The following is a 134920-nucleotide window of genomic DNA, read 5'->3' as shown; positions in this document are numbered from 1 at the left end:
GATTGCTATTAATAAGACATTTTTATAAATGGACTACTCCCTTTGAAAATTTTTAAATATAATGTTCTTGTCACAACCTTGGCTACTAATCAGAATGGAACCTTAAAAGTTATGTGTGTGTGTACATGTGACTTTTTTTTTTTTTGAAAAGCTTTCTAGGTGATTCTGATGCAGAGTCAAGTAGAGAATTAATTGTGTATATATATTTTCCAGTTTTATTAGGATATAATTGACATATATCACTGTATAAGTTTAAATTAGACAGCATAATTAATTGATTCTTACATATATCACAAAATGATTACCATAGTATATTTAGTTAATACCCATCATCTCATATAAACTAAAAAAAATATTTTTTCCCTGATGAGAACTCTTAGGCTCTGTCTCAAATACAAATACTACACTATAGTATAGTGTGAATTATAGTTACCATGTTGTACATTACATCCCCAGTACTTACTTATCTTAAAACTTGAAGCTTGTACCTTTTGACAACTTTCATCCAATTACCCCATTCCCCATCCCCCACCTCTGGTAACCACAAATTTGATCTTTTTTGTAACTTTGGTTTGTTGATGTTATTTTTGGGATTTCACATGTGAGATCATAGAGTATTTATATTTTCTCTGACTTATTTCACTTGGCATTATGTCCTCAAGTCTCACACATGTTGTCACAAATGACAACATTTCCTTCCTTTGTATAGCTAAGTAATATTCTGTTATTTGCCCCATTTTCTTTATCCATTCATCCACTGGTGAACGATTAGGTTGCTCTCATGTCTTGGCTTTTTGTAAATAATGAACTGCATTAATTAATTAATTAATTAATGAGCTGCAGTGAACATGGGCTGTCTCTCAAACCTTTGTGATTGTCCAAGCAGCCAACTTTTATTCCTAGTGGCTCCCAGGAGTTGAAGGTGTGCCAAGACCTATTAGTGGCCTAAAGTGGGGGATCTCTAAAGTGGGGGATCTCAGTCATTACCTAGATTCATTACCTAGATTCAGGCTGATTGGGATCCAGAGTCTCAGCAGCTTTTAAGGTATGCAAAAATACCTTTGTCAGGGGAAGATGAGGAGATGGACATTTCTGTTTGCCTCTTTGCTGTCTTTGCACTGAGTCCTAGGGTGATGGCCGGTTAAGAACTATTTCTTAGTTTGGTACTGTCCCATTAAACTGGTGAACAAAGCCCTTCTGCCCTCCAGAGACAGGCTATCAAGGAATTTGTCCTCTGGCAGCTGCCATAACACGCCAGATGTCTACACAGGGGGAGGGAATGAAGATGGCACCGGCCAGCCTTCCTGATTGGTAGAAGAGAATTATAGTCCGCCTCTAGGGTCTGTTTAATTAGAAGCTACCCCATGGGCCATGGATATAAAGATAAGCTAATAGGCCTCTTTCACAGAATGACAGGGCACTGTTTCACTCTGCCAGCTCTGTGCTATGCCCTGAGGTGGGTAGCTGGTTGAAACTATTTCTCCATTTGTAACAGCCCTTCAGGCCCTGTGAGTGCAAGCCATGCTGGCCACCAGAGCCAGGTGATCAAAAGGTGTCCCCTGGGGGGCCGCTGTAACAATCAAATGGGTGCACAGACTTCTAGCCAGGAGCACCAGTGAACCAGAGCAAGGCACAGGGAGGCACAAAGAGTGCCCATTGGCCTCTGTCTGCAGAGAGCACCCTGGTAGGCTTTGGGGGGTGCTAAACCAGAAACCTGCCCCTTAGGCTGAAGCTCTAGAGAAGCAAATAGGCCTCTTTCACAAAAAGACTGAGGGTGGGCTTCAGCCCACTGTCCCTGTGCTTGGGCGTGGTAACCGGCCATTCACCAGCTCTTCCTTTGTTACACACCCATGCGACCCACCACTGGGAGCCCTGCTGGTCGCCAGAGTCAGGTAGGTGATCAAAGGGTGTCTCCTGGGTGGCAGCCATGAATATGGAGCTTGGCCTATGGGCAAGTCCCCTCTGGGTGGGCGCGGGAGATCCTGAGGGGGGCGTGGGGGGGTGGGGGGGTGGTGAGAAGACAGTGCCAGTCCTCTGAGGTCTCTGGAGAGGATTTTTAAAAAATATTTTATGTAAACTCAATTAATTAACATATAATGTATTATTTGTTTCGGGGTACAGGTCTGTGATTCTTCAGTCTTCTGTAATAACCAGTGGTTTGGAGAGGATTATAGTCAGCCCTTTGGATGGGTGTTTAATTACAAGCCTGCCTCTCAGGCTGCAGCTGTGACAATATACTAATAGTCCTCTTTCACAGAGGAGCGTCCCGCGTCTGTTGCCTCTCTACTGCCCCCCGGGGGTGGGGTGGTGGAAGCCAGTTAAGAACTCCTCTGTTGCTTGCAGTCCCTTGGGACCGGACGCATAAGCCCTGCCTAGCTGCCGGAGCCCGGTGATGTCGCCTTGTGCCCTGGGTGGCAGACGCACACATGGAGACTTACCAAGGGTGGACGCGTGCCTTTCCGGGAGTTACCGGGGACCTGGAAAGAGGCAGAGGGAGAGCACAAAAGCGGTGCCTGCAGGCCTCCATTTTCGGAGATGATTCCCTTAGGTGTGTGTTAAATTAGATGCCTGCCACTCCATGCTGATGCTTTAAGATAAGCAAATTGGCCTGTTGCACGGAAAGTCTGGGTGATTTTCTGTTGGACGCCCTGCACCGGGTCCCGGAGTGGGTAAGTCCGCAGGAGCCTTTAAGAACTGCGTCTCAGTTCGTGAGAGCCTTGTGGGTCCTGTGGTTGCGAGCCCTGCAGCTAGGTGTTTTAGGGGCTCATCTCTCAGGTGCAGGGCTTAAAAGTTGGAATGCCAGCCATGGGGTTCAAACCCTTTGTTTCCTGGGGAGAAGCTTAGGGTGGTGAGTTCCCTTTCAGACATGGGTTGTAGCATTAGGGGTGTGGTTTATGGTGAAACTGTACGGGCCTCTGCTACCCATTCCCAAGGGTTTTTTTTCTCGTTTGCCCAATGTGTAGCTGTGACTCAGCTAGTTTTTTTGTGTTTTGTTTTTGTTTTTGTTTTAGAGAAAGAGAGCACTAGTGGGAGGCAGGACAGAGGGAGAGGGAGAGAGGAAAGAGAATCTTGAGTAGATTCCACCCTGAGCTCAGAGTCTGACTGGAGCTCAGTCTCCTGACCCTGAGATCATGACCTGAGCCCAAATCAAGAGTGCCATGTCCAACTGACTGAGCCGTTCAGGTCCCCCCGTTTTTTTTTGTTTTGTTTTTGTTTTTGTTTTTTGAGGAAATTATTCTATATATAGTTGTAGATTTGGTGTGTCTGTGGAAGGAGGTGAATTTTCTTCTTTTTTCTATCGATAAGGTGAATTATATCAATTGATTTTCCAATGTTAACCTATCTTGCATTCTCAGGATAAATTCCACTTTGCCGCGATGTATTATCATTTTAAAATACTGCTGGATTTTTTTTTTGTTACTGTATTTTTGAGAACTTTTTCTGTGTTGATGGGGCATACTGGCTTGTAGTTTTCTTTTCTTGAAATATTTTTGTCTAGTTTTGGTATCAGAGTAATGCTAGCCTCATAAAGTAAGTGGAGAGAGTATCTTCCTATTCTGTCTTGTGTGAAAATTTTTCTTATATGTTCGGTGGATTTTCCAGTGAAGTCATTTGGGCCTGGAATTTTTTTATGGAAGGTTTTAAACAGAAAAATCAAACACGTATGTATTTTTTAATTAAAATGAAATGTTTCCTAAAATATATATCTCAAAATTAATCGTTGCACATCATTTGGTGTTGGCAGAATAGTTGAGAAATAAGATGCCTTAAAATGTTCTGCACTCTATTTCCAGTTGTTAAAGACAATTTTGATCATGTCAGTGTTTTTTAAAAAATTTAAATTCAGTTAATTAATATATAATAATAATTACTTGTTTCAGGGGTACAGATCTGCGATTCATCAGTCTTATATAATACCCAGTGCTCATTACAACATATACCCTCTCCAATGTCCATCACCCCATTACCCCATCCCCTCCCCCCAGCAACCCTCAGGTTGTTTCCTATGATTAAGATTCTCTTATGGTTTATCTCCCTCTCTGGTTTCATATAATTTTTAATATATAGACATCAAATATGGATCTATATAGATCACGAACTTAGTGGCTTTAAATAATAACACAAATTATCCTATAGTGCTAGAGGTCAGAAGTCTAAAACAAGTCTTATCTGTTTAGAGTAAAGGGCTGTAGGGGAGAACCCTATTTCCTTGTCTATTTCAGCTTCTAGAGGGCCCCTGCCTTCCTTAGCTCTTGGGTCCTTCCTCCATCTTCAAAGCCAGCAATTGATTCACTTTAATTCCTGCTTTCTGTCCTCACATCTCTTTCTCTTACTCTGACTCTTGCCTGTTTTAAAGGACCCTTGTCAATTACACTGGGCCCACCCAGATAATCAGGGATATTCTCCCCATCTCAGGATCACATCTACAAATTCCCTTTTGTCATAGAGGTCACAGATTCTGAGGATTAAGACAAGGACAATACATTTTTTGGGTAGGGGACATTTTACAGATGGTTTCAGGAAGTGATTTGTACTATACACAGCACTGCCTCTGATAGTATGCCTCGGTTAAATCTGAGGACATATATGGGGAAAAGCATTTCTTTACTTGATTTTTTGACTTGTATTTAATTTCAATCTTCGAAACCCCCCAGGGACAAGTTTTTCCTTCCTCATATGCCTGTGTGTGTTTGTGTGTATTTCACATAAGAAGTTAAAAATTAATTTGTCGGGAAGCCTGGGCAGCTCAGCGGGTTAATCGGGTGATGATCTGGGATCCTGGGGTGGAGTCCTGCATAGGGCTCCTTGCTCAGCAGGGAGCCTGCTTCTCCCTCTGTGCCTCTCCCTGCTCATGCTCACTTGCGCACACTCTCTCTCTCTCTGACAAATAAATAGATAAAAATATATATGTACATATATATTTTTTTAAAGAATCAATTGGTCAGTTTGTGTGCACCCAGTCTCTTATGCCAAGCCTGCTGCAGTCTATCTTATGCCCAGTGGGTGGTGCTGTTGGCATAAACTTACTTTCATCACATTCAAACCACTTCTATTTCATAAAAGCAAACGTTAAAAATTTTCAGCATCAGATGACATTCCTATACAATCATCCTCACTGTAACACACAGGCAAAAAGTCAATCTAAATTTTAATCCTCTTTTTAATTACTTCTCTGTCACTTGGTTTAGAATCATCCTGTTTTCCTGGGTTTAGGCCCCCCCCCCTCCCCAAGCACTGGTTTGTCCTTTGTCCCAAGATTTTTTTTTTTAAATGTTCAGCTAACTAGAATATAGTACATCATAAGTTTTTGATGTAGTGTTCAACGATTCATTAATTGCATATAACACCCAGTGCTCATCCCAACATGTGCCCTCCTTAATACCCATCACCCAGTTGCCCCAAGATATTTTGAAGTCTAATTCCTAACTTTTTTCCAGGTAGTTCCACCCATATTCTTGTGTTATATATAAAAATTACTATCTCCTTCTTCATTCAAGGTTTTCTATTGGTTTCCAGGTTTAACAGATGACTATTTAAGGTCATTTACTCTATTCCATCTTCTCTTCTACCTTCTCTCAGCATACTTAACATTACTTTTTGATGCCTTTTGCATTTATCTGTGTAACTTTAAGCAATATGTTTACATTTTTATTTCTTGTTCCAACAATTTCTGAAAGAATCTTTAGACTCCTCATTTTGAAAGGCTAGAGTACAGAGACTCTACGTTTCTTCTCTCTTCTCTCCTTTCCATCTTCCAAATCTGTCACCTGTAATTTTGCTTTTTCAAGTTGTTAGCATTGATTGTTTACATTCTGTTTTATAATCCCAATTGAGTAACTGTATTTGTCAGTCTATTGATTCTACAATTTGGAAATTGAGAAGTTCAGATTAACAACCTATAGCTAACCTGCCTGCATTCCATGATTTCATTTCCCTTCTTTTGTACTTGTATTTCCTGCCCTCATGAGAGCAGCCTGTATTGCTTCTTACATGTTTGTAACAACACAAGCATTCTGTGAAGTCTGTGATACCTTCCCCACATTTCTCCTCCTGGGTTTTCTTTCCTGAGGTTCCGTCCTTTGATTTGACCCTTTTCTTTCTAGGCCTAATGCCTGCCTGCCCTTCCTCCCTCCTCTTGCCCCCCTTCTTCCTCCATCCCTCCTTCCTTCCCTCCTTCCTTCCCTCCTTCCTTCCTTTCTGGCTAATGGTAGAGGTAGAAGTTGGTGAGAGAGATTCTGAGCTCCAGGGTATAGTGTTTGTGTGAGCCTTGTTTCATATGCAGATTTTCAATGACTTCTTCTGTTTAAGGTCCTGCATGTCACCCTACCTCCATGCTACCTGATATCTGTGTCACACGCTTTTCTGGGACGCCACAGACATGACTGCCTTTCTCTACACTTGCAACCTCTTTGCTGTATATTTCCAGTTAGGGCTTCATCACTTTCCAGCACTCCTCCTTCAGCTTTCCATTTCCTAGAAATCTGATGACGTTTCTCTTGTGCTGATGGGTTCCCTGTCATTCTTTTTATTGTGAGATTTTTAATGCCTTGATTCTCATTTTAATAGTGTCCGGGGCTCATAACTGCTCAGACTGCCCTCCTGAACTAGATGATGTAAAATGACTTCTCGAGTGCCCGTGCTGTTCACGGTGTGTTTATAGTGTCTTCTACCAGTCCTGCCTCATCCCTCATGCCCTTGTCGTCATTTTTTCCCTTTGTGCGACTGCTGTGCCTCTTTCCAGAAGCCCCAGTCCTATTCCTAATACCAGGCCAGTACATAGTTGACCCTTGAACAACATGGATGTAAACTGCATGGGCTCACTTACATGTGCATTTTTTTCTAGAAATACAGTACAGTACTGCTTATGTATTTTCTTTTGCTTATGATTTTTAAATAAGAAAATTCCTTAACATTTTCTTTTCTCTCACTTACTTTATTATAAGAATACAATCTATAATTCATGAAACATACAAAAATATGTTTAATCGACTGTTATGAGTAAGTCTTCTGGTCAACAGTAGGCTATCAGTAGTTAAGGAGTCAAAAGTTTGGGGGAGTCAAAAGTTAATATGTAGATTTTGACTGCACAGGGGTCAGCACTGCGAGCCCCCACATTGTTCAAGGGTCAACTTGTAGTATTTAAACTGCCTTTGTACCTCCCTCACCAACAATGATCTTAGTTGCCCTGCTGGACTATGGACAGGCGTCCTAGTTCTGATCTCTGGGTCCCAGATTTGTCCTGAAGACATGACTTCTCCTGAGACTCAGGAGAAGTCATGCCCCAGACGCCTGCGACTTCACTTCGGTTTTCTTTCTGTTTCTAGCAACTTGGTCTTGTGTTGGCCCCTTCTCTTTGCCCATTGGTAGTCTCATGAATCAACCGGAGCACAGCACACCTCCCAGATAATCATGGCTAGCATGCTGCAGTCACCATCTCTCAGATCCCCTGTTACTGTGGACCATCTGTGTCACTGGAAACTTGTGACACCTTCTCCCGGAAACTTAGCCGCAAGCTGCTGTCTGTGTGTCCCCTGAGGGGCACCTCTTTGAACAATTCCTTGTCCTCCTGGCTGCCTTTCCTATTGTTCATTCAGTCAGCCTCCAACTACGCACTGACCATTTTCTGTCATTAGGCACCATCTTCTCCATTTGTTGCTTGCTTGGGCTGCCACAAAGAAAACAGATACTTTGTACTTTCATCTGTTCACATTTCTTGTATGTGATCAGCTTTTTTTGTACTTGACTAGGCTCTAGGGCAAAGTTTGCATCACAACCCTTGAAGAAGATTAAAGGGTGGTTGGAAGAGAAGGAGGGAGGGAGTGAAGAAGAGAGGAAGAAAGAGAGAGAGAGAAAGAGAGAGAGAGAACAAGTGAGAGTGCAAGCATACTTGAGAACGTGAGCACATATTTAATGCTGGCAAGGAGGAGGTGAAACTCCTGCCTTGATTAATACCACCCTTCTGGAGAGAACTTTGACTTTAAAATATTTATACTATTTGATACAGTATTTCTATTTTGGGGAAATGACCTAAGGAAATGCTTTGAAATACAGATAAAAATCCTTATGTGTAAAATGTTAACCACAACATTACTTGTAGTGACAGATAATTGGAAACAATCTAAGTGAGAACCCCAGAGGGATGGTTAAATAAGTTACAGTACATACATATAATGAAATGTGATACAGCAATTAGATATAATATTTCTAAATAACTTCTAGTAACAAGAGAAAATACACTACAATTTAAATGATGAAAGTAGAATATACATTTCTAGAGTTAGTATAATTCCACCATAGAAAGAAAATACTCAAGAGCTATACTGGATATAACCAATCTGTTTATCTAGAGTAGAATGGATAAATTAAATTTTTCTGCATCATGCAGTGGATTATTATATAGCAATGAAAATAAACAAACTCCAGCTACATTCAAGAATGTGGATTAATCAGGCATACATATTGTTGAATGAAAAAATCAAATTAAAAATATGATTGAATTTATATAAAACTTAAAAGCAGACAAAATTAAAACCAAATTTTTGGTGATATATACTTAGGTGATAAAATTATAATGAAAAGCAACAGAAATAATCACACAAGTTAAGTTCGTCATTACTTACAAGGGAGGAAGAGGGTTATAACTGGGCAAAGATGTTTGGGAGATTCTGAAGTGATGGTAATTTTTTATTCCTTGACCTGGATGATGGTTACTAGATGTTTGTTTCGTAGTTATTTCTCAAAAGTCTACATTTTGCCCTTCTACACAGGTGTTATATTTCACAATAAAAAAATTAGGAATACTGGAAATAAACTACTCATAAAAGTATTATTTCTTAAAGGTAAAATTATAGTTTTTTTGTCTTTGTATTTTACTCTATTTTCCAAATTTCCCAAAATGTATACACCTTCCTTTTATCATCAAAGACCTTATCATCTAAGACCAATGAGAAAATCATTGTTGAAATTACCTCCTTGCAGGTGAAAAAACTAGTAAAAATTTTTAAAAGAAGTCTAAGAGCTCCAGTGGGATTTTAGAAAACACTTAAGGAAGGAAATGCCAGGAAAAGATGGGTATCCTGCTAGTCAAACACGTGTGGGGACAGAGCGAGAGTATTTAGGGCATTAATATAGAGCTGACCTCATTTCGGGCTGGTGAGACTGGAAACATGCAGAACACACAGTCTATGGGTTTATGGTCTTTCATTGCAAGTAGCAGAAATGAACTCAGATTGCCTTAGATACTGCTTAGTTTGATTTAACACGAAAGTAAGACAAAATCCAGCTACTTCTGGCTTAAGCAATATGGACATTCATTATCTCAAGTAACAAGAAGTCTAGAGGTTCTGGAGTTGACTATTTATTCTCCCCTTGTGTATTGCCATTACTATGATTCCATTCCAACAACTGTCTTTGTCTTTTTTTTTTTTTTTTTTTGAGAGACAGAGGGACACACACAGAAAGAGTGAGAGTGTGTGCACCAGCAGGGGGGAGGTACAGTGGGAGAGGGAGAGAGAGTCCCAAGCAGGTTCCACACTCAGCACAGAGCTTACCACAAAGCTTGATCCCACGACCCAGAGTCATGACCTGAGCCAAAATTAAGAGTCCGATGTTAAACCGACTGAGTCATCCAAGTGCCCCATGTCTCTTTTCTTTAAGTCCAAATTTTCAAATATTTGAGTGGCTCAGCTTGTGTTGGTTGATCACTCCAGCATGCGTATAAATAGCTGGGTAGCAGAGCTATAAGGAACAGTCAGATGATGGGGTACCCACCTCCATAGGTAGCCAGCCAAGAGGTGTCCAGTATCTTAACATTTCATATCCAGTGAAGAGGAAGCTGAGAAGGGATATCCATTCCATGTTTTAATAAGCATCTTTAATAAATTTTTTAAAAAAATTTTTCAGTATTCCTGTATTTTGGTAACTTCTTCTCTCATACCATGTGATGTTAAGGAACTATATATTTTGTGATCGCACTTAATCCTTCCTCCAGGCTGTGAGCTTGGCTCAGCATGGAGTCCAGACATGACTTTCAAGCAATGTTAGTCAACACTCTTTTAAAATTTTAATATGGATTCTGGGAGAAAGAGGTTACTTAGCTTTTCTCTGAATTTGTATGCTGATATTACCATTTAAACCAGGATCTGCTGGTGGCTATCATTACCAGTGAATGGCAGAAAGCATGCTGAGAATGAAGCCAAAGCAAAAAGGAGCAGAGCAGGGAGATGGAGAAGATAAAGTCCTGATGAAGTGTTCCATCAGCAATTCAATCCATCCCTGCCTAAAGCTACATCACCCTCTGCTTAAGCTAGTTTCTTTTATAGTAACCATGAGTGCTGATCAACATAAATCTTCTTTCATTCTGTGTCAATGCAAAAGAAAATGGAGAAAGTGTAAAGTGGGTGTGATGCCAGCCATATGCATGAAAGTTCCAATAAGAAAGCAGTTTGTTGGGGTGCCTGCGTGGCTCAGTGGGTTAAGCCTCTGCCTTTGGCTCAAGTCATGATCTCAGGGTCCTGGGATTGAGCCCCACGTCGGGCTCTCTGCTCCGCGGGGAGCCTGCTTCCCCCTCTCTCTCTGACTGCCTCTCTGCCTGCTTGTGAACTCTCTCTCTGTCAAATAAATAAATAAAATCTTAAAAAAAAAAAAAGAAAGCAGTTTGTTTTCCCTATTGCTAGCTCTATTAAGGAAATAGCACCATACGGTATTTAGCTAATGCAAATCTAATCGAGAGAAAGAGAAATATTGGGTGGAAGGGCTTTGGATGATTCCACATACCAATACCCATAAGACTTCTTTACCTGTAATGGTAAAGGATGAGGAGATCCATTCCTTTGTGCTCTCATAGCCTGGGCACCTCACCACAATGAATCTGTTTCCAGTGTTCAATAATACATACTTTTCATAAAACATGGTTCCACATGAAGAAGAGAGAACCTTAACAACCCATGATATGAGGTTCTCTAAAAAATACTAAGCTGAATAAACAAGGATTGGATAAAATGTTAGTGGGATTTTGGCTGCAAAATTAAATCACAAAGATGAATTGATTGAAAACAACACATTTCTACAAAGGCTTCTTGCTTTCCGATCTCTTGCGTAAGGAGGTAAACAGGAATTCAAAGCCAACGAAGGTGGGCACAAATGTTTTAAAATCTGCTTCGACCTCAGGGTACGTAACACTTAAATTATTTTTTAAAGATTTATGTATTTATTTTAGAGAGGCAGATTGAGAGTGCACATGCGTGTGCATGCGGGAACAGGGTGGGGGAGTATAGGGAGAGGGAGAGAATCTCAAGCAGACTCTGCTGAGTGTGGAGCTCACAGCGGGGCTCGATCTTACAACCCTGAGATCGTGACCTGAGTCAAAATCAAGAGTAGGACCCTTAACCAGCTGAGCCACCCAGGCATCCTGCATAAAACTTTGTAATTGAGTTATTCATTTAAACATATATATCCTAGATCTTATGAAATTACAATTTAAGGAGTATTCAATGTTATTCTTGTGATTTTTGCCCTGCTTACTGAAGATTAGCCATAGTTCCCCTCGGACTCAAAGACATCAGGAACTTTTTCTGAGCATAAAATTTTCATTTACTTATTATGAAAATGATATAGTTACAAAATAATAGGATCACATTTTAGAAGATTAAGGATATAAAGACAGGAAAAAAATACCACTCTAACAACTTATGTGTACCATTTTCAAAATACTCATTCCTTCTCTTTGTTGAGGTTTCCCAGGGGATTCCAACTCACAGAAATCCTCTTCTCTACTTGGGTCTGATCAGGTTAGTAAATTACAACAAAAAGTAAGGCAGAAGAGGTCCCAAAATTACCTGTATTGCTGGGATAGGGACTCTAGGCCTATCACCTGGGTTTGCTAATATTGAACCCCAGAATTAGGCACATAAACCAGCAGTCTTAGTTGGAAGAGGCCTCCCAGGAAGGGGATGTATCCCATGATACGTCAGAGGAGCTGCACTGTCCTGGTCAAGCACACCCAGTTATTTTTCCTAAACTTAGCAATCAGTTAACTCACTCCACCTCTCCACAACCAGTGTGAGTAAACGGAAAAGGGAGGAAGTGAACAGGGTTGCTTAGAGAAAAATCCTCCTTATGGTAAATGTGAGGAGAAAGGGTGTTTTCTTTTTACAAGTAACAAACAAACAAACAACAACAACAAAAACAACAATAACAAACCCCAAACCCCAGGGGAGCGTAGTATGCCAAAATTCGAAGAGAACAACACGTTGGTTGTAATGGAGCCATGATTATTGCCATGTCAAGAAATATGCACAGAAAGCAGTTAACATAGCAGCGCTGAGACTGCTCTCCTTAAAAAGGCCTGCTTGCGGGCACCTGGGTGGCTCAGTGGGTTAAAGCCTCTGCCTTCAGCTCAGGTCATGATCCCAGGGTTCTGGGATCGAGCCTCGCATCGGGCTCTCTGCTCAGCGGGGAGCCTGCTTCCTCCTCTCTCTCTGCCTGCCTCTCTGCCTACTTGTGATCTCTCTCTGTCAAATAAATAAATTAAAAAAAAAAAAAAAACAAAAAACAGTTCTCTAAAAAAAAAAAAAAAAAAGGCCTGCTTGCAAGATTGGCCTCTGGTTGCCATCTGGCAACCTGGGTGTTGAGAGGGTTCCCATCATGCCTACAACTGATAAGAGTTGTTCCCTGTGCCTAAACAGTACAATGTGGTTGTTGTTGAACACCTGTCTTCCTTCTGGGAGTCTGAAATTTTGGTACATCTAGGCAGAGAGGGCCTACATGACCAGCCCCCAAGAAGAACTCAGGGCATTGAGCCCCTAATGAGCCTCCCTGGCACACAAGCTTTCACATGTGTTGATACAACTTATTGCTGGGATAATGAAGCGCATCCCATGGGACTTCACTAGAAGAGGACTTTTGGAAGTTTGTACCTGTTTTTCCGCATGTCTTCCCATACTTTTCCTTTGCTGATTTTGCTTTCTATCCTTTCGCTGTATTCAGTCTTAGCTGTGAACATGACTATGCTGAGACCTGTGAGCCCTCCTAGAGAATCACTGAAACTGGGGGTGCTCCTAGGGACCCCTGAAATAACATGGCTAGTGGTTTCAATTGTCCTTTTGATACTCAGCCATTCCTCCATGAAACGAGCATGATAGGAATTGCTTAAAGATGGACCATCGGACTTGAAAGACTCAGAAGGAAGGTAACATGGAGGCCATTTGTCTATGGCCTGTGTAGATTGTTATTAGGTTAATTTAGCTAACCTGAAATTGTGTTTTCTAGAATTCCCTTTCCTGTATGGTTTCGGGTTAGCATGAGTCAGGAGAGATATTTTGTATAAGGTTTGGAAGGCAAAAGTGGGACAACAGGTACCTTGCTTTTTATGCTCTTTACGTTTAGTGAGGGGCTGTTGTAGATCATGTGTGTCGTCACTTGTCCACTGGTTCGCACAGGTCAGCAGCTGGGCTGGCACCAGCTGCAGCTCCTGCCTCAGCCTTCCCGACTCCTGGGCCAAATGCATGGCTAGCTTTATGATGAAAGGCACCAGTGTCTCCTGCAGGACACATTCATCATCATCGAAGTTGAAGACTTGGAGGTAGCGAAAGACCAAGGCGGGTTCTAGTTCATCTAGATGGGTTCCAGCTCAGCCTCAGAAATGTTGGAAGAAGCAATCCCCCACGGTCTATGAGTGTCCCTTGATGTTCTTGCTGGGTATGCTGAGAATACAAGTCTCTTTCTTGGGCACTTCTCAGAGTTGTGCTTATTTACTGTGAGCAACCCTGAGGTTTAGATAATACTTCACTCTGGGATAAAGAACAGACTTGCTTACTGCTTACTGTATGTGGTTCCTTTGATGAATCTCTAAATTCAGGGTTTCTCAACTGTGATGCAAATTCCCTGTAGGTGCCGTACCCATCTGAGAACCTCTGTGTTGCATCCATAAGACTTGGGGGCGAGAAGAACTGAGAAAAGCATGATGTTTCTGCTGCTTGCTGTACTGGTGAGTAATAAGGTTTTTTTTTTTTTCTCTGACCCTGGAGTATAGTGTTTCTACCGGAATCCACAGAACAGTAATAGGCCAACTTATTAGCTAGAAAGAAGGTTAAAATCTTAGACTCTGACAGCAGGTTGTAGCGTGTCCTTGCTCCCCTCCACTTCATGTTCATCTTCCCTTCCCTGCTGCCTGCCCTGTGAACCTTGGGCACCAGCCATAGAAACAACAGGAGAATCTAATGGTTGTAGCAAGGCGGACCACCAGTTTTAGAGATTAGGTCACTAGGGAAGTTCCTAAAACAGGACTGATAAGGATAGCGACCAATGACTAGAATTGGGGTTAAAAGGAACTGGGCTTGGTGGCAAGATTGGTTTGATACTGAATGCCAAAGTTCAGCTTGCCCCAGAGTGCCAAGGTCTGGACTGTAATTAGAGGTGGAAAGGGGAGAGCTAGTGAGTAGCTTAAGTGGTCCTGGGTGTGGGGAAAGGAAGCCTGCAGATTAGATGCAGAGACCCCAGTCTGAAAATGCAATGCACCTGCCATTAGTCATGCTAATGTAAATAATGTTATGCTGTTGCTGCAGCTTTATACTGTAAAGTGTATTATACATCAGGGACCTGGATTTTATAGTATTCTCTCTCTTTCTTTTTTTTTTTCTTCTTTCCTCCCTTCTTTCCTTCCTTCCTTCCTTTCTTTTCTTTTTCTTTCCTTCCTCCCTCCCTCCCTCCCTCTCTTCCTTCCTTCTCTTTACTTCTCTCCCCTCTGTCTCCTTCTCTGTTTTTTTGATGTAACTCTATGTGGAAACCTGATACCCAAACAGAATAAGAAAAGTAGAACTGTGGTTCTACTTCATGCTTGTGGTGATAAGAAAGGGCCTGGGCCTTCTACGCCCCTAGACTATCTCAGGTGGTCCCTATCGCATTAACTACTCCACAGATGCAGGTCATATTTCTATTCTGACTTTTCCAGTGAGGTTGGAGGCAAACCCACCTGCCTACTTGTCATTCCCACTACCATTTCCCTTGAAATCTGCTCCTTTCTCAGTATTTTCCAACTCAGTAAATGCCATTCATCCTGGTCTATAATCATGCTCCACAGAGAAGCTGAAGAGATCTTTTAAAGCACAATTGCATTATGCCACTCTGCTATTTTAAAACTTTCCAGTGGCTTCTCCTATAATTAGAATAAAACAGTCCTGCCAAAAGGCTTGTTTTGAAAAAGTGATAGATATATTTGAGCACAGTGAGTTTCATATTTGCTAATGTTTGAAAAACACCAGATGAATGCAGAAATTGCACCCAGTGAAAGAAGCATGCATGCACACACCTCAACCCTGTGCTCTCCCAGCGACCTCAGTTCACTGTGGGTTATGGGCCACACCTGTCCACATCAGGTGTTACTGCTTTCCCTGGATTTCAGATAACCCTCCTTCCCCCACCCAAAACTCAGAGCTGCAACCCTTCGGAGGACTGCTTCCATGAGCAAGCTTCAGGTATGTAGTTATTGTAGTATTTATGCCATTAATCACTAAAAATGTGCTGTTTTATTATGTTTTAATCAGTTTTTAAAGTGTCACAACAAAATTTTTAAGTGTTTTACCTTTAGCCATGTATTTTCCCTTAAAACCTGTGACTTTATTATGTGATTTGGCATAGTAGAGTGGTTTTTAGAAATATATGTGTTTTGGGGCTCTTGGATGGGTCAGTTGGTTAAACATCTGCCTTCAGCTCAGGTCATGATCTCAGGGTCCTGGGATTGAAACCCACATCAGGTTCCTTGCTCAGCGAGGAGTCTGCTTCTCCCTCTGCCCCTCCCCTGCTCATGCTTTCTCTCTGCTTCTAAATAAATAAAATAAATAAAATAAATAAATAAAATAAATCTTAAAAAATGCATATGTCTTGTTATAGCAGAAATAACTATACACATTTCTTGCTTCTAAGAACCTTATGGTGGCCTCTGCTTGTCTTTCTAACCTCATCTCCTACCACCTCTTTGGCTCACAGTGCTTCAAGCACCCAGGCACATCCTAACTCAGGGTCTCTGAGAGACTTGTTCTTTCTGCCTGAGAACCTATTTTTTCAGTTCTTGTCATAACTGGTTCTATTGCTTCTTTCACATTTTAACCTCAATTTTACATTTTCAGATTGGCCTTTGCCAACCACTCTGTTTGATGTGCCTCCCACCAGATCTCCCTTTGATAGCTCTAATAAATCATCTTGTTCATTCCTTTTGGTAAACCTATCATAATTTAAAAATACTCAAGTATTTTATTATTTTTCTTCTTACTAAAATGCAAGATATTGAATACACTTCTTCATATCCATCAACTTTAATAAGGCCTGGTGGGCACTCAACAAGTATTTTTTGAATGAAAATAAACATTTTGTCATCTTTTTGCTCTATCATAAATGCTTTTATCAAAATCCCACATATTTTTGAGCTATAAAACCATGTCAGAAAATTTTTCAGAATGCGAATCTTCCTCCAAGCTTTCTCCGAAGGGAATTGTAGCATTTTGCTAAAGTGAATGAACAGTAGGAAAAAGGAAATACCCAGACTTTTGAAAAGATTGTTACATGCTGGCTCTGAATTGATGCTAAATCCAAGAGAACCGAAATGCCATTATGGTCCACTCATCAGAGTAGGGCTCATGGTGGTCAATATCTATCTATCTCTATCTCTATAATTTTTTTTTTTACAAGATTATTTATTTATTTATTTATTTGACAGAGAGATTGAGATCACAAGCAGGCAGAGAGGCGGGGGTGGGGGGGAGCAGGCTCCCTGCCTAGCAGAGAGCCTGATGTGGGGCTCAATTCCAGGACCCCGGGATTATGACCTGAGCTGAAGGCAGAGGCTTTAACCCACTGAGCCACTCAGGCACCCCTCTATCTCTATAATTTTGGCCTAAATTTGAATTACTGTCTTCGCCTATAATTCTTTCCTAAGTTATTGAATATATAATTTGAATGGACACATTTGTCAACTGGAACAATCAATACAAAGGTTCTTGGACTTGTAATGACATTATAGGAAGAATCAAATGAATGCCCATAGAATTTCTCTTTCCTGCCAGAATGGTAAACAAAAGCAGTGCTATGTATCTCTGCAGAAATTTCAGGGATTATTGCCACTATTAAAGACCTAGAAGATGCATGTTTGATGATACAAATCAGATCTCTAATTTGCTTGTTTGGACTCTGTAAAAGTGGGATGGATCTTGGAAAATGGCCATGGAATATCATGCATTTAATCAGGTGTTGACTTCAATTATAGCCGTTGCTCCAGGTGTGGTGCCTTTAACTGAAACAAATCAATATCTGTATGCAGCTATTGACCTGCAAAATGCTTTTACCTTCCATAATAATTTGCAAGAACCACACAAAGTAGTTTGCTTCTGAGTGGTAGGACCAACAATATACTTTCCTTCCTCAGGGCTCTGTTAATTTTCTTGCTTTCTATTCTAGTATCTTCCACAGTGATTGTCTTGACATTTCAAATAACCTCACTTTTCTCCACTACATTGGTTAAGATTATGTTCATTGTCTCTTATGAGCGGGAAATAACAAGTTCTTTAGATGCCTTAGTAAGAGCTGAGAAAAACAGAATGAGTTATAAACCCCATGAAAATTCAGAGACCCACCAGCTCAGTGAAATTTCTGAGACACCGTCTCAAGAATAAAAGACAAGTTGCTGCAGCTTCTACCACCAACCAACAAAAAGAGGCACAATGCTGGGTAGACTTTTTTGGATTCTGGAGGCAACATATATTTGAGTATGATACCTCCTACAGAATAAGCTGTAGGTTGTTGGTTTTGAAGGGGACTTCAAAAGAAGGCTCTGCTGCAAGTTCAAGCAGCAGTGAGAACTTCTTTTCCCCTTAAGCTTTATGACGTAGCAGATCTGATGATACTTGAAAAACACATGGAATAGAGGGATTCACTACAGAGTCTTTGGCAAATACTTTTTGGATATTAGGAGAATTATAGGACAGAAGTCAATAGAGTTTTGAGCACAGACTCCCTTTCTTTGTTTCTTTCTTTCTTGTATTTGAGAGAGAGAGAGAGAGAGAGCTCGTGTGAGAGCACCCGAGTGAGCAGGGGGAGGCTAGAGGTGGAGGGGAGGGTGGGAGAAAGGATTTCAAGCAGACGCCTCACTGAGTGTGGAGCCCATCACAGGGGCTCCTGAGATGGTGACCTGAGCTGAAACCCAGAGTTGGATGTTTAATTGACTGAGCCACCAGGTTCCCCTCCATGCTATCTTTTACGGATGACTATTCTTTAGAGGAATATCTCTGGGTTTGCTATCAGGCCTCCATGTCTAATCATTGGACATCAAGTGACTAGGTGACCCAAGATTTCCATAGTAAACTGGATGTTCTCTGAGCTAGCAAGCTATAAAATTTAGGCATGAGCAACAGAAATCAATTATTAAGTGAAAATAAGTGGTAAATAAGAAATTGAGCTTGAGCTTGTGCCAAAAGGCACAAGGAAGTTGTGTGAGGAGGTACCTCGGACTCCTTCAACACTAACTACTATTGTATTATCCTTTTCTTTCTTCCATACCTATGGCTTCATGGAAAATTTCTTATGAATTTATGGCTGAGGAGGAACAAACCTTGAGCCTGGTTTACAGATGGTTTGGTGGTCTTGATTTCCAAGGGGGACCCAACAATAGTTCTGTTGAACTAAAAGATGAGACTGCCACTTGGCTGCTTGGGTCTTCATGTCATTGAATTAACAGGTCAAGAAGGAGGTTACTCTGTTTGGGGACATGGATCCTGATTTCCAATAGGAAACTGGGTTCCTTCTACACAACAGGGGCAATGAGTATGTCTTAGTCTGTTTGCGTTACTGTAACAAAATACCATATACTGTGGTGCTTATAAATAACAGAAATGTATTTCTTACAGTTCTAGAAGCTGGAATTCTGAGATCAGGATGTCAACATGGTCAGTTGAGAACTCTCTCTAACATTGCAGACTTCTTGTTGTGTTCTCACATGGTGGAAAAACAAGAGCTCTCTCTTTAAAGGCACTAATCCCATTTGTGAGGGTTCTGCCCTTAATCACACTCCAAAGGCCCCACCTCCTAATACCATTGCCTTGGGTGTTAGGCTTTCAATATGTGAATTTTGTAGGGGGAAACAAAAGTTCAGACTTTGGTAGAAGAATATGGAACCAAGGTAGTTCTTTGGAGTTTTTGTGGTACATCCTGTCTAAGAGTAAAAAGCTAATAGAAAACCATAGAAATTAAAAAAGATGGGACAACTGGAGATTTAGTATCTTCAGAAAGGAAGGTTTGGTTCACTACATAAATCAGAGAATCCTGACTAGCTGAGGACTTGGTGGGGACAAAGGAAACATGAATGAAATGTAGAAGAAAGGGGTTATAAATATCAACCACAGCTGCATGACCATTACAGAAATGAAGACTGCTGCGGCTATATGTATCTTCTTGTGTGTGTGTACATATTCACCTTCCTTTCTTTTCCTTTTCTTTACAATTGTATGCAAGTTTTGTTAGAATAAAGTTTACAACCAAGTCTTTAGAATGTTGACTGAATTTGAAGTATAGTTAACATAGTTCAGAGAAGAATACAATGACTGATGGAAATTTGCATCTCAGTATTTTGGGGAGAGGATGAGAATGCTTTCATCTGTCCAAGGGATAGTTCCATCACGTTAGGTGCACATATGGAGTTCTTTCTGTTGCTGTATGTATGGAAGTTCAAATATATGTAGAGTGTGAATGAGTGCTGAGTAGCCAAGGGGCTAGATTGCATTGGTTATTCAGCTATTATGTCTCAAGTCCAAACTCACATTGAACCTCTTCTTTGTGATATCAGGGCTGGATTCTGCTAATAGGATTTCTTTGCCAGTTGGCTCTCAGACTCTGACAAAAAGGTGCACCAGAGAGAACTTCAAAGCTGGAGGAGAAAGAAGAAAAATGTTCTTCTTATTTGTTGTCAAACTGGGTTCTTGCTAATATCACAACAGTCTCATTTCTTCCATCTATCACTGACACTTTATTTTGATAGAAGAAATTGAATCCAGTTTGTAGATTTTTCCAACTTTTGAAGAACTAAGTCTCATCATGCCCATTGCGGACACTAAAGCTGCCATTAAGCCTCCCTTCTGAGAAGTCTGACTCAATGACCCATGGGTTCCTCCTCTAAATTCAAAGACACCTGCTCCAGTTAAGGAATATACCCTTTTCTAAGTATTTACTGTATGTGACTTCTTGTCCAAAGTTCTAATTTTAATAGTTCCAACATCTTCATTTACCTAACTTTCTGTAGTTCCTAGTTTCATGACACCTTATTCTTCTTTAATTTTTCTGTTTTCAGTTCTTCAGTTATAAAGAATCTATTACCCAGTTTAATTCTTTATATTAAACCCTTTCTGTTAAAATAGCCTATGTAATATTTTTTGTCTTCTAACAAAGATCAGTATATAAAAACAATAGAGTATACTTGCTTTATTGTACTTTGCTTTATTATGCTTTGCAGACATTTTTTTTTTAAATACAGATTGAAGGGGCACCTGGGTGGCTCAGTGGTTTAAGCCTCTGCCTTCAGCTCGGGTCATGGTCTCGGGGTCCTGGGATCGAGCCCCGCATCGGGCTCTCTGCTCGGCAGGAGCCTGCTTCCCCCTCTCTCTGTCTGCCTCTCTGCCTAGCTCTGATTTCTCTCTGTCAAATAAAAAAAAAAAATTAAATACAGATTGAAGGTCTGTAGCAATCTTACATTGAGCAAGTTTATCAGTGCCAATTGAAAAAAAAAAAAAGATTTATTTTCTTATTTGAGAAAAAGAGAGAGTGAGTGTGGGAGAGAGTGTGGGGAGGAGTACAGGGAGAGAATCTTCAAGCAGATTCCCCACTGAGCATGGAGCCTCATTTGGGGCTCAGTCTCAGGACCTATGAAATCATAACCTGAGCCAAAACTGACTGAGGTACCCCATCAGTACCATTTTCTAACAGTATTTGTTCCACTTTGTATCACATTTTGGTAATTCTCACAATATTTCAAACTTTTAAATTATTGTATTTGTTACGGCAATCTGTGATTAGTGATCTTTGATGTTACTGTTGTAATAAAATTAGACCAGTTAATAATCCTACAGTGATCTGTAAGTGTTCAAATAAAAGGTAGAGTCACATGTCTCGCAGTTTAAATTGAAAGCTAGACATCATTAAGCATAAAAATTGAAAGCTAGAAATCATAAGAAGGCATGTTGAAAGCCAAGAGAGGCTGAAAACTAGGTCTCTTACACCAGTTAGCTGAGTTGTGAATGAAAAGGAAAAGTTCTTGAAGGAAATTAAAAGTATTGTGCCGGTGAATATATGAACACACGAATGATAAGAAAGTAAAACAACCTTTTTGCTGATACAGAGAAAGCTTTAATGGTCTGGATAGAAGATCAAAGCAGCAACAACATTCCTTAAGATAAAGCCTAATCCGGAGCAAGGTCCTCACTCTCTTCAATTCTGTGAGGGCTGAGAGAGGTGAGGAAGCTGCAGAAGAGTTTGAAGCAAGCAGATGTTGGCTCATGAGGTTTAAGGAAAGAAGGCATCTCCATGACCTGAAAGTCCAAGGTGAAGCAGCAAGCCATCCAGAAGTTCTGGCTCAGGTAATTAATGAAGATGGGTGCACTTTAACAACTGATTTTCAATGTCCATGAAATAGCTTTCCATTGGAAGAAGATACCATCTCGGACTTTCCTAGCCAGAGAGGATATGCCTAGCTTCAAAGCTTGAAGAGCTTTTTTTAAGAGCTTTTTTAAAGAGCTAATGTAGGTGGTGACTTTAAAGTGAAGCCAGTGCTTATTTACCATTGAAAAAAATCCCAGGGCTCTTAAGAATTAGGCCAAACCATCTCTGCCTGAACTCTATAAAAGGAAAAAAAAAAAAAAAAACAAAACTGGATGAAAGAACATCTGTTTACAACATGGTTTACTGATTATTTTAAGCCTACTGTTGAGACGTACTTCTCAGAAAAAAAGAGGCCTTTCAAAATTGTACTGCTCATTGGCAAAGCACCTCATCACCCAAGGACTCTGCTGGGGAGGGACAACAGTCATGTTGTTTTCAGGCCTGCTAGCACAATACCCGTTTTGCAACGGATCGAGTAGTAGTAGTAGGTCTTATTATTTAAATAATACATTTTGTAAGGCCCTAGCTGCCACAGATAGTGGCTCCTCTGATGGATCTGGAAAAAGTAAATGGAAAACCTTCTGAGAAGGAATCAGCAGTCTAGATGCCATTAAAGACATTTCTGATTCATAGGAAGAGATCAAAATATCAACATTCACAGGCCTTTGGAAGAAGTTGATTCCAGCCCTCATGGATGACTTTGAGGGGTTCAAGACCTCAGTGGAGGAAGCGACTGCGGATGTGGTGGTGGAAATAGCAAGAGACCTAGAATTAGAAGTGGAGCCTGAAGATGGGACTGAATTGCTGCAATTTCAGGATAAAATCTGAATGGATGAGGAGCAAAGAAGGTGGTTTCTTGAAGAATTCTACTGCTGGTGAAGATGCTGTGAAGAGTGTCAAAGTGGCAACAGAGAATTTAGGATTTTCCATAGTTGATAGAGCAGCAGCAGGATTTGACAGGATGGACTCCAATTTTTTAAAGAAGATTGAATGTGGGCAAAATACTATCAAATAGCATCACATGCCACAGAGAAATCATTCATTAAAAAGAGAGAGTTGATGATGCAGTAAACTTCATTGTTATCCTGATTTTAAGAGATTTTAAGAGATTGCCTCAGCCACCCCTGAGTTGCCTTCAGCAACTACCACCCGATCCATCAACAGCCATCAACATCAAAGCAAGACTCTCCACCAGCAAAAAGATTACAACTTGCTGAAAGCGTAGATGAGGGTTTCTTAGCAATAAAGTATTTTAAAATTAAGGTATGTACATTGTGGTTTTTTCTGACATAATGATATTTCATGCTTAATAAGTTACAGATGGTGCAAACATTTATATGCACTAGGAAACCAAAAAGTTCATTTGAATAGTTTTATTGTGTAATTCACTTTATTGCAAGGTCTGAGCCGAACTTGCAATATCTCCAAAGTATGCCTGTACTGAAGTCACTGATTTTAACATGAAGTAGACTTCTTTAAAAATTAAAAAACCTTAATTTACCAGTTTTTGTGAGTTTATGTTACTCATAAGCCATTTGTTCTTCTCTACACCTGCATCTCCCCTTTGTTCATGGCTTGGAGATATATGTGTTATTCATTAAAACCTGGTTTCCAAGCAAAAGAGAATTTTAATTGATACAGTTGGTCTGAGATCTGTTCTGTTTACTCTTTCAGACTGTCCAAATGAAATCATTCAAAATGAACTGAATTAGAGTTGGGCATATGCCGACTTAGGTCAAGCAAGAAACACACTAATCTAATATATTGCTGAACTTGGTTTTTGTTTTTGATCTTTTAGAACAAATAGAATAAAAGATGTAAGTGGCTTCTGAGAAGTCAGGCTAACTGATCACTGTTGTTTGAAACTCAAGAACAAAAAAGGTTTTCTTGTGCTATATTGGTTTCACCTTGATCAGCGTCGTTAAAACAAACAAAAAGCAAGAGAACCAAAGCATACACAGTGATAATGATACAAAATAGGCCCACATGATAGCAGATAGGGAAGCTCATGACATGACGGTGGCTTACTCCAAGTTCACTGCATTGCATGGACTATGGCAGTACGACTATTCCAGTCCCTCTATCACCGATGGGCTGAGATATTGTCATCTTGAGTTTTGGAGATTTCTTTTGTAAGGGTCCAGGAAATGTATATGATTGCAATTATATTTTCCCCCCTCACTCTTGGGATATCTTTTTCATTCCCTTGATCGTATCCTTTTATATGCAGAAGTTTTAATTTTGATGACATCCAATGTATTTAGCTTTTGTTTGTTTGATTTCTACACTTTTGGGTCTAGAGCCAGGTTTTGTAGCTGGGCCAGCTTATTCGAAAACTCAGACCACCACTCAAATCCCATCTTCAAGTGTAGGAGGGCAATATAAATTTATTTTGATAGCAAAAATTGGGTATACTTTATTAATATAATTAAGTAAGAGGAAAAGCTCCACATGTTCAGGGAGGTTCTTTCAGCTCCCTTTTCATTATGAAGGGCATTTGCTTGTGACTTAGCCCTATTATAATATATGCAAGCCTTTGAGAACCTAACACAATACTCTTACTTAGCTCCACTAGCCCCACAAACCCTGTCAGCCAATTGGGCAATGCAAAAACCTTCTCACAGAAGAAACCTTGAAAACCAATGGTTTAAATAAGATAAGTAGCTTGCTTTTTTCTTACTTGGCATGAAGGCTGAGTTCATGAATACTGGCATGACGTAGCCAGTCTTGGATCAGGTGGGTGACTCCATAATTTCATCAGCAACAGGACTTCTACCTTCCTGTTTCTCTGTCATTAACTTGTGGCTTCATTTTCAAAATCATTCCATGACTGGGGAGGCTGGCTGGCTTAGTTCATAGAGCATGTGGCTCTTGATCTCGGTGGCTGTGAGTTCAAGCCCTGTCTTGGGTGTAATTATTATAAAAGAAAAAAGATCATTCCATGATCACAAAGGGGCTCTAGCTATTGAATCTGCATTTTAGAAGGATGAAAGGGGAAAATAAAAATGACATGAGTTCTCGATGAGTCAGACCTGCTTGAAGAACTTTTCTAGAAGCCCCATCTAATGCCCTGTGTTTATGTGCCACAGATCACATCAGCAAGGGATGCTGGGAGATATGGTATGGTAATTAATTTTTAGCTAAGCTTATTGCTGCTGTTAGGGACAATTTCTAGTACTTTATTATAATTTGTAGGCTATTAGTACCTTTTTTTTTTTTTTGTCTGAAAGGATATTCAACAGCTTTCTGGAAGCATCTCACCAAAGAAAGCTATTTGTTTCAGCCATTCTTCATAAGCGTCAAATAACATGTCTTCAGATAACAGTGCAGTCTATTTTCTGCTATGTCACCCCAACAATACAGTGTTTTTGTTGTAAGAAAGGGAGAATCGATATTGGGTAGATAATTAGCAGGGTTTTTTTATTTTTTTATACCTCCTGGAAGGAGAGTAATGTCAGCTCGGCTTTCTCATTCATTTCTCTAGCCTCATTACAAAACTGTAACTTTACTTCTCTCTTTTTGTTACCAAATTACTGTTTTCAAATTAATTTCTACATTTTCTACCACAATGTACAATGTATGGATTGTCCTTAAAATCAATTTACTTTTTTTTTTGCCAGTTGAAATGACATGCAGGCCCACTCAATTGTTTTTATGTTTGCCCTTCCTCTTTAATCATTCCTGAATCAATCCTCAATTCTCTAGGTCAGTCAGCTAACTGCAGGTTGATGGGGTTTTCACAGTACTTGTGACTAATGCCTAAAATCTATAAGGACTCCAATTCTGTATGAAAGGAAGACTAGTGAATTTCAAGAACAGAATTACCTCTTGATTTTTAAATGTCCGTTAAGGTTCAGAAAGCAGAAATTTCTTTTACGCTTTTAAGTGTGGCAGAAATCTAAATAATGGCTCAAAAAAGCTTATTTTCCACTTCCTCAGCATTGTGTCCAGTTCACTGTGCCTGCTTGTTTGCAGAAATACACTTGGAAAAGCTCTAATCCTGTGCAAGAATGACACAAATACTTGACTTAGAAGCTCTGGGTCATAGCCTCAAACTCGACTCTTTATATGGTGCTCTGTGACTGTTCCTTTACATCTGGAGCAAATATTTTCTTTACCAGACTCCAAGAAAGAGTTGTTGGGCAATTACTTCTCTGTCTTATATGCTGAGTGATTGTCACTTGTCGTCTGACTCAAATTTTGACTCTGTTTCTTTGAACTTATTGTACCCAATTCTTACTCTCTGATTTTCTTGAATTTTATCTGTGATGAAATAAACCTTGACCTGATTTTCATATGAATTACATATGTTTGGCTTTGTTGGATGTTTAAATATGGTGTGTTTGTTAAGAGGCTTTTTTCCTTCAATACGTTTCTAGGTCAGAGCCCTAAGTGAACCTGCTATGATGATTTCATGATTGTTTATCGTTATTTTTAAGATCAGTTCGCTATTGTTTTTTGTTTTGGTTTGGTTTTCAACTTTAACTTGGACCAGAGAAAATGGGTATAGCAAAAGTGCAGCACATTTTTGTAGGTTTCCTAATTTGGGGGGCTCTTTAAGATTTTTGACTTTTTAACTTTTTTCTTTCTGGGGGTTTTATATCTCTTTTCTAGTATGTTTTAATTATCTTAGTAAACAGGCCATAACATGACAAGGTCTTTTGTAAGAACTCCTTCATCCTAATTTTCTGTTTTTCTGACTCTTGTTTCTTTGTCTTTTAAATCTCTGAAGCACTTCTGCCAACGTTTTCACATATTGAAACTGATTCCGTAAGGACTCAAACATATTCCTTTCCCTTTTTTTTTAAAATTATTTTTTATCATGTCATACACATTTTTTAAAATTTTATTTTTTCAGTGTTCCAAGATTCATTGTTTAACCCTTTTTAAAGTTAGTAGTTTAACTTTATTTTTTTATTGTAGTAAGAACACTTAACATGAGATCTACACTGTCTCAACAAAATTTTAAGTGTACCAGAGAGTATTATTAACTATGTGCATGATATTATGCAGCAGATACTGAGAAAGTGAATATCTTACGTAACCCCGACTTTATACCCCTTGAATAGCAGCTCCCTAATTTTCCCTTCTCTAAGCCTCTGGTGACTACCATTCTATTCTCTGCATCTAAATGTTTGATTGGTTTATATACGTCCTATAAGTGGTATCATGTAGCATTTGTCTTATGATAGCTTATTTCACCTAGCATCATTTCCTCAGGGCTCATTTATGTTGTCACATATGGTAGGATTTCCTCTTCTTCCTTCTCCATTTTTTTTTAATGAGGTAAAATGGGTATATATATAACATTATAGTTTTAGGCATAAAACATTATAATTCAGCATTTGTATGCACTACACAGTGACCACCACTAAAGTCTAGTTACCATCCATCACCATATGATTGACCCCCTTCACCGACTGTGCCCACCTTCAATATCCTTACCCTCTAGTAACCACCAGTCCGTTTTCTGTATCTTTGAGTTTTTTGTTTTGTTTTGTTTGCTTATGTTGTTTCTTTCAGATTCAACATATGAGTAAAATAATATGGTATTTGTCTTTTGCATTTCCCTAATAGTGATATTGAACATCTTTTCATGTACCTGTTGTCCATATGTATGTCATCTTTGGAAAATATCTGTTCAAATCCTCTGCTCATTTTTTTAATTGGGTTGTTTGTGGTGGTGGTGTTGTTGTTGGGTTATATGAGTTCTTTATATATTTTGGGTATTAATCCCTTGTTGGATATGATTTTCAAAAATTTTATCCCATCCAGGAGGTTGTGTTTTCATTTCAGTGATTTTTTTTCCTCTGTGCAGATGCTTTTTACTTTAATGCAATCCCATTTGTTCATTTTTACTTTTGTTTCCCCATGTCCTTGGGGTCAGATCCAAGAAACTAATACTAAGACAGATGTTAAGGAGCTTAACAGGAAGAGAGAGAATCAGGAAGACATAGAAAATTTGAAAAGACTAAGTATAAGGACTAATGCAGAGGATCTTAGGGGAATTTTAAGAATTTCTTTTTTTTGTTTTTGTTTTTTTTTTTTTAAGAATTTTATGGTTTCAGAACTTACATTATAGTTTTTAATCCATTTTAAGTTAATTTTTGCATTGGGCATAATATAATGGTTTAGTTTCGTTCTTTTGCATGCTCCTATCCAGTTTTCCCAGCGTTCATTGAGTAGACTATCCTTTCTCCATTGTATGTTCTTGGCTCCTTTGTCGTAATTTAATTTTCCATATACATGTGGGTTTAATTCTAGGCTCTCAATGTTGTTCTATTGCTCTGTCTTTTTAAATGCCAATACCATACTTTTTACTATAACTCTATCGTAGTTTTAAATCAGGGAGCATGATACCCCCAGCTTTGTCCTTCTGTCTTAAGATTGTTTTGGTTATTCAGGGTCTTTTGTGGTTCCATACAAATCTTAGGATTTTTCTGGTTCTGTGGAAAATGCCATTGGAATTTTGAAAAGGATTGCATTGAATATTGTTTGGGTAGTATGGACATTTTAACAATATTAATTTTTTCAATCTATGAGCATGGAATATCTTTCTATTTCTGTTATCTTCAATATCTTTCACCAGGTTTTTCTAGTTTTTAGTGTACATGTCTTTTACCTCCTTGGTTAAATTTATTCCCAAGGCATTTTTATTCTTTTTGATATAATTGTAAATGGGATTGTTTTCCTATCTTCCTAATAATTCATTTTTAGTTTCTAGAAATGCCACAGATTTTTCTTTGTTGATTTTGTATCCTGCTACTTTATTGCACTCATTTATTAGTTTGAACAGCTTTTTTGTGGAATTTTGGAGTTTTCTATATAAAGTATCATGTCATCTGCAAAGACAAAGAGTTTTACTTCTTCCTTTCTGACTCAGATGTCTTTTTCTTTTTCTTACCTAATTGCTTGGCTAGGACGTCTAATGCCGTGTTGAATAGAAGTGGTGAAAGTGGGTATCTTAGTCTTGTTACTGATCTTAGAGGAAAAGTTTTCCACTTTCATCATTGAATATGGTGTTAGCTGTGGACTTGTCATATGTAGTGTTTGTTGAAGTATGTTCCCTATGGGCCTGCTTTTTTGGGAGTTTTTATTATCAAAGATGTTGACTTTGGCAAATGCTTTTTCTGCATCTATTGAGATTATCATGTGGTTTTTATGCTTTCTCTTATTAATGTGATGTATCACATTGATTTGCAATTATTGAACCACTTTGGCATCCCTGGAATAAATTCTACTTGATCATGGTGAATAATACATTTTAATGTATTGCTGTATTCAGTTTGCTAATATTTTATTGAGGATTTTTGTATCTATATTAGAGATACTGGCCTGTAGTTTTCTTTCTTTCTTTACTTTTCCTTTTTTTTTTTTTTTTAGTGTCTTGTCTGTTTTTGGTATCAGGATAATGCTGGCCTTGTACGAATGAATTTGGAAGCTTTTCTTCCTCTTCTGTTTTTGACAATAATTTGAAAATATATGTATTAACTCTTTAAATGTTTGGTAAAATTCACCTGTGAGGCCATCTGGTCCTGACTTGTGTTTATTGGGAGTTTTTTTTTGTCTGTTTGTTTTATTACTGATTCAATTTCATTGCTAGTACTTGGTCTTTTTAAATTTTTTATTTTTTTTAAGAGTTTAGTTTTTAAATTTTTATAATTTTAACAGATGCTTAAAATGCTACATTCTACTTTCTTCTTTTTAATTTAAATTCTATTAGCCAACATGTAGTACATCATTAATTTTTGATGTAGTGCTCAATGATTTATTAGTTGCATATAACATCCAGTGCTCATTACATCCCATTCCCTTCTTAATGCCCATTACCCAGTTACCTCATCCCCCACCCACCTTCTTCTCTGTAACTCTCAAGTTTCCTGGAGTCAAAAGTCTCCCATGGTTTGGCTCCCTCTCTGATTTCTTCCCATTCAGCTTGCCTTCCCTTCCCCTATGATCCTCTGCATTAGTCCTTATACTTTGTCTTTTCCAATTTTCTGTCTCTTCCTGATTGAGTTTTAGAATGGTATAAGTTTCTAGCTAGGAATTTATCCATTTCTCAGGTTATCCAGTTTGTTGACATATAATTTTTCATAATATTCTCCTATAATCCTTTATATTTTGGTTATATCAATTGTTATTTCTCCTTCATTTCTGATTTTATTTGAGTACTCTCTCTCTCTCTCTCTTTTTTTCCCCTGGATGTATCTGGCTAAAGGTTTATCAATTTTATTTATCTTTTTGAAGAACCAGTTTCCGGTTTCACTAATTTTCTGTATTGTGTTTTTTTCTTTTCAAGTCTCTAGTTCTATAATTTCTGCCCTACTCTTTATTATTTCCTTTCTTCTACTAGCTATGGGCTTTGTTCTTTTTCTAGGTTCTTTAGATATAGGGTTAAGTTGTTTATTTGAAGTTTCTCTTGCTTCTTGAAGTAGACCTGTATTGCTATAAACTTCTCTTTTAGAATTGCTTTCGCTGCATCTCAAGATTTTGGACCCAAACATTTTTGTGTTTTCATTTTCATTTGTCTCCATGTATTTTTTTAAATATCTTCTTTGATTTCTTGGTTGGCCTATTCATTGTGTTATTAGCATGTTATTAGCATGCTATTTAACCACCATGTATTTGTGTTATTTTCAGATTTTTTTTAAAAAGATTTTATTTATTTATTTGACAGACAGAGATCACAAGTAGGCAGAGAGGCATGCAGAGAGAGGGGAGGGAAGCAGACTCCTCACTGAGCAGAGAGTGGGGCTGGATCCCAGGACCCTGAGATCATGACCTGAGCCGAAGGCAGAGGCTTTAACCCACTGAGTCACCCAGGTGCCCCCAGATTTTTTATTATAATTCCAGTTCATATTGTTGTGGTCAGAAGGGGTGCATGATATAATTTCAGTCTTTTTGAATTTATTGAGACTTGTTTTGTGGCTTAACATGTGCCCCACCTTGCAGAATGTTTCATGTGCACTTGAAAGTGCATTCAGTTGTTTTGGATGAAATATTTTGTGTGTATCTGTTGTGTCCCTCTGATCTAATGTGTCATTCAGAGTCATTGTTTCCTTGTTAATTTTCTATCTGGATAATCTACCCAGTGATGTAAATGGATTGTTAGAGGCCCCTGCTATTGTTTTATTACTGTGAATTTCTTCCTCTATATCCATTAATAGTTTTATGTATTTAATGTTGGATGTATAGGTATTTACAATCGTTATAGCCTCATGTTGGATATTTCCCTTAATCAATACGGAGTGCCCTTCTTTGTCTCTTGCTATGGTCCATGTTTTAAAGTCTCCCTTTTCTGATATAAATATTGCTACTCCAGTTTTCTTTCTGCTTCCATTTGCATGTTAAATTTTTTTCCTATCCTTTCACTCTCAATCTGTGTGTGTCTTTAGGTCTGAAACGAGTCTCTTAGAGGCAGCATACACATTAGTCTTGTTTTTTTTTTTTTTTTTAAAGAAGGGGAGAGAGAAAGCTTTTTTTTTTTTTTTTAATTTGTTTATTTGTTAGAGAGAGAGCGAGCAAGCACGGGCAGACAGAGTGGTAGGCAGAGGCAGAGGGAGAAGCAGGCTCCCCGCCGAGCAAGGAGCCCGATGTGGGACTCGATCCCAGGATGCTGGGATCATGACCTGAGCCGAAGGGAGCCGCTTAACCAACTGAGCCACCCAGACATCCCTAGTCTTGTTTTTTATCCATTCAGTTACTCTATAATATTTCCTCTGTTTACATTTAAAGTAATTATTGATAATTATGTCCTTATTGCCTTTTAATCTTTTTATTTGTTTTATGGTTGTTTTTGTAGTTTTGTTGCTTTCTTCTCTTGCTCTTTTCTCTCCCAATTGGTTGACTTTCTTAAGTGATAGACTTGGATTCTTTACTTTTTATTTTTTGTATGTATGTTACTGATTTTTTTAATAATTTTTTAAAAAGATTTTATTTATTTATTTGACAGAGATCACAAGTAGGCAGAGAGACAGGCAGAGAAAGAGGAGGGAGCAGGCTCCCTGCTGAGCAGAGAGCCCGATGTGGGGCTCATCCCAGGACCCTGGGATCATGACCTGAGCCGAAGGCAGAGGCTTTAACCCACTGAGCCACTCAGGCGCCCCCCCCATTATTGATTTTTGATTTGTAGTTATCATTCCATTTGTATATAACATCTTCTGCATAAGGCAGGCTATTAAGTTGATGGTTGCTTATGTTTGAACCCATTCTTTACTCCTCTTCTCCCCACATTTTAGGTATGTGGTGTCATACTTTATATCCTTCTATTTTGTGAGTCCCTTGACTGATTTTTATAGATATACTTATTTTTACTGCTTTTGTGGTTCCTAGTTTTCTTATTCCTACTTATGGTCTTTCTTTCCACTCAAAGAATTCTCTTTAGCATTTCTTGTAAAGCTGATTTGGTAGTGATAAATTCCTTTAACTTTTGTTTGTCTGGGAAACTCTCTCTCTCCTTATATTCTAAATGATAAACTTGCTGGTTTGAGTATTCTTGATTGCAAGCTTTTTTCCATTCAGCACTTTGAATATATCAAGCCACTGTCTTCTGGTCTGCAAAGTTTCTGCTTAAAAATCAGTTTATAGCGTTATGGGGTTTCCTTTGCATGAAACCATTTTCTTTTTTCTTGCTACTCCTGAAATTCTGTCTTCACCATTACTTTTTGCCATTTTAATTATTCTATGTTTTGTGTGAATGTCCTTGGGTTAATCTTGTTAGGATCTCTCTTTGCCTCCTGGATCTGGATGTGTTTCCTTTCCCAGATTGGGGATTATTTCTTCAAATAAATTTTCTGCCTCCTTCTCTTTCTTTTTTTCTTTGGGTATCCCTATAATGGTAATGTTATTATGCTTGATGAGGTTGCTGAGTTTCCTTGACCTATTGTAACTTTTTATTCTTTTGCTTTTTGCTGGTCAGCTTGATTGCTTTCCTTTACACTGTGTTCTAAGCCACTGATCTGTTCTGCCTACTCTATTCTGCTATTGATTCCTTCTAAGTGTATTTTTATTTCAGTTATATTAGTTCTCCATCTCTGACTGGTTCTTTTTTATATTTTTATCTCTGTTGAAGGTCTTGCTGAGCCCCTCAGTTCTTTTCTCAAGTATAGTGAGTATCCTTATGACCTTTTCTTTGATTTCTTTATCAGGTATATTACTTATCTCCTTTTCATTTAGCTCTCGTGCTGAGGTTTTGTCCTGTTGTTTCATTTGGGACATATTCCTCTGTCTCATCATTCTGTCTGTCTGTGTTTGTTTATATATATTAGGAAGGTCAACTGCATCCCCTGATCTTGAAAATAGAGGCCTTATTGAAGAAGAGGTCCTGTGGTGCCCTGTAGTGCAATGCCCCCTCTTCATCAGAACCAGTAGCTTTAGGTGATTCCTGTGTGGGTTATGTACTCCATATTGTTGTGGTTGAGTTGTGTTTGCCTTCAGTCTAGTCAGGTGCAATGGCTCACTTTGCCTGTTGTGGATGCCCAGGCAGTTTTTGATCCCTTTGGTGTTAAGGGGCCAGTCTTGAGCATTTCAGGTTTGTAGCTGGCTGGTTTCAGGATTCAGACCAGACGTCTGCCCTCTGCCCATTTGCTTGCAGGGTATTCTCCCTGTACAGCCCCTGAGAGGTTTTTGTTGGTGGGTGGGGCCAGAAGTCAGACCAGATACAAGCTATCAGTCCATCCGCTGGGGCTAAGTCATACTGATAGGGAGGACACGCTTTCTGCACTGCTAGCTATAAGATTTGGCTGGTGAGACTGCAGGCACATAGGTGTGTCTGGTTATCTTCCCCTTTCCCAAGGGCAGGAGTCACTTTGGAGTGGTACCCATCCCTGTCAGGGCCCCTTGCTGGGTGTTTTGAGGTAAGAGCTACTTTGGAGGGACAACTGATGAGTGGGGCAGGTTGAATGGGGTGGATCCACAGGAGAACATGGAGGTTGGGTGCACAGTGTTAGCAAAATAGGTGGAGAGTGTTTAGGCTGATTCCTGCAAGTGTCCTGCTATTTGGGCTGTGGGGTGGGGGGAAAGAAATGGTGCCCACCAGAGAAGTCTCCTAAAGATCCCTGACTCTACAGTATATGCTCCGAGATTAGTAAATAAATCTCTTTCCCATGTACCCTAGGCACTTTTCGAAGCACTTCTCCTAGTATTTTGGTGGGGTCATTATTCTGTCTCTTTATTAAGGGTGGGGATTCAGTTTTCTATCACACTCCAGCTCCTCTGGAGCTAAGCCTGCTGATTTTTAATGTGTCCCTCCTGTTTGTGGTTGGTCATACTGGGAATTTGGTTCCCATCAGCAAGGGTAAGCTCTCCTTACCCTTTTCAGTGAAGCCTCTTCTCTGTGGTTAGCTGTGGAAAGGCTGTTCTGCCAGTGTTCAGGTCTTTTTCAGAGTTAGTTGTACTGTTGTGTCTGTTTTCTTGTGTCCATGGGTTAGGGTGAGCCCGGGATCCTCCTACCCCACCATCTTCAGGAACCCCCACCATACAGCCTTTTTTCTTTTTAAATTTTTATTTAAATTCCAGTTAGTTAGCATACAGTGTAGTATTAGTTTCAGATGTACAATAATAGTGATTTATCCCTTCCTTATATCACCCGGTGCTCATCACAAGGGCACTCCTTAATCCCCATCACCTGTTTAACTCATCCCACCACACACCTCCGTCTGGTAACCATCCGTTTGTTCCCCATAGTTAAGAGTCTGTCTCTTGGTTTGCTTCTCTCTTTCCCTCTCTCTTTTCTTCCCCCTTTGCTTGTTTGTTTTGTTTCTTAAATTCCACATATAAGTGAAATCATATAGTATTTGTCTTTCTCTGACTAATTTATTTCACTTAACATATAACATCTAAAATATAAAACTTCTAGAAGAAAACAGAAATTCTTTGTGACCTTGGGTTAGGCAAAGAATTCTTCACCTTTTTGGGTAAAGGACATGAACCATAAAAGAAAAAAGTTCATAAATTAGACTTTATCAAAAGACACTCTCTTTATCAACAGATATTTTAATTAAAAGATAATCTAATTAAATGTTTCATTGACTATATAGTGCTTAGCTATTATTCTTTTTTTGAGTGAAATATATGTTCAGCTATTTTGCCCATTTAAAAAAAGTTCTTGTTGCTGAGATCTGAGAGTTTTTAATATATATTTTGTGTAACAGTCCTTTATCAGGTATGTGTTTTTCAAATATTTTCTTGGTTTGTATTTTCCTTTTTAATTAAAATATCTTTTATGATTCATGTCTCTTTGCCTAAAAAGGCAAAGAACTCTGCCTAACTCAAGGTCACTGAGAATTTCTTCTGTTTCTTCTAGAAGTTTTATAGTTTAAGGCTTTATGTTTAGATCTATAATTCATTTTAAATTTTGCCCATGATACATATGGGTGTCCAATTTCGCTCTTAATTTTAGTCATTATATATGGTCCTGGACTTCTAATATTTGATTCTTCCTGACAACACTTTTTGCACAAAGTAAATTATAAAATGTTTTTAAACTAGTAGACTGGTTCAAGGTCACTGAAATTATATTTATTCTGCAAGACTCATCATTTGTTGAATAAGAATATAACACTCGGGAAGTATATAAAAAGAGCAATAAATCTTGCTAGCTATTGTTTCTTCTGTTAAAAAGAACCTAGTCACAATTATTTCATAATTCCGTGACAGTTTGAGGATCCTCTAATCTTGTTTAGAAATGTTACCCAGTGTTAGAAGTCTCCAAAACATTGCTGTCCAAACTGTGGTACTTGAAAATGATTGCTAGACTATCTCAAAAAGTTAATAGAATGCCCAGAGAATGTAGAGCTGCTTCAGTGATTTTTGTGACCTCCTTTATTATTTCTCTTTCTGTTTTATCATTTAATTTCTTATATTTCTCAACTCATCTGCTTCTGTACCTTCTTTATATCCTTCAAGTTTTTATAATACTTATTTCTTCCTTAAATAGAGATGGACTTTTTTCTGAATAAAAATATAATATATTCTAGTTGAAAGGAATTCACCAAAAAAAGCCAGAAAAATAAGAATGGTTAAATAACAAAAATTCAACTGAGTACATTATAAGATCTAATTGTTTTTATTAATCACATTTAAATTGGGCCACATTCCATCTAACAAGTAGAAGGGAGCTCCAGAGGACTACAGAAAAGGAAAGGATTTTGAAGGTAGAGAGGAAGTGGAAAAAAGGAAATTATTATTATTTCTTAGAGCTTTTCTGTTTTCCTGTCTGGGTTTCTTTTTTTTTTTTTTTTTGTATTTATTTATTTATTTGACAGAGAGAGAGAGAACACACAAGCAAGGGGAGTGGAAGAGGGAGAAGCAGACTCCCCACTGAGCAGGGAGCCTGATGAAGGGCTCCATCACAGGACTTGATCATGTGAGCTGAAGGTGGGCACCCAACTGACTGAGCCACTTAGGTGCCCCTTCCTGTCTGGTTTTTAGTAACTCCAGGAAGCAAGGCTCCATGGAATTGATAGATAATGATGACTACCTGTGGTTTTGGAATTCCTCAACAGCAGCTTTGCATATGGATCATACTCTTATTTTTTGGATTTGCAGTAGTAGGAGACAAATTCTCTGTGTGTATGTGTGTATATATATATATATATATATATATATATATATTTTTTTTTTTTTTTGCCAAATTGTTAAGATGTATAGTTGCCCAATTATGATCAGCTTGAATTTGTGGTTTCCATATGGAAATGAAAATTTAAATGCTTTGTCACTCCATTCTATTTTGGAAACACAGCATACTATCAAAAGTATTGTATTGTGTGTTTGAGATTTTATTCATTTATGCATGAGAGAAAGAGAGAGACCAAGGGAAAGACAGGTTCTCCACAAAGCAGGGAGCCCAATGCAGGACCTTGATCCCAGGACCTGACGAAGGCAGACACTTAACCAACTAAGCCACCCAGACACCCTGGAACTGTTTATTCCTTAGCCTTATTCCTTAATTAGCCGGTAAGCTCGTAGAGGCAGAACAATGGTGTGCTCATCCTTGAATTTTTTCTAGAAGTGAACACAGTGCCTGCCAATAGTAGACATTCAATGTAATTTTGAATGAGTATCATTAGGATTCAAGCTTTTATAATATATTTTATTGCTTGAGAATAAACAATATTTTAAAAATTTGAATCAATGGATAATGTTCTCTATCCGAAATTAGTTTCTTTCTTAATGTCTATTCAAGGGAACTATACTCAAGGGGACACAGAGCAGAAAGCAAAAGATCATAAGGACTCCAGTTTATTTTCTTTTCTATTCAACTGCAGATGCCTTCTATCTTATTTATCATTTCTTTATTTTATAAATAACTCAACACACTGAGTGGCAGTCAGGAGAATTTTACCATGTGCTAGTAAACAAACTGAAATTAATACTGCGTAATGCACTGAAATTTGCTTAAAAGATGCTATTTTGTGTTGCCTTTAGCATGAAACAGGCCAAGTAAATGTGTATACCACAAACTCCATTTTGTACTACACATGGCTTTTTATTTGAGAGAATTCCAGGGAGAAAAATGGTGCTGTTACCCTCATTTCAGATTATAAATAATGAGGTAAAGACAAGCAACTGCTTGAGCAAATTGCTATAGTATTCAATTATGCTGCCAGAAAAATGAGAATTTGAAGGGAAGTAGTTTACTTTGAAAAAAAGCATTTCTTCAAATTATTATTATTGTTAATGGTAGTAATTAAGTGAATGGAATTGGAGAATAGGCAATGATCAGAGCAGACAATAAGAACCAGATGCAATAACATTAAATTGTATACCTTCTGCAGTTGGGAACCTCTCATAACCACTGTCTCGGTGGTTATAATTAGAGGCAGAAGATATTTTGGCCTTGAGGAAAGTTATTGATTGCTAACAATAAATAATCTGTGAAAATTAAACTAGGAGAAGGTAAATAGTAAAGCAGCCAGGATAAAAAAGTTGTGGAATAAAGGAAAGAGATTTGGAAACTGACTCTAAGTGGGAAAATAAAATATTGAATATACTACACTAGAACAGTAATATAAAAGCAAATGTCATACTAATAGCCAATTAGCTATATGCTTCAATAGCTAGGGACCAGCAAGACACTGCCGTCTTTGGGCTTGCCTAGTCCAATCAAAACTCTTGGGAATGTCCTTAGCGATGAGTCCAGAATCTTGGTAGAGTAAATGGCGACACGTTTTTCTCATACTTTCTGTAATCTTCATAGAACCCTAGAAGGATGGACTTTCTTATTGATCTGCTATATTGCATACTATACTGAATCCATGGAAAGTTCTTGCAGACAGTGTCACCAAAATTAGTGCACGAGAGAAAGAGAGAGACTCGAGTTAACCAATAAGTGTTAAGTTGAAATTATGATTAAAATACCTCAAACCCAATGTTTTTATAGATGTGTTCTACCAATTTTTCAAGTAAGAGTAATTACTTTCTTATTTAAGTTATTCTAGAAAACAAAAAGCTAAGTTGCTTACCTTATAATATGAGGCAAATTAAATCATAATTCAAAAAATGCAAGAAAATTATAGACTCTTCATTTCTATAGAGAAACAAAATCTTAAAATATTAGCTAATGGAATCTAATTGTGTGAATCAAAAAACATGATCAAATAGGCTCTATCTTAGTTATGCAAGGACAATTTTACATCAGAAATTTATCAATGTAATTTATCACATTAAAATGTTGATGTAGAAAAATAATTACTGATACAGAAAATGCACTTGATACCTACAACCAGTTATTTAAAATAAAATTTTAAAGGACATTAGAAATTGAAGGTAGTTTCCTTGATGTGGTAAAAGTGATTTATCAAAATCTTACAGCAAATATTATACTTCACGGAGAAACTTAGAAGCTTCCTCTTCAGGATCAGGGGTAAGAATAAGTTGCTTGTTCTTATTATAACAGTTTGATACTGAGTGATAGGTCCAGGCTAATACTACAAGGGAAAAAAAAGGATAAATACTGGTAGAAGTAAAACTTCTGATTTACAGACTATAATGTTACGTAGAAAAGCATTAGAATCAACAACAAACTGTTACTACTGCTACCAGAGTTCTGTAAGTTTGCCAGATGTATATGATTGACTTTAAAAAGCTAATAGACAATTGGACACCCATAGGCAAATAAAAACAAAAAACAAAGCAAAACAAAAACCACATCTCAATCTAAACTTCACACCTTCCACAAAAGTTAACTCAAGATAGTAAAATGTACTCATTTTGTACTCAAAATTCAAAATGTAAATTATAAACATTCTAGAAAAGGAAAATAGGAAAAATATATAGGAAAAATATTCAAGTTCTAGAGCTAAGGAGAGTTTTTAGACTTGACCCCAAAAGCATGATCCCTGAGGAAAAATTGATTAATTATATCTAATCAAAAATTAAAAACTTTTGCTCTGTGAATGACCCTGTTAAAAGAATAAAAAGATAAATTGCAGACTGGGAGGAAATATTTCTAAGTCACATACCCAGCAGAGATCTAATATCTAGAATTTATAACACTCTCAAAACCCAATATTAAGAAGACAAAAAATCCAATTAGAAAACTGGGCACGAGACCATAAACAATTTTTTCACCAAAGAAGATATGTAGATGACAAAAGAACAAGTGAAAAGATGGTTAACATCATTAGCCACTAGAGAAATGAAAATTAAAACTGTAATGAGATATCATTAGGCATCTATCAAGCTGGCTCTAATAAAAAGCAGTGATAATATCAAATGCTGTCAAGCATGTGAAGGAACAGCATCCCTCAGACGTGGCAGGGAGAATGTAAAATGTTATAGCTATGCTGGAAAGTAGTTTGGCAATTATTTTCAAAACTAAAAATGGATTTATCATAAGAACCAGCAGTTATACACTTGAACATTTATTTCATAGAAATGAAGAGTTATTTTCGTACAGGACCATTACACAATTGTTTATAGCAGTTTTATTCATAAGATCTCCAAACTAGAAACTATCCACGATTTAATAAAAACAAAACAAAACAAAAAAAACCAACTGTGGATGGTTAAAAATGAACCATGGTACATCTATACCACAGAATACTACTTAGCAATGAAAAGGAATAAACTAACACATGTAAAAATTTGGATGGCTCTAAAGGGTATTATGCTGAGTGAAAAAATTATAAAGTCATGTACTATATGATTCCATTTATGTATCCTATTAATAAAATTAAAGAAATGGAGAATATCTTAGTGGTTGTCAGGAGAGGGAACGTTTATGGCTTAAAAAGGTAATGTGAGGGAGACTTGTGGTATTGAATCCAACCGTGTGAACCAGAATACATGATCAAGTAGGCTCTATTTTAGTTACGCAAGGATGATTTTCATCAGAAAGTCTATCAGTGTAATTCATCACATTAAAACATTAATATAGAAAAATTAATATCTCAGCTGATACAGAAAAATGCATTCAATATGGAATGACAGCAATTGAAAATAAATTTTTAGGGGTCCTGGGTGACTCTGTTCGTCAAGTGTCTGACTCTTGATTTCAGCTCAGGTCATGATCTTAGGGTCATGAGATTGAGCCCTGCATTGGGCACCATGCTGGGTGTGGAGCCTGCTTAAAACTCTCTCTCCATCTGTCTCTCCCTCTCCCCTCCCTCTCTCTCCCTCACACAGTTTCTCTCTCCCTCTCTAAAATAAATAAATAAATACATAAATAAATATTTAAAAGTAAGTTAGGACTAGAAGGGGACTTCCTGAATGTGGTAAAAGTTATATATCAAAATCTTTTTATTTTATTTTATTTGTCAGAGAGAGAGAGAGAGAGAGAGAGAGAGCGTGAGCGAGCACAAAGAGGGGTAGCAGCAGGCAGAGGGAAAATCAGGCTCCCTGCTGAGCAAGGAGCCCGATGTGGGACTCAATTCCAGGAGTCTGGGATCATGACTTGAGCCGAAGGCAGACAATTAACCCAACTGAGCCACCCAGGTCCTCCTGTATATCAAAATCTTATAGCAAATATTATAGTCACACTCTTATAGTTGTGTAAGTGGTAACATTTAGTAGAGCTACATATACATATACTCAAGACTGCATGTATAACTGAGGAAGTATAAATAAGTGGTATGGATTGTACTGATGTCAATTTCTTAGTTTAGATATTTTACTGTAATTGGGAACGGTGTTGACTTTGGGAGAGACTGCAGAAAGCCTGCATGGGACTGGCTGCAACCTCCTGTGAATCTAGAATTGTTTCAAAATAAAAAGTAGCGCTTCTCCCCGCTCTTCCCACACAGAGCCAACAATTTATCTATACCCACCAGAACCAAATAACAATACAATAAAACTGAAATAGCATTCATTAGCAAAAAATAATTTAATACATCACAGAATTTATTTAACCAAGAGCATGTAAAACACAGTAAAATGTTAAAGCACTAATAAAAGCCATAAAAGTTGAACTGAGTAAATACAGGGATCCCTGGTCTTTAAAGGGATGATTCCCTAGCATAAAGAAGTAAATTTTCCACAGTGAGAAGTCTACTTGGATTTATTTGAGGTTCTTAATACCTATTAGCTATTGTGACTAAAAGAAGAACTATAAAGCCAACCAGAGGGAGTCAGTTATCATATGGTTTCACTTATTTGTGGAACATAAGGAATAACCTGGAGAACATTAGGAGAAGGAAAGGAAAAGTGAATTGGGGGAAATCGGAGGGGGAGATAACACATGAGAAACTGTGGACTCTGAGAAACAAACTGAGGGTTTTGGAGGGGAGGGGAGGGGAGGGTTATGGGGTGGGGGGTTGGGTGAGCCTGGTAGTGGTTATTAAGGATGGCATTTATTGCATGGAGCACTGGGTGCGGTACATAAACAATGAATCTTAGAACACTGAAAAATAAAATAAAAATTAAAAATATAAAATAGGGTTTTGCATCTACCCAAAAACAAAAAAACAAACAAAAACCAAAAACCTATAAAGCCAACATAATAGCAACAGTAAGGTATTGGCTCAACAGTTGACCAGCAGACAGAAAAAGACTTCTCAAAACAAAAGTTCATTCGTTTACAGTAAGCTAAGATACAAAAGCATGGCATCACAAATAAATGGGGAAAGAAGAGATACTTTAAATAACTGTTATAGGAAACCTATCTGGAATAAAATATCTGACACCTTACATAACAATCAACCTCAAGAGGAACTAAAGAGTTAAATGTAAAGGCAGAATTAGTCAATAGGAGAATATTTTGGAGATTCTTTGTAAACTAGGGACAAATCATAGAATTTATTAAACCCATGAAAACAAATTGTGCAACAAATTTATGATTTTAATTAAATAAAAATTAAGAGTTTTTTCCTGATGGATAGTTGTTAAGCAGTTGAAGAATGGAATAGTTATTAATAAATAGATAGTTATGCTTGTCGTGTTCCTGATCTCAACCGGAAGGCTGTGAGCTTTATCCCCATTGAGGATGATATTTGCTGTGGGTTTTTCATAGATAGATTTTATGAAGTTCAGGAATGTTCCCTCTTTTCCTATACTTTGAAGCGTTTTAATCAGAAATGGATGCTGGATTTTGTCAAATGCTTTTTCTGCATCAATTGAGAGGACCATGTGGTTCTTCTCTCTTCTCTTATTGATTTGTTCTATCACATTGATTGATTTGCGAATGTTGAACCATCCTTGTAACCTGGGGATGAATCCCACCTGGTCATGGTGGATAAGCTTTTTAATGTGCTGTTGGATCCTATTTGCTAGGATCTTGTTGAGAATCTTAGCATCCATATTCATCAGTGATATTGGTCTGAAATTCTCCTTTTTGGGGTGGTCTTTACCTGGTTTGGGGATCAGGGTAATGTTGGCTTCATAAAAAGAGTCTGGAAGTTTTCCTTCTGCTTCAATTTTTTGAAATAGCTTCAGGAGAATAGGTGTTATTTCTTCTTTGAAAGTTTGATAGAATTCCCCAGGGAATCCGTCAGGTCCTGGGCTCTTGTTTTTTGGGAGGTTTTTGATCACTGCTTCAATCTCTTTACTAGATATAGGTCTATTCAGGTTGTCAATTTCTTCCTGGTTCAATTTTGGGAGTTTTTAGTTTTCCAGGAATGCATCCGTTTCATCTAGGTTGCTTAACTTATTGGCATATAACTGTTGATAATAACTTCTGATGATTGTTTCTACTTCCTTGGTGTTAGTTGTTATCTCTCCCTTTTCATTCATAATTTTATTAATTTTAGCTTTCTCTCTTTTCTTTTGGATTAGTGTGACTAATGGTTTGTCGATCTTATTGATTCTTTCAAAAAACCAGCTTCTAGTTTCATCGATATGTTCTACTGTATCTCTAGTTTCTATCTCATTGATCTCTGCTCTAATCCTGATTATTTCCCTTCTTGTGTGTGGAGTTGGCTTAATTTGTTCTTGATTCTCCAGTTCTTTAAGGTGTAGAGACAGCTGGTGTATTCTGGATTTTTCAATTTTTTTGAGGGAGGCTTGGATGGCTATGTATTTCCCTCTTAGGACCACCTTTGCTGTATCCCATAGGTTTTGGGCCAAAGTGTCTTCATTCTCATTGGTTTCCATGAATTGTTTAAGTTCTTCTTTGATCTCCTGGTTGATCTGAGCATTCTTAAGCAAGGTGGTCTTTAGCGTCCAGGTGTTTGAGTTCCTTCCAAACTTTTCCTTGTGATTGAGCTCCAGTTTCAAAGCATTGTGATCGGAGAATATGCAGGTAATAATCTCAGTCTTTCAGTATCGGTTGAGCCCTGATTTGAGACCCAGTATGTGGCCTATTCTGGAGAAGGCTCCATGTGCACTTGAGAAGCATGAGTATTCTGTTGTTTTAGGGTGGAATGTTCTGTATATATCTATGAGGTCCATCTGGTCCAATGTGTCATTCAATGCTCTTGTTTCTTTATTGATTTTCTGCTTGGATGATCTGTCTATTACTGAGGTGGGAATGCAAGTTGGTGCGGCCACTTTGGAGAACAGTGTGGAGATTCCTTAAGAAATCAAAAATAGAGCTTCCCTGTGATCCTGCAATTGCACTACTGGGTATTTACCCCAAAGATACAGATGTAGTGAAAAGAAGGGCCATCTGTACTCCAATGTTTATAGCAGCAATGGCCACAGTCGCCAAACTGTGGAAAGAATCAAGATGCCCTTCAATGGACGAATGGATAAGGAGGATGTGGTCCATATACACTATGGAGTATTATGCCTCCATCAGAAAGGATGAATACCCAACTTTTGTATCAACATGGATGGGACTGGAAGAGATTATGCTGAGTGAAATAAGTCAAGCAGAGAGAGTCAATTATCATATGGTTTCACTTATATGTGGAGCATAAGGAATAACACGGAGGATATGGGAAGATGGAGAGGAGAAGTGAGTTGGGGGAAATTGGAGTGGGAGATGAACCATGAGAGACTGTGGACTCTGAGAAACAAACTGAGGGTTTTTGAGGGGAAGGGGTGGGAGTTTGGGTGAGCCTGGTGATGGGTATTATGGAGGGCACGTATTGTATGGACCACTGGGTGTGGTGCATAAACAGTGAATACTGTTACGCTGAAAAGAAATAAAAAAATAAATAGATAGTTATGGATTAGATGATGGAATGGAGGTACTGTTTTGGATATATAAAATTGATTAGAAATGAATATCTAAAATATACAAGAAGCTGAAAAATAAGTTCCCAAAAAACAAAAGAATAATGAGCAAAAAATACAAATAGTCAGTTTACAGAGAAGGAAACAAAAAGGCCACCATTCATATGAAGAGATACTCAAGCTCATTTTTAATTTGAAAAATGTGAATTAAAATGACATTTCATTATGCTGCTATAAACCATAAAGGTGGGACTTCTGCTTCCAATCAGATGGGGTAGCAGGGACTAGATTTACCTTTTCCCCTAAAACAACTAACAGGAAAAAATATATGAGAAAGTGATGTTCAAAAATTGGTTTTAATACACTTTGAAACATATACAGGAAGTAAAGATACAAAACTTTGAAAGAAGAAACAGTAATCCTCAAGAGGTAGGAAACAAGGGAAAGTCCCCCCCAGGTGGAACCTGAATTGATATCTGAGATGCTCAACCCCCAGCACAAGATACATAAAGGAAACCACACCAAGACACATTAGAATCCAGTTGCTTAAAAATGATGTTTAATAGAAAAACCTTAAAAAAGCAGCCAGAAAAAAAAAGACTCCTTATGTACAGAGAAATAAAGATCAAATTCATAGAGAATTTTTCATCAGAAACAATGCAAGCTAGAAGTGGAGTAAAACTGGAGAGACTGAAAGAAAATATTGCCAACCTAGATTTAGATACTTGTGAAAATACCTTTCAAAAATGAGAACAAGGACCTTTTCAAACATACAAAAACTGAAAGAATTCATCAGTAGTAGATCTTCAGTATAAAAATGTTAATGAAAATCTTTGAGGCATAGGGAAAATGATACCAGATGGAAATTTGGAACTACACAAATAAATGAAGGGCACTGGAAATAGTAACCATGTGGGTAAACATAGTTTTTTCTTGTTATTTAAAATCTCTCTAAAGGATAATTGACTGTTTAAAGCAAAAGTATATATGTGTTTTGGGGTTTTATAACATATGTAGAAGGAAATTGTATGGCAACAAAGCAAAAACCCAAGAACAGAGAAATAGGAGTATATTATTATTAGATTCTCAGCATGCATGTGGTAGGATAGTATCTCTTGGAGGCAGACTTGATGATACAAATAGAAAACAAATTGCAAGATGAAAGATTTAAATCCAAATATATTACTAATCATTTTAAGTATAAGTGGTCTGAGCCTGTCAATTAAAGGCAAATTTGTCAGATTGGAAAAAATCAAAGACCCAACTATACACTGTGTATAAGAAACCCATTTGAAATGTATAGACAAAAATAGATTAAGACTTAAGGATGAGATAGAGAAACCATCCTAACTCTGATCCAAAGAAAGCTAGACTGCTATATTCCAATCACATAAAGTAGATTTAAGATTAAACTATTATCACAGATAAAGAGGGCCTTTTCAGAATGCTAAAGGTATCAATTCATCATGAAGATGTAACAATCCTAAATGTTTATGCAGCTCCTAACAGAGCATCAAAATATATGAAGCAAGAAACTGATGAATCCAAGGAGAAATAGACAACACAATAATTACAGTTGTAGATTTCAGTATCCCTGTTTCAGTAATTGCTAGAATAGAAAAGTAGTAAGGAAACAAACCACTTAAATCATTTTATCAACTAACTTGACCTAATGGACATTGATCGAACACTCAAATTAACACTAGAAAACACATCCTTGTCAAGTACACAGGGAACAGTTATCAAGATAGATTATACAGTGGGTCATAATTCAAGTCTCAATACATTTAAAAATATCCAAGTCATCCCAAGTATATTCTCTAACCACAGTGGAATTAATAATCACACACAGAAAGATGTCTGAAAAATCTCCTCATATTGGAAACCAAAATAATACACTTTTGATGGAAATCCAATACAGCATCGCTTGTGGGCAGTATTTAAAGTCATACTTTGTATGGTGGCAAACTTAACACAATAAAAATAAATAAAAATAAAGATGTTGACCCACATCAACATTAAAATAAGTTAAAAAAAGAATGCAAATAAGAAAATAAAACTTGATTATGTTAAACAAACAAAAATAATGAAGTTGTTCTTTGGATGAAATTTAATGTTCCAAATACCTGTGTCAGGAAAAAAAGGACTCCAAGTAAAACCTGCAGATTTTGACTTAAGAAACTATAAAAAGATCAAATGAAAACAACATCATACCTTTGTTAAGAACACACAGTTATACTTTAAACTTAAAAGAATGATTGTCTGGGGGCAGCTGGGTGGCTCAGTCGATTAAGTGTCTGCCTTCAACTCAGGTCATGATCCCAGGGTCCTGAAATCCAGCCCCATATTGGGCTCCCTGTTCAGTGGGGAACCTGCGTCTCCCTCCATCTCTGCCCCTCTCCCAGCTCATTCTCTCTTCCTCTCTCTCAAATAAATAAATAGAAATCTTAAAAAAAAAAAAAAAAAAGAATGATTGTGGGTGGGGCCGAGGGTTTGGATTGTGAAATAGGCTTAAAAGAGAAAAATTAGGTGTTTTTTGGTTCTAACCTACATGCTTGGACTGTTCAGGGAACTTCAGGGAACTGAGAGCTGTTTCTTGTATTCTATGATGTGTTTCAAATCTCTTAAGCTATACATTTCAATGCTATTAAATTGTTTGCTTGTGAAGATTCAACCCCCTTTTACTTACCATCCTTAATTGATGGTTGTGTGGCAGAAAGAACTCCTTAACACTCACCACTGGAATGAGGTCTTAAAAACCCAGAGTTGAAAACTTTGCTCTAAATCTTACTAAATTCATGTTCTCTGGCATAGTAGATTTAATTTGAGCACGTTAGATTTTCAGTTGAACGGTATTCTGATAACCAGTTCGTGAATTCGAGAAATCTTCGCTGAGCACTGTGTCTGGGATGTAGTAACCGACATGGACACTGTGTTCCATGGTCATGGCTGCAAAGATGAGTTTGAGGTGCCTGCTAGCTATTACTCTAACACTCGAATGACCTGGGGACAAAACAAGTATAAAAATAAGTCTATAGGTATGTAAAGGGGCTGTGACAATGTGGGGAAAAGTAGTGTGTGGGCATGGAAGGAAGAGTTGTGCATTCCAGCAAAGTAAGAGGGGAAATGTGGGGGGTTGGGAAAAGCTCCAGGAAGCCGTGTGGAGTAGAATTCAGAGTGAATGTTTGTCAGGCAGCTAGGAGTGAGGGATACATGCAACGAAGAGGGGCCGCTTGACATCAAAGAGCATAATGAGTTCGGGAAAATGAAATTGCTGAGGCAGATTTGGAACATAAAGTGCCCTTGGTGGCTTGGTGGAAGGAGAAATGAGGCAAGAGATGAGGTGACCACAGGCTCTCTCAGTGCTAGAATCCTTCTGCTTTAGTCTCATCACTTCTCTCACTCTTCTAGTCCCTTCTTTTTGTACCTAGCTATGCTCTGAAAGCCCTTTTTTTTTTTTAAGTTTTAGCTTTAGATTTTGACTAACTTTTCATTCATCATATTACATACCCAAACTGTCATTCTTCAAATTTATTTTTAATGTTAGAATGAATGGGCAATGTGTGATAGATAATCTGAGTCTGATGGTCAATGCCATTATAATATATATAGCTACTTAAACTGTTAATCTATAAATTTAAAATTGGTTCTCAAATATAAAAATGCAGAGAAAATTGCTTCCACTTTTACATTGATTTTCACACCATCCAACTTTTCTGTTTTCTTGATTATTACTATAAAGGCTTTGGTAGATGACTTTCTTCCTAGTCACTGATCGGCAGTCATTAGGTGAGGTTTAATTTCACTGTTGCAGGGGAAGGCGCTAAAGATCTGCGGCTCTTTAGCCGCAGGCCACCTCCAGGGCTGAGGGATGTGGCATAGGGACTGTGGCCCCCAGCAGAACCCGCCCATGGCCTCTGAAGAAGAGCAAGCATGCCTCCTGTCCCAGGAAGAGGGGTGGGTGGGCGGGCGGGTACTGATACTTCCCCTGCAAGCCCACCGTGCCATGGGAAGTTGGAGGAGTTTGTGTAAAAGCTCTGGGAGGGATGCTGAGGGTCACCCCATATGACATATATTCCCTGGCTGGCTGAAGGACAATGACTACTTGCTACATGACCCTAGACCACCTAGGCCCCCCTTCTGGGCTTGCTGCAAGAGCATTTTCCGCAACCATACACAAACTGGCATTATTTGGATCCATCTGCTTGGTTTTGTGCTTTCTCTTTTTGGGAATCTTGACCATGCTCAGACCAAGTGTGTACTTCAAGGCCCCTCTACAGGAGAAGGCGATTTTGAGGATGTTCTTTTTGGGTGCAGTGCTCTGCTTCAGCTTCTCCTAGCTCTTTCATACCATCTGTTGTCATTCAGAAAAAGCCTCTCTGAGTTTTTTCCAAACTGTATTATTCAGGGATTGCTTTGCTGATGATGGGGAGCTTTGTGTCCTGGCTCTATGACTCCTTCTCCTGCTCCCCACAGCCGTGGCTCATCCACCTCTCCATCGTCTGTGTCCTGGACATTTCTGCCATCACTGTAGAACAGTGGGACTGGTTTGCCACTCCTAAACACCGGCAGACAAGGGCAGGAGTGCTCCTGGGACTTGGCTTGAGCAGTGTTGAGCCAACCATACACTTCACTCTCGCTGAGGGCTTTGTCAAGGCCACCACAGTGGGCCAGATGGGCTGGTTCTTCCTCATGGCTGTGATGTACATCACTGGAGCTGGCCTTTATGCTGCTTGAATTCCTGACCATATTCTTTCCTGGAAAATTAGACATAGGATTCCAGTCTCATCAGATTTTCCCTGTCTTGTTAGTAGCCATAGCCTTTGTCCACTTCTACTGGGTCTCTGACCTTTAAGAATTCCATTAGGGCCAAGAGGGTGGCTATAGAGATGCCTCCCTTCTCTGAGCCTTCCCACCTGAGGGGTAGAGGAGGAACTTCCCAAGTGCTTTTAAAAATAACTTCCTTGTTGACCTGAGAGGGAAAAGAATTTTCACTGCGGCAGATGTCCCCTGGTATTTGGGTCATGTTGTAAGAGATCATTAAAGTAGCATCTGTTGTTTCTCACTTATGACTGATCATTGTATCACCTTAGATTAGAAAATTTGTTTAGGTTCTTTAAAATGATGGTTTTATTTTTATAAATTTTATTGAAATATAAAAAGTATGTGGGAAAATACATGTTTTAAATTTATATATCAATGATTTTTCAGGAAAAGAATACATCTGTGTAACCAGCTCTCAGGTCAAGAAGTAGAATCTAATCAACAGCCCTGAAACTTCCCTCATATCTTTGTAGTTATGCCCCTGCCCCCACCATGGGTAAGTCACTGTTCTATCTTCTAATACTGCAGATGAGTTCTGTCAATATTTGAACTTTATGCAAAGGGAATAGTTGCAGTATATACTCTTTTTGGCTCTGACTTCTGTTGCTCAATATTCTGTCTGTAAAATTGATCCATATTTTGGAGTATGCTTGTAGTTGTTCATTCTCATTGCTGTATAGTATTCTATTTTATAAATCCACAATTTATTCATGTATCTAAGGCAGATGGACAATTGGGCTGTTTTCGTTTTTTTTTTTTTTAAAGATTTTATTTATTTATTTGACAGAGAGGCACACAGCAAGGGAGGGAATACAAGCAGGGGGAGTAGAAGAGGGAGAAGCAGGCTTCCCGCCGAGCAGGAAGCCCAATATGGGGCTCAATCCCAGGACCCCAGGATCATGACCTGAGCTGAAGGCAGAAGCTTAACCCACTGAGCCACCCAGGCACCCCTCGTTTGTTTTGTTTTTGTTTTCTGTTTTGTTTTGTCAATTTAAAGTGGTACCAAACTATTGGTAGTTTGATTTTAATAGTAGTCCCTCTTCAAAGCTATGTGTTATCTTTTACATGAAAGTGTAAATCATAATGTCCTAAGTCTTAACAAATGAGAGAAATTGTGTGTTACAATACCTGGCAGTATTGTCGATGGCAAAAATAGCAAGGATTATATATCTTTTTTTTTTTTTTAAAGATTTTATTTATTTATTTGACAGAGATGACAAGTTGGCAGAGAACCAGGCAGAGAGAGAGGGTGGGGGAAGCAGGCTCCCCACTGAGCAAAGAGCCCGATGTGGGGCTTAACCCCCGGACCCTGAGATCATGACCTGAGCCAGAGGCAGAGGCTTAACCACACTGAGCCACCCAGGTGCCTCTAGGGTTAGATATCTTGTAAAATTCTCCCTTCCCTCACTCCAAATCTATATTCCAATTTAAGCATTGCTAACCCTAACTATATGAAGATGGAGAGAAAACTAAATCATGGGGATTACTACCATTCTGTAAATTAGGGAAAGATGGCCTAACCCATGCAATGAAATTTGATCATTTAAATCAGGAATCTCTGTTAGAACAGTGTCAATTACAAACCTCCAAATCCATGCTAAAAACAGTCTAAACCCAGCCACCTTTCCACAGTGAAAGGGAGGAATTTAGCTGGGAGACAGAGTGCAGCTATAGGACAGGTTTAGGGAAGACTGTGAAAGAAGCAATAATGTGGGAATCAAGAAGCATCGAAATTTCAGAACATATTGGATGAAAGATAGGCCTGTCTGCTTTGTTTACTGGTCTATCCTTATTGTCTAGAACAGGCATGGAGTAGGCAATAAATACTTTTGAATGTGGAATGATTGTCAGCAGAGCCTTCTGCAGAAAATCAGTCGGTAAGTGCTGGCTCCCCAGGTGCTTTGCATAGGGGCAAACCCAAACACTAGAATTGTAGTAATAGAGAAAGTGAAGCAAGAAATGCATTTCTCTCTCAGCGCAGAGAGTCGGATCTGTAGAATGAAGCTCAGTATTCCCCTAATCGGGCTGATTAAGTATCATTACTAATCCAGAGTGAAGAGAAACGACCTTCACTTGTATCTTTTTTCTAGTTCACTGCTATTCACTTACTGCTATGGAGAGAACCAGAGTCAGGGCATCCAGCAATATCATAGCTGTGTCTAGAATCGCAAAGCAGCACCTTCTCTCATTTTTGCCTGTGCTTGAGGTGGCCAGGCTTTCAAAGTTGATGATGATCCAGGAAATCTCCATGTTCATAAACAGGTGACATATAGCATTTGAAATATGTAATCTGGTGTTTACTAATAAAGCATGTAGAAGGAATTTTTTTTTTTTTTTTTTTTTGCCTGGCATTTCAGACATTCTCAGGCATGCTGGAACAATTACAATGGGAAATGATAGTTTTAGAAATAGGTATCTATCGATTGACATGGAGTGAAATGCAAAATAATGAAGAGGTTGATGAGTTGTGTCTCTGGGGCAAGTGGTGGAACTAGAGAGAGTGGTTCTTGCATCTGTCTGTGAGTGAGCAGATCAAAGGGGGAGCCAGGCTTCAAAAGAAGCACATAATAACTCCAGAGAATTAAGAGAGAACTGAAAATAGCATTTCTTGGGTATGTGATTCTGAAAATGTATTCTTCATAGCACATGCAGGCACAGGAGATAAAATGTCAAAATAATCTTCTGTAGGAACCCTGTACTTGGTTTTTCATCCCTTGAGAAAGTGCTACTTCATTTGAATTGGCAGGATTTTAATGAAATAGCAGAATGTAAACCACAGATTTAAACCTGGCCTGGACTGTGGAGGAAATGTGCTGGATCTCACTTGTACATAAAACACTTTGTATAGAGAAGGTCAAGAATGAATATTCCCTTTGGGATTAGTTTTGGGGAACTTATTATCCCTTTGAACATACTCCTTAATGACTAATATTGTTTTCTGATTGGCAAAGTATAACTCAGAGGCCACATAAATGATTGATGTAACAGTTTTCTCATGCATATGGAAATGTAATATAGTTTTAAAGGAAGTGAGCATGTTGGAGACCTAGAAGTAGCATGTGCTAAAATTTCAGTAACACAAATGTGCCAGGTCAATTCAATCGTTAGAAATGATTTACTCAATCAATTTTTACTGAATAGGATTATCCTACTTTCAAGAATTTATTTTCCGGTGGCTTTCAGTAACTCTTTCTTCCCATCTCTGGCTTCTGATGAGACGCTGTCAGAGTGGTCCATCAGTGGGAATGAGTCAATTATGTAATGCAACGTCGTATTCCTGTTCATGCATTTCCAGGTTAGAGATTCATGTGCAAACTGAAAGGCTAATTTTTTTCCCTTCAGTCCTCTGATACTGGAATGGGGCAGGTGGATTTTTAAAGAACAATGAACTTTGGAAATGAGGGTACAATTTGTAAATTTTTCAAGTGCATTTTTTTTAAAATCCATTATCACATCTATTGTTTTTGTCTCCCTTTTGGCATTATGTCTTTTTTTTGTTTTACTTAAGGTATAATTGACATTACATTGTATTAATGACAGGTATACAACATAATGCTTTCATATTTGTATATATTACAAAATGTTCACCACATTTAAGTCTAGTTGATATCAAATCTAGTTGGTATCTGTTACACATAGTAATGAATTTTTTTCCTTATGGTGAGAAATTTCAATATCGACTGTCCTAGTTATTTGCAAATATGTAACACAGTATTATTATTATTTTTTAAAGATTTTATTTATTTATTTGACAGAGACAGAGATCACAAGTAGGCAGAGAGGCAGGCAGAGAGAGAGGGAGAAGCAGGCTCCCTGCCAAGCAGAGAGCCCGATGCGGGTCTTCATCCCAGGACCCTGAAATCATGACCTGAGCTGAAGGCAGAGGCGTACCCCACTGAGCCACCCAGGTGCCCCACAACACAGTATTATTAACTGCAGTTACTATGCTGTACATTATATCCCCATAGCTTATTTATTTCATAATAGAAATTTGTACCTTTTGACCTTCTTCACCCATTTTGCCCACCCCAATCCCCATGTCAGGCAACCACCAATCTGTTTTCTATATCCATGAGATCATTTTTTGTTTGTTTTCTAGATTCTGCATATAGTTGAGGTCATATGGCATTTACCTTTTTCTGTATTACTTATTTATTTAGACCAATGTCCTCCAAGTCCATCTATGTTGTCATAAATAGCAAGACTTGATTCTTTTTATGGCTGGATAATATTTCATTACACACATACCCATCACATTTTCTTTATCTGTTCATCTGTTGTTGGACATTTAGTTTTCTCCCATATCTTGGCTATGGTTAGTAATACTGCAATGAATATGGGGGGCACATACCTTTTTGAGCTAGTCTTTTCATTTTCTTCAGATAAATAACCAGTAGTGGAATTGCTGGATCATATGGTCATTCTATCTTTAATTTTTTTGAGGAACCTCTGTATTATTTTCCATAGTGGCTGTACCAATTTGCATTCCCACACACAGTGCATGAGGGTTGCATATTCTCCAACACTAATTTTTTGTCATTTCGATGATAACCATTCCAATAGGTGTGAAATGATATCTCATTGTAGTTTTGATTTGCATTTCCCTGATGATTAGTCATGTTGATTGAGCACCTTTTTGTGTATCTGTTGGCCATTTGTATGTCTTCTTTGGAAAATGTCTATTTAGATACTCCACCCATTTTTAATCAGATTGTTTGTTTTTGCTATTGAGCTGTATGAGTTCTTGATATATTTTGTGCATGAATCCCTTATCACATATATGATTTGCAAATCTTTTCTCCCATTCAATATGTTGCCTTTTCATTTTGTTGGTGGTTTCCTTTGCTATGCAGAAGCTTGTTAGTTTGATGCAGTTCCATGTGTTTATTTTTGCTTTTGTTTTCTGTACTTTGGTGTCAAATCCAAAAAAGGCTTTGCCCAGATCTGTGTCAAGGAGCTTATTGCCACGTAGATTTTGTGGTTTCAGGTCTTGCATTCACATCTTTAAGTCTCTTCTTATTTTTACTGCTTCTCTAAGAGGTGGGTTGGGAAAGGGAAAGGATGTGTTATTTGCATGAGTTTTATTACTTGAATACATTCTGTTTTAGAGGATGAGATGAGGCTTGTGAGAAGGCAGTTTGTTTGCTATTTAAATGCTTTTATATTTTATAAATAATACTTTTAGATATTTATAGTCTGTGGTTATTAAAAATATCTTTGTTCTCATGACATTCAATGACAAAAGTCACTGATTTATCCACTGTCCCCTCAGAATTGGGAAAGACTTGGATGGGCTGTTGTAATGATTTGACTTTAAGACTCTGTTTACTACTACTACTACCGCCACTACTACTATTACTAGTGCTACTACTACTATTATTATTATTGTTATTACTGTTGCTCAGTATACATTTTTAAAAAATTAATTAAAAAAAGTAACAGCAGTTTTAGGTTTAAGTTTACAGAAAAACTGAACAAAAAGTACAAAGAGTTCCCATATATTATCCCTCCCCTTGCTCTCCCCCAGCTGTTTAAGAGTAACATGTTGCATTGGTGTGGTACATTCATTACAATTGAACTGATATTAATATATCATTATTAACTGAAGTTCAGAGTTTACACTAGGGTTTACTCAGTGTTGCACAATTCAGTGAGGTTTTTCTTTGTTTTGATGGAGAGAGAGAGAGAGCGAGTGAGTGAGCGAGCTGGGGGCAGGGGAAGAGGAAGAGGGAGAGAGAGAATCTTAAGCAGCCTCCATGCCCAATGTGGAGCCATCACAAGGTTCGATCTCATGACTTGAGATTGTGACCTGAGCTGAAATCAGGAGTCGGACACTAAATAACTGAGTCATCCAGGCGCCTATCAGTGGGTTTTGATAAATGTATAATATCATGTATCCACCATTATTGTGTCATACAGGATAGTTTTACTGCCCTAAAAATCTTTTATGCTACTGTTGGACATCGCTGCTACAAGCATTGGGGTACAGGTGCCCCTTTGGATTACTACATTTGTGTCTTTGGGGCCAAACTATGGAAAGAGCCCAGATTTCCATAGACAGCTGAATGGATAAAGAAGATGTGGCGCACGCACACACACACACACACACACGCACAGAGGAATATTATGTGGCCATCAAAAAGGGAAATCTTGCCATTTACAATGACATGGATGGAACTAGAGGGTATTACGCTAAGTGAAATAAATCAATCAGAAAAAGACAATTATCATAGGATCTCACTGATACATGGAATTTGAGAAACAAGGCAGAGGATTATAGGGGAAGAGAGGAAAAAATGAAGTAAGAAGAAACCAGAGAGTGAGACAAACCATTGTGCTGTGTTGAGCACTGTGTATTGTGTAAAACTGATGAATCATAGACCTGTACCCAAGAAACAAATAATATGTTTTATATTAATAATAAAAAATCTTAATAAAAAAATTTAAAAAAGAACTTTTGTGCTTTAACTAATTTATCTCTCCAAATTCCATACTCCTCTGGCAGCCACTGACTATTTAACTATCTATATAGTTTTGCCTTTTCTAGAATGTTCAACTGTTAGAATTATATACTATGTAGCCTTTTCAGACTGGATTCTTTCCCTTAGGAATTTACATTTAGGTTTCCTCAATATGATTTTGTGGCGTAAGAGCTCATTTCTTTTTACTGTGGATAATATTCCGTTGTAAGGATGTACCACAGTTTATCCATTGTCCTATTGAAGGACATCTTGATTGTTTCCAGTTTTTGGTTATTCTAGTCTTTTGATGCCAACACCACACTCTTCCCCTGTGGTAGGCTAAAACAATGTCCCTCCAAAGATATCCACGTTCTAATCTCTGGATCCTGTGATTGTTACCATATGGCAAAAGAAGACATTGCCCGTGGGAATAAATTAAGGTTCTTGAGATGGTAGTTTCGTCTGGGTTATCCTAAATGCAGTCACATGTATCCTTACAAGAAGGAGGCAAGGGGAGATTTAATAAAGGAAGGTGATGTGACAGTGGAGGCAGAGATTGAAGTGTAGTGATTAGAAGCCCAGGAATGCGGATACTTGGATACTTGCTTCTCTACAGAGGGAGTGTGACTCTGCCTAGATCTTGCTTTCAGCCTGTTGAAACTGATGTTGGACTTTTGGCCTCCAGAACTGAGAGAGAATGGATTTATGTTGCGCTACCCACCCCATTTGTGGTGGTTTGTTGTAGCAGCTGTAGGGAATGAATACTCTGCCCATGCAACACTGGAATCTGTGTGGTGAACGTTATTTAAGGTACTCCGCTGAAGCAGTTGGCTCGTCCTCACTGTCCATCCCCTACCCCAAACATGAATTATGAGCAGAGGCAAAAAGTTCTAAGGGTACCTGGAATTGATTTGTCCTAACAGGTGACTGTCAGTTCTTTCTGGCTGCTGTGACTCTCTTAAGCTGCCTAGCTTCTGATTTGTTTTCTGAGCCTGTTTCTCCAATTTTTGCCTTGATCCTATGAGTATATCCATATCCTTATGTAAACAGATTCACTTATTATTATAGTCAGAGTTTTTTTTTTTTAAATTCTATATAGTTACTTAGAAATGCTGCTCTTGGGGCGCCTGGGTGGCTCAGTGGGTTAAGCTGCTGCCTTCGGCTCAGGTCATGATCTCAGGGTCCTGGGATCGAGCCCCGCATCGGGCTCTCTGCTCAGCAGGGAGCCTGCTTCCTCCTCTCTCTCTGCCTGCCTCTCTGTCTACTTGTGATCTCTCTCTGTCAAATAAATAAATAAAATCTTAAAAACAAACAAACAAAAAAAAAAAAAAAGAAAGAAATGCTGCTCTTAATTTTGCTGATTCCATGAGTTACCATCTACTGTTATTCTTGACTCAACTTTCAAAATTCAAAATGTGTTTAGTTGTTGCTACTGAATTGCTTTCATGAGACAGATGAAAACTCTTAATCATATGAATATGTGAGGACCTCTAGAGTGAAAGGGGGAGGGTAAAAAAACTTTTTGGTTGTGATATGAGATATCAGTAGGATTTTTCTGTAAAAATAATAGGACGAGATTTACAAAAACAGAGAGCTGGGAATGGGAAATGATGAAATATAGAACAAACACTACAAAATTATAGAAATCATTTTTATCAGTTTTAGTTTAGACCGTGAGTATATCTGTAGCGAAACAATAATAGCACACAGAACTCAGCTTATATTCCTTTTTTCTAAAGTTCATTTTAACAAATATTAGCCTATGCCAGTTTCTGAAACACTGAACTAAGAGAGACTTTGGACATGACCCCAGCACAGAGCATGACGCAGAGCAGATTATCAATTGAATGAATGACTGAATGATGAGCAAACATGAATCGAGTGGGCAGGTGAAGCACAAAGGTGAAGGTTCACTTCTTTAGAATTTGAGGTCATTCATAAGATGTCACCTGATGTAATCTGTAAGAAATTTGTGAGCCATCATTGTTCATTTTATTGATCTGAAAGTGGTAGAAAAAAATTGAGGGAAAATAAGTAGAAAATTATCTCCAGCCTTATCTTATAAAACCAAAACAGTGAGATGAAATCTTTCCTCTTTGTAGCACCAAGAAACAATGGTGACCTGCTTACGTCATCTACAAAGGAAATGTTTGTTTATGTAACCCCTTAGCTATGCCTTCAGTGTTCAGGAGGGTGAAAAAATTTAGTCCATTATCAAAAACTCTCACAATTGAATAACCAGGCACGTCATGGAGAAGCAGGAAGGGGTGTGAGACAGTTCTTTGTTTCTTTCTGTTCCTTTTAAAAAAAAAAATTTTACTTATTTTAATATTTAATAATTTTAAATATTTTATTTATTTATTTTTAAAATATATTTTTAAAAATATTTTATTTATTTGATGGAGAGAGCGCGCGAGAGAGAACACAAGCAGAGGAAGTGGGAGAGGGAGAAGCAATGCGGGAATGCTGGGCGATCCCAGGATACTGGGATCATGACCTGAGCCTGAGCCAGAGGCAGACACGTAATGACTGAGCCATTTTGTTTCTTTCCTAGCTATCCGCACCATGGGTGGGGCTGCTTTCTCCTCCCCACCACCACCAGCAGCCCTGTGGGTTTTCATCCACCCGCCCCGCCCCGCCCTGTATGCACACACACTCATAAAGTTCTGCTTCTTCACCCTCTCAAGCTTTGGTTGGAGCCGTCAGTTGTTCAGTTCGTCTTGGTTTTTCCCTGGCGCATCTGGGATGAGGGTGCTTCAGATGTGACAAGTAGAAGTGGAGAAGAAAGAAAGAGACAGCTTCCTGGTTCAACTTCAGGGTGACATACAAGGGAAATAAGCTGTTCTCCTGCTAACACAAACTGTCTCTTAGCACACGATCCTAATGCTTTATTATGTTGGCAGAGCCTTTGTCTGCCTTTTTTGCTTTACCAAAGTCTGCTAAGATTGCTCAGTTTTTTAGCATAATGCTTGTGCTGTCATGTTAAAAATTCTCTATTGCTTTCTTCTGCCTCATATCTGTTTATCACTCTAGCAAGCCAGGCTTTTGCAGAAGGGAGAGTAGACAGCTGCGGCTGTGCTATGGTTTGGGCATGGCGAAAGACCAATTTACTTGCAATATTTCTTTGTTCCTTTACTTCCCGTTATTTTTCTGTAAGTCTTTTCAACTGTTGTTTTAAAGAAGACATGCATTAAGGCTATCACAAACTGATTTACATGATTATTTCCCTGACAGACAAGAGAGCCTTCTGGGTTTGAGACCCAGAGGGGCTTATTTGAATAGAGGAGACTGAGAATATGGAGGGAAAATGAAAGGGCCCCTGTGGAAGGGCCCAGAAAAGTCACATCCAGGCAGGATGCCATAGTTATTTCTGTGACAACCAGGGGACCACCTGAGGTCATAGGCAGAAGGCAAGGAGGGCCAGCCCTGCTTATAATTAGAGGGACTGACAAGTTTCAGGGGGCTGACAATTCTTTGCAAATGATGTTCTTCTCTACTAAAAGTGACATTCTTTTTAAGTTTCTATTTGAAAATGATTTCAAACTTACAAATGAATAGTGTTTTAAGAAGGCATGTATTTTGGTAAAACTAGTGAAGGTCTCAGGGAAGAGGAGGTTGCAGAGACGTTGTAGATATAGCCAATTTTCCTGTTTCTTATGCCCTAAGTAGATGGGTGCCGAGGAGTAAGGCCCAGGGGTTATGGGGAACTGAGCTGCTTTCTCTTGTGCTGCTCTTGGCTTCCTGTGATGCTCCCCCTTTCTTTCTCTTACTTGCCTTCCTCCATCTTCTCCTGCCTCTCCCCACCTTTACTCCTTTTCTTTTTCCTATCCCTCTCTTCCATTTCCTGATACTACTGAAAATTTGCTCAGGTATATGAGCCTCAGTTTTTTTAGACTATAAAATGAGAACAAAAATGTCCCCTCTACAGTGTTTAAGGAGGGTTAATATATGTGAAGTGGAAAATGTGTAGTGTTCCTGGTTGAATGCTTAGAACATAGGTTCAATAATAATTTCCCTTTCCTTTATGATTCTCAGTGTTTTCGTTCATAAAATGCTGATTAATAATACTATCTCTTTGTGCTGCAGTTATACACTTAACAGAAACATCAGATACAGCACAAAAAATAAAACAAAAACCTTTCACTTTTCCAAAGCTACAGAAATGAGTAATTCTGGGTTGCACAAGACTTCTGGAGACATCCTACAGAGATACAAAGAAAATGCTCTATCTTAACCTAGAAGGAAGTATATGTGAACCTGGAAATATACATGGAAACTGTTTCAAGATGACTTGAAACTGTCCTGGTGATGATAAAGACAGTGATGTCAAGATCAAAGTGATCTTTAAAGTCAGTACAATTCCAGTCCTAACCCCAGTAGGAATTCTAAAATATAATGTGGAGTAGCAAAGGTCCAAGAATAGCAAGACACTTCTAAAGAACCAAGGCAGGGCTACTTACTCTCCCAGGTATGGTGTTTTATGTACAAGTATGGCCGTTGAAATGGTGTAGTGTAGACACAGGGTAGACAAATAAACTAGTGAACGGGTATGGGGAGAAGATAGCAGGGGAGTAGAAAGGCCAGAAGCAGGCTTAATCATCTATAGAAATTCAATATATTCAGAACACTGAAGAAATTATCCATAGCATTTGGAAAATTGGTTATATCTACAAAAAGTTTTTTTTTTTTTTTTAAGTTAGGGTCTTTTTTTTTTTAAAGTTTTATTTATTTGGGAGAGAGAGAGGGAATGAGAGAGAGAGAGCATGAGAGGAAAGAGGTCAGAAGGAGAAGCAGACTCCCTGCCGATCAGGGAGCCTGATGTGGGACTCGATCCCAGGACTCCAGGATCATGACCTGAACCAAAGGCAGTCACTTAACCAACTGAGCCACCCAGGTGCCCATCTACAAAAAGTTTTGATTGATTTTCTACATCTTGCAATATGCAATAACAGCTTTCAAGTAAAAGAAAACCAAAATGTAAAAGGTAAGATGGTACAACTTTTAGAAGGACATATAAGGAGAATATCTTTAGGACTTCAGGGTAGGAGGAATTCCTTAACAAACATACACAAATAGAGTCTAAAAAGGAAATAATTGATAAATTTAGTTATGTTAAAACTAGGAGTATCTGTTTATCAAAATATACCATTAACAGGGGCACCTGGGTGGCTCAGTCAATTAAGCATCTGACTCTTGATTTCTGCTCAGGTCATGATCTCAGTGGGTTCCACACTCAGCATGGAGCCTGCTTGGGATTCTTTGTCTCCCTCTCCCTCTGCCCCGCCCTCTACTCGTGCATCCTCTCTCTCTAAATAAGTTCATAGATAAAGAACTACCATAAACAAAAAAGAATAAAAAGCAATTCCTATAGTCGGAAAAGACATGTACAACACATAAAACCACCAAAAGATATTTAGAATATATATTTGCAAAATAAAAAAAACCTCACAAGAGACATGTACAGACATTTTACAAAGGAAAAAACACAAATAATCATATGAAACAATGTTTTGTTTTGCTAATAACAAAGGATACGAAATAAAAGGAAATTGCATGCTGCCATTTTATCCTTATCAAATTGCTAGATTTTACCTATTTGACAGAGATCACAAGTTGGCAGAGAGGCAGGCAGAGAGAGAGAGAAAGGGAAACAGGCTCCCTGCTGAGCAGAGAGTCCGATGCGGGGCTCGATCCCAGGACCCTGAGATCATGACCTGGGCTGAAGGCAGAGGCTTAACCCACTGAGCCACCCAGGCACCCCTGCAGCAGTACTTTTAATGGCCAAGATATAGAAATATGGAAGCAACCAAAGGGCCCATCCACAGATGAATGGATAAAGAAGATGTGTGTCTGCGCACGCGCATGTGTGTGTGCGCGCGCGCACACACACACAGAGGAATATTACTCAGCCAGAAAAAAGAACAAATTCTTGCCATTTGTGACAACTTGTTTGAACTTAGAGGGTATGCTAGGTGAAATAAGTCATTCAGAGAAGGAAAAATGCCATATGATTTCACTTGTATGTAGAATCTAAAACAGAAAACAAAACAGGAAAAGAGTCATAGATGCTGGAAACAAACTGCTGGTTACCAGAGTAGGGAGGAATTGGGGGTAGTGAAATAGGTGAAGGCAATTAAAAGGTAAAAACTTCCAGTTACAAAGTGAATAAGTCATATAGGGAATATAGCACTAATATGGTAATAACTCTGTGGTGACAGATGGTAACTGCACTTATGGTAGGGATCATTTCATAATGTATAAAGTATGGAATCACTATGGTGTACACCTAAAGCTAATAGGATATTGACTGTCAATTAAACTTCAATAAAAATTATACAGTATTTTATTTATCAATAGATACACATGTGGTGTATATAGTAAAGCAAGGATATGATTAATATATAACTGTTCTTTCCAGCAGGGAAGGATCGGGAGATAATTGGGAGGGGAGTATGGGAAGTTTCTGGGATACTTGTAATGTCTTCTTTTTTATTTTAGGTAGTGTGTCCATAAGTGTTGTTTGATTATAATTCTTTACTCTGTGTCTCTATCTTATATGCTTTATATATACATATACATATACATATACAAGCACATGTATATGGATATATACATGTGTTTGTATATACACAAAGCCTGAAACAGTGCTTGGTACAGAAAAGTTACTTAATAAACATTAGTTTTCCTTTTCTCTCTCTTTACCTTCTGTCACATGACTATGACATGATTAAAACCTTTGAGCTTAAGTGGGTGGTGGTGAAATAACAAGCTAGACCACTGTCAGTTATTCTCTAGACTGTTCAAAGGAGACAACATCTCAATGCCATTAGTGAGGCAAATATGACAGATGGAGCCAACCTGGCTGAGTCTGGGATGACTGATGAAGGGGCTTGGCAAAACGTTGGTGATAATAGCTATAGCCAGTTGCCTTGTACCAAATTCTGGCTTAGCCAGAAACAGGAGCAGATTTCTCTGTGAAATGACTGCCATGCATGTGTGTACAGATTATTTTATTTCAGTGTGTTTCAGATGCAAAACAATTGGGAAATTCAAACTTTGTATTCAGATCCATGTTCCATATTTTACAGCATTATTGATGTTATTATTTAATGATACCTGGATGGTCAGTCTACCTTTTTGACTTCCTAAAACCCTTCTCTTTGCCTCAGAGATGATTTTTGTACTTGCTATCACTTTTTTAAAATTTAGCAAGCAAATCACTGTAATACATCCTTTTTGAAAACAAGTGTCATCATTAAATTTTGCTCTGTAATTTTTTTTTTAAATTGGGATACCTTGAGTAATCATATTTCTTTTTGCCTTTGTATGCTAAATGTTACTGTCTTAAGTAGCTCTGCCTTTGTAGGTCATTATAGATTGTTGCTTTGTCTTGAGTAGGCGGCCAATTTTACATGTCAAAATAGTACTTGATGGTTTTTTTCAATGTTTAAATAAAGTGCATATTATAATATATAATAGTGTATTATTATTCTATTTATCTCAGAAGTAAGCAGACCTAGCCCAGAGGATTGAATTATGGGCTTGGCTCCTGTGACACTGACCATAAATTATAGCAGCAGAAAAAAATCTACAAGTTTATTTTTTGATTTGAGTTGTTATGGCTGCCCTGCTTTTAAAGTAGCAAAGATCTCTTCTGCTTCCACTTTGTTCCTCCCACTATCTATAGGATATAGGTCCAAGTTGCTTCATCACCATATCTCCATTTCCAGCAGAGGGAAGGGGAAAAAGAAAAAGGACAAAAGAGCATGCTCTTTTCTCTTAAGATCATACCATGGAAGTTGTACCCCTTTCTACACATATAGCATTGATGAAAACTTAGTCACATGGTTACATCTATTTCCATGACAGTTAGAGGAGGACAAATGGCTACTGAGGATAACTTGATCTCTCTCCCAAGAGCAAGTCCCAGGACTAAAATTAATGGCAGTTTAACCTCCTGTGTCATTTTATCTCCTTTAATATTTTCCCATCTTAAAGGAAGTTCCAGTAATGTTTTATGCTTTTTATTGCAAAAGTCCCAAATCCCAGGCAACTCAAAATTGTAGTCTTTGCTCCTGTTCCCCCAACCTTCCAGCTCAAGATAGGGATTAGATCAACCAGGAATATCAATTTATTTTTTAGCGATTTCTTTGACATTTATAAGGTGTTTCTTTTTTCTCTCTTTCTTTTTTTGGTGGGGGGTAATGTCATCTTACTTGGAATAACAATGGCTAGGACACTAAAAAAAAATGGGTTATCCTTTACAAGCATTTTAAACAGAAGATTTAATAATTAAATTCTTTCTTTGAAAAATGACTTGACATTTTCTTTATTGTAATACTCAAAATTGAAGACTTTTCAGAAGTGATCTTCAGACTTAAAATAGTGTTACATGTGTATGGAGTGAAATGTTTTTCCCCCTTTTATAAAATTAATCCTCTTCTTTTAATGTCATTTGACATTAAAAGTATCTAGACTCTGACTCCAATTTGACATTAAAAGTATCTAGAATCTGACTCCAATGGCTGTGTCAGGTAGAATGACACGGCCGTTGGAGTCAGATTCTAGATACTGTTCATCCTAGTTTCTATTCCATGCCCTCCCCTGTAAAAATGTTCCTTCAAATTTTCCTGATTCAGAATTTTCATTTTAGTCAGATCAGCCAATAGTTAACTAAAATGTACTTTTCAGTACAAAGCACCATGAGAATTCTTGCCAGGTAAAGAAAAAAGTGTGGGTCAACCCTCAACTTTGTTTGCATAATTATTTTTGTTTCTATAATGTTTAATAGTTCACAAAATATTTTTACCTAACTTATTTTAGTGGGTTCTTATTAAAAGAGATTTAGGACATAGATAACTGATTAGCAGAGTGCCTTAGAAATTAATTGTATTTAAAACAAAAACATAATTTTCACATTTTAAAGGTGAGGAAATTGAAATTCAGAGAGGTTCAGTGACTTGTTCAAAAGCACATAGATAGGGGTTAGGTCAAGTCTTACTGCCACATTCTTCTGATTCCAGCCTGGTGTTCTTAAAACTCATCTTGCTGCAGTTTAAAAGATGTGGAGATTAAGGTATAGATAATATCCAAATAGTTTCTTGAGTCAGCACATTTTCAGGGTTGGTCTGTTAAACAAGTTAACTCAAGCTCAAGTATCATGTTAGGATTTAATCAGAGCTCTGACTCTTCTTTTCATTTTTTATTTTAATTCTAGTACAGTCAACATATAGTGTTATATTAGATGGACACTTGGGCTGCTTCCATAATTTGGCTATTGTAAATAATTCTGCAATAAAGGTAGGGGTCCATATTTTTTTTGAATTAGTGTTTTTGTATCCTTTGTGTAAATACTCACTAGTGGAATTACTGGATCATATGGTAATTAAAAAAAATATTTTTTGAGGAACCTCCATACTCTTTTCCACAGTGGTTGCACCAGTTTGCATTCCCACCAACAGTGCAAAGAGGGTTCCCTTTTTCTTCACATTCTCCCAACACTTCTGGTTCCTTGTGTTTTTGATTTTAGTTATTCCAATAGGTGTGAGGTGATATCTTATTGTAGTTTTGATTTGCGTTTCCATGATGGTTATTGATGCTGAGCATCTTTTTATGTGTCTTTGGCCATCTATATGCCTTCTTTGGAAAAATGTCTATTCATATCTTCTGCCCGTTTTTAATTGGGTTATTATATTTGGTGTTGAGTTATGTAAGTTCTTTGTATATTTTGGATATTAACATTTTATCAGATATATCATTTGCAAATATCATCTTTTGTTCAGTAGGTTGTCTTTTAGTTTTATTGAATGTCCTCTTTGCTATTGTAGAGCTTTTAATTTTGATGTAGTCCCAATAATTTATTTTTGCTTTTGTTTCATTGCCTCAGAAAACTTATCTAGAAAAATGTTGCTATGGTTGATTCAGAGAAACTACTGCCTGTACTCTCTTCTAGGATTTAAAAAATTTTTTTTATTTTTGGGTTGCCTGGGTGGCTCAGTGGGTTAAAGCCTCTGCCTTTGGCTGGGGTCATGATCTCGGGGTCCTGGGATTGAGCCCCACTTGGGGCTCTCTGCTCAGCAGGGAGCCTGCTTCCCCCTCTCTCTCTCTGCCTGCCTCTCTGCCTACTTGTGATCTCTGTCATAAAAAAAAATTTAAAATTTTTTTTATTTTTTAATTAACATATAATGTATTGTTAGCCCCACGGGTACAGGTCTGTGAATCGCCAGGTTTACACACTTCATAGCACATACCTTCCCCAATATCCATAACCCCATCACTCTCTGCCTAACACCCCCCCCCGCCACCCCTCAGTTTGTTTTGTGAGATAAGAGTCTCTTATGTTTTGTCTCCCTCCCGATCTCATCTTATTTCATTTATTCTTTTCCTACCCCCCAAACACCCCATGTTGCCTCTCAATTTCCTCATATCAGGGAGATCATATGATAATTGTCTTTCTCTGACTGACTTGTTTCGCTAAGCATAATACCCTCTAGTTCCATCCACATCGTCGCAAATGGCAAGATTTCATTTCTTTTGATGGCTGCATAGTATTCCATTGTATATATATACCATATATTCTTTACCCATTCATCTGTTGATGGACATCTAGGTTCTTTTCTAGGATTTTTATGATTTCATGTCTCACATTTAGATCCTTAGTCCATTTTGAGTTTTTGGTTTGAGTGAGTTGTAAAGTAAGAATGTGGTTTGAGTTGTAGTTTGAGTTGTGGTTGAGTTGAGTTTGAGTTATAATGTAAGAATGTGGTCCATTTTCATTATTTTGCATGTTGTTGTCCAGTTTTTCCACCATTTGCTGAAGTTACTTCCCACCCCCCACCCTGACCCCGCATTGCATATTCTTGCCTCCTTTGTTGAAGATTAATTGACCATGTAAGCACAGGTTTATTTCTGGGTTCCATTTTGTTCTATAGATCTATATGTCTACTTTTTTGTCAGTACCATATTATTTTTATTGTTACAGGTTTGTAGTATATCATCAGATCAGTGATTGTGATACCTCCAGTTCTGTTCTTTTTCAAGTTTTCTTTGGTTCTTCGTGGTCTTTTGAAGTTCCATACAAATTTTAGGATAATTGTTCTAGTTCTATGAAAAATGTTGTTGGCATATTTGATAGAGATAGAGATTAAATCTGTAGATTGCTTTGGGTAGTATGGAGATTTTAATAATATCTATTCTCCCAATCCATGAGCAGAGAATATTTTTCCATTTGTTTGTGTCATCTTAAATTTCATTCATCTATGTTTTATAGTTTTTGAAGTACAGGTCTTTCACCTCCTTATGTTTATTCCTAGCTATCCTATTATTTTTTGTGTAATTAGAAATGATGGTGTTTTCTTAATTTCTCTTTCTGCTACCTGATTATTAGTGTATGGAAATGCAACAGATATCTGTATATTGATTTTTGTATCCTGCAACCTTACTGAACACATTTATCAGTTATAGCAATTTTTTGGTGGAGTATTTAGGGTTTTCTATATATAGTATTATTTTATCTAGAAATAGGTATAGTTTTACTTCTTTCTTACCAGTTTGGATGCCTTTTATTTCTTTTTCTCTTCTGATTGCTGTGGCGAGGGTTTCCAGTACTATGTCGAATGAAAGCTGTGAGAATGGACATCCTTACCTTATTATTATCTTAGGGGAAAGGCTCTCAGTTTTTCACCATTGAGTATGATGTTAGCTGTGAGTTTTTCATATGTGGCCTTTTTATGTTGAGGTATGTTCCTCCTAAACCTTCCCCCTAAACCTCTACTTTGTTGGAGTTTTTTTTTTTTTTTTTTTAAATCATGAATGGATGTTATACTTTGTCAAATGTGTTTTCTGCATTTGTTGAAGTGATCATATGGTTTTTTTTGTTTCTCTTCTTGACATGATGTATCATGTTGATTGCTTTGTGAGTATTGAATCACCCTTGCAACTCATGAATAAATCCCACTTGATTGTGGTGAATGATTTATGTTAATGTACTGTTAGATTGGTTTGCTAATATTTTGTTGTATATTTTTGCTTCTATGTTCATCAGAGATATTGGCGTGTAGTTCCCTCCCTCCCCCCGCCCCCGTGTCTTCATTTGGTTTCATTATCAGGATAATGCTGGCCTTAAGAATGAATTTAGAAAGTTTCCTTCCTCTTTTACCTTTTTTTTTTTTTTTTTTTGAATAGTTTGAGAAGACTAGGTATTAACTTTTCTTTACATGTGTGGTAGAATTCCCCTGTGAAGCCATCTGGTCTGCCACTTTGGTTTATTGGGTTTTTTGATTAGAGTCAATTTCATTGCTGGTAATGAAATTGTCTATTCAAATTTTCTATTTCTTCCTGCTCCAGTTTTGGGAGGTTATATTTTTCTAGGAATTTATCTATTTCTTCTAGGTTGTCCATTTTATTGGCATATAATTTCTCATAGTAAATGCTAGTCAGGATGAGGAGTAACAGAAACTCTCATTCACTGCTGGTGGGAATGCAAAATTTTATAGCCACTTTGGAAGACAGTTTGGCAGTTCCTTACAAAGCTAAACTTACTCTTACCATATGATCCAGGAATTGTGCTCCTTGGTATTTACTCAAAGGAGTTAAAAACTTATGTTCACACGTACACATGTTGTTTATATCAGTTCTATTCATAATCGCCAAAACTTAGGAGCAACAAACATATCCTTCAGTAGGTGAATGAATAAACTATGGTATAGACAATGGGATATTATGCATTGCTAAAAAGAAATGAGCTATCAAACCATGAAAAAAATGAAGAAATCTTAAATGCATAATACTAACTGAAAGAAACCAATCAGAAATTCTACATATTGTATGATTCCAACTATGTGATGTTCTGGAAAAAGCAAAACTCTGGAGAGAGTAAAATGATCAGTGTTGCCAGCGATTAGGTAGGAGGAAGGGTTGGATAGGCAGAGTGCAGGGGATTTTTAGTGCAAACTATTCTGTATGATACTACAAAGGTAAATACATGTCAGTATACATTTGTAAAACCCATAAATATACAATGTCAAGAGTGAGCTCTAATGTAAAGTATGGACTTTGGGTGATAATTTATTAATTTGGGGTCACTGATTTTTAATAACTATCCCACTGTGGTGCAGGATCTTGATAATGGGGGAAGCTATGCTTGTGGGGGTTAGAGAATATTTGGGAAATCTATCTATTTTCTGTTCAGTTTTGCTGAGAATTTTAAAAAGCTCTAAGTAATATCTGTTTAAAAAGAAAAGTGGAGTCATACTATTTCTTTTTTTGTGATTTGCATGCAGCATATCTTGAAGATTTACCTGTGCTTGTTGCTTTTACCTTTAGTTTATTTGTATTCACTGCTACATAATATTCAATTTTGTGATATACAATTATTTATTCCACTGGTAGATATTTTGGCATTGTATACAATGTATGTGTTTCCTTATTCACATCTACAGGAGTTTTGTTAGAAAATAGGAAATTACTGGGGGAACCAGGTGGTGGGTATTAGAGAGGACACAGATTGCATGGAGCACTGGGTGTGGTGAAAAAACAATGAATACTGTTACGCTGAAAATAAATAAAAAATTAAAAAAAAAAAGAAAATAGGAAATTACCTAAGAATTATCATTAAGGTCATTAGGCTAAGTACCCATTCAGCCTTAAAGAGAATGCTGGATTGTTTTCCAAATTGTTATATCAATTCTATACTCACCATCTACATGTGATAATTACTGTTGCCCCACATCATAGCTAATACTTAATATTTTGCTAATCAGGTAAGTGTAATTTGCACTTTCCTGCTTACTAATGAAGTTAATTATTTTCATGTTTATAGGCCATTTGTGTTTCCTGTTATGGGAAATGCTTATCCATTTCTTTCTCCCCTTTTTATTGTTTCTTGATCATACTCCTCTGTAGATAATACATGCTTTGAAAGTTGTCTTTTTGTGGCTTATTTTAAAACCTTTTAATGTTGTTTTTTAATGAAACACATTCTTGATTTTAATATAGTCACATTTAACAATTATTTATTTTTGGTAGACTTTTTCTTTAAGCTGCTTTATTGAATGATGATTGACATAGAAAAAAACTGGGTTTTTAATGAATACAAATTGATGCATTTGAAGGTAAGTATATACCTGTGAAATAAATCATCAGTATCAATGCCATAAATTTGTCCATCACCTCCACAAGTTTCCTCCCACCTCCCTTTTTTTTCGTTTTGCAGTAAGAGTACTTAGCATAAGATCTACCCTCTTAGCAAATTTTAAATTATACAATGGAGTATTATTAATCAAAGGCCTAGTGTTGCATAGTAGGTCCCTAGAATCTACTTCTTTTGCATAACTGAAACGCTGTATCTTTTGAAGACCTCTTCATTTCTGCCTCCTCCTAGTCCCTTGAAACCACCATTCTGTTCTTTTGTGATTTGACTGTTTTAGATTTCACATATAAGTGAGATCATGCAGCATGTGTCTTCCTGTGATTGGCTTACTTCATTTAGCATGTCTATCCATGTTGTTGCAAATGGCAGGATTTCCTTCTTTTTTTGGGACTGAATAATAATCCCTTGTGTGTGTGTGTGTGTGTGTGTGTGTGTGTGTGTAGATAGATAGATATGGATAAATAGATATATACACACACCACATTTTCTTTATCCCTTTGTTTGATGATGAACATTTAGCTTGTTTTAACATCTTGGCTATTGTGAATAATGCTGCAATGAACATGGGAGTACAGATAATTCTTTGGATCCAGATTTCAATTCCTTCGAATATATATTCAGAAATAGAATTGCTGGAACAAATGACAATTCTATTTTTAATTTTTTGAGGAAACCCCATGTTATTTTGTACAATGGATATACCAGTTTACGTTCGCACTATCAGTGTACAAGATTTTTCTTTTCTCTGCATCCTCTCCAGTTGTCCTTTGTTTTTTTATTATAACCATCCAAATAGGTGTGAAGTGACATTTCATTGTTGTTTCAATTTGCATTTCCCTAGTGAGTGATGTTGAACATTTTTGCAGCTACCTATTGGTCATTTTTATGTCTTCTTTGGAGAAATATTTATTTAGGTCCTTTGCTTGTGTTTTAATTGGATTGGTTTTGTTTTGTTTTTTGTTTTTGTTTTTTGCTATTGAGTGGTAGGGATTCCTTACATAATTTGGATACTAAAGCTCTTATTGGATATATGGTGTGCAAATATTTTCTCCCATTATGTAGGTTGCTTTTTCATTTTGTTAATTACTTCTTTTGTTGTGTAGAGTTTTTAGTTTCATGTAATCCCATTTGTTTATTCTTACCTTTATTTTTTTGTGTCATACCTACAAAGTTATTGCCCAGTGTAATATCTAGAAGATTTTCCCCTATGTTTTCTTCTAAGAAGTTTATTGTTCCAGTTTTTATGTATAAATCTTTAACCTATTTTAGGCTGATTTTTGTATATGTTGTGACATAAGGCCCAATTCCATTCTTTTGCATATGAATATCCAGTTTTCACAACACCATTTTTTGAAAAGACTATCTTTCCTCATTGTGTATTCTTGGCATCCTTGTCAAAGATCCATTGACCATATATGCATATATTTATTTCTGGGCTATCTGTTTTATTCCATTGGTCTAAATATCTATTTTTATGCTGATGCCATACTATTTTGATTATTGTGGCTTTGTAATATATCTGAAATCAGTAAGTGTGATACTTCTAGCTTTTTTTTGCTCAAAATTGCTCTGGCTATTCAGGGTTCTTTGTGGTTCCAAGTGAATTTTAGGTTTATTTTTTCTATTTCTTTAAAAAATACCATTAGACTTTTGATAGAGATTGTATTGAATCTATTGATCCCTATGGGAAGCATGAATATTTTAACATTATTAATTCTTCTAATCTATGATCATGGTATATCTTTCCATTTTTGGTATACAAGTTTTTTACCTCTTTGGTTAAATTTATTTAAGGTTTTTTTTGGGGGGGGTGCTATTGTAGATGGGATTAAGAAAAAGATGCAAAAAAAATGAAGAAAACCTGAATAAAATGAAATAAAAAAGATGCCAAAAACCCAAAGCAACCTTGAGAAAAAAAAAAAAGCAAAGCTGGAGGCATCCTAATTCCAGACTTCAAGTTATATTACGAAGCTGTAGTGACCAAAACAGCATGGTACTGGCACAAAAATAGACGCATAGATCAGTTGTACAGGTTAGAAAACCCAGAAATGAACATAATACTGGACAGATACATGCAAAAGAATGAAACTAGGCTTTTGCTCTTTAAATGGATTTTGTAAATACAGTAAGAGATGCTGGGGAAAAGTTGAACTAAACAGACCCAGTGCATGTAGAATTTGTCTGGGAGTGATAGAAATCAATTATACCAGAGAGATGGTAGGTGATGTGGAGAGATCAAATGACTAGAATTTACTTCCTACAGTGATGTAGGTTCAAGAAGAAATAGTTAGTTTTCTTCAGGTTTCACCTGGAGAGGAGAAAAAGGTAATGGGAGGGGGACTGGAGTTCCTTGTTGTGAATAACAGAAACCAAATTTGGTTAGCTTTGAGAGAAAAGGTAGGCATTAGGAACATGTTGGACAACTTCTGGAAAAATCAGTCTTGGAAAATAGTCTTGAGCCAAGGAAGTTTGGGAATCAGAGGATGAGAAAATTCACATCTTAGAAAGGTCTGGTAGAATGACACCGTTGTTGCCACTGGACAACACTTGCCACCACCCATGGACACTCAGATCTGAAGTTACCCTTATGTATAGTTGGATGCCTCTGCAATTTACTTCATTCCCTCAGGATTCCAAGTCCTGTGTGGAAGCTCCTACTGGCAGAGTTGAGGTTACATGCTCTGTCAGGTGGCTGCCAAAGACTTTTTGGTTTCCACAGTGGGAGATGAGGCCTTGTCTTCTGCCAAGATCTGCAAAGGAAAATTCCTTCCCCCAGATAGGAAGGATAATCAGACACTACATAATTAAAATAATAGCATCAACTTCGACAAATATCTGCCCCTTGAGGGTCAATAGCTACCCTCTGCTGTGGGGAAAAATATCACGTATTTAGGCTGCCCACAATCTTCATGTATTCAGCTTGGCCTGGGGTGGAGAAGGGCCTTCTGTATTAGGTCCTATCTAGTGGAGAGAGGCATAGTATCCAAAGCAATGTGGGTGGCCAAAGGGCCTGGACAAGTCAGTCAGAATCACAGCTGCTGAGGAGGTGACTGGGAGAAGTATAAGGGTGGGTATCTGTAGGGAAAGAATAGCCAAGAGACAGTGATGGTAGCCATGGTCTCATGGAGCAGATTCTCCCCTGAGATGAACTGTAGACATCTCCGTGGTATAATTGAATATATTTTTTTTTTGCATTTTTTTTATTTTAATAAACATATAATGTATTTTTATACCCAGGGGTACAGGTCTGTGAATCGCTAGGTTTACACATTTCACAGCACTCATCATAGCACATATCCTCCCCAATGTCCATATCCCCACCACCCTCTCCCGTCCCCCCTCCCCCCAGCAACCCTCAGTCTGTTTTTTGAGATTGAGTCTTTTATGGTTTGTCTCCCTCCTAATACCATCTTTTCATTTTTTCTTTCCCTAGCTCCCCCAGCCCCCCCCCACATTGCATCTCCACTTCCTCATATCAAAGAGATCATATGATACTTGTCTTTCTCTGATTGACTTATTTTGCTAAGCAAAATACCCTCTAGTTCCATCCATGTCGTCGCAAAAGGCAAGATTTCAGTTCTTTTGATGGCTGCATAGTATTCCACTGTGTATATATACCACATCTTCTTTATCCATTCATCTGTTGATGGACATCTAGGTTCTTTCCACAGTTTGGCTATTGTGGACATTGCTGCTATAAACATTCGGGTGCACGTGTCCCTTCGGAGCACCACGTTTGTATCTTTAGGATATATACCCAGTAGTGCAATTGCTGGGTCATAGGGTAGCTCTATTTTCAGTTTTTTGAGGAACCTCCACACTGTTTTCCAGAGTGGTTGCACCAGCTTGCATTCCCACCAGCAGTGTAGGAGGGTTCCCCTCTCTCCGCATCCTCGCCAGCATCTGTCATTTCTTGACTTGTTAATTTTAGCCATTCTGACTGGTGTGAGGTGGTATCTCATTGTGGTTTTGATTTGTATTTCCCTCATGCCGAGTGATGTGGAGCACTTTTTCATGTGTCTGTTGGCCATATGGATGTCTTCTTTGCAGAAATGTCTGTTCATGTCCTCTGCCCATTTCTTGATTGGATTATTTGTTCTTTGGGTGTTGAGTTTGCTAAGTTCTTTATAGATTTTGGATACTAGCCCTTTATCTGGTATGTCGTTTGCAAATATCTTCTCCCATTCTGTCAGTTGTCTTTTGGTTTTGTTAGGTATAATTGAATATTAACAGCAGTGCAGTAGGTAACAGAATGGAAGAAAAAGGATGTAGGGATTTCAGAATGATGCTGCCTATGCTTCTTCTTTTTTTTTTTTTGGCCAATATTGAATTGCCAAAACCCCATTGATTATCCTTCCCAAGGGGAGTTGTTAATCATGTTACCAATATAGTTTTACTCATTTTTCTGATAATGGCTGTATGTTATCTGTTAAAATGATATATACCATTATAAAAAACTCAATGTAGAAATGTCCAGGAGAAAAAATAAGCTATCCTCTCAATTTCACTTTCTGGAAAAAATCATTAGGATTTAGTGAATAGTTTGTGAATATTACCTGGACATATCTCTTTCTTTTAATCTCTCTCTCTCTCTGCGTAATATCTAGACAAGATATCAATATCTATCTATCATCTGTCATCTATTTTGTTCAGTTTTATCAGATGTTGCCAAACAGTTTTACAGGGAGGCTGTACCACTTTATGTTCTCATTAGCAGTAGTTCCAGTTTCTCTACATCTTCGCCAGTGCTTGGCAGTTAAAAAAAAAAAAACTCATCCTGGTTGGTTATAGTATTATCACATTGCTGTTCCGATTTGCATTTCTTATGACCCCAAATGAATACCTTTTCATGTACTTCTTGGCTATTTGAATATCTTTCCTTTTTAAGGAAGTGTCTTTTCAAGTCTCTTGCCTATTGTTAAAACATTGTTTCTCCTTTTTATTGCTTTTTAGGAGGTTTATGTATTCTGAGTATGTATTGTGACAGTCAAGTTCAAATGTCTTCTTCACATAACTTTTTATTTATTTATTTTTTAAAGACTTTTATTAATTGGAGAGAGAGAGAGACAACATGAACAAGGGCAGAGGGAGAGGGAGAAACAGAATCCCCACTGAGCAGGGAGCCTGATGTGGGGCTCAGTCTCAGGACCCTGGGATCACGATGTGAGCCAAAGGCAGACGCTTAACTGACTGAGCCACCCAGGCACCCTCACATAGCTTTTTAAAATATCATCTCCATAGAATGTAAGAAGAACCTGGGACTTGACTATCTCATTTTATAGTTAAAAAGTAGACCTAGAAGGGTGCCTGGGTGGCTCAGTGGGTTAAAGCCTCTGCCTTTAGCTCGGGTCATGATCCCAGGGTCTTGGGATCGAGCCCCACATCAGGCTCTCTGCTCAGTGGGGAGCCTACTCCCCCCCTCCCACCTCTGGTGCCTCTCTGCCTACTTGTGGTCTCTGTCTGTCAAATAAATAAATAAAAAATCTTAAAAAAAAAAATTATACCGAGCAACTTTAAATGATTTGCCCATCTTGCCTTATTGGGCTAGAGATAAGAGCTAAGATTATTTTGTCTCATGCTTTTTTGACACTAATGCTCTGTCCTAAAAATGAAAAGTAGATAACGAAATCACATAGAAAGTTTTTACAACACGTCTTAAGTCCATAAGTATTTGAATCTGTTTTTTTTTAAATTTATGTATTCATTAGTCCACATCTTGAAGCTCTCATCAAATTTACTTTCAATCTTCTTAAAGTGAAAGCAGGGAGATCTTATATTTTCTCAAAAAAGAAAAATATAATAAGAAATAGTTTTGAATCTCATTTATTTGATAGACTGCATGAAGCAAGGATTTCATAAATGGGAAAATTTGCTTCAAGCAGTGGCTTTGTAGTTTGTGGTTATCCTTGATAGTGCATTATATATATATATATATATATATATATATATATATATATATATATATAACCTCTGGGGAGACAAGTGGTTTGCAGACTTGCTCTGACAGATCTTTGCAATAAAATGTTTTCAGTCTCTGCCTTCATCCCCGCTGCCTCTCAAAATAAAGTAGACTTATCCCACCTTCTCAGTCATTATTGGGATTACACGTGTGTACAACAGGATCTTTAGTAGCACTCACCAGAGAAGGAAAATCTAAAAACCCAGAAAAATAATTTTCAATGAAGATGAACTCACATGGAGCCCACCAAGCTCAGAGAGGGCCAAATGTGAACCCCCTGATCCTTCCCAAATGTTCAGCCAGAGGATCTGAAGATATTAAAACAGTTTTGAATAACTAATGTCTGAGAAAAGAATCTAACTACATTCTACAGATCTGCTGGTCTCAGATCAAGGCATAGCCCAGCTTATTGTGACACCTGGAATGTGAGTACAGGGATATCTTATTAGTGGATGGAAGGTAGGTTCCCGTGACCCTTGGTTGTTAATTGTGTTGGTTGGTGGTTTTATTGGTATTTGGGTCATTGCTTTTGCAAAACCATCTGTTTGGTAGATGTGCTGCCGAAGCGAGCACCAAAACCATCTCTTTGGGTGTTGAATTTCCTTTTGGAAGTTTAGAGTTGCATGATCAAGGGCACAGATGCATTACTCTGCAGCCAAAAAATAAAAGGCTGCACTGACTCTGAGGGTCAGCTTTCTGCATGGCACCAGAGTCACTGCCTTTTCCTCAGTATCAGCTTGAGGCCGGGTTATTTAATTCCATGCCCAGAGATGATGTGAGGTCACTTATAGATTGGGTTAAAAAGGAGGCAATGACATAAAATATTTAGTATTCCTGGGGGTCTAATCTCACAGTTTTAAGGCTGGATATTGCCTAAAAGAAGCCTTTTGAGGATCACTTTAAAAAACAAAGCAGTAAAATTTTCCATAAAATCTACTTAGCTACAGTATAAATTTTAAAAAAAGCTATCTCAGTTTATGGGAATGACTTATTCTGTTTTGTACAAGATGTCTGGAGCTGGTATTTTACAGAGATTCTAAGAAAATATGTTATCTCGAATAATTTAGAAGGAAATACAAATGATGTGCTCCATGAACTATATTCAGTAGTTCTGGTAATGATGAAGACGGTGATATCAAGACTGCATGTAAAAAGTTTGAATAGTTTCATGCAATGTGAGGGTGAGGGAAAAATCAATACTTTAAAATTGACCTGTTAATTTTCATTTTATGTGATTTTTAAATAACATGTACTTATAAATATGTATATAATGGTTAAATTCTATGCATTATAGACTGGGTTAACTATTTAATCTACATCTGTAAAATATTATACAGTCAATGTGGCTAAAACCTTTTATTTGGAGGATCTTCTCATGGGAGAGTGGAGATCATTTTATATTTGGTAAACTCTTCTCCATGGGCATATGCCTCTTTCAGCTCTTTTGTGCTTCTCTGATCCCAGGGAAGCATATTCTACTCTGATACTATTTTGAATTGCCATCCCAGGTACAATAAGGTAGTGGGGTTGTCTTGAGTTGAAAAATCATAATAAGACTGACCAAAATATGGTCTTGTTTCTACTATTACCATATGCTGACAATTCTAAATAATATCAGTGGTAAATTTCTTCACTGAAGCTGACCTCTCACAGCAGTCCTCCATTTCACCTCACACCATGACACTGGTCCCTTTTTAGTTTTTGAAGGAATAGCATCAGAAATTTCTGGGAACAAAAAGAAGAGGACAATTACCATAGATTTCATATAGTGAAGTTTTGCCAAACTAGAACCTAGAGTACCAAGTATTCAATTGTAGAAAAATATTGGCATGGTAGTCATGAGACTTAAGAAACCTGTTTCTGTCACTCATGAGGCCTTGGTTAAGCCATTTCACCTTTTATATCTTATTGACTTACATCTTTTAAAAAAATGGAATGAGGGGGAAGTGAACTTGATTTCTAAGATTGCTTTCAGTTCTCAGTTTCTGAACTCTGATACAGGATTCATGGTAGATAGAACATTGGACATAATATAAGAAGACTGAGATTGAAGTTCTGCTCTGTCCTTGATCAATGTGCTCTTAAAGAAGTAACAACTGGCCTCAATTTTGCAAGAGTCTAGCTGAGGAAGGATTTTGTTTTGTACTTAATGAATTGTTTTTGTTTATTTGTTTTTGCAGTGGAGAGATTGAGCATATTTCAAGGATGAGGGAAAGACCCAGGGATGAAGACAAAGAACAAGTGGGGAGGATGAGATCAATAACCCACAAAAAGTCACTAAGCCTTGGAATGGAGGTCCTTTTAGGGCAGGAAGGAGAGAGGACACAAGGAGAATTTTTTAAAATTAAATTATAATGTATTATTTGTTTCAGGGGTACAGGTCTTTGATTCACCAGTCTTACACAATTCACAGTGCTCACCACAGAACATACCCTCCACAACATCCATCACTCACCCACTCCATCCCTCCTACCCCTCTTTCCTCCAGCAACTCTCAGTTTGTTTCCTGAGATCAAGAGTCTCTTATGGTTTGTCTCCCTCTCTGGTTTTGTCTTGTTTAATTTTCCTCTCCCTTCCCCTATAATCCTCTGTCTTGTTTCTCAAATTCTCATATCAGTGAGATCATATGATAATTATATTTCTCTGACTGACTTTTTTCACTTAACATAATACCCTCTAGTTCCATCCATGTTATTGTAAATGGCAAGATTTTATTTTGATGGCTGCATAATATTCCATTGTATATATATACCACATCTTTATCCATTCATCAGTTGGTGGACATCTAGGCTCTTTCTGTAGTTAGGCTATTGTGGACATTGCTGCTATAAACATTCGGGTGCACATGCCCCTTTGGATCACTACATTTGTATCTTTGGGCTAAATACCCAGTAATGCATTGCTGGGTCATAGGGCTGCTTTATTTTCAACTTTTTGAGGGACCTCTGCACTGTTTTCCAGAGTGGCTGCACCAGCTTGCATTCCCACCAACAGTGTAGGAGGGTTCCCCTTTCTCTGCATCCTCGCCAACATCTGTCATTTCCTGACTTGTTAATTTTAGCCATTCTGACTGGTGTGAGGTGGTATCTCATTGAGGTTTTGACTTGTATTTCCCTGATGCCGAGTGATGCTGAGCACTTTTTCATGTGTCTGTTGGCCATATGGATGTCTTCTTTGGAGAAATGTCTATTCATGTCCTCTGCCCATTTCTTGATTGGATTATTTGTTCTTTGGGTGTTGAGTTTGCTAAGTTCTTTATAGATTTTGAATACTAGCCCTTTATCTGATATGTCATTTGCAAATATCTTCTCCCATTCTGTCGGTTGTTTTTTGGTTTTATTGACTGTTTCTTTGCTGTGCAAAAGATTTTTATCCGGATGAAGTCCCAATAGTTCATTTTTGCCCTTGCTTCTCTTGTGTTTGGCGATGTTTCCAGGAAGAATTTGCTGTAGCTGAGGTCGAAGAGGTTTCTGCTTGTGTTTTCCTCCAGGATATTCATGGATTCCTGTCTCAGGCTGAGGTCTTTCATCCATTTTGAGTCTATTTTTGTGTGTGGTATAAGGAAATGGTCCAGTTTAATTCTTCTGTATGTCACTGTCCAATTTTCCTAACACCATTTGTTGAAGAGACTGTCTTTTTTCCATTGGACATTCTTTTCTGCTTTGTCAAAGATTAGTTGACCATAGAGTTGAGAGTCCATTTCTGGGCTCTCTATTCTGTGCCATTGATCTATGTATCTGGTTCTGTACCAGTATCATACTGTCTTGATGTCTACAGCTTTGTAATAGAGCTTATGTCTGGAACTGGGATGCTGCCAGCTTTGTTTTTTTGTTTTGATTTGTTTTTCAACATTCTTCTGGCTATTTGGGATCTTTTCTGGTTCCATGCAAATTTTAGGATTATTTGTTCCTTTTCTTTGAAAAACGTTGATGGTATTTTGATAGGAATTGCTTTAAATGTGTAAATTGCTCTAGGTAGCATAGACATTTTCACAATACTTTTTTTTCCAATCCATGAACATGGAACATTTTTCCATTTCTTTGAGTCTTCCTTAATTTCTCTCATGAGTGTTCTATAGTTTTCTGAGTAAAGATTCTTTGCCTTTTTGGTTAGATTTATTCCTAGGTATATGATGGTTTTGGATGCAATTGTAAATGGGATTGACTCTTTAATTTCTCTTTCTTCCATCTTGTTGGTGTATAGAAATGCAGCTGATTTCTGTACATTGATTTCATATCCTGACACTTTACTAAATTCCTATATGAGTTCTAGAAGCTTTGGGGTGGAGTCTTTTGTTGGGTTTTTCCACATAAAGAATTATATCACCTGCAAAGAGTGAGAGTTTGACTACTTCTTTGCCAATTTGGATGCCTTTTATTTCTTTTTGTTGTCTGATTGCTGTGACTTGGACTTCTAGTACTATGTTGAATAGCAGTGGTGATAATGGACACCCCTGCCATTTCCCTGACCTTAGGGGAAAAGCTCTCACTTTTCCCCCATTGAGAATGATACTTGTTGTGGGCTTTTCATAGATGGCTTTTGAGATATTGAGATATGTACCCTCTATCCTACACTACAGTGAAAAGTTTTGATCAAGAAAGGATGCTGTACATTGTCACATGCCTTTTCTGCATCTATTGAGCTTATCATATGGTTCTTGTTCTTTCTTTTATTAATGTATTGTATCCTATTGATTGATTTGTGGATGTTGAACCAAACTTGCAGCCCGGGAATAAATCCCACTTGGTTGTGGTGAATAATCCTTTTAATGTACTGTTGGATCTTATTGGCTAGTATTTTGATGAGAATTTTTGCATTCATATTCATTAGGGATATTGGTCTATAATTCTCCTTTTTGATGGCGTCTTTGTCTGGTTTTGAGACCAAGGTAATGGTGGCCTCATAGAATGAGTTTGGAAGTTTTTCTTTCATTTCTATTTTTGGAACAATTTCAGGAGAAAAAGGTATTAATTCTTTTTTTTTTTTTTAAAGATTTTATTCATTTATTTGACAGATGGAGATCACAAGTAGGCAGAGAAGCAGGCAGAGAGAGAGAGAGAGGGAGAAGCAGACTCCCTGCTGAGCAGAGAGCCTGATTCAGGGCTTGATCCCAGGACCCTGAGGTCATGACCTGAGCTGAAGGCAGAGGCTTAACCCACTGAGCTCCTAGATGCCCTCATAATATGTTCTTATAATTATTTGTATTTCTTTGATGTTGTTTGTGATCTCTATTCTTTCATTCATGATTTTATTAATTTGGGTCCTTTCTCTTTTCTTTTTGATTAGTCTGGCCAGGGGTTTATCAATCTTATTAATTCTTTCAAAGAACCAGCTCCTAGTTTCATTGATCTGTTTTCTGTTCTGATCTTTATTATTTCTCTTCTGCTGGGATTAGTCTTTCTTTGCAGTTCTTTCTCCAGCTCCTTTAGGTGTAGGGTTAGGTTGTGTACTTGAGATCTTTCTTGTTTCTTGAGAAAGGCTTCTATAGATATATACTTTTCTCTTAGGACTGTCTTTGCTGCATCCCAAAGATTTTAAACAGTTGTGTTTTCCTTTTCATGTGTTTCCGTGAATTGAATTTTTTTTATTCCTTAATTTCCTGGTTGACCCATTCATTCTTTAGTATGATGCTCTTTAGTTTCCATATATTTGAATTCTTTCCAACTTTCCTCTTGTAGTTGCATTCTAGTTTCAAACATTATGGTCTGAAAACATGCAGGGAATGATCCCAAACTTTTGGTACCAGTTGAGACCCAATTTGTGACCCAGGATGTGATCTACTCTGGAGAATGTTCCATGTGCACTAGAGAAGAATGTGTATTCTGTTACTTTGGGATGGAATATTCTGAAAATATCTGTGATGTCCCTCTGGTTCAGTGTGTCATTTAAAGCCTTTATTTCCTTGTTGATTTTTTGCTTGATGATCTGTGCATTTCAGTGAGGGGGTTGTTAAAGTCCTCTACTATTATTGTATTATTGTCAATGGGTTTCTTTGATTTTGTTAAGGATTGGCTTATATAATTGGCTGCTCCCATGTTAGGGACATAAATATTTAAAATTGTTAGATCTTCCTATTGGATAACACTTTAAGTATGATAAAATATCCTTCCTCATTGCTTATTGTAATCTTTGGGTCTTTGGTTTACAGTCTAATTTGTCTGATGTATGGATTGCCATCCTAGTTTTCTTTTGATGGTAAATGGTTTTCCACCCCCTCAATTTAAATCTGGAGGCGTCTTTGGGCCTAAAATGAGTCTCTTGCAGACAGCATATCAATGGGTCCCATTTTTTTTTAAATCCAGTCTGATACCCTGTGTCTTTTCACTGGGGCCTTTAGCCCATTTACATTCAGGGTAACTATTAAAAGATATAAATTTAGTGCCATTGTATTGACTTTAAGGTGAGTGTTACTGTATATTGTCTCTCTTCCTTTCTGGTCTGTTACTTTTAAGTTCTCTCTTTGCTTAGAGGACCCCTTATAGTATTTCCTGTAGGGCTGGTTTGGTGTTTACAGATTCTTTCAGTTTTTGTTTATCCTGAAAGCTTTTTATCTTTTTATAAGATAAGTTTTTATCTTTTAAGCATATAAGTTTATTTAAATGACAGCCTAGCTGGATATAGTATTCTTGGCTGCATATTTTTCTCATTTAGTACTCTGAATACTTTCTGGCCTGCCAGGTGTCTGTAGATTGGTCTGCTGCCAATCTAATATTTCTAACTTTGTAGATTACAGACCTCTTGTTCCAAGCTGCTTTCAGGATTTTTTCTTTGTCTCTGAGACTTGTAAGTTTTACTATTAGATGATGGGGTGTTGACCTATTTTTATTGATTTTGAGGGGGGTTCCCTGTGCCTCCTGGATTTTGATGCCTGTTTCCTTCCCTGAATTAGGGAAGTTCTCCACTATAATTTGCTCCAATATACCTTCTGCCCCTCTCTCTCTTTATTTTTCTTCTGGGATCCCAATTATTCTAATATTGTTTTGTCTTATGGTATCACTTATCCCTTGAATTCTCACCTTGTGGTCCAGTAGTTGTTTATCTCTCTTTCTCTCAGCTTCTTTATTCTCCATCATTTGGTCTCCTATATCATTAATTCTCTCTTCTGCCTCATTGTCCTAGCAGTTAGAACCTCCATTCTTTATTGAACCTCATTAATAGCCTTTTTCATTTTGACTTGGTGAGATTTTAATTCTTTTATTTCTCCAGAAAGGGATTCTCTAATATTTTCTATGCTTTTTTCAAGCTCAGGTAGTATTTTTATAATCATCCTTCTGAACTCTAGTTCCGACATCTTACTAATGTCTGTACTGCCTCCTGTTCTTTTTTCTGAGTTGAGTTCTTCCGTTTTGTCATTTTGTGCAGAGAATAGATGAATGAGAGAACAAACGACAGGATAAAAACAGGATAAAAACCCCAGAAAAATATACACAGGATAAAAACAGGATAAAAACCCCAGAAAAATATACACTAAACAATTCAGAAGAGACCTGAAACCAGGGAGAAAAGAAAGAAAGGAAAATAAAAGAATATGATCAGACTGGTGAATAGAACAGAGCAACACCCTAGATTTTGGGTGTATTTTGTCTGTTAGAGGAAACTGCCTCGCAAATTTTTAAAGAAAGAAAAACTTATGTATATACAATATAAATCTAAATACAACGAAAGGATGGAATATGACTGTAAAAGTGAAAATTAAAAAAAGAATTTTAAAAAGGAATCAATAAGATGTTCGTTGAAAAATGAAAGCAGAAAAATAAAAGATAAAAGAAAAAAAGATTAAAAAAAGATAACCCTGAAAGACTAAAGAATCATGGGAAAAAAGCCATGAATTCTATGTGCTGTATTCCCTTAGCTCTGGAGTTTTATACTTCTCATTGATCAGTGAACTTGGTCTTGGCTGGATGTTCTTGTTGATCTTCTTGGGGAGGGGCCTGTTGCAGTGATTCGCAAATGTCTTTGCCCAAGGCAGAATTGCACCACCCTTGCCAGGGGCGAGGCTAAGCAATCTGCTCAGGTTTGCTCTTGGTAGCTTTTGTTCCCTAAAAGCTTTCCATAGAGCTTTGGAGGATGAGAATGAAAATGGTGGCCTCCCAATCTTCAGCCTTGGAGGAGCCAAGAGCTCAGGCCCCCTCTTCAGTGAGCCCTCGGAGAAAAGCAGTCAATTTCTCCTGTCTCTCTGGTCTCTGGCCACACTTTGAGCTCACCCAGTCTGTGACCAAGCATTTCTATCTCTGGCACATAGCCCCATTTAGAGTCTCCAAACCCAGCAGATTCCTGCAGTATGCTCCTGTGCCACTCCTCCTGGTGGAGGAATGGAGGGGTCTCCCTGTATCTGCCACTTGTGGGGTCCTTGCTCAAAGAGAAGTAGTCCAACCTTGCCAGGGATCATGGTTTATAGCAACCCCGAGCTGAGAGCCTACTCAGCTCTGTCTATGTGGCCAGCTTCCCCCTCTGTTACCTGGGAGCTCTGCCACACTCAGTCATCCCTGGTCTTTCTGTGACACCGAGTGTCCTGACACCACACTGTCCAAGTGAGGGCTCCACCCCAACCCCACTTAGCCATTGAAGTAATGTCCCTCTGCAGAGCAGACTTCTACAAGTTCTGAATTTGTGCTCTGCTGCTCTATCACTTGCCAGTAGCCAGCTGATGGAGGCTCCCTCCCCACAGTATATCTTCCTTGGATAATCACCTTGGATTTACTTCTCCACATGTCCTACTTTCCAGAAAGTGGTTGCTTTTATGTTCATAAAATTGCTGCTCTTCTTTCCTTCAGTGTCCTGTGGAGACTGTAGGTGTTCAGAATGCTTTGGTAACTATCTAGCTGAATTCCTGAGATGAGACAAAATTTAGGTCTCCTACTCCTCTGCCATCTTCCTCCTCCCCACAGTAGTTCTACAGTTTAGAATCAGACACATGGAGAATTTAGTAAAATTCTAAGACAAAGGAAAAAGAAGTCGAGGGTTTATATTGGATAAATGGCCCCTAGCTATTCTGAAAAGCAGATAGCAAGGTTATTGCTGAGAGGGAGAGGACTGGGTGTGGGTTTGAAGAATAACAAATATTGGAATAAAACCTTTGGTTGAGACTCTCTGCTAGGGATGGTCATTGAACAGCAATCAGATAGGAGAGGTCAGATTACAAATTGGACGAGGTGGGCACTGTCAGTCACAGAAGTTATGGTGTGAAAATTAAAAATAAAAGAATGGGGATAAGAAACAAGAAGTATATTAGGAAATGTGCATTTCATAGATATGCGTCACATAGTTTTATTCTAGATTCCAAACAGTGAGAAAATGGAGATCTGCCAGTTTACTTATTGATGTAGAAATTCCATTTCCAAAGCTAATGAATTAAGTCAACACAAGATTAGATGGTGGGATGTTTCTGCAGACAGTGACTACAGAGTGTGGGATCCAGAGAACAAATTACTTCCTTTGAAAGCTGAGTTATAACAAAGTGGGAATGAACTATGGTGGGGTTTAGCCCTAGGACAGTCTTCATTTGGTGGGGAGCTTTTGTGGAAGACAATCCTTCCAGCATGGATGGTTCAAATTCTGTTCTCCAAGAAGGGGATTCCCTCTGTTCCTTTTCTTACTGTGTAGCCTCAAGCAGTTCAAACTTAGGTATCCTAATTCCAAGTCAAAATCATGTTGAGCCCTGGAGGAGATGCATACATGTTGAGGGGGCTATGTGCCATGCTTCTTCTCTTGCTTCTCAGTTCTGCTCACCTCCCTGCCCCAGGTACTAATGAGATTGATTCTTAGGCCCCACTTTGTAATTTGTAGGGTCACTGTGCATAGTATTTCCTTACTAGAGGTAGCCCCCAATATTTCTTTTCCCTCTTCTGTCTCTGGGAATGATTGTGTTGTAGGGTCATGGAATGTAATGGCCAAGAAAGAATACTTGAGATGTTGTATAGTGCATCTTAGTAGGTATACTTAAGTAGTACAGGGACAGGACCTATGGGCAGAAGGTGCTGCACTTTTGCTGCATGAAGCTGGTGGTTGTATGCTTAGTGCTCAAGGGGGAGGAGATGTGTAGGGAATATTAGATCATAAATATTTTTTAAAATTTCTACTCATAAAACTACTTTTGTAAGATTTCTCTGGTGCTTATCATTCAGTACAAGATTAACTATGGGGGAAGTTTATAGGCAGTCATGAGATCCTTTAAGAATGTAGCAACCAGCACGTATTGATCCATATCAGAACTATGCAGACTACAGGTTAGTCTTCTGAGCTACAGGTGAACATTTTTCTGCTTCCATCCCTCACCAATGGGTCAATAAGCCATGGCTCACCATCTTCATTTGGAGTGGAAAAGCAGAAAATCTTACTAAGGCCTTTAGGACTGAGCTGTATCCTCCAACTCAGATTTTACCAGAGAACTTTATCTTACTTTATTGGAGGTCACCGATAAAACTTCATAGTTTTAATGTTAATATGGCATTTTGTTTCTTATTTGACTATTGTTTCTTAGATCTGCCTCCCTTAGTTGGGAACTACGTGGAAGGGAGTGGAGTATAGGATATTTGTTATTTGGTCTGATGTGGACATTGAAAAGAGAGAAGTGTCCCTATCCTTCTAAGGAGGTCATATGCTATAAGGCAAGCACATCCCAGAAACTCACATTAACATAGAGGGAAGGAGAACAAAAGATAGAAAGAGAGAGAGATATCTTTAAGGATCTATTTTAAACACCTGCTCCTATTGTGCCTGAACATAGACCAGCTTCTGGACTTTTCATTACACAAGCTAACATTTCCCCATTTTTTTCTTGCTGTGATTTGAGTTGACTTTCTATCCCTTGCCTTGAAAGAGTCTTGAATAAAATAAAAGGTGATTGGCACGGCTCAATCTGGGTATGTCCAGAACTCTTACTACAATATTTTTCTTTACATAAACATAGGCATTAACTTAAAAATAAAATAGTTCATCAAAAACTAATGATGTACTATATGCTGGCTAATTGAACTTGATAAAAAAAAATAAAATAGATCTTTCTGAAAAGGAGGGTTACAGTGCCTGAAGAAATGGATTGAATCTTTTCCCCTAGTGAGCTATAAGAATAGATAAAGGCACTCTGTGGGTAGTTTAAATGCTATCCTGTCTAGAAGTAGGAGGGAAAATGGAGGAAGTCATCATATCCCAGCAGACCCAGCTGTTTATCAGAAACAAAGAGAGATCCTTTAGAACATGTTGAGGGAAATTGGTTATTGGCCACATCCTATGGCCTTGTCCCTGGCTTTTTGATCAGAAATTTAGGTACTCCACTGAAGCATCTTATAACATTTTAGGTAATACACCTAATACCATTCTCACACTTAAATTAAGATAAAATGAAATGCCAAAGCAAAATGCTTCTTGAGTACTTACTATATGCCAGATACTTGACATGTATCATTTCACTCAATTCTTCTTATCTTCATTTTATACAGGAAGAAACAGAGGCTTCCAAATGTTCAGTCACTTGTTCAAGGTCATTGGCAAAGCTGGGATTCAAACTTAAATCTATCTCCATAACCCCTGTGCTTAACTGTTAAGCCTTCTAGTATTTTCAGTACTCCTTATGTGCTAAGGCGCAGGAAATACCAAGGTAGTCCAGAGTACCGCTAAGTTTTTCTGCATATACCCAGGATTAGCTTTTGCTTCAATGTCCAAATTAAAGAACCTGCAGCCCATGCTTCTGCAGTAAATATTTTTTTTTATTATTTTTTATTTTTCTAGTAAACCAAATATTTCTGATAACTCTTGGGGATGTTGACATTTGCTTGATTGTCACTTCTTATCTCTAACAACAATTTGTTCATATTTTGGTATCTCTTCATAGTTATAATGTTATAGGTGAAAACTTGGAGCCCATCTCCATTCCCAGAAGCACACATTACTTTGGGTTTCAAAATTTAGAATTCTGTAAGGGTATCAGAAGAGAAGTGCAACCTAGGAAGGAAAATTTTGAGCTCTGTGTCAAATATTACTGTACTTAACACTCATGGCCAGCCTTGTCCCTGGGACCCACATTGACTGCCTCTCTCCCTGAGCTTTGACCACATTTGGGGCTCTCTTCCTTCCATTGGTCCGCATCATTATGTTGGCTCTAATATCACATCTTTAGGCTTGCCAGAGAAAACCAAATTTTTGTTTCCAGTGAAGTGAAATGTGCCTTTATTTTAATTTGTTCATTCTCATTGCTCTGTGGTATTCCAATGGTGAATATATTGATGAGTATTGATGGAAATTTTTTTTTTAAATTTAAGGCTATTGCAAAGTAATACTGCTGTGAAAATCCTTGTACATGTCTGTTGGTGAACATGTGTATGCATTTCTGTTGATATATAAACAGAATGCAATTGCTGGATTGCAGGGTTTCTTGCAGTCCATCAATTGCTGAACCTATGTTCTGCTTTGATAACCGCCAAACAGTTTTTTTTTTTAAACTTAGTTGTCCAGTTTCTGCTCACCTCCCACTCTCAACAGCATATGGAAGTTTCCGTTGCCCCACATCCTACTTAATACCTGGGATGACTTTTAAATTTTAACTATTGTGGAGTACATAATGAAGTTCTTCATAGTTTTAATGTTAATTTCCCTGATAACTAATAAAGTTGGATACTTTTTCATGTTTACTGATAAGTTAGATATCTTCATTTGTGATGTGCCCATTTTTTATTATATTGTTTGCTTATTTAAAAAAAAACCATCTTATTTCTTCATTTATATGAGAGAGAGAGAGCATATGAAGAGGTAGAGGGGGCAAAGTAGGGAGAGGGAGAGAGAATCTTGAGCATACTCTGCACTGAACACAGAGCTGGATGTGGGGATCGATCTCATGACCCTGAGATCATGACCTGAGCCAAAACCAAGAGTTGGATGCTTAACTAACTGAGTCGCCCATGTGCTCAGTTTGCTTTTTTTTTTTTTTTTAAATTGAGTTGTAGGAGTTTTATATATTGTAGCTATGAGAACTTTGTTGGACAAATGTATTTCAAGTATTTTCTACCATTTTGTGGCTTACCTTTCACTCTCTTAATGCTATCCTTTTAAAAAAGTTCTTATTTTAATTCCAGTTAGTTAACATACTGTGTTATGTTATTTTCAGGTGTACAGTATAGTAATTCAACATTTCCATACATCACTCAGTGAGCATTGCAACAACTGTGCTCTTTAATCTCTACCACCTATTTAACTCATCCCCCCACTCATCCTCTCCTCTAATAGCCATTACTTTTTTCCTCTACAATAAAGAAACTGTTTCTTGGTTTGCGTCTCTCTTTTTTCCCCCCTTTGCTCGTTTTGTTTTGTTTCTTAAATTCCACATATGAGTGAAGTAATGGTATTTGACTTTCTCTGACTTATTTCACTTAGTATTATATGCTCTAGCTCCATCTATGCCATTGAAAATGGCAGGATTTCATTCTTCTTTATGGTTGCATAATATTCCTCTGTGTGTGTGTGTGTGTGTGTGTGTGTGTGTGTGTGCATGTGTATGTGTAATATCGCTTCTTTCTCCATTCATCAATTAATGGACACTTGGTGTTCTTTCATATCTTGGATATTATAAATAATGCTGTTATAACACAGGGTTTCATGTATCCCTATGAGTTAGTGTTTTGTGTTCTTTGGGTAAATACCCAGTAGTTCAATTGCTAGATCATAGGGTAATTGTATTTTTAACTTTTTGAGGAACTTCTATACTGTTTTCCATAGTAGCTACACCAGTTTGCCTTCCCAAAACAGTACCTGAGGGTTCCATTTTTTCCAGGTCATCACCTACACCTGTTGCTTCTTGTGTTGTTAATTTTAGCCATTCTGACAGGTGTGAGGTGATATTGCATTGTGTATTTGATTTGTATTTCCCTGATGATAAGTGATGATGAGCATCTTTTTTATGTGTGTATTGGTCATCTGTATGTCTTCTGACATACAGATTGGAGAAATGTCTGTTTATGTCTTCTGTCCATTTTTTAAGTGGATTACTTGTGTTTTGGGAGTTAAATTTTATAAGTTTTTAAAATTTTTTTTTAAATTTTAAAAAAAGGTTTTATTTATTAGAGAAAGAGCGCAGAGAGAGAGTGTGCAATAGCAGGGAGAAGGGGCCAAGGGAGAGAGAAGCAGACTACCCGCTGAGCAGGGAGTTCCATTCAGGGCTCAGTCACAGAACCCCAGGGATCAGGGCCTCAGCCAAAGCAGATACTTAACTGACCAAGCCACCCAGGTTCCCCAAGTTTTATAAGTTTTTTATGTTTTGGATACTAACCCTTTATTGTATGTGTCATTTACAAATATCTTCTCTCATTCCATAAGTTGCCTTTTAGTTGTGTTGATTGTTTCCTTTGCTGTGTGGAAACTTTTTATTTTGATGTAGTTCCAACAGTTTATTTTTGCTTTTGTTTCCCTTGACTTAGTGGACCTATCTAGAAAAAGTTGCTATGGCCAATGTCAGAGAAGTTACTGCCTGTGTTCTCTTCTAGGATTTTAATGATGAGAAAACCAGAAATTTAAAAATTAATTGAAGGGGTGCCACATTCTTCCCATAGAATAATCCTTTTACATTATTAGTGTTGAGCCTAGAGTATCTGCATTTGGATTGCTCCACCAAAATCCAAAGTTATGTCAAGGATAAGGGAGAGACACTATAGGTTTCTAGTCAGATTTCACCATACCAGTCCTTCAAAACAGAGTCCACCACTAAGATAAACTTGTAGTTCAATATTTACAGCACAGGAAATGTAATAATTAATAGTGATAATAAGGTTTTGAATCACCATTTTGTTCTTGCTCTGGCCAACAGTTATTCAGAAGTACTGTGGTCCCATCTCTGATGGTCCTACCCTCAAAGAGCCTACAGTCTTGGTGGAAGTCTTATATTTGAATCTTGTGATTTTCTAGCTTTTTTTTTTTTTTAAGAAAGATTTTATTTTTAAGTAATCTTTACACCCAATGTGGTATTCAAACTTACAACCCAGAAATCAAGAGTCACATGCTCTACCAATGAATCAGCCAGGCACCCCAATCTTTTTTTTTTTTTTTTAACTTGATTCTATCTCTATTGTCATCTTGGTTCTAACCTTCACTTGAAAGTAAGCTGTCTTTTGAACTTCCCTTACTTATTATTAGGCACTGCCATAGAAGGGGCAGCCTGTCTTGGAAGATTTCTTCTCAATTTTGAAACCCCAGTTTATGGGGCTTCACAACACTCCTCTGGCCACTGCTTTCCTAGTACAGTAGTTCCAAACCAGGAAAGTACAACAGAAGAGCCTATTTAGCTTTTACAAGATCTAGATGGTTTGGTCTTCTTCCCCAGGAATTTCTGACACAATAGGTCTAGGGTAAAACCCAGCACATGGGGTGGAGCCACAATTGGGTATCAGGTTGCTCTTTGGATACTAGAAGCACATTTTCTGGGCAACAGAGATGTTGCCACATCTTTAAAATTAGAATGTGTTTAGGAGTTTCTTTATTCCAGTCTCCTTCATTTAAAGTTGAGAAAATTGGAGTTCAGAAAAATTAATGAACTGGCCCAAGGTGGTATATTTATTAAATGACAAAGCCAAGATTCAAGCCCAGGTTTACTTACCCCAAATTCATGGATTTTTACATGACAAGATGTTCTCTCAAAGAACTGTTGGGAGAGATTAGATCCTTTTAGATTTTATTTGGTTTTTGAATGTGGTGTGTAAAAAAGTGACATGGCATTGTATTGCTCTCTTCATGACCAATTCTAAGAAACTTTGCCTATGTAACTTTTCACAACTAAGTCTGGTACTCAATACATAGGAAAACCCAAGCATAAATACTGTTTAAGCCTGGCTCATTAGAAATGTGCATTCTGAAATTTTGATTAGGAAGGACAAGACATATTTTAAAAATTAAAACACTTTTTGATTTGCTATGAAGCAAAATTCGTAGTCCCTCTTTAATAATGCCACATAATAAAAGAGCTTATGTTTGCCTTTGCACTTGTGTACCTTTCTATGTTTTCATAGAAAAACCTCACTAAGACATGAAATAAAAGGATAGAACAGGAAACTCAGTATTCAAACAACTTAAGATGCAGCCAGATGGGTAGCTTAGCTATCTAAGATAAAGCCAGAGGCTCTTAATAATCAAGTGAAAATTCTGAGGTTTTCTGAAAAATTATTGTCTCTGTGCCTGTGTAAATCACATTTCTCTGACCCTCAAAGCACAAGCTCTGACAATTTACACCTAAAAAATGATAGGGGAGTGGCACTAGGTGGCCTCAGTCAGTTAAGTGGGCTCAGTTGTCTGCCTTTGGCTCAGGTCCTGATCCTGGGGTCCTGGGATTGAGCCCCACTTTGCGCTCCTACTAAGCAAAGAACCTGCTTCTCTCTCTCCCTCTGCCGCTCCCACCTTCTCCACCCACTCATGCTCTCTCTCACATGCTCTGTTAAATAAATAAATAAAATCTTAAAAAAAAGAAACGAGAGGGAGATGCTACATAGTATCTTCTGTGTAGATGTTATCTGATGTCCTCTATCATTTTTCAGTTGGTAATGATGAAGTTCTAGAATATAGGTGAGGTTCCGTGGGGTGAGGTCTGGAGCCGATGACCAAGAAGAATTCTTGAGACATCTTTGGTGCAGAATGGTGGTTTATTAAAGCACAGGGATAGGACCGTGGGCAGGAAGAGCTGCTGCCCCGGGGATGTGAGGAGTGGTCTATTATATACCTGTAAATTGGGGAGGGGATTAGGGATGATGTAAGTCTCTAAGGAATCTTGGAAGCAAGGTTTCTAGGACCTTGAGGGGCTAGCTATTGTCTGGGGAAAAGGTTATTCATTACCAATAATAAAACCTTTCTGTGAGACCCTTTAGATATATATCAGTGGGCCGTATACTTGGGAATGATTGTCAACACTATCTTGGAGGTTTAGAGATAAAGTTTCCAAAAGAATTGTTAAAGTAGACTTACAGGATCCTGGTTAGGGGAAGGGGGTCAGTCAGTTTAGGATTGCCCTTTGCCCTTAGCAAAGCCTTAAGGTGGGGGTAGTTGAGTCCCTAGAGAAGAGTCACTCTGCCTGTTTTAAGGGCTTGTCAGTAGGCAAGGAAATTTAATAATTTTTCTTCTGCCTCTGTTTCCCACATCAGTAAGACTTGAGGTCAAGAAAGGTATCCCTTTATGAGAGTCAAAATGACTAAGTGTCAGGGCCATTAGCTATGAATATGAGGTCCTTCGACTCCCAGCCATGTCTTCTAGCTCTTTCTCGGGACCTCATGCTAACTTTTTATTCTTAAGCAGTAGTTGAGTGACTTCCATTCTTTCTCTCCTCATTTTTTGCTCTTCAGAGTCTTCAAACACGTGAAACACTTCCCTGCCCCAGATTCTGGTCTTCTGTGAAAGGTACTGTACTTATTTATGAATACCATTCTTAATTCATGAATAATTATTGCTGACTACTATGTTCCAGGCACTGAACCCTCTATTGTCCATTCTATGGTGAATAAATCATACTTCATCCTACCTTCATGTAGTTTATAATCAGGGTGGGGATAGGTAGAGGTGTTAAATAAATATGATTACAAATTGTGGTATGTTCTAAGAAGTAAAAGGATAAGGGGTTTTTAGAGAGAGGATAGGGAAATGTAAACTAGCTAGAGAATGAAGGAAAGGTTTTGGGTGCAATAACATTTAAGGTGAGATCTGAAAGTCGTGTAAGTGCCAGCTAAAAGAACAAATTAGGCAAAGTGTTGCAGTCAGAGAGGGCAGTGTGTGCAGGAACCTCAAGAGTTTGCTTGGAGTGCTAAGAAATGGTAAGGTGACCATAACCTTGGACTTCCCTTAGGGATGCTAAAAAAAAAAAAAAAAAGTTTGAAGTGGAAAAAAAAAGTGTGGTATGGAATAAAAGAGGTAGGTGGAAATCAGAAAAGTGAATTTTTGTTTTGTATATAGATGAGCCATTGTCAATTCAACTTCTTTGATTAGGTTCATTGTTTTATTTAGACCCCACTTTTCTCTCAGAAAGAAAAATGTAACTTCTTTGTTAGGACATCAAAGTCTACTGGATTTTTAATGTTTTTGTTATTACAGTTGCATGAAAGGGAGGAATAACTTTTTTATTGACCTTTGCCATGTGGTCTATGCACTGGACTAGTCTGACTTCTGAATTTTCTTTTATTTGACTTATTTTACTTCATTTTGTCTTTAACTCAAACTCTACTCAGTCACTATGAATTTCTAAATCTATGTGAAAGTCACAGTATGGAAAATAAAGTCAGAAAACCATAGACATTTAGGTGAAAGAACAAAGAAATTACTATTTCATTTGTGGGTATCTTGCTTTAAAATTCTCTAAGGAGCATTTTTTATTATCTCTGTGTTAAATAATTAGAAAAAGGCAAATCGATGAAGTATTTACTGTTATAATTTTAATTTACTTTTCTTGAATTGTGCTTTTTATTTCTTGGACTATTACGTACTTAGTGAGGATAACCGAGAAATCCTGTCCTGGGAGCTGTCCTAGGTGCAACCCAGTGGTCCATTTGATTTTCTCAACACAGAATCTCCAATGATAGACCTACTGGGTGGGGAGGGTTTGGCTGCAAATTGGGGCAGGAAAATGAGCTTGTTTCTTAAATCACATAACATAAGGTTCAGACAAAACGAAAATGGTTGGAGAAAAACAATAAACCAACAGGGTGCTTTTCATTCACTAATCTTGAGTGGCTCTTACAGGGTTCAGAAATCACTCTCCCTCTCTCCAAGACAATTATTTTGCATTTTCTTCTTTCCTCAAATCTTTGCTGTTTCCTATTCCTTCTTTATCCTCACTTGAAGACTTGGCTTTTTATTCCACTGAGAAAATAGTAGCAATCAAGAGAGAACTTGTTTTTCAACAATAATGTATTCTACTTTGCATTTAAAAATGGATAAACTTTTTGTATTTCTGTCTAAAATCAGCCCTCCACTTATGCATTAGATTCCATTTCCTTTTGCCTGTGGAAAGGTGTTGTTACCCTTTTAAATATATTCTTCTTCTCAGTCACCCATTTATTCCTCTCTTGAGGAGGATTCTATCTTCATACAAAGAGGCTGTAATTTTTCCCACTTAAAAAAAAATCCTCTATTGACCATAAATGTATCCTCTAATTACCACTTGTGTTTTTTGTTGTTGTTTTTAGTTTTTGTTTTTGTTTTTTGTTTTCTTTTGCAATTTTTCAAACCAAGAAGTAACAATCCTTGCCTTGCAGGATTCCAATAGGCATAGATTTCAGTTACCACAGTTTAATTAAATAATACCTGTGTTTCAACACGGTTCAAGTTTCAGTTCCTACAGTATGTTAGCTGAGTAATGGCATAAACTACAAATTTGGCTGCTAGCTCTTCAGTTCACAGATCACTATGTAAATGTGTGCATCATTATTAGTGACCAATGTCACTTCTCTGCATATGTTGGTGATTGGTCACTCATCTCAGTTCATACTTATAGCAAAGTGTAGTTCTGTTGCCTTCCATTAATAAACTCCTGTAGCATTTTATAAAAATGGAGAGACTAAAATTGGATATTAGCTAATGAAGATGAAATCACAGCAAAGAAAGAAAAAGTGGTAGTTTTATTTTTAACTTTTTGAGCGACCTCCATACTGTTTTCCAGAGTGGCTGTACCAGTTTGCATTCCCACCAGCAGAGCATGAGGATTCCCCTTTCTCCACATCCTTGCCAACATCTATTGTTTCTCGTATTGTTAAGTTTAGCCTTTCTGACAGGTGTGAAGTGGCATCTACATACACCCTGATGTTATAGCAGCATTATCTACAACAGCCAAATTATGGAAGAGGTAGGAGAGATGAATATATATATTTTTACACACACACACACACACACACACACACATACTGGAATATTACTCAGCCATCAAAAAATGAAATCTTGTAATTTGCAGTGCTTTGGATGGAGCTAGTGTATTATGTTAAGTGAAATAAGTCAATCAGTGAAAGACAAATACAACATGATTTCACTCATGTGGAATTTAAGAAACAAAGCAGATGAACATAGGGGAAAGAAAAAAAAAAGAGAAGGAGACAAAGCCTAAGAGATTGTTAACTATAGAGAACAAACTGAGGGTGGCTGGAAGGGGGGGATGGGCTAAATGGGTAACGGGTATAAAGGAGGGCAGTTTTGATGAGCACCGAGTGTTATATGCAAACGATGAATCACTAAATTCTACTCCTGAAACTAATACTAAAATTTCACTAAAGACTTGAAAAATTTAAAAAAGTTTTAATGCTGAAAATGTAATTTCAATTGGACATTCATGGAATTATAGAAGAAATAGCTGACCACGAACATGTTGACACTTGTGTTGTTTAAGAGAATCTAGATTCGCAACTAGAGGAAATCAGTAAAGGTAAACTTACCAACATGAATATGGAAAATGGTTGTGAATGAAGGTGTCCTAGAGGAAGTGATGCTGGCAAGCACTTCATGTTCAAAGAACTCTTGGAGACACTTCATGACTTTGAAAGCCCATAAGATAAATATTGGAAGTTGATCCAAACTTAGAAAGGAGTATGACAGTTCATATAGAAAAGATGCTTGCTCCATATAGTAGATTATACAATGAGAAGAAGACAAGTTCTCTTCAATCTACTTTTTGTTGTTGTTGAATCTACTCATGGTAAGTTTTTTTTTTTTTTAACAAAGAAATAAAATACTTTAACTCTCAGTGTTTCCAATATTTTAAAATACAATGTACTAAATAAATATTAGTTTACTATTTATATATTTATAACCAGTAGGAGAGTTTTTAATGTTCTGACAAATATTTTTAAAGGTCATGCAACAATCATAATTTTCCCCATGATTATTAAGATCATTTTGCGTGGTTTCAGGTTGCATGCTCATTTTCACTGTCTAGCACTACCATACAAAATGAGAATTGCCTATTTTGTACTTAGACTGGGCAACTGGAAACCCTGCAGTTTAGAGTTCTGCTTTGTCTTTCTCCACTCATGCCCTTTGTCATACTCCTCTTCTCCTTGCCCATGTTCTGGGTACTTGAGACTCCAAAATTTACTGTACCCAGTGGCTCTGATTTTGCTTCTTTGAGCTTCTTCCCTGGTCAGTCCTCTTGGCATAACAAGTATGTATACACCTAGGCCTGAGGAGTGGTTGAAAGGCAACTCCATGCAAGAGGGGCAAAACTGAGTGAGATGCATGGGGTGCTCTCATGCGTGTGTGTGGTGTGGAGTAGGGAATGGGAAGAAGAGGGAAGTGAGCCTAAGGACTCAGCAGCCTCCTAAGGCCTGGAGACTCCATTTAACTGCTGTCCTCAGCCTTACAAATGTTGGTGGCAGGCTAACTTCACAGGAAAATTTCTCAAAAGCAAGCTCTGTTTTTTGCCTCTACTTTCACTATTCTTTTAAAAACTCATTCTTGTCAGGATTTTATCTCCACCACTGAAACTGTTGGTATAACATTCAGTGACCTCTGTTTTGTCAAACGGTCTGTTCTCTGCCCTCGACTGTCATAGAACCCAAGGAGTAATTGACATTAGTGATCATTTCCTCCTCTTTGAATTGCTTTCTTCACTTGACTTCAGAGGCCAGCTCCAGGCTGTCTTGGTGATGTTCCTGTTGATCCTTAGCTTCCTCTGCTGGTTCCTTTTCATTTTCTATCTCCAATTTATAGTTGACCTCTCCTGGGAACAATTGATTCATCAACCTAATTGTCTATTCTGTATCTCCACGTGGATATTCAAGATAGAAATATTGATAGCACCCCATTAGCAGTCTTGGCCTTCTCTTCAAAAGGTATTCAAAGTATAGCGGCGTCTGGGTGGCTCAGTGGGTTAAAGCCTCTGCCTTCGGCTCAGGTCATGATCCCAGGGTCCTGGGATCAAGTCCCACATCGGACTCTCTGCTCAGCAGGGAGCCTGTTTTCCTCTCTCTCTCTCTCTCTCTCTGCCTGCCTCTCTGCTACTTGTGATCTCTCTCTGTCAAATAAACAAATAAAATCTTTAAAAAAAAAAAAAAGGTATTCAAAGTATAGCTTAAGAAAATCACTTTTACTGCTACCACCTAAGTCCAAACCAATATTGCTCACTTGGTTATTGCAATAGCCTCTTAACTGTTAACCACATTTGCCCATATTTCAACATGTAGACAAAGAAGTACTTTTAAAACTCTGAATCCGATCATGTCACTCTCCTCAAAGCCTGCAGTGTCTTCCTTGCCTCAGTGAGACTAAAATCTAAGACCATAGCTTTTATAAGAGGCTTAAATACCTGGTTTTTACTTCACTGACATCATCTACCACTCTTCCTTCTTTTGATATGGTTACACTGACTTGTCCTGTGAATATGCCAAGTATCTGCAGTCTCAAGGTCTGTATAAAAGGGTACATTAACAAAGAGCTCCAAAATGTCAGTATCAATAGCATTTAAACTCAATGAGAATTTATTTCTTATGCAGTTTATAGCCTAATATGGTTTGGTGATGGTAAGGATCAGGGAGCACTGGCTTTGTTCCTCCACACTGTCATTTGAGACAGAGGCTCCTTCCATCCTCTTGTTCTTCACACTCCCAACCCCAGGACTGTAGAATGTTTTCTATTCAGGTAATGGATAAAAAGAGAAAAAGAACATGGAAGATTATGAAAGAGGTTTATTGGAGGACACTCTATGAACTTGATCTCATGGCCTCACCTAACTGCAGGGGAGACTAGAAATGTAAATCAAATTTATACTATGAGGAAGTGTCTATTTCAATCTCTACTTTATCCTCTACTTACAATAGCGCTTGGCACAAAGTAGTCACCAAATAAGTATGCGGGATGAATAAGTGAATGAATGAGTGAACTCAGAAACTAAGGCTGAACCTTTAGTTAGAGACTGATTAACTCTGATGCTAGGAGTCAATTGAATTAGGGTCAATTAGGGGAATATTTTGCCATCCCTTTAATTCTGTCCTTAATCTTAATATATTTAAATATGTTTAAATAAGAGGATATTGTTTTTTCCTTTATGTACATGGTAGATGAAATTGATGTTCTTAATTTAAAAGATCTCCGTTTTCACAATAAAAATCTCATATTACAAAACATTTTTCACTTTCCTACATCCCTGCAGCAAGTAAACTCACTTTTTTTTTAAGATTTTATTAATTTATTTGACAGACAGAGATCACAAGTAGGCAGAGAGGCAGGCAGAGAGAGAGGAGGAAGCAGGCTCCCCGCTGAGCAGAGAGCCCAATGCAATGGGGGAGCTTGATCCCAGGACCCTGGGATCATGACCTAGCCGAAGGCAGAGGCTTTAACCCACTGAGCCACCCAGGCGCCCCATAAACTCACTCTTTGATTGAAAAGTTGACAAGAAAGACGGAAGACCTTGTATTTTTTTCTCTACCCTAAACTTTCTACTTATCCCACATCTCCTTGTATTTGTAAATGTAATTTCATTCACACAAAACCTTAGAGAGCAGTGTGGTAAAAAGCATCACTGGACACATATTTATGAATTACAATGTTGTACACATATACATCATGCTATACTAATACACACATACCATCTCACAAATACTGAGTTCAGAACTACTGTAACCCATTAAGAGGAATTAGCTCTGTTAATAGAGCAAATTTGATACAGGTAAATAGGTAACAGACCCAAGTATTTTTCAAGGTCCCTTAATAAATTCCAAAATGTTTTCACAATTTTCTTTTCCTGCTTATTCTTGAATAATCCATCTAACTAATTCACTTTCTGCTGGTGCTATGATGTTTTGTGTTGGTAGAACTACTGCTAGTGGGTATCAAACATTCTTTCTTCAGTTTGATTTAAAAATTTAGATTGTCAGCAGACTTGCAAATCTTTGTTCCTTTTATGCTCTTCCACAGTCTTTCTTCTTTATCCCCGCCATCTCTGCTGTGGTTTAGGCATTTATCTTTCCTGCCTTGGATTTCTGTAATAGCCTTGTAACTTATTGGTCTTCATGTCTCCCCTCTGTTCCACTTCCAGTTCATTTTCCTTCCAGCTACTAGAGTTCTTTTTCTAAAGTGCAAATAAAATTCAAGTGAAGTCCAAGAATTAAAATAATGGCATAAACAAAAATAGAAATTCTGGGTAAGAAATTCAGAGACACAAGAATATCCACTTTGTCCTTAATAATACCCCTAAGAATAATACCCCACAGAATAACATTCTGTGTTAGTTGGGCATTTTTTTGTCTGTTTGTTTGTTTTGTTTATTTATTTATTTATTTATTTGTCAGAATGAAGATATATCTTATCCTCCTTTCTGGTCAGGAGTGGGTTATTGACTAAGTTTGGACCATGAAATCATAAATGGAAAATTTCTATGGTACTCGAAGAAAAGCTCTTTAAAGGTAGTTGGCTCAGCTGAGAGGTGTTCCTTTTATTCTCCCCTTTTTCCTTCTGTTGTTAATCTAGACTATGTCAGCTATCTTGGACCAAAATGACTTTATAGATGGAAGTTAAGTAATAAGGATGGCAGAACAGAAAAATATGAGCCTGTTTCCCTGATGCCACTGTAAAATCACCATGCCAGCTCTGGATGTCCTTCTATGATAAAGAATTAACATTTTCTTTTTTATTGTTTTGGGGTAGTAGTCTTGCTATATGCAGACAAAGCTAATCTAACAATTTGTGATAGTATAAATAACATGAGACTTAATTTGTTTGAGTTTGATGAGATGCCTGGAAGGCCTTCCAGAATTGTCCTTCAAATAGTAAGAAATAGGGGACTGGAAGATAGGTTAGAAAAGAGAGAGATTTTGAGTCCTCTATTTGAGCCTCTATTACATGTAAGGCACTGTGTTAAGTCTCAAAAATAAAAACATTTATAATTTTGAGATGACCTGTTTCCTACTCACAAATGGCTTCCAGTTTAGTAGGAGAAACATTTAGATCACATGGCGATAGGTCATCAAATAAGGGACAAAAAAAAGACAAGATTAATTATTTTTAGTAAGTCAGGGAAGACTCTTATAATGCCATCAACACCTGATGTTGCAAATTCCTTTGGACATCTTAGTCTTCATATTATTAGACTTGTCTTCAGCATTTAACAAAGTTGGTGGGAGAAGACTGTATTTTCCAAAGTTGGCTGCAACAAGGCCACATGCTCCTGCCTCATGCTGTTCTGCAACCTTGCCATTCCCCTGTGAAGTGGTAGAGTCTCTTTCCCTTGTCTTTGGGTCTAGGTGTGCTTGGAACTTGGTTTAAGCAATAGAATGTAGCAGAAGTGATGCTACCTGACTTTTCAGGCAGGGTCACATAGGGCAAAGCAGTTTCTTCCCTGTTAGCTGGGAGTTTGGCATAGAGGCCTAAGCTTTCGCTAAGAAGATAGACTAATTGAAGCCGCCAGGCTGGGAGAAAGCTGGGCCCCATGGAGGGGCTACATGTAGATGCTCCTGTCATCAGGTCTTGTCTTTGAGTGTTCTCAGCCCAGTTACCAGACATGAGTAAAAGAGTTTCAGATAATTCCAGCTGATCAGTGCTCAGACTTCTAGTCAGTCCAACCTCCAATTCTTTCCAGCTGGATTGCAGATACTATGCAGTTACACGCCATCTTTCTGTGCTCTTTCTGAATTCCTAACTGATGGGATCCATGAGCATAATAAAAAACCTACTAGATTTGTAATGGTGTGTGATTCAGTAACTGCCACAGTAGATTATTCTTGATTTTTCTTCTACCTTTTTGGTGCTTCCTTTGGTCTTCTTTGCTGAATTCTCCTCCTTTTCAAATTCTCTCAAAACTGTCCTTGGTGCTCTTTTCTAGTATATATTCCTTAGGAGATCTTTTCCATTCTCTTTGCTATAAATCCTATTCATATGCTGAGAAACACCAAATCTGTATCTTGAGTCCAGACTGCTACTTTCAACTCCAGGACTTTGCCTTTTTTTAAAGTTCCAATTGTTTACTTGATATCTTGACTATCTTATGGACATCTCAAACATGATGCATCCAAAACCAACAGACTAAATTTTTGCCTCAAAGTTACCCTAATTTTCTCCATCTTGGTTAATGACACTTTCACCTCCACTTATTTATCCAAAACAAAATTATTCTGGAGTCTCCCTTCTTTTTCATTTTTCATATTTAATCCAATCCCAAATTCTATCATTTGTATTCTAAAATTAATCTTAAATCTATCTACTCTTGTCTGATGATAGTGTTACCATACTGGATCAAGCCACCAAAGTTCACTGATTTGGTATAGTATTTGGAGCTCTACTCTGTTTCTTAGAGTTGCAAAGCTGTGGGTGAATCCCATATCTCTGACTCCTATACCTCACTTCTGCTTCATCATTATAGAGTATCTATATCTATGTTAGGGCAAGACAATTGAAACCACTGTAAATGGAAGATCTGAAAGTGAATGCCTCTCTCTACCCCACCTTGCAGGGTGACAGGGGAATTCTCTGCTCCAGAATCTGACCTAATCGTGAATGAAGATTAACATTTTGTTATCTTGGTAGCATTTAATTTCAGGGAGGAAATTGCTTTTTATTTATTTTTAATTTTTTAAATTTATTTTTGTTTTTAGGTTTTTATTTAAATCCCAGTTATGGAACATGCAGAGTAATCTTAGTTTCAGTTATACAATATAGTGATTCAACACTTCCATATATCAACCAGTGCTCATCACAAGTGCATGCCTTAACTCCCATCACCTGTTTAACCCATCCTCCACCCACCTCCCCTCTGTAACCATCAGTTTGTTCTCTATAGTTAAGAGTCTGTTTCTGGATTTGTCTTTCTCTCTTTTTCCCATTGCTCATTTGTTCTGTTTCTTAAATTCTATATATGAGTGAAATCGTATGGTATTTGTCTTTCTCTGACTGGCTTATTTCGCTTAGCACAGTATTCTCTAGTTCCATTTACATTGTTGCAAATGGCAAGATTTTGTTCTTTTTTATGACTGAGTAATATTCCATATCCATCCCACATTTTCTTTTTAAACATTTTTTAGGAAATTGTTTTTTATTTGGGAAAATATCTTGGCAAGCCACTTGGGATTAGAAGTCAGACCTAAAAATACAGATATTGCATGTGCCAGGGCAAGTAAAGAAGGTGGATAAACTGATCTGCCTGAAGCTAGGAGACGAATTTACTTTCATGCTGGAAGAAAGTGAAGGAGAGAAGAATGGAGAGAAGGTAAGTGGAAAGAGATGATCCAGGACACACTAGAAGCAGGGTTTCCAATGTAGGACATTTGGAATTTCTCTAAAAGGAGCATTAGTCCGATATACATGAGAGGGGCTGAAAACTTGATCCACAGATATTATGTGGAAAAACCAGAGGAACCAAAGGGATTGCAGCATAGGAGGGGCCATCCTTCATTCCTGCCTATGTCCCAAGGGCTGAACTCTCTCATCTCTGTTTTCAAGAATACTGCAAGCTAAATTCAGGGTGGTTTCTGGGATGGGAGTTTTGTGATCATTTTAGATGTGACTGCCTGTGGGTGCCTTTCCTGGAAAAATAAATACAAAGTTCCCAAAATAGGCTGGAATTCCATATAAATCTGAGAAGAGTCATTTTATCATATTCACTGTTTTCATGTTAAAGGGACAGTCAGGCCAAAGTAGGTAGCAACATCCCTCAAAAGTCCCAATCCCTGGGGCCAGTGTTATGTGGAAGGGAAAAGGATAGCTGAACTGTATCACCATTCTGAATGTTACCATCATACATGGTTCTTTTTAAGACTATTGTTATTAGGAGTACTTAATTTTAATAGCGTGAACAGATTGAAAGGAAATTAGAAATACTAGTATGTATTGAGAGCTGTAATTTTTCTATCAGGCTGTTGAACTGAGCTTTCTATTACAAGGTGACTTTGGTTAATTTTAAGCATAAAAGATTCATGAGAATTCAGCCTATGCTATGTGAAAGGAAATTTCTTTCTGAGAGGCTAATGTTTTTTTATTGCCATAGGAATTAAATTATTAAAAGCCTTCATTTACCATATTCTTTGAAATGGTGAAAAAATGTAGGAGTTGATTCTAGAAGAGGTATAGAAAGAGATCTCAGTTTTAAGTAGATTAGCATACTTTATCTTTTGCATCTTTAATCTTTTGCATGCAGCTTTTTAAAGTGATCTGTGAGGTGGAATCTGGTTTATTTTATAAAAGCATGGAATGCTCAAACTAAAATACCTCTGTGATCACTTCAACGTTCTCACTGAGGTAAGCACCTCGCCAAAGGAGATAATTTTGCTTCTCTGGCAAAGCTACTTAGAGAATCCAATTTTCCTCTGATTAATGTAGCACTATTTCAACCATTTGATTGGAATGATCAAGAACATTCTGCTTCTCCTGCAGTATTTGAATGTGTATCATGATTTCTAGTTCAAGGCCATATTTAATATGCAGATAGGTCTCTCAATACTCTAAAGCCATGACTATGCTTGAATTGCTCCAAATACCATTGAAGTGCCATTTATATAATCACTATTAAGTCATAACCTGGCCTCTGGATATCTTTATGTTTCAGCTACTGGTAAGTAATTTACAGTTATGTTGGCAGATAACTGATAACATATAACGTATCAGATGATTGGACCCTCACAGGGCAGATAACTGCTAGTACATTTTGCCCTTAGCCACCCCTGTGAATCTGACTTAGGGCTAGAGTGAGGAAAGTTTGTCCTTTCAGTTATCCTTAGACATGGCCCAGGGCAAATGTACTAGCAGCCATGCAGCAGGCCTACACTGGCTCAGGGCCGCAACTAGAGGTATTTTGGCAGCTGGTTAAAAATGCCAGTAGGAATATTGGGAACAAGTCTCAGTATAAGTTGCACTGCTTACTAAATGCCAGAACACACGTGGCTACCATTTCCCTCTTACCTACCAGCTATTTCTTTTTTGTGGTGATTAACAGTCAGCCTCTGGGAAATGCCTTGCCTGAGGCGTTGGGCTTCCTGCCTGGGCTACTCTTGATGCAAACCAAGCTGGTGTGATGAATCAGAAAGCAAATCCAAAATTGGACTTCTACACTGGGGACCACATTGCTTCTAGCCACAGAAGCGCTCTATTGCCTACTTGATTCCTGGGACACTGATCTGTATCTTCAATGATGGGCATGGGTGTGGAGTGGCTAAAAGAGTGCTAGAAATTACAGATTTGTTCATGACAGAAAAAAAAAAAGTGTGATTAATTGGTATTTTCTGGAATAGTTTTTTAGCAGTGGTTCTCTAACCTGATCAGTACTCAGAATTACAAGAGGAGCTTAAATCCAAAGATTTAGATCCCGTGCTTCTTGGCTGGGTACTGTGAGTCTTTGAGCAACCCATTTGGGAACCACTGATTTATGGGGATGGACATGGCCTCGCATAAATAAAATGACTTGGGGAAAAGAAAGCAGGTTGGTAGGCCTCTTCCAGAGGTAGTATAGTCTGTTTTAGTCTACATCTTTAAGAATATTGAGATTTATTTACACAATCCTAGAACAGATAGTGCTCTTTATGTTTCACATTTTTTAGTAGCTGATTTTATGTATTTTGACAGTTCCAGATGGTTGCAAAATTCCAAATTTCTCTTTTGGACCTCAGTAAATTCTTTGAAACATTGTGGGTATGTGGAGGAGGCAGGTCCATTTTCCTTCTGAGATTCTTTTATCAATAAGTTTGGTGGGGCATGGATGAGGGGATGGAAAGGACCAAAGCACACAGCTGAGCAAAAATGAGTGGTGAGAGACAGATGACAAATTTGAAAAAGCAAGACAGGAGGGCAGTCCTGTCCTCCCTACAGTTGTTACCTCATGATATCCATTTCTTTCAACACAGTTATCACAAAGAAACTTGTGAGAACACAAATGGAAGGAATGCCATATTCCAGTTGTTTGAGGAAACATTTTAGTGTCCTGGTGGGAATCTACTAGAAAAGTTGACAAAGTGGCAACAGTGGCTGTTGCTGTGGGATTTGTCTCTGGCCATCCATGTAAATGCCATATCTTGCTTTCTGCCTCTGAGGCACCTGCTTAACAAGAACTACCATCTTGTCTTTAAAGGTGGTTTCTGCAGTGGTCTTCCTGACCCCTAGCCTGTCTTGGTTCATGTCCCTATTTTACGATCCCATGACTATACTTCTAATGATAGCGTTTTTCAGTTTATTATAATTTTTTTTTGAATTGTAGGATAATATTTTAGGGTGTAAGTTTTTCTCCATTACTCTATCTTTTTATCCCTGTGTTTAAATTACAGCTCATTCTGTGCTTAGGGATAGGGAAGATTTATGTTGGGGGGAAATCAGGAGTGAAGCAAAAGCTTCCATAACTATTTTTTTCCTGAATCTTAGACCCCATTATGAGAGAAGAATCTCAGGTACAGATAAAGTCTCTTGGCCAGAAACATGAAGGGAAGACTTTCTCAGAGTTTAGAAAATACTTCCTTCTAACTGGAGGGTGAAAGATGAGGGAGAATGAGAACTGTGGGTCTGAAATGAAGAGATTGTATGCCCTGCTTCCATTGTAGAGTCTGGTTGGAAAAAGACCTGGGTGGGGGGGAAAGGTCAAATTGTGAATGTAGGGGTTGATGGAATGAAAGGAGATTTGGAATAAAAAAAATCAGGTCTGGCATCAGCCTTTTAAGACAGCAAAGAGTTCTTCTGCAGCTGGTATAGAAATTCCTCTTATAAGCTGGGTCCAGTGAGGGTTTAAAAACTCATTGACAGGACCAGACTAATTAACAGGTCAGACTGAGATCAGTGTGTGCTGCCTTCAAGAAAGAACACTATCTTTGGCAGGTGTATTAGTTTGCAAGGGCTGCTGTAACAAAGAACCAGAAGCTGGATGGCTTAAACAACAGAAGTTTATTGTCTCACCGTTCTGGAGGCTCAAAGATCAAGGTATACTTTAGTTGGTTCCTTCCAAAGGCAACGAGGAAAGCTGTTTCTTGCCTTTCTTTCTGCTTCTGGTGATGTGGTGGCAATTTTTGGTATTCCTTGACATGTAGATATACCTTGATCTCTGCCTCTGTCTTCACATAGTATTCTCCCTGTTGTGTATCTGTGTTCATATTTCCCTTCTTATAAACACCCCAGTCAAATTGAGTTAGGTTCACCTTCATGATTCCATCTTAACATGGTTACTTTTGTGAAGACCCTGTCTCCAAAAATGGTCCAAATCATTCTTCAAATAATTCAACCCATAACAGCAGGTGAACTTGTTAGCAAGGAAACCAGCTGCAGTTCTCCTTGCAGTAAAAGATACATTTTCACTTTTAGCTAAGGGAATTCTGCACCAATGAAAAGGGGGAAACCCTCACTAGCATCTAACTACCTGACAGAATCATGTTTTCAATGTTTGGGAATGAACTAAGGGTAAAGGATGAGAGAAGAACTTTTTCTTTCTGTGGTGAGGTGTGGGTTTCCCTAGGATAGAGAGAGAGGATTGGTCAAAAGACTTGTAAAAGTGGACTGTGTGGAAAGGAAAGGAAATCAAATGGAGAGGTGGGGAAGAGAGATGGGTTGGAGAGAGAAGGAATAGCCACATGGGACACCTCCTCTGAGTCTCTGCATGCCCTGTGTGATTCTGCTTTTCTTAGATGCACTGGTTCTTTGGCAAAATACATATTGTGCTTTCTTTATAGTCCTATGTGTACTGCTCTGGGGAAGACCAAAGGCAGGAGGTCTGCAAAGACTCCTTCAATCATCTTGCAGGGATTCTGCAGGATTAAGGTTTCCTCTCCTGCTTCCCGTTCCTAATTGGAATCACCAGGGCTGTTGTCATAGTGGAGTGAGCCGTGGGACACCAGTGCAAAAGAGACAATAAATCTGAGCCACTCCATGGAGATCACAGACCACATTTCAAGACAGAAAAGGAAGTGTGCCCAGTGTGATAAGTCATGAATGTTTAGGTGACTGTTCAGACATTCTGTGGATTCCACTGAAGATTGAAGAATAACCTTTTACCAAGGTGAGACAACTTCCAAACCTGGATTTTTTTCACTCCAGATGAAATTAAAATCTTTTGGAGTTTGTCATTCCTTCTCTAGAGGAAGGAAATGTGGTGAGAATGTTTTTAAAACATTTATGACCAAAAATTTAGACATCAAAATGCTTTCATGAAACAATATTGATGACTTAAGTGTAAGTGAATTGCAAGTTTTAGTTTGAAAATATTTAATTTCAAAAAACTAAATAGAAAAGATTATTTGGAATGGGGGAGAGAAGATAACAAAGGAGATGGAAAATGTTTAGATACATTTTGCATTTTGTATATCTTGTATTTTTCCATGTTAGTATATTTTCCAGTATTCTCTATTTGGTTTATTCTTTTTTCCTCAATTTAAAATAAAAACCTTGTGTTTGGTATGTGTAATGTATGTATGTGTTTATGTGTATTTTTAAGCTGGAACTCATCTACAACTTTAAAAATAGTCATTTATTTTCTGCATTTGGCCACTGTATGAATATTACAGAATGAGTTAACAATCAGCACCTTTACTCTCCTGCTTCAAAATATCTGCAATGTACAAAAGACATAGAAACACAATACAACATAAAAAATAAGGCATGAAAAGGAAATTTTAAACATGTTCCATCCCCTCTCTAGCCTGCAGGTCAAACTACTCAGTAGAGGGGACTTTCCTGAGGACATTTTACATGTTTAGTCTTTTGCATCCCTGGCCTATAGCACAATGTTTGGAATGAATAGGCCCCAGAAAATATTTGTTGAATGAATTAAACCCTTGGTTACTTTGCCCAAGCTGGATATCAAGAATATTATGCATTTAACTGCTTTTTTCCCCTGATCAGAGCTCGAGTTGGGACACCTAGCTCTATTAGTATTGGTTTCAGAACTTAGAATAAGCAGTGAAGAAATGTCTCCATCCCTTTTTCCTTTGGGGATAATTTTTTTCTGCATACAGGGAAGGAGAATGAGCACATTCATATTAAGAATAAAGAGTACAACCTCCAGGCAACAGTACCATAGTAATGTGTAAATAAAGTAAAGGAAATAGTGCCCTCAACAAAAACAGTGGAAAGGGGACTTTTGTACTTTATAAAATTAATTACTATTTACCAAGCAGACAACTGAATTTCATAAATATAAACTAATTTTTATTAATCAAATACTTCATATAATATAATCTTTTCTACTCTATCTTATGACAATATAATTCCTTCTTCTGTATGTAAACAATTTTATATCTTAGCAGGATTCATGAAGAAGTCACTTTATATCTATTTTAGAAAGGCTTATGATGTTATATTCAACTAATGAATAATTCAACATTATATCGAAAACTAATGATGTCCTATACCTTGGCTAATTGAATTTAAATTAAAAAAGGCTTATGTTCTACTGAAATACTATTTTAAAATAAAGTTGTATTATACCTTCCAGTTCCTATGCTAAAATAGAATAAAGGACTGATTAAGATCAAGAGCTTTGGAGACAGATAAGTGTCTCAGTTCTATGGTGAAATTCTAACTAGCTATGGAACTTGACCTGATGATAAGTAATAATGAACATGTTTCAGGTTTCTGTTGGGCACCTAGATGTCTTCTTTGAAGAAATGTCTGTTCACGTCTTCTGACAATTTTTAATTGGATTATTTTTTCTTGGGTGTTGAGTTGTATAACTTCTTTATATATTTTGGATACTAACTCTTTATTTATAGTATTTATACTAACCCATTCGCAAATATCTTCTCCCATTCCATAGGTTGCCTTTTAGTTTTTTTGATTGTATTCTTTACTGTGCAAAAACTTTTTATTTTAATATAGTCCCAATAGTTTATTTTTGCTTTTGTTTCCCTTGCCTCAGGGGATCTATTTAGAGAGAGGCTGCTAAAGCCAGGGTGAATTTTTTAAGTTGTTGGAAAGAAGCATTCATTGAGAGAATCTTGATGAAATTTGCTTTATTTAATTTTCACAGAACCCTATGAGACAGGTATTATTTGCATTGCATATTTTACAGACTGCAGTATGGGTAGGACTTTGGGCTTGATGTTGGAGAAAGTAGGGACATATCACTTATCTTGAGTAGAAGAGCAGCAGGTTGAAAAAGTATTTTATGGAGAATAAAGAACCTTTTTTAGTTTGATGTAGTCCCAACAAATTTGTTGATTTTTGCTTTTGTTGCTGGTGCTGTTGGTGTCACACCCAAAAAAGCATTGCCAAGACCAATGTCAGGTAGCTTCCTCCCTATTTTTTCTTCCAGAAGTTTTATAGTATCAGGTCTTATGTTTAAGTCTTTAATTCATTTTGAGTTAATTTTTGTGAGTAATGTAAAATAGGGGTCCAATTTGATTTTTCTGTGTGTGGTTAATCACTTTTCCCAACATCCTTTGTTGAAGAGACTACTCTTTCCCCATTGAGTGTTCTTGACTCCCTTGTAAAGTATGTGTTGACTATGTATGTGGGGGTTCATTTCTGGTCTCTCAGTTCTGTTCCATTGGTCTATGTTTATGACAGTATCATACTGTTGTAATTAACTTGTATTGAAAGCAGAAAGTATGATGCCTCCAGCTTTGTTCTTTCTCAGGATTGCTTTTGTTATTTGGAATCTTTGGTGATTCCATACAGATTTGGGGATTTTTTCCCCCTTTCTGACAAAAATGTCACTGGAATTTTGATAGAGATTGCATTGAGTCTATACATGGTTTTTGGTAGTTTGGATGTTTTAACAATGTTCTTTCAATCCATGAACATGGGATATCTTTCCATTTGTTTGTATTCAGTGTCTTTTATCAAAATAGTTTTCATTGTACTTCTACTTCTTTCATTAAGTTTTTTCCCAAGTATTTTATTGTTTTTGGTGTTCTTGTGAATGGGATTTTTCTTTTATTTCTTTTTTAGATATTTCATTTTTGGGTGTAGAAACACAACTGATTTCTGTATGTTAATTGTATATCCTGCAACTTTCATGAATTCACTGATTAGTTCTAATAGTTTTTGTTGTTGTTGTTGGGTCTTTAGGGTTTTCTATATATAAGATCATATCATCTGCCAATAATGACAATTTTACTTCTTTCCCTCTGATTTGAATGCCTTCTATGTCTTTGCTTTCCCTAATTGCTCTATCTAGAATTTCCAGTATTGTGTTGAATAATAATTGTGAGAATGAGAATCCTTGTTTTCCTCATCTTAGAGGAAAAAGTTCCAATCTTTTATCATTGAGTATGATGTTAGCTGTGGGTCTGTTGCATATGGTGTCAATTATCTTGAGCTATGTTCCTTCTGTACCCAATTTTTTGAGGGTTTTAGTATGTGGTATTGAATTTTGTCAGATGTCTTTTTTTGCCATATATTAAGATGATCATGTGATTTTTTAAAAAAGATTTATTTATTTATTATTTGACAGAGAGAGAGAGAGAGAGAGAATAATAGTGAGAGAGGGAACACAAGCAGGGGGAATGGGAGAGGGAGAAGCAGGCTTCTTGCTGAGCAGGAAGCCCTATGAGGGGCTCCATCCCAGGACCCTGGAATCATGACCTCAGCCAGAGGCAGATGCTAATGACTGAGCCACCCAGGTGCCCCGATCGTGTGATTTTTACCTTTTGGGCTATTAATATAATGTATTACATTTATTGATTTGCATATGTCAGACCATCCTTATATCCCAGGGATAAATTCCATTTGGTTATGCTGTATGATCCTTTTAATGTGCTGTTAAATTTGGCTTACAAATATTTTATTGACTAAAAACTTCAGCACAGCAAAAGAAACAATCAGCAAAATGAAACAGCAGGCTACAGAATGGGAGAAAGTATTTGTAAACCATATATCAAATAAGAGGTTAATATTCAAAACATATAAAGAACTCACACAACTCAATAGCAAAAAAACCCAAAAAATCTGACTAAAAAAAACAATCAGAGAACCTGAACAGATATTTTTCTAAAGATGGCATATACATGGCCAACAGGTTCATGTAAAGGTGCTCAACATCACTAATCATCAGGGAAATGCAAATAAAAATGACGATGAGATCCCACCTTACACTTTTTAGAATGGCTGTTATCAAAAAGATGAGAGGTAAAAAGTGTTGATGAGGATGTGGAGAAAAAGGAACCCTTGTGTGTTCTTGATGGAAATGTAAATGGGTGGAGCCACTATGGAAAACAATATGGAGGTTCCTCAAAAAATTAAAAATAGGACATATCATTTCTAGATACATATTCAGAGGAAATCAAAATAATATCAAGAAGATATCTGTATCATAAATTTATTGCAGCATTATTTATATAGCCAAGACATGGAAACAACCTAAGTGTCCATCAGTGAATAAGTGGATAAAGAAGATATTGCCAACAATAAAAATAACAAAGATGGTTGGAAAAGGAAGTCCATATCAAATGTATTGGCTTTGAGAAACTGGTGAGACAGCCACATATCAATATCTTTAAATATTTGGAAGTATGGGTCTATGGTATATGTGAGGGATTAGAGTTAATTACTTAGCAAATACTCACCAGGGGAAATGGAAGGACTCAACAGTCTAGAGGCTAGAATGTGCTTAAGATTTATCCAGTTAAGGGATAGAAGATAAAGAAAAGCAACAAAGGAGAGAGAAACAGACCAGATAGAAAAAGTAGAGTCACCAAAATATAGAGAGTGTGAATTACAATGAATTAGGGTAGTGGAAAGAAGTACAGCTATATTTTCTTATCTTTCTTGAAGATAAGAAAATATCTTGAAGATAAGAAAATATCTTGAAGATAAGAAAATGTTCATTATTGTAGAGTCTATGTAGAAAACCCAAGAGACTCAAATTTCATTGGACTAAAAGGCATCAGTAAACTAGCTATATATAAGGTGAGTATATAAAAATTAATAGTTTTCATATAAACTTGCTAAAATCAATTAGAAAGCAAAAAGAAAGAATCAGCCTTACCCACAAAACAAAAGGAAATATAAATACTAAGAGATAACTTCAGTAAGAATTTTGAAAAAAAAAAAACAGTAATACTTCAGTGAAAGACATAAGATAAGATTTAAATTAAAAGAAAGAATATTGTGAACATGTCAACTTCTCCCAAGTTAATTGCTAAGTTGAATACTATTCCAAGAAAAATTACAGTAGAAGTTTTTTGGGGAAATTTGACCCAAATTCCCACTTCTAATAGGAAAGTGATCTTTACAAGTTTTAAAAAGGAGTTACTCTCCAGCCTTCATTTATCCTAAATATCATTAAAAATATGAATATCATTCATATGAATATGAATTAAAAACATAAAAATATGAATAAAAATATGAATACCTAAGAAATTCAAGAAATAGAAGCATAGTAAGGGGGAAACTATCAATAAGATGTCCCATAGGGATTCAATAATCAAATAGTTCGGCACTGGCATTAGTATTGGCAGATGAATCAATATATTTATGTAAGTTTTACCCCAGTGTTGACTTTTTGAGCTCATTCATCTTCTCACTACAGGGACCCTGCAAATTCTCAAGCAAGGCCAATAGCCTGTCAAAATCACAGTTCCCACCAATTATCAAGGAAATCTTACCATTTCTTAGAGGTCAGTGTTATTTTTATAGTTTTCCTGCACAGGGTGTCTGGTCACTGCTCTTTGCATTTTGTTTCTGGTTTCTGCTTACCTCACCTACTCCCTCTGGCTACTTGCTGCTCTTTACTGCCCAATCTTAGCCATGTGTCTGACTCTCAACTTCCAAGTCTTTCAGAACACTCTTGTGCCTGACCTTGCCCTACCCTCCCCACTCTTAGATCATGGACTAAGTCTCTCTCTACCGCCCTCCACCCCACTGGCATACTTCTCTGGCTCACTCCAGGCTATGACGCAGTTCTGTCCAGGCCAGTTGAAAAGACATGATTTAGACTAATCTATGAAGTTCTTTAAAAATAGGAAATTACATCCATTTTGAGTTTATTTTTGTGTATGGTGTAAGGAAGTGCTCCAATTTCATTCCTCTGCATGTGGCTGTCCAATTTTCCTAACACCATTTGTTGAAGAGACTGTCTTTTTTCCATTGGATATTCTTTCCTACTTTTCAGAGTACAGATCATTTATCTCTTTGGTTAGCTTTATTCCTAGGTATCTTATGGTTTTTGGTGCAATTATAAATGGGATTGATTCCTTGATTTCTCTTTCTTCTGTCTCATTGTTAGTGTATAGAAATACAACTGAATTCTGTGCATTGAATTTATATCCTGAGACTTTGCTGAATTCTTGTATCAGTTCTAGCAATTTTTGGGTGGAGGCTTTTGAGTTTTCTACATAGAGTATCATGTCATCTGTGAAGAGTGAAAGGATGAAAGACCTAAATGTGAGAAATTCATCAAAATCCTAGAGGAGAACATAGGCAGCGGCCTCTTTGACCTCAGCGCAGCAACTCCTCGCCAGGCACATCTCCAAAGGCCAGGAGAAACAAAAGCAAAAACAAACTGTCGGGACTTCATCAAGATAAAAAACTTTGCACATCAAAAGAAACAGTTAACAAAACTAAAGGCAACCTATGGAATGGAAGAAGATATTTGCAAATGTTTTATCAGATAAAAGGTTAGTATCCAAAATCTATAAAGAACTCATCAAACTCAACACTCCCAAACCAAATAATCCAATCAAGAAATGGGCAGAAGAAATGAACAGACATTTCTCCAAAGAAAACATACTGATGGCCAACAGACATGAAAAAGTGCTCAATATCACTTGGCAACAGGGAAATACAAACCAAAACCACAATAAGAAACTACCTTATACCAGTCAGAATGGCTAAAATGAACAACTCCGGAAACAACAGATGTTGGCAAGGATGCAGAAAAAAGGGAACCCTTTTGCACTGCTGGTGGGAATGCAAGCTGGTACAGCCACTGTGGAAAACAGTGTGGGAGTTCCTCAAAAAGTTAAAAATAGAACTACCCTATGATCCAGCAATTGCACTATGAAGTATTTATCTGAAGGATAACAACATAGTGATTTGAAGGGGCACATGCACCCCAATGTTTATAAAAGCAATGTCTAGAATAGCCAAAATATGGAAGAACCCAGATGTCCATTGATCAATAAATGGATAAAGAAGATGGTGTGTATGTATATAAAATGGACTGTTACTCAGCTATCAAAAAGAATGAAATCTTGCCACTTGCAAGAACGTGGGTGGAACTAGAAGGTATGATGACAAGCAAAAGAAGTCAGAGAAAGACAAATACCATATGATTTCATTCGATGTGGAATTTAAGAAAGAAAACAGATGAACATGGGGGAAGGGGAAAAAATACAGTAAGATGAAAATTGAGAGGGAGGCAAAACATAAAGATAAACTCTAGGAAACAAACTGAGGATTACTGGGTGTTGTAGGTGGGGGAAGGGATAATTGGATGATGGGCTTAAGGAGGGCACTTGATGTAATGAATGCTGGTGTTGTATACAACTGATAAGTCACTAAATTCTGCCTCTGAAACTAATAAAAAATAAAAAGAGAATAGGAAATTATCCCTCTCCCACCTATCTCCTTCAGATAAAACAATCTCTCTGATAAGAGCTGTCATTTAGGCAGTGAAAAATACTTTATTGTTTATACAAACTATAGAGAACCAGAAGCACATATTTCTGTATATAACCACTTATGATCTGTTTTCTGAATACACCATTCAGGTTTCTGTACATATGCTTTAATAGCTTTCTTTTCATGTAACTGTTCAATGTCTTGAAATTCAGTTATCTTTTGCCAAAAGAAGCTTTAAATAATTTGGGTTGATATTTCCTTTATTTTTTCCTTTTTCTGTGTATACCTGAAAGTGAATTAGAGATTTGACTTTTATTGAGTATTTTGGTTGGGGGAACTCAATAAACAGAGACTGTGATCTTTAAAAGTCAGATAAAGCAGTCACACCCCAGACTTCATTTAATTCATCAGCACATTACTGAAAATAATACTTAGAAAGGACTAGAACTGGGTAAATTGGAAAGGACTTAGTTTAAGAATGGCACATATAAATGATCTCTTGTCAAAACATTTGAGATGCAAATTTTGAAAATCTGTATTTCCTCCTTCTTGTGATTCACCCTTTCCCTTATCATTGTATTTTTTCTCTGAAGAAATGGAAATCTCAAAGACGCCCACGAAGTTATATCAACAATTCAGTGCAAATAAGGTGAGATTCCTGGTCTAACATCCCAATGAAAAGCATTTCCAATGAACTCAGGTAACACTTTCTTTAGTAGTCACATCTGCTATGAAGGGATTTTTGAGATCCTGATTCCCAAGAGTATTTCCTCAGGAGTAGATTAGTAATAGGATGATTTTTCAGGGGATCTTTTATTCCACAAAAATTCACTTAAAAATGGCTAAGTGAAGAGACAACCCCATTCAATGATGGTGCACATTTGTGGAGAGCTATCTCAACATAGAGAAAGAATCTTAAATTGGCAAAACCAATTCTGTTCAATGCCAGAAACATCTTACACCTTTCAAGAACTAAAACTGAAAGTGCTATTTTTTTTTTTATTTGAAGTGTTTTCTTTTCTTTAATTTTCATCCTGAGACTTTAGTTCAGTGCTTCTGCTTTCTCCAGAAGAATATGAAATGATGAAGAGAAGGTGGGGTTAAGTAAAGTGCATCTAAATTGTAACAGACTTTATCTGTGGTATCTGTGAGTTAATGCTGTGATGTAAAGGGCTTTTTAGACTTACTCACTTTTCTTCTTGAACTTATTTTCAAAATGATAAAATAAATACCACAAGAACATTTACTGTGAACCTGAGTTTGAGGCCACTTAGGTTATGAAAATAGCAACAGTGCTATCTGTACCCGTTCATCTGCCTCAGAGTTTTGGATCGCTGTGGTGAAGAGTGAGAGAAGGCTAACGGTTATACCCTCTGGGGTTGTAGAAGGTGATATGACAGTTTCATTAATGAGAATTTATTATTGAGAATTCATTAATGAAAATTTCATTAATGAGAATCCCCTGAATCTCCTGGACAACACTAGGAACTTACTTATCTTAAAGCATACATTCATCCTTCCATTTTCTTTATAGTTATTGTTTGAAAATATTAACCATATTCTGGAATAAAGACTTCTTCAAAAAAGTTTTTGTGACACATTTACCATCTTAGTTCCTATGGCAGTCGGTGGGCTGTAGACTCCAGGCAGATGATCTAGGAAAAGAAGTGGCATTGTGCAGGGGCCTGTGGTGCGTAGGAGAGGGTGAGTGTCACCTTAGGGGACACCACCACTTAGAGGCTGGAAGCTGTGGACACATGGGAATGAGAACCCATTGTTTGCCAGTGATAGTTTGCTAAAGAAACCCCAACTTTGGACTTTATGTATGATTTAATAGGTTAGACACTAATAAAAACTTGAAAAACAAAAAACAAAAAACTTTTTGTGGGCCAAATACTCTGAGGGCTGAAGAAATCACATCTGCAGCTGGATCCCATACACTGGTTACTAGCTTTTTGTTTTGTTTTGTTTTTTTTTTTTTAAGATTATATTTGTTTATTTGACAGGGAGAGAGAGAGAGAGAGAGGAAAAAAAAAAATAAGCAGGGGGAGCTGGGAAGGGAGAAGCTGGTTACCAGCTGAGCAGGGAGCCTGATGTGGGGCTTGATCTCAGGACTCTGGGATCATGACCTGAGCCAAAGACAGACACTCAACCAACTGAACCCCCCAGGTACCCCTGGTTACTAGTTTTTATCATCAATATAAACAGATAGTACTTGTCATCCATAAGTGGAAGCCTTAACATTGTAATATTTCTGAGAGAAAAACATTTAATGAAGACATCAGGAAGCATTTGATGGAATGGTTAAGATACATCATTTTCTTCAATCCATCTACCACGATGATGATGATGCCTTATCTTAGCCTCCTTCCCATCCTTCCCCTTTTTTTCTTTTATTCTGTGGTTTTTGAAGACTACCAGCTGCCAGGAGATTTGCTTGGCACACTGGAAGGGAAAGGGCTGGAAACAGAGGGTAAGGTACAAAACAAACAAGGTACAGCTCTATTGTGTAGGAATTTGCTGTTTTTTGGGGGCAGAAACAGGTATAAGTAAAAAACAGTGACATACAGAACTCTAAGGTTGGGTAGCTATTGGATTCCTAGGGCTGCTATAAAGGCCAGAAATCCAAAATCAAGGTGTCAGCTGGGTTAGTTCCTTCTGGAGTGTCTGAGGGTGTATTTACTTCATGTCTGTCTCCTAGCTTCTGGCTTTTGCCAGAAATTTTTGGAGTTCCTTGGCTTGGAGTCACATCACTACATCTGTATCTTAGTTTTTACAAGATGTTTACCCTGGTGTGTATCTGTCTGTGTCCAAACTTCCCCCTTCTTGTAAGGATATTAGTCATTGAATCCAGTATGATCTTATCTCCACTCAATTGCATCTGCCAAGACCTCATCCCAAATAAGGTTAAGTTCACAGGTACTAGGGGTTAGGACACAAACATATATTTTGGGGGACACAGTTCAGGCCATAAGAGGTAGATAGAGGGCATGATAGTGGTACAGAGAGGGGAGCAACTAGTAGCCTGGGGAAGGAGGCAAGATTTTTCAGGGAAAGTTATACAGAAGCAGAACTTGAAAGGGAAGTGGGTATTTGCTACATAAAGAACCAGAGAGGAACACTTTATACAGATATCACAGTGCATGCTAAAATACAGGCATGTTAGAGGAATAATAAGTTTTTTGTAGGGAAGCATAAATCAGGTATGTAGGGTTGGAATTCTGAGAAAGGAAGATAAATGCAGACTGACATAAACTTACAAGGGCTCCACAAACATGCACAGGAATTTGTCTTAATCCTGAAGAAAATGGGACTCTACCAAGGGTTTGACACAGGAGAGGTGTGCAAACATATTTGTGTTTTAGAAAGATGTCTTTGTGCTGCTGTGAGGGTGGATGGCAGGAGGCAGAAAGCAGTTTAGGAAGATTATTTGATTCCGTGGCTATTGTAATAGTCCAGGTGATGGGATGAGGGCTGAGGCTAAGGAAGAGGACAAAAATGGGGGAGACTTTGGAGGCTGAAATGACTGGACTTAATATGGAAGGAGTAATGTGCTGAATATCCTAGATTAGGAAACTGGGTAGATAATAAGGTTATTATTTATTACAGAGGCAGAGGGAGTGGGGAGTTTGGCGAGAAGGTGATGGGCTAATTTTATTCTTGTTGAATTGGAGATGCTGGTGGACATCCAGGGGGTTATCAGATATGAAATTGTAGAAGGCTCTGGAGCTCTTAGTCTGGAAATAACTGTGAATTGTTCTGAGGGATTTAAATTGGTGATAAAGGCCTTGTGCCTATCCACTAGAAACTAGGAGAATTGCATGCTGTTTATAGGATTCCACCGGGCTTTTCCATCTGATACTTTACCCTGGGTGCAAATTTTGCTAGTGACAATTAGAAGGTGATGATTGGTTTGAAGGAGTAAAACATATTTACCAAGAATCCTCTGTGGAACCAAGTGCAGTTTTAAAATGTGGGGTCACCAACAGCCCTAGAACTAAGTGGAGGGTCTTACTTTGGCCTTTGTGGCTCTTAAAGAGTATCTTGTCAAAAATATTCCTGGGCCTTATTTCTTATTCTCTGGAATAAGAGAATTATAATTCTTATTCCAGAGGATAAGAAATACAATTTAATGTGCTTGTAGTTTTTTGAGGAATCGCCCTGTCATGCTGTGGGAGTGATAAGGCAAGAGATCTGAATAAAATTTTTTCCTAAATGGCATAACAATACTTTTCACATGAGATTTGATCTGTGTATTTTTTTTAAAGATTTTATTTATTTATTTGACAGACAGAGATCACAAGTAGGCAGAGAGGCAGACAGAGAGAGAGGAGGAAGCAGGCTCCCTGCTGAGCAGAGAGCCCGATGCAGGGCTCGATCCCAGGACCCTGGGATCATGACCTGAGCTGAAGACAGAGGCCTTAACCCACTGAGCCACCCATGTGCCCCTTTAAAGATTATTTTAAGGCTGTGACTTAAAACACCCATAATATGGTTCTGTTCATACCTGATTGTATTAGTGCTTCATTCTTTTTTCTTTTTCTTTTTCTTTTTTTTTTTTGTATTTGTTTGTTTGACAGGGAGAGAGGGAGAGAACACATGCAGGGGGTGGTAGGCAGAGGGAAAGGGAGAAGCAGGCTCCCAGCTGAGCGCGGAGCCCGATGAGGGGCCCAATCCCAGGGCCCTGGGATCATGACCTGAGCTGAAGGCAGACACTTAACTGACTGAGCTACCCAGGCGCTCCTAGTTCTTCATGCTTGAAAGAATATGTCTATCACGTGATAGAATTTAAGGGCCTTTCTTCCCCTGCTCTTACCATTTCCACAAAAAAAAAAAAAAAAAAAAAAAAATCAGAAACAAAGAAAGAAGTTTCATTCCACAAGGAGGAGGGGAGTTGCTTAAGTTCAAGAACTCTGATGAGGAGACATTTTCCAAGGCAGAGACTTCAAAGGGGCTAAAATCTCATGTGAAGTATAATATTGCCTCTCTCTTCCTGTCCTTCAGTCTGGAAGAATAAGGAACAAATGGGAGGTTTCTCCTTTTCTCTGCTTAAACTCCCTGCTTGACCTCTTACCTTGACCTAAGAGGCCCTGTAACAGGTGGGGTTATGAACTTGTTACTCTCTCTTTTAGGCTTGGTTCCCACCTGCTATTTTCTGGTAGGGAGCAGCATTTCCACACAATACCACATCGAGTGTCAGATTTCAGGCTTGGCTGGAGTCAGCAGGAGGAATTGGCAGAGCATGCTTCATGTTCTTAATGTTCATTTGGGCCAGCCATACTTGCTGGGTAACAGAGGTATCCATGTGATCCAGTTTAGTTTATTAGACTTGTGCACTCAAGTTTGGGAGCAAAGCCTCAAAGTATGTAATTGTGACCTTCTTTGCTTCATTTATGCATCTTTCTACCATGGGACTTTGTCCGTTGGTCATACTCTTCTCCCACCACAATTTCTACCAGATATATAATTTACCATGCTTTCCCAGCAATGAGAATAGTTTGGCAGTAATAATAGTAATAATAATAGTTTGGCAATAATCAACTACATTGTCTTTTTTACTTACCCTTATTTATTGTCTGAAGCTCACATTTGCTAGGTTTGAGGTGAATTCTAACACACCCACATGGGCCTGGAAGCCAGGACTGGGACTAGACTTTATTAATATTATTTTCTGAGTGAAAATATAGAAAATATGAAAAATTTACATGCATGTAAATATGTGCAAAGTGGGTGTCTAAGGAAAGGAGTGAATCCTGAGTCATATCTTTACCATATCAGGTTATTCTGGTGTTAAGATAACAAAAATATTTTTTATTAAGGATACTTATGAGAACATAATATCATAGGTTTGCCAGTTCTCTGCAGGTACACTGTCATATCTTCTAAACTTTGCATAACTCATAATCACACACAGACTCCCAAGCCTTTAGGTTGGGTTGGTAAAAGTGCCAGTGTTTGAGAAAATTCACCCAGGGCTGGGTCCCTTCTTTTTCTGCATTTGTAATACGTTTTCTCCATATGTCTGCTCTCCTGGCTGATAAGAGGTACTGTCCCTGAAAAGGATTCTAGTTCCTTGTATCCTTGTGTAAAATTTTAAAAATGTATCACTCAGTATGTTGAGCATATCTGGCTTCTTTAAGACCCCAGACACATGAAAACATGGCCTTCAGGAACCTTCAAATCTCTTAGGAGACTTCTGTTTCGAGATACACATCAGACACGGAAAGGTGGTGCTACAGACTGTCTCAAGTAGAACAATCTACTCCACCCCCTTAACACAACAGCTCTGCCAATGTTGTCCTCTGGTCTAGTGATTCTCTTCTCTAAGGCTCAGCACTCATTTTATGCCTCTTTGGAGGACCCACCAAATCCTGGGTATATTCCTCTAAAGTGATAGTTTGCAACTTTAAGTATAATAACCTGGGGAGCTTTATGAAATTTGGGACCCAGGCTGCATCCCAGACCCTCTAAATTATTATCTTTAGTGGAGGGACACTCACATCAATATTTTTTTAAGGCTCCCAGATGACTCCAACATGCAGTCGATCTTGAGAAGCACTATTGTAAAGACCATATAGCTTGCCAATGTCCTACTTAATCTTTACCACCTGAGGTGACTATAGATTATATGTTGACCACTGAAGTAGAAAAGCTATTATTTTCTTTTCTTTTATTTGGAAAATATATAGGTTTTAATGCAACCTAAGCCTGCATAAGCTTGAAAAATTTAAGCACATAACTATATGATACATAAATATGGAATATAACGTGTTTGAAACATAAGAGAATGAACACTGATAAATTCACAGCCACCTAACAACTAGAATATTACCAGTTCCATTGAAGCTAATATGTTCTTCTCAATTTCAGTCTCTTCCGTCTCTCATGAATTTGATGGTCATTGTTTATTTGCTTTTTAAACTAGAGTTATACTGCATATGTGTTTATGCTTAAATAATATAATTTTTTTGAGTTTTATGAAAATTTTTATCATACTGTATATAGTAGTTTTAACTTGTTTTGCTCTTAATATTATGTTCTAAGAATCATCCATATTTGCATGTAGCTATAATTCATTCATTTACTACTATATGAGTGTTCATCTTTCCTGTCTGCAAACATAATTGGACATACTCTTAGACACAATTTTCCTGTTTGTCTCCAGTTTTTGATATTACAAACAACAATGCTATGAGCATTTTTGGACATATATCCTAACACAGTTCTTTTCCCTAAATTGTAGGGGCAGATACTATGGGTCATTTTGCTTGACTTTTATTTATCTTCCTTTTAAGGTGCCTTTTTGTTTGGCAGAGTTTGGAAGGCAATTATATTTCCTAGATTTCCTTGCAGCCAGAATTCTGGTATGGGTGTTTAATTCAGAGGAACTCACAGGGGACTTTAATCGAGAATTGAGGTCAGTGGAGAGATCTGTTTTATCGGTGGCTCTTAACAGGCTGCACATTTCTGGAGGTGCTGGCTTTCTAATCTAGCATGTGGTTTCCTTGTGGTACAAAGATGGCATGGTTCCGGAGCTGGTGGCTATAGTGAAAACCTCCTGATGGGCTTGAGAAGTGATTTTCTGCATTGTCAGTTCGGTTTTGTGTTATGGCTTCCCGTTCCTGGAAGGTGAGCCTACAGTCTGTTTCTTCGGATAGCTCAGTGATTATATAAGCCACTTATTAACCAGTAAGCATTTTCAGTGTGAACGTAACTCTTTCTATTGGAACACTGATAATGTAATAATCCGTATCAAGAACAGGGCAGATCACAAAGTCTCGAGGAAATGTGAATATAAAACTAGTTTTCTGATTTGGTTGTGTTTGACGGCCTTACATTTACCATTGGAACCTGAGGATGGGACACCAGAAACTGTAGTATACAGTGGTAAAGCATGTACTTAAACACCTGGTATGAAGTAGGTACTGAAAAAAAATTGGCCTTGTCAGAATAAATGGTTTCTGAGATGAATCGCTATGATAAGAACGAGGACTACAAAGACTGTAGGTGGCCGATGTATTTCTAACTCTCCTGGAGGACTTGAAAAAAATGGCAAGGCTAAGGTTTTCAATTCAAAGCATGATCTCAAGTACTGGTGAGACTCCACAGTTGCACTGAAAGAACCTCATATCCCTTTCGCTCCAGAGTTGACAGAGGCAGAATCTAATCCTGCAGTTGATGAACTCAGCCTACACATTGCTGATTAACTCGGCAATTTGCCAGACTTCTTACGTGAAAGTTGTAACATCAGTAGGGAAAAGTGAGAGCCCAAGAATTGAAAGATGGTAATTTTGAAAATTCAGTTGTACTTGAGTGTCCCAACTTCCCAACCCTGCAGAGTCTCCCTTCAGAGCACAGACAAATTATCCTCCCTGTCTGCGAAGTTTTTCTCTTTCCTGAAGAACTTTAAAGATTTTAGCTGGGCTGACTGCGTTAAAATGAGATGTCGTTCCACATCCTAGACCAGATGCCACTTGTCACTGCCAGCTGACTTGTAACCACTCCCAGTCTAGCATGCCTCAGAGGCAAGCATAGAGTATACCCCATGAGTAGAAGGCTGACGCTGAAAAATAATTATAAATTTTTTTAGCTAATATGTGCAGGTAGACACCTGGAGGATCTATTGACAATTTTGTTCTTTCTTTGTAAATTTAGCTACTATCCCAAAGTAGGCTGGGTGGCTCATAAACAACAGATATTTATTTCTCGTAGTTCTGGAGGCTGAAACTCTGAGATCAGGGTGCCAGCACGGTTGGGTTCTGGTGAGAGCCCTGTTTTGGCTTGAAGACTGCTAACGTCTAGTGTTCGTACATAGAAAGAGCTAGTCTCGTTCATATAGGCTCCACCTTCATTACCTAATTACTTAATTACCTATTGAAGTTGGAATTAGGATTTCAACATGGTTTCAAGGCAGTAGGGGGTGGCAAATATTCAGTCAACAGCAAACAGATTATATTTGTATTATGTATATTACATATATATATATTTATATATTATATATACTGTATTATGCAAAAATTATCTTAGGAAACTCTTAGAAAACTGAGAGATTTTCTATATGTAAAAAGAAATTATATATTTCTTCTTGGCTTTCTAAAAGGATTTTTTGGTGTATTATTGATTATTGTTGAATTTAATAAAATGCTTTTCTATCTCTACTTAGATAACCATACATAAATGTGTGTGTATATATATATTTTAAAAATATAAAAATATATAAACATAAATAAATATAAAATATATTTATATATTTTTTGCTTGAGTATTGACTTGTTTTTTCTAAGGACAAGCCCTCTTATATGCAGGAATAAATCCAAATTTTACACCGTACTGAAAAGTTTCTTTAAAGTTTTATTTAGAATTTTTCTTTTTTGCAGGGAAGAGATTGGCCTGAAATTTTATTTTCAATGCTTTCCTTTTTCATTCATTCATCAGTCATTGAGTGCATATCCATGATGGGCAGTTTTCTAATTGCTATGGATATAGCAACAAATGAAACAGAAAGCTCATGTGAGCATAAAGTCTAATCATAGGTGAGAAACAATAAACAAGATAAAATATGTATATGATAGAACCTAGTAAGTGTTGAGGGGACAACTAAAGTGGTGAAGTGGGATATGGAAAGTGAGTATGGGTCTGTAAGCTTAAATAAGGATGGCCTCATTGAGTAGAACCCTGAAAGAGCGAAAGAAGGAATTACATGTATTTAGGGAAAGGGTCACTAGTCTAGGGGACTTGAGGCAAGGTGTATTGGAGGAAGAGCAGATTGGTATAGGGTACTAAGTGAGGTATGGAAGTACTTTAAGCTGAGTTCAGAGTAATAATGGCAAGGGGGTGGGGGGACAGATAGCCCCATGCCTAGTAAGCCACTATAACGATTAGGGCTTTTACTTGGCATAAATTGGGAAAATATTGGAGACTTTGGATACAGAAGCAATTTTCACAATCTCATCCTGGCTGTTCTGTTTAGAATAGAATAGAGTAGAAAGTGGCCAAGGTTGGAAGTAAGGGAAAAAAAAGGAGACTACTGCAATAATCCGCGTGAAAGTAATGGTTTCTTGGACCAGATTCAGTGCAGTGGAGGTGGTAACGAGTCAGAATCTGATGTCCTTTGAAGGTAGGTCTAATAATATTATCTGAAGGATTATTGGTGACCCAAAGTTTTCATGGCCTGTGCAGCTGAAAAATGAGGATGTCATTTAGTAAGATGAGAAAGAGTTTGCATTAGATGTTGGGAGATAAGAAGTTTAGTTCTTTTTGGTTTTGGTATGAGGTTAGACATCTCATAGAATAAATTGAGGAGTACTGTCCAATTTATTATGCCTTGCAGAAGTTTGTACTTATTGAAATGATTTGTTCCTTTGAACACACACTAGGTGTAATGTTATACAGAGAAATATCTAACAGGAGATTTAATGTCTTCAACTGTAACAGGATTATTTGACTCTGGGCAAAATGGGTTAGAAGTGGCAACAAGCAACCTTTAAATCTTATGGTCTTGGATCAACAAAGGTCTGTTTCTCATTCCTGTTACAAGTCAAACACAGTTGGTAGGAGTCTCTGCTCATCATGGTTACCTGGGGTATTATGTATATTTTCATAATTGTTATGGCAGAAGATAAGAAAAATTGAGAGCAGAACAGTGTCAATTAAATGCTTCAGCCTGAAAGTGATGTGCCTCTTCTGCTTACACCTCATTGGGTAATAGTAGTCACATAGGCATGTCTGTCTTCAAGGAGTACAAATGTTTCTCCTCTATGCAGTAGAAAAAAAGGTGTTGGTGAACACTGGTAACATTATCACACTAAGTTATCTCTCTGAGATCTCTCCACATTTACCTCAGTTTGTCAATATAATGGTGTAAAGTTATTTGTGGTGGTTTTCTATTACTATTTTAATTTCTGCCATATCTACAGTTAAGCTCCTCTTGTCATTTCTAATACTTTTTATTTATGCTTTCCTTCTTTTTGTCAGGTAAAAAAAAATGAGAAGGGATTTGGATATTTTAGTTGTTAAAAAAACTATTACCAGATGATTGCTAAATAATTCAAGAAGATATAACCTGCTTGGATAGAAATCTGAATTTGTTAAGTTAAAAAATATTGTTAATTACATTTCCTTGCCTCCTATCCAGACTACCATTAATTTTTAAAGATTTTATTTCTCATATTCCAAAATGGAGCCAAAAACAATTGTACTTTGGATCTTCTAAATCTTAGCTAACAAGATATAACATTAATAACCATATAGAGACCTGATATCCATTACATAGAGGTCCGATATTAAAATGAATTTGGAAATAAGCTTAGAAAAAAATTTCATTTAACTGGGCAACTTCAAGCCAGTTTGCAAATACCCATGTATCTGCACAATAACTTTTCTATTAAAATTGCATTTCCAGCTAATTATGTTTGAATTTCTCTGCTGAGTTTTGCTTGGAATCATATGTAGCCACTTGTAAGTAGAGGTAAAGGTGAGAAAACTGAAGAATTTTTGCTTTTTTTAATGACTATAGTAGATATTTGGATTGACTTTCTCAATTTCTAGTTTATCCTTCTACTTGGAGATGGTGGTAAGGTAAAATCTATTTTCTATTCTCGGCTGCAACTAGATGCACACTACTAAGATATCGGATATGGGAGTGAGGTGAACAATGTATTACTAATATGTGCTTGCAAGTAGTTCAAGAAGTTCAGTGCTACTTTACCAGATTTGTGGAATAAGAACTATTTATAGAGGTAGCAGTGGTGTCAGAAGAAGTAGTAGTTTTATGACTTCTAGATTGTAGTTTATAGTAGTATGTTTTTGAAACCAGTAGTCCAATGGCAGCACCTAACTTCTGTGATTCCAGCCCTTCATGCAAACAATTCCCTGTGGTAAATTCCTTTCAGCTTAAAAAAAAATTTCCACCTGTTTTTTTCTGTACTCATCCTTGATTGATTTGGTGCCAGATGTAGTTGCAAAAAATATAAGCTCACAGATAGGTATCTTGATTGCTTATCTGGCTTGATTGAGTTTGAAAGCAGTGATGACCTTATAGCCCTGAAATAAGATACTGGTAATGGGCAAGGTGAGGGGCAGAAGGAGAAGCAGGCTTCTGGGAGAGCAGGCTCCTTCCCAGGACCATGGGATCATGACCTGAGAAGGCAGACACTTAACTCACTGATCTGCCCAGGCACCCCTATATGTGTATATTTCAGAATAAAAAATTAAGAAGAAATAAAGTTCTCTGTCCCTTTGCCCTGCATGATCACATGGAAAGTCACTTAGGATAGAAGCCAAAGGTCTATGGAAATCTAAGGTATCTAGTCTCGTGATAATCTTCCTTTCCTTTCCCCCCGATCTTGCAAGGAAACTAACAAAATTCAGTTTACAGCATCTCCGAGAATTTTTGTCTTTCTGGGCTGGGAAAGAATTGAGAATTTGGCCAAGGAACTTTCTTAGCGTTACGGGCATGGTGACATCAACAAAATCTCCTAAGATCTGCCAGCCAACTAATGGTTTATGCCTTAATGTATGTTTCTTAAGAAAAATGAAGCCGAATTAGAGATTCCTCCTGGAAGTTGACACAGTTATGGTACTGGCTATATGTGCTGAAGAACAAAGAATGTAGATTTGGGGTCAAACAGGCATGGGTTTGAAATGTTTTACAATTACCCACTAACTATGTGATCCATGTAATTTTGCTTAATCCCTCAACACTTGTTTCCTTATATGTGAAATGAAAACAATAGTCACAACCCTATAGGCTTGATGTGAGGAATTAAATTATGTGTGTAAAACATTCATACCTTATATGTATCCAGTATTTGTTAGTTATATGTTATACTCTTTGATTTCCCAGTTTTTTCCAGATGGACATAAAATGCAAGAATTACTATACAGATTAGTTTATGAATCTTCATATGGAAAGAATTTCTACAGTTCTATAAACTGCATGCTGAGAAAATTATTTACATTCAGAGAATCTTTCAAGTTTTTTTCGGTGGGGAGGATCTTAAGCAATTTAATTGCTTTTAACTCTCTAATTACTGAAGGAAATTTAGTTAATTTTCCTACATCTGTTAAAATCTTAAGAAATAGGATTTTCTAATTGGCTTTTGCTGCTTTTTCTAAGTATGGGTGTTGGGTTGTGTGTGTGTTGAAAAGGAGGGAAACAGGTAGAAAATAATAGAATAGAAAATGAACGAGAACATTTGTTTCCATTTTCATAATGGCTTATATATTTATTCCATTCATTTCTGATGTTTGCATCTGGAGGCTTTTTCACAAAATTTACAATTCATTATAAGTAAAATATATTCTTAGTGTGTATGTTTTTGTTCATATCTCATGTTGTAACAATACAAGATTTCAGAAGGCATATCAAAGACATAAGATGGTACAAGGAAAAAAAAAAGAATGAAAGGGTATGTAGGCCAAAGGAGGTCATTAAGTGAGTTTAATTCACAAGGCACATGTGAGGTTACTAAAGAGGAGTTCAACAGGCTGGGGCACATGCTCAGTTCTTGGTTCTTAACTTTTTTTTTTTCTTAAAGAGAGCAATGCAAGCTGTATCATTCATGACATTCATAAAATAATAGTAATAATCACTATGGCCCAGGTAAGGTACAGCTCTTCTAAGTAGGGAGAACCATGGAATAATTTCCTAACAGATCAAGAAGTTATCTCAGCAGTGATCCACCTGATAGAAATATCATGTAAGTGTGACACTTGTCCCAGCCCTTTGAACGATCCACATTGTTTTCTGGATTTTTAAATACCCTATTTCATCCATTTTTAAAATACATATTAAAAAGTATATGTTAACATTCTTAAAGATGGAATGTATTTGACAGTGGCATCTTAGATTCAATGAATTCAGTATGCTACTTTGTTTATTTGTTATTTAAATTTTATTTCATTTAAACTCAATTAATTAACATACAGTATATTATTTGTTTCAAAGGAAGAGTTCAGTAATTAATCGGTTGCATATAATACCTACTGCGCATTACCTCAGGGGCCCTCCTTAATGCCCATCACTGAGTTACTCCATCCCCCTAGTATGCTACTTTATTTAGACTGAGTTTCAGGTATAAACCCAGGAGGTTACGCACCTGGTCTTTATTATGTACTAACTTCAGTGTTTTAAAATGTCTGATTAAGAAAAAGAAATCATCTGACATACATTCTGCACAGGCTTATCACGCTACATTTAAGTTTTACAAAGTCCCTTAGACTAATTTCTATTTGTTTTTTTTAGTGCGTATTACGTTTCCACCTGTGTTCATTGTTTGCTTAGGGTAATGGGGAATGTAGTTTGCATTTCTAAGGCCACAGAGAAAACTATCTGGGATAGTACTGGGTGGTAGTTTTGTTTGAAATTTAAAAGAATACGTGGTGTTGAGATAATTCAGAGGAGTTATGAAGAGAGAAACAAGGTTTCAGTTATTGTAACCACAGTGTTTAATTTTCCTCTCTATATAGTGATTATTTTAATAAATAGCATTGCTCTATTATATAATTTTCATGAAGAAATCAATAGTAAGTTTGCCAAAAGATTTCTCTGAAATAGTGAAGACAGCAAGCTAAATTTATAAATGAGGCTAGGGTAGGAGTTGGGACAGAATATACTGATCTTACTAAACTTCTAGTGCTACTTTCAAAGCTACCGTTTGATTGAAAAATGGTGTAGGCTGGAAGAGTACCGTGCTCTGATCATGATGTGAAATTTTTATTGCAGCGAGCTGACTTTTTTCTCCCCATGTTATCATGCCATTCATTAAAAGCAAATTAGCTATACTTCACATTCCTGCAGCACAGACAACTAGAAAGAAAAGCTATTTCAGAATGAATTGCCTCACATATTAAACTGTTGCTTGAGGGCTTTGAAAAGGAATCTAGAGACACTGATTTCTTCAGTTAATGCCTTTTTGTTGTTGTTGTTCATTCTTTTCTGCAGTTGGTTTGGAGACCATGTAATTATACACACATACACACACACACGTCTTAATTTAAGAATAAACTTAAATAAATCAAGTATTTAAAGGTTGAATTAGATTATACAAAATAACAAACCTAATGAATATGTGATAATAGTGGACATTAACTGATTTTTCAAGAAGAGAGCAGGGAACAACAGATAAAAATGCTCAACAGAAAAATTATAAAATAAAAATGTATATTGTTGTAGGCTATAGTTAAGCACCATTCTCTATATTTTTACTTTAGGTTGTTTTAATAAATCTGGCTCTGAATCTAGACTTTAGGTTGTTTTAATAAATCTGGCTCTGAATCTAGACAGATTCAAGATAGCTTGGCTTGAATCCTGATTTTACCAGTTATTCCTTACGTGCTTTGGGGCAAGTTTCTTATTTATGTATCCCATTCCCTCATCTATAAAGTGGGAATAATTACTATAGTTTTTTAAGGTTTTTATGATAATAAAATGAGTAAATACATATAATGTATTTAAATAGAACAGTGTTTGACACATAAGTATTACATAAGTATTCAGTATGTGTGAGCTATTGCTACTACTTTAAGATGTCAATTATTGATGTATGTTGATGTTAAGGTATCTAAAATCAGCCTTTATAAACAAACATGTAGAAGTAGAGAAAAAAATCCAGTCTTATTGGGCTTTATAAGAAATAGAATCATGCAGGGCACCTGCATGGCTCAGATGGTTAAGTGTCTGCCTTTGGCTCAGGTCATGATCTCAGGGTCCTGGAATCAAGCCCCACATGGGGCTCCCTGATCACTAGGGAACCTCCTTCTCCCTCTCCCTCTCTCCCTGCTTGTGCGCGCTCTCTCTTTCTTTCTCTCTCAAATGAATAAATTAAAAGAAAGAAATAGAATCATGCAATATTTAAGCTAAAAGGAAGTTGAGTCTTCTTGTATTCAGATGACGAAGCATGTTTGTGGGAGAAAGAGATGTGTCTAACATTATACAACAAATTATTGCCACTGTAAATTCTACAACCTTAAACCATCAATAATGAAATCTAACGCTCTTTTCAAGGCTTTAGGTTTCCTAACAGAGGTGTCATTATGGAATATTTCAAGTGGAGACTGTGAATGGATGAGGCCATGATTCAAAATCTAAAATAAAAACCAAAGCTAAATTTATCGCTTACCTAGTAAGGAAGAGTTAGACGGAACAGGCAGTCTTTTTAAGCAAATCGCTAATGTTATATAGGGACTTGAGGAAAAGTCTGTTTAGGGTGTGCTGATTTCAGAGGAAAGAGAGAGCTGATATCAGTCCAAGACGCATGGTTGTGTTGCTTACACAAGAGAATGGGTTGACAGTGGGTTGACATCAGAGTTAGAAAGGTATCCTGGGGCGCCTGGGTGGCTCAGTGGGTTAAAGCCTCTGCCTTCGGCTCAGGTCATGATCCTGGGGTCCTGGGATCGAGCCCCACATCGGGCTCTCTGCTCAGCAGGGAGCCTGCTTCCTCCTCTCTCTCTCTGCCTGCCTCTCTGCCTACTTGTGATCTCTGTCTGTCAAATAAAATAAATAAAATCTTAAAAAAAAAAAAAAGAAAAGAAAAGAAAGTTGTATCCTGAAGTAAGTTGGCTGCTTACTGGCTGACTTTCGAAGCATGAGAATATCACTACACGGTTGGCTTTCAGAGACTTGTTCACTGAAATAGTCATTGATCAATTAGACAAGTTAAACCAGTTCTGCTGGTTATTACCAAGGCTAAAGAACAATCAATCTTTTCCTAGAAGAATGGGGACACTTTTTGTTCTTGAAACAATCCTCTAGTGAAAGATAATTCAGAATGGTGAATAAGTAGTTACGTAGATGATTTCTTTGATACCATATAGAAGCATCATGTAAAAGAATAGCAAAATAAATATACAGAAAAAAGGAGGTGAACCTAGAGAAAAGAAGACACGGTGTTTCCTTATAAGAGCAGTCAGAGCTTAGCAGAGACCATTTTCTTTTCCCTTATAGAGGTCCATTAAACAGGAGAGGGCAAATGGATCATCTTTTCTTACTGGCTGGAGACCTTAAAAACCATAATTAGCTCATGAAGGAGCTTTTCTGACCTTACCATTGAGTGTATACTCTTCACCTGGCCTTTGTCACTATGTCTCCTCCAGAGCTGGGTATCCTGTCTCACCCTGAGGGCTCTGTCACTGTCCCCAGATCCTTTTCTGTATAGCAGGACACTGAGCTATAATAAGTGTCTGATGAGTCAAACCACATTCCATGAACAGGTAACATATAAATGTATCTATCTACTCCTACATTTTTTTCTTCTGTCCTTACCTACTTAACATAAGATGTTAAACTAAATGTATCATTACTACTGAAAATAAAAATAAGCAAGGGGAAGGAATTTCTGCTCCTTTCTTCCATAACTAAATCATCTGAAGTGTGAGGACCAGAAATGAATGACCTTTTTTTTTTTTTTTTAAGATTTTATTTATTTGACAGAGAGAGACACAGCAAGAGAGGGAACAGAAGCAGGGGGGAGTGGGAGAGGGAAAAGCAGGCTTCCCGCTGAGCAGGGAACCCAATGCGGGGCTGGATCCCAGGACCCTGGAATCACAACCTGAGCCGAAGGCAGACGCTTAACGACTGAGCCACCCAGGTGCCCCAATGAATGACTTCTTGAATCAAGAAGGAAGCTTACCAATGCTTCTTGGTCAGTGCATATTATCTGTTGCTAAACCCTATTGTGATTATATCTGCACTGTTTCCTTTTCATAACACGAGACTTAAATTGCACAGCTCTCACCTGAATTAATGCCACCTGTTTGTCTCTGGACTTATCTGCTTATCTGCTTTATGTACAAATAAAGCTGTCTTTATTACTGGGGCTTTGATCTGGTTACTCCTCTGCACAGAGATTTATATAAAGATCAGAAGATTTAACCTATAGTTCAAAGGCTTTTACCAAAGTAGTCCAAGCTTTTGGTATCCAGGGGACTCTCTTTCCTACCTTGAAGCACAAACCAAGGGATAAGACGTGTGCCAAACATGTTAGTGATTGCAGGCACATAGTAGATGGTCAGGCATCTCACAATTACTATTGCAATCTTTTTTCAGGGTTTCCCTAGGAAAAGCAGGGCTGCAGGGCAAACACAATAGGCTCAAGAACTTTCTCCAATCTCCAGTTACCAAGAGACCCACTGAAAATGTCTAAAAGCATGGAACTTGTTCAGCATATGAAAAAGAAGTATTGGAAGTTGTTTCTAAAAGAAGTATTGGAAGAAATAAGTAAAGCTATATAATAATTGTTATAGTTGATGTTCAGTGCCAAAACTGTAAGAATGCCACATCTAAAATAAGAGATTGGAATGAAACTTTTATTGAATACTAGCACTGTATAAGATTTTTTATGCATATTATTTAATACATAAAGTCCCATGAGACAGGTAGGTCCCCCCCCACCCCCCTTATCCATGAGCAAAATGTTCCAAGACTCTCAGTAAATGCTTGAAACCATGGATAGTATTGAACCCTAGGTATGTCTTTTCCTATATACACATTGTCAGTGATAAAATTTTATCTATAAATTAGGTATAGTAAGAGATTAATAATAGTAATAAAATATAATAATTATAAACATGTGGTATAATCAAGGTTATATGAATGTGGACTCTTTCTGAAAATATCTTGTACTGTATTCATCCTTCTTGTGATGCTGTGAGGTGAGAAAGTCTGATGAGATGAGGGAAACTGAGGTAAATGACATAGGCGTTGTAATATAGCTTTAGGCTCCTATTGAACTTCTAATGATATATCAAAAGGAGGATCATGTACTTATGGACTATGGTTGACCATGGGTAACAAACCATGGAAAGCAGAAACACGGGTAAGGGAGGACTGCTGTATTATTATTCTATTACTCTGTAGAAGAGGACGTTGAGGCTTAGAAAAGTTATCTGCTTTAGGTCAGTAAGAAAGGAAGAGCTGACATTACACCCACCAGTTTATTTGTCTGAAGGTCAATCATCTTTTTATATCATGTTGAATTCTAAAAAAATTGACACGGTTAAAAATAACTTGAATAAGATTTTCTTTGCTCTTTGGTAGATAATATGAAACAAAAATGTAAAGGATAACATATCCAGAAAAAACATTTATTTTAAAAAAATTGTGGAAGAAGAAACAAACAAATGTTTGGGTGGCTGAGGATGAGTATAAAAGAAGCTACTGTTAGGGTGAAATAAGGGTTCAAGTGGAAACAAATAGGATCCTGGTGCAAGCCCTGGAGGGATGTCACTTGTGTATGGACAACAAAGAAGATGTAAGGACTTATTCTGATGGTTTGCTATTTTACTAAATTTTGTATCCTGCAGCATATATCATAGAGTAGAGTCCTAGTAAATGCTTTTTGAATTAATGTTAACTGTAGCAAGATTAGAGTTTGGCTTCTTTAGTATAACCTTGCACCCCAGGCTCTTAAGGAAAACTTGGAAGAAATATTGACTTCCGTATTCTTTGTGACAGGCATACTTAATATTCTGGTCATTCAGCCTTGAAAGATACTGGCTGTGTCTGACATAGCTATTGTGGAGATATGGTGGAATGAGAACAGAGAATTCTGTAGAACAGAAACCCCAGAGGCATATCATGGCTGCATCCAGGGCTCTCTAGCCTAGCAGCCTCACATATATCACCAAAGATGGAACCCTTTTCTAGAGGTGTTTTTCTTAAAGGGTGCTGTAAGAGTATTTATTATTTGATTTATTTGGGTATTTATTTTATCTATATCTTATAGGAACATGCAGTACTTTAGTTTGTCAAGGCTATAGATGAAAAGAGAATGAAATATTGTCCTATTGTAATGAATCCTTCTTTTATTCTTAGATAATTTTGCTTAGCTTTTCTCTGCAGATAAAAATTATCTTTCCACAAAGGATTAACAATCATCAGTGATTTAGAAAAAGAAAAGTAGGTTTCTAGTCTCTTTTTAAAAAGTCAACTTCAGGGCGCCTGGGTTG

General features: G+C 37.6%; 1 long non-coding RNA gene and 1 pseudogene across 2 annotated transcripts; both read left to right on the top strand.

Moving 5' to 3' along the window:
* The first annotated feature begins 15258 nt into the window (after positions 1–15258).
* LOC308338610 lies at positions 15259–93390 on the top strand. The gene is made up of 3 exons (XR_013966422.1): positions 15259–15473; positions 49399–49507; positions 92887–93390. It is a non-coding gene; the product is annotated as an uncharacterized lncRNA (long non-coding RNA).
* LOC308339007 (adiponectin receptor protein 1-like) lies at positions 48098–49093 on the top strand (annotated as a pseudogene). Its single transcript has one exon. The product of its transcript is annotated as an adiponectin receptor protein 1-like (transcript).
* Positions 93391–134920: the final 41530 nt, after the last annotated feature.

Source organism: Martes martes (genome assembly GCF_963455335.1).
Source record: "Martes martes genome assembly, chromosome: 2".
Lineage (NCBI taxonomy): Eukaryota > Metazoa > Chordata > Mammalia > Carnivora > Mustelidae > Martes > Martes martes.
Note: the sequence above shows the minus strand (reverse complement) of the source record. Positions and strands in the feature narration are given on the sequence as shown.